The sequence below is a fragment of the Talpa occidentalis genome, unplaced genomic scaffold (genome assembly GCF_014898055.3).
Source record: "Talpa occidentalis isolate TD23 unplaced genomic scaffold, MPIMG_talOcc4v2.1 talOcc4.5, whole genome shotgun sequence".
Lineage (NCBI taxonomy): Eukaryota > Metazoa > Chordata > Mammalia > Eulipotyphla > Talpidae > Talpa > Talpa occidentalis.
In genome coordinates this window covers 266,844-395,001 of record NW_023604861.1, presented here as the reverse complement: position 1 = coordinate 395,001, position 128,158 = coordinate 266,844, and the positions used below count along the sequence as shown (strand labels likewise).

General features: G+C 70.9%; 8 protein-coding genes across 10 annotated transcripts; 6 read left to right on the top strand and 2 right to left on the bottom strand.

Annotated features, from left to right (window-relative positions):
• The first annotated feature begins 8,359 nt into the window (after window positions 1-8,359).
• Window positions 8,360-43,885, top strand: MCF2L (MCF.2 cell line derived transforming sequence like). The gene is made up of 27 exons (XM_037528674.2): window positions 8,360-8,394; window positions 20,003-20,086; window positions 21,947-22,061; window positions 26,678-26,768; window positions 30,550-30,669; window positions 31,660-31,776; window positions 32,070-32,219; window positions 32,716-32,840; window positions 33,299-33,413; window positions 33,963-34,082; window positions 34,207-34,398; window positions 34,796-34,987; window positions 35,148-35,307; window positions 35,712-35,785; window positions 35,870-35,946; window positions 37,298-37,364; window positions 37,779-37,894; window positions 38,602-38,671; window positions 39,580-39,672; window positions 39,772-39,864; window positions 40,123-40,248; window positions 40,434-40,655; window positions 40,757-40,849; window positions 41,975-42,053; window positions 42,131-42,197; window positions 43,326-43,444; window positions 43,690-43,885. The coding sequence occupies exons 2-27, from the start codon at window positions 20,011-20,013 to the stop codon at window positions 43,845-43,847; spliced, it is 3,027 nt and encodes a 1,008-aa protein (XP_037384571.1). The 5' UTR covers window positions 8,360-8,394; window positions 20,003-20,010; the 3' UTR covers window positions 43,848-43,885.
• Window positions 43,886-52,056: 8,171 nt separating this feature from the next.
• Window positions 52,057-56,683, top strand: F7 (coagulation factor VII). Its single transcript, XM_037528612.1, has 8 exons — window positions 52,057-52,136; window positions 52,969-53,129; window positions 53,416-53,440; window positions 53,504-53,617; window positions 54,264-54,404; window positions 54,943-55,052; window positions 55,567-55,690; window positions 55,929-56,683. The coding sequence occupies exons 1-8, from the start codon at window positions 52,079-52,081 to the stop codon at window positions 56,681-56,683; spliced, it is 1,488 nt and encodes a 495-aa protein (XP_037384509.1). The 5' UTR covers window positions 52,057-52,078.
• A 1,245-nt stretch (window positions 56,684-57,928) lies between these two features.
• F10 (coagulation factor X) lies at window positions 57,929-65,292 on the top strand. The gene is made up of 9 exons (XM_037528611.1): window positions 57,929-58,116; window positions 59,190-59,463; window positions 60,604-60,658; window positions 61,345-61,626; window positions 62,259-62,372; window positions 62,857-62,988; window positions 63,578-63,807; window positions 64,283-64,400; window positions 64,663-65,292. The coding sequence occupies exons 1-9, from the start codon at window positions 57,929-57,931 to the stop codon at window positions 65,256-65,258; spliced, it is 1,989 nt and encodes a 662-aa protein (XP_037384508.1). The 3' UTR covers window positions 65,259-65,292.
• A 2,144-nt stretch (window positions 65,293-67,436) lies between these two features.
• On the top strand, window positions 67,437-71,146 carry PROZ (protein Z, vitamin K dependent plasma glycoprotein). Its single transcript, XM_037528609.1, has 8 exons — window positions 67,437-67,506; window positions 67,855-68,018; window positions 68,308-68,332; window positions 68,530-68,643; window positions 69,046-69,177; window positions 69,349-69,416; window positions 70,008-70,125; window positions 70,388-71,146. The coding sequence occupies exons 1-8, from the start codon at window positions 67,437-67,439 to the stop codon at window positions 70,963-70,965; spliced, it is 1,269 nt and encodes a 422-aa protein (XP_037384506.1). The 3' UTR covers window positions 70,966-71,146.
• A 1,309-nt stretch (window positions 71,147-72,455) lies between these two features.
• Window positions 72,456-80,766, bottom strand: PCID2 (PCI domain containing 2). 2 transcript variants are annotated; one of them, XM_054701575.1, is made up of 14 exons: window positions 80,701-80,766; window positions 78,321-78,410; window positions 77,877-77,950; window positions 77,416-77,481; window positions 76,703-76,744; window positions 76,498-76,552; window positions 75,723-75,826; window positions 75,553-75,628; window positions 75,248-75,389; window positions 74,651-74,751; window positions 73,669-73,742; window positions 73,470-73,595; window positions 73,000-73,127; window positions 72,456-72,796 (listed from the first exon to the last, which is right to left on the bottom strand). In XM_054701575.1, the coding sequence occupies exons 1-14, from the start codon at window positions 80,734-80,736 to the stop codon at window positions 72,471-72,473; spliced, it is 1,440 nt and encodes a 479-aa protein (XP_054557550.1). In that variant the 5' UTR covers window positions 80,737-80,766; the 3' UTR covers window positions 72,456-72,470. The 2 variants fall into 2 exon arrangements, with proteins under 2 accessions (XP_054557550.1, XP_037384570.1); XM_037528673.2 differs by having other exon boundaries at window positions 72,664-72,796; window positions 73,004-73,127.
• Window positions 80,767-81,073: 307 nt separating this feature from the next.
• CUL4A (cullin 4A) lies at window positions 81,074-98,484 on the top strand. Its single transcript, XM_054701526.1, has 20 exons — window positions 81,074-81,224; window positions 81,786-81,901; window positions 87,144-87,248; window positions 87,980-88,048; window positions 88,596-88,669; window positions 89,090-89,252; window positions 89,328-89,417; window positions 90,140-90,222; window positions 91,294-91,361; window positions 91,708-91,826; window positions 92,400-92,592; window positions 93,497-93,601; window positions 93,807-93,917; window positions 93,999-94,084; window positions 94,345-94,452; window positions 94,737-94,850; window positions 95,346-95,451; window positions 95,581-95,753; window positions 96,983-97,135; window positions 97,425-98,484. The coding sequence occupies exons 1-20, from the start codon at window positions 81,074-81,076 to the stop codon at window positions 97,518-97,520; spliced, it is 2,283 nt and encodes a 760-aa protein (XP_054557501.1). The 3' UTR covers window positions 97,521-98,484.
• Window positions 98,485-103,530: 5,046 nt separating this feature from the next.
• LAMP1 (lysosomal associated membrane protein 1) lies at window positions 103,531-111,806 on the top strand. Of its 2 annotated transcripts, none has more exons than XM_037528670.2 (9): window positions 103,531-103,582; window positions 105,984-106,099; window positions 107,122-107,341; window positions 107,443-107,604; window positions 109,904-110,067; window positions 110,328-110,453; window positions 110,727-110,793; window positions 110,871-111,041; window positions 111,140-111,806. In XM_037528670.2, the coding sequence occupies exons 1-9, from the start codon at window positions 103,534-103,536 to the stop codon at window positions 111,277-111,279; spliced, it is 1,215 nt and encodes a 404-aa protein (XP_037384567.1). In that variant the 5' UTR covers window positions 103,531-103,533; the 3' UTR covers window positions 111,280-111,806. The 2 variants fall into 2 exon arrangements, with proteins under 2 accessions (XP_037384567.1, XP_037384568.1); XM_037528671.2 differs by lacking the exon at window positions 103,531-103,582 and adding an exon at window positions 105,196-105,468.
• An 862-nt stretch (window positions 111,807-112,668) lies between these two features.
• On the bottom strand, window positions 112,669-120,409 carry GRTP1 (growth hormone regulated TBC protein 1). The gene is made up of 8 exons (XM_037528608.1): window positions 120,363-120,409; window positions 119,902-120,053; window positions 118,638-118,796; window positions 117,955-118,079; window positions 116,900-116,996; window positions 114,313-114,485; window positions 114,050-114,235; window positions 112,669-113,019 (listed from the first exon to the last, which is right to left on the bottom strand). The coding sequence occupies exons 1-8, from the start codon at window positions 120,407-120,409 to the stop codon at window positions 112,930-112,932; spliced, it is 1,029 nt and encodes a 342-aa protein (XP_037384505.1). The 3' UTR covers window positions 112,669-112,929.
• Window positions 120,410-128,158: the final 7,749 nt, after the last annotated feature.

The following is a 128,158-nucleotide window of genomic DNA, read 5'->3' as shown; positions in this document are numbered from 1 at the left end:
CGTGGCAGGGGTCCCGGGCGCTCAGGCACCAAAGCGGGGCGCTGCTCCCCACCCAGCTCACACACCGGTTCTCCCCGACGCACGGGCCCAGGAGCCGCCCCAGGGGGGCTGCGCCCCGCTCCGCCTGGACCCCGCAGTGCCCCACAGCCCGGGCCTGGCAGGCGGCCCCCCGCCCCCCCACCCCGCTCGTCCCCCACGCGCCCGGCCCGTGGCGACTGAGCAGCGTTGTGGGAATTTCAAAAAGACCCAGAAAGAGCGAAATATGACTGAATGGCAAAATAAAGACGCTCCATGGTAGGGGCGCGTTGACCGGAGCGCACCCCCGCCGGGCCAAGCTGGGCAGGGGTTCGCTCCCGCCATGGCCTCCGCTGTCACCCCCGCCCGCGAGGCGGGGCAGGGGGTGGCTTGGAGGGGAGGGTCGGGGAGAACTGGGGGGAAGGGAGGGGAGGGGGGAAGGGAGGGGAGCAGGGGAGGGGAGGGGAGCAGGGGAAGGGAGCAGGGGAGGGGAGGGGAGGCCGGGGACGCGCACGTGGGCAGAGCGCCGGGCAGAGCGCCCTTGGCTTCCCTGCCAGGCCGCCGAGCCCTTGTCGGGCAGCTGGGGCGTCCCGGGCCTGGGACAGGCAGCTGGGCGCCCCGCGTGGGTATCCCAGAGCCTCCCACGGGGGAGGGCCACACGCAGGGCGCCCCCATCCCCCACCCCGGTCGTGACCTCTCACCCCGCGGGCACCACTGCCAGGCCCAAGCCCCACCGCCCGGCGGGCAAGTGGCTCAGGTGCTGGGATAGGTGGGGGTGCTGAGCGCAGCCCCCCACCCCGTCTTTGCTGCTCTGGTCCTGGGCCGCCCAGCCGGCCCTGGTGCGTTTCCCAGGGCGCTGTCCGCGGGCTGAGAGCTCGGCCCGGCCTCCCCCGCAGCCCAGCCGGCGAGCCAGGCCGGAGCAGCCATGCCCAGGGGCTGCTACTGGTGGCCCCCAGCCATGTGGCAGGTGGCTGTAGGGTGCAGGCCTGGGGGCCCCCCACTGGGGGCTGCGCTTGCTGCCCGGGGATGGGACCTGCCTTTGCAGCGGCTCTCCCCTGAGCTCCCCTCTGCCCTGGGGCCACCTGCGGCCGGAGGCCCTGCCCCTCCCGCCCCTCCCGCCCCTCCCGCCAGTGTGGGTGCAGGCCAGGACCTCCCCAGAGCCCGCCCCGGACGGACGACGGGTAAGGACACAGGGGTGTCACCTCAGCCCCTCCCCTGGGCCCATGCCCGCGCGGACCGGGCCAGCAGGCAGCTCCGGGTGAGACGGGTCCTCCCTCCCGGGCCAGCGCGGGCGAGATGACCTCCCACCGCGAAGCGGGGTGGCGCCCGCCGCCCGTGACCCAGTGTGGCTGACCCGCATGCGCGCAGGAGCGGGAGCGGCGGGCGGGGCGGCCTCTCCTCCCTGCAGGTGTCTCACTCACAGGTCAGGCCGGCAGGGGGAGGGGAACGCGGGGCCCCCGCGGGCACTGAGTAATTGGTGGACGCCTGCCCGGGAGGCGCCCCTTCCCTCCCACGGGCCTGTGGTCCCCCAGGAGTCTGGGAGTGACGCCCCCCCAGGGGGCCCTGGGGTACAGACGCAGGTTTCCAAGCTGCCCCACCTGAGTCAGAACCTACTGGGCGGTGGTTGGTGGGAGCCCCCGGGGGTGAGCCGCGGTGCCCGGCCTGCCCTGGCGCCCAGCCCCAGGCCCCTGCCCCCGGAGGGCGGCGCAGGAGGGCACAGGCCGCGGGGCGGGAGCAGACTGGAAGGTGGCCGCGCGCCTGGCGCCGTGACTCCCCTGCGGGTCGGAAAACCTCACGGGAGTTTTCTTGGCTGAATTTTCACAGGGGGGAGGGGACCAGGGCTGATACGCCAGCGTTTGTTCCGGGACAGGGAGGACGTTTTTAGAGGATTTAAAAGGCTTAGGTAACCCGAGGACGCGCCGCCCCGGCCGAAAGCTGGCCGGCCGGGAGGCTGAAGCGGAGAGACGCCCCCGCCGCGGCCAGACCCGTTCCTGGGGGCCCAGGGCCGCCTCGCGCCCAGCGCAGCGGTGAGGCCGTCTGCCACGCGCGCCTCTGCCCACGGCGTGTGGCGGGAGGGCTGCTTGTCCGGCTGAGCAGTAGAAATTCCTCGGGAAGACTTTGGGGTGAACAAACCCCCTTCCGCTCGGAGCAGACGCCGCTGGCGCTGGGTCTCGGCGTCTGGACTGCGCTCCGAGCGCTCAGGGCGGCCTGGTCTCCCACCCCACGCCGCGGCCCATGTGCGACTGCTGGCCGCTGTGCAGGGACAGTGGGGGCAGCGACTGTCCTCCCCCGCGGCCGCCCGATGAGGCCCGGAGGGAGGACGGCGGCCCTCAGGTCCAGGTGTCTGACGTCGTCGCGCTTGTTCAGGACCAGCTGGCCGAGGGGGCCGCAGGTAGGAGCCGCCGCGCCCTGCCCTGCCCGGGCTGCCGGGGTGGGGGTGCCGGGGTGGGGTGCGGGCCCTGCTGTCTGGCCCTTCAGGGGTGGGCGTGTTTCGGGTCTGGGAGACAGGGGAGCCCAGGGCCCGGCCTGAGGGGGAGCAGCCACCTGCGCCCAGGTGAGCCGGCCCCTGCTCCTGCCGACTGCGAAAGGAGAGCCGTGAGCTGGAAATGGCCCCCTGGGCTTTGTGTGCGCTCGGCGCTCGGGGCGCGCGGCCCTGCTTGCCTGCAGGACACAGCCCTTCTGTGCAGGCGTCTGCTGTCCTGGTCGCCCCGGCCCCATGCTCTCCGGGCGCGCAGGCTCCCACCAGAGGGAGCCGAGTATCCGGCCCCAAGCACCGGCCTGGCCTGGCCTGGCGTGTCCACCTGGGAGGGACAGGACCCGGGCAGCTTCCAAAGCCAAGCGGGGCCCCCTGCCTGGAGCTCTCCGTCCGGCCAGGGCTGCCTGGCCACTCCCGGCGGGCTTGGTCCAGCTGCCACCCTGCATTCCTGGGTCGGCCGGGCGCTGCACCTCCGGTGGCGGGCCAGGCAGTGGACACAGCCTCCGTGTCTCCGCGAGGTGCGGTGTCCCGCCCTCCCTCAGACGTGCCCGCGGCGCCCCTGGCAGGACCCCTGGCTGGGCGGGTCTGTGAGCAGCAGCTTGTCCCCCCCTGCGCCCACACCCCAGGCGCTGGGCCACCTGCTGGGCGCTGCCCCGGCGCCCACCTGAGCCGGAGGGCCCGAGCCGCAGCGCCCGGGAGGGGCCGGCCGTCCGCGGAGCCCGGGGCTGGTGTGAGGCCCGGGGGTCTGGCCAGGCAGGCTCCGCGCGCTCGGGCCCGGCGCGCTCCTGCTTCGGTAAAAGCGAGACATTTGGGATTTGCTGGTAACGGGCGGGCGCTCCTGGGCCCTCCTGGGCGCTCCTGGGCTCGCCGGGTGGGGACGGCCGGATGCCCGCGGGCGCCCCACGCGCTGCTCCACCGCCCGGAGCCAGACGGCGGCGCTGCTGAGGGCGGCCCGGCCCCCTCTGGGCCGGGCAGCGCGCCCTGGAGGCGCCCCCGACGTGGCCAGCAGGAGACAGGGCTGGGGGCGGCCTCAGGCTCTCTCCGTGGCCGGCGCGCCTCCTGGGGGGCGGGGGCGGGGGCGCGGGTGCCGCTGGTGGGCTGCGCAAGTGAGCGCAAGTGAGCGCGAGAGGTCACAGGGGTGGGTGGGGTGCGGGGCCCCGGGAGCGAGCCAGAGGCCGGGGCCGCGGCCTTCCGGGCTGCGGGGCTCCCGGGCCGGCCCCGCGACCTGCGGCCAGTTTGCACCTGGACGGCAAAGTGCATTTGGGGAGGAGCCTGCAGGCTGGGGCGCCCACCCGCCCCGGAGCTGGGCTGCGGGCCCTGACCCCCAGGAGAGGAGGCCGCACACGGGGGCCGCACCGGGCCCTCGGCAGCCGCTGCCGGCTCGGGACAGGGCTCGGGGCCGGCCGCCCGCCCTGCAGGTGCCCCGGGTGCCCGGGCGCTGCCAGCTGAGGCCAAGGCGGCTCTGCCAGGGGCTCCCACCGCGGCGCGGGGTCACCTCGCCTGCCCCCCGTGAGGTGCGTGGCCCGTCTTGCCTCCCAGGCCCTGCGACGGACGCGGCTTCAGGCCCAGGCAGCGGGTGAGCGGCAGCAGCGCCCCTTCTCCGGGGCCGTGGCCGCGTGTGCGCTGACGACTCGCGTTACGGAGCCGTGTCTGCGCCTCAGAAGAGGGGGCAGAAAGCCTGGCTCCGGCACGGCTCCCACGGGGTCCCCACCCCGAGCCACCCCGCGTGCCCCGGCTGCCCTCCAGCCAGGCCCCCACGCCCAGCTCAGGCTTGCAGGAGGCCCCAGCGCGCGTGGGCGGCCCTCGGGTGCCGGTGACCGCGGCCCCCTCCCCCGCCCGGAAGCGCCGGTGTCCGGCCGGGAGGGCCGGCGGGGACGGGCTGCGCTTGCTCGCCCCGGGCTGTGAGTGGCCTCGAGGCCTTGCCGGCCTTTCCTTTGAAACACCTAAGCCTCCGTGGAAAGCCGGGGAGACCCTCCACGGACGCCCCCACGCTGCCCTCCCACCCAGAAGCGCAGACGCCGTCACCCATGGACAGCGGCTGCCGCCGCGGCCTGAAGCAGACGGCCCGGCCCGGGCCCGTGGGCGGCTGCAGCCAGGGCGGGCCAGGCCCGGTGCCCGCGGCGGAGGCGGGTCAGCACCCTGCCAGCCCGGCCAGGCGGAAACGGGCGCCGCCCCCCACGAGGGCACGTGGAGGCCCCGTCCGGGAGCCTCTCCGAGGCGGGGAGCAGAGGCCCCTGAGCTGGGCCGCGCCCTCCGCCTGTGGGGAGCCAGTGCACACAGGCCAGCGGGCCTCGGCGCCGCACCGCGGGGCGCGCACTGGGAAGCCGAGGCCTGGCCCGGCGAGAAAAGGCGGACGCAGGGGTCCAGAGGTGGAGGGAGGATGCGGCCGCCACGTGTGGGTCCGGCCGGCCAGTGCGCCCGGCTGCGAGCGGGCGAAGCCGCCACCTGGAGACACCAGCGGCACCAAGGACTCCCTGCCGGCCCTGGCCAGGGCCCGGAAGGGCAGAGCGTGCTGGACAACACCTGCCCGTTCCGGCCGAGGAGCGGGGCCAGGACTGCGGCTCTGGAGACTGCCCGCCCCAACGCTGACCTGCAGGGCCTGGCTCCCCCCCCCGCCCTGGGGGCGCAGTCACGGGAGACGCGCCCCCACCATGGTGATGGTGGGGACACCGGGGAGCAAAACAAGGCCCCACCTCCAGCCAGGGCCGGGACCGGGAGGAAGCAGCGTCCTGGAGGAGCCAGGCGTGTCCACAAAGGGGACATGGGGAGGAGACTGCGCCAGCACCCCAAACCCCTGCTCTGCCGAGCGCCCTGCAGAGGGGCGGGCGGGCGAGGGCGCCCACAGCCGCAGCCCCAGGCCTGGCCACCCCAGCCCAGCGGCGCGGACTCGGGGCCGTGCCGGCCACCTCTGGGCGGCTGCGTCCTCTGCGTCCTCTGCCCGCGGCTCTGGCCCAGGCCGGGGGCGCCGAGCCCCGCGAGGAATGGAACCGACTGGGCCAGCTTGGCCCACACCCACACGCCGGTCCCGAGCCGGGTCGCCCCCACTCCCCCGCGCGGCCCCCAGAGAGGCGCCTGTCCCGTTGCCTGAGGCGGGGAGCCGGCCTGGGGCAGCCGCGGCCTCCAGAGCTGCTGCGGGCGGGACCCCACTGTCCCGCGGTGGGGCGGCTGCGGCCCCCTCGGCGCCGCTCCTCCGGGTGTCTTCTCGCAGGCAGGGCGAGCACCCCAGCCTCGGCCGTGGGCGCCCTGGGCGGTGACTCGGCACAGGTGCTGGCGGCCGGGGCGGACCCCGAGGCGAGCGCAGGCCCTGGGGGCAGGGCATCCCACCGCGTCCAGCGCCCCGGCGTGGGGGGGGCGGCGGGAACCGCAGCAGGGGTACCCGTGCCCCTCGGGGTGGGGTGCTGCCCTCTGTCCTCCCCCACGTCACCCCAGGGCCCGTGGGGGAGGTGTTTGCGGGCCTGGGCTGGGGGTTCCAGTGCCCGGGCGCAGTGGGGCGCAGGGGAGCGCCCGCATGGCTGCACCTGCTTCCCCGCACACAGCAGGTCGCTGGCCAGGCCCGCTCCGTTCCTGCCGCTCAGCCCCGCTCTCTTCTGTGGGGCCGGGCAGGGCGGGTCTCCTGGCGCCTCCCGTCCCACATGGAGCCCCTGGGGGAGACCCTCGGCCCGTGTCCTCCCTGCAAGGGGCGCCCCCGGGTGAGCCAGAGGCCCGCAGAGCCGGCACGCCAGGCACGTGACATGTGGCCTAGCTGAAGGCTCAGATCGGCCGGGCCGGGCCCTGCGTGGGTGGGTGGGCACCCCGAGGCCCCTGCGTGGGTGGGTGGGCGGCCCGGGGTCCCTGCGTGGGTGGGTGCCCCCCAGGCCCCGCGTGGGTGGGTGGGTGCCCCCTGAGGCCCCTGTGTGGGTGGGCGCCCCGGCCCCTGCGTGGGTGGGTGCCCCCCCCACCCCTGCATGGGTGGGTAGGTGCCCCCTGAGGTCCCGCATGGGTGGGTGCCCCCCTGGGGCCCCGCGTGGGTGGGTGGCTGTCCTCCGAGGCCCCGCGTGGGTGGGTGGGTGCCCGGGGCTGCGCCCTGACCCGGCTCCCCGCAGCACCCGAGAGGCGGCTGCGTCTGGAAGCCCCCGCCGGGAGGGCGCGGGCTCCCGGGCCAAGGCGTGGGTGGACCCCTGGGTGCCCCTGGGACTGGCGACCCCCGGTGCCTGGCCACGGGCCCTGGGGCAGGCGGGGCGTGGAGTGCGGCTGGGCACAGGGCCAGGCGCCAAGAGCCGCGTGTGGCTGCGGCTCCTCCCAGCCGGCATCACCCTGTGTAGGGACGTCCTGGCCGGCTGCGTGGACGGGGCAGGCTGGGGCGGGGGGCAATCCGGCCTGTGGGCGGGGCACCCTGGAGAGGATGTCAGCCAGGGTCGGCTGGGGGGAGACAGGGCCTGTCTGCGCCAGAGGGGCCCCGACCCCCGGGGCCTGACCCCTGGGCTGACCCCATGGCCGCGCCCCGCAACAGAGTGCGGGGCTCCGGGTGCGCCCAGGGCCCGGCCCTGCCCCCGCACCGGGGCTGCCCGCGGGGTGCGAGCCCTGCCCGCCCCCTGTCTGCGTGTCTGCGGGCCGGGGCCTGGCCAGCCCCAGGGGAGCTGCGGGGAGCCGCGGGGAGCCGGGCGGGCGGGCGGTCCCGCCCTGTCCACTCTCCTCGGCGCCTCCCTCCGCACCCCCGCCCCGTCCCTCTCCGCGCGGCCCCAGGAGGGGCGGGTGTCCAGGTGTCGGTTCCCTCCGGCTCCGCGGGGTGCCCCCCGCGGGGTGGGGCCGGGGCCGCGCGCACCGCCAGGGCTTTGCGGACACGGGCAGCGAGACGAGGGCGCTTCCCTGGAGCAGGCCCCGCGGCCGTGCCCGCCGTGCGCCCTGGGCGACCCGCTGGGCCCCCCCCCCCCGCCGTGTGTCCGGCGGGCACGGGCCTGTCCTGCGCCCGCAGCAGGCGCAGCCGGGCTTGTTCCGCGGGAGCGGCCGCGGCCTGGAGCGCCGCCCCCGCCCCCCGCGCCGGCGGGGACCCCGGGGACCCCGCGCTCAGAGGGTGGGGCGCAGCCCCGCAGCCCCGCAGCGTCCCTCCACGCGCGCGTCGCCGGCCCGGGCGCGCTGCGGGCGCCGGCTGTGTCCAGCCTCACCGGAGCCCGCGCGCCTGGAAGCCGCCCCGCGGCTGGTCTCCTCCCGGCCCTCGGGGCGCCCCTCCTGGCGTGCGGCCGCGGGGGAGCCCGGGCCGGGGGCGGTCGGGCCGGGCGCGCGGGCCTCTCCCCGCCGCAGGTGCCGCCCGGCCGCGCGCCCCGGACGGCGAGGCCGGAGCCCCCTGCGCGCCGCCGCCCCGCCGCGCGCCGGCGTCCTCGGGCGGCGAGCCCCGGTGCGCAGCGCGGACCCGCCTCCCGCGGACGCGGCCGGGCGGATGCGGCGGCGCGGGGAGGGCGCGCCCGGCCGCTGCGGCCTCTGCACCTGCCCCGCGGCGGCTGCAGGTAACCGGGGCGCTCGGGCGCGCGGCGCGGGGCCGCCCGCAGGGCTGGGGCGCCGCCGCCGGCCCCTCCGCTCCGGGGAGCGCTGCGCGGGCGGCGGGGAGCCTGGGGGGGCGCCCCGGGGCCCGCGTGCCTGTGGGCGCGGGGTGCGCGCGCGCTGGGGGCCGCGGGGGGCGCGCCCAGGTGCCAGGTGCCCGCCCGCCGCTTCCGCTTCCGCCGCGCAGCCCCCGCCCCCCGCGCCCCTCGCCGGCGCGCGACCAATCCGGGGCGCGCGTCGCCGCCGCGCCCCCTCCCCGCGCCGCGCCCGCGCCCCCGGCGCCTTCCCCGGCGGAGCGGCGGGCGGCGGGATGCGGGGCCGGCGCGGGCGCGAGGACATGGCCCTGGCGGACCTGGCGCGGCGGCTCGCCGCGGTCTCCGGGCGCGCTGGTAGGCGGAGCCCCCGGGCCCCGCGCCGTCGCCGGCGAGCCGGGGCTCCGCGACAGCCGCTCGCGCCGCGGGGCCGGGGTGGGGGCGGCGGGGCCGGGGTGGGGGGCGGCGGGGGCGGGGGCGCGCCGGGGGCGGCGGGGGCCGGGGGCGCCGGGGGGCCGGGGGGCCGGGGTGGGGGGCGGCGGGGCGCGGGCGGCGGGGCGCGGCGGGCGGGCGGGGCGCGGGCGCCCGAGGACAATGTGGCGGGGCTCGGGGCCGGGGGAACGGGGCGGCGGGCCCCGAGGGGAGGTCGGCGTTCCCGGGGCTCGCCCCGCCCGGCCCCGCGGCGGGTGTCGGGGGCGCGGGGCCGGCGCGCGCCCCTCCCCGCTCGCCCGGGGCCGCGCCCGGAGATGCCGCGACTCGCTGCCCGCGGCTCGGCCGCGCGCCCCGGGAGGGCGTCCCCGGGAGCCGCGCCCGGCCCTGCGTGAGGCGGGGCGCGTGCCGGGGCGCGTGCGGGGCGCGGGGACCCTCCGCGCGGGCCGGGCGATGTCACCCCGGCTGAGCAGCGGCGCCCCCGCCCCGCCCCGCGCGCCACCCCCCCCACCCCGCGCCCCGCAGCGCCGGCTCCTCCCCGCGGCCCACCTCGCCGGCCGGGTCGCGGGCAGCCGGGACCGCAGGGACCGCAGGCCGAACGCCGGTGCCTGCGCCGCGCCCGCCCGCCCGCCAGCCCCGGCGCGGGGGGGGGGGGTCCCCGCAGGGAGGGGCGCGGGCCGGGAAGGCCCCTCGGCCGCAGGGTGGTTCGGGGCTCGTGCGGGGCCGTTGGCGGCCGGCGGGGAGCGGGGAGCGGGGCGGGGCGGCCCCCAGGACGAAGCCTGGGCCCAGGGCCTGGGCCGCGCCCTCTGAGAGCCTCGAGGTCACCGCGGAGGCCGCGCCCCTCCGCGCCCCTCCGCGCCCCTCGGGCCGCCGCCTCGGGTCGCTGCCCGTGCAGGGCCGTGCAGGGCGCGGGCGTGTGGCCGGGGCGCGGCCTGGCCCTGACCCGCGCCCCAGCGCCAGGCGGTGCCTCTGCGGGCCGCGGCGGCCCCTCCCGGCGCTTCCACCCGGCGGCCTCGCCGCGGCCCGGGGACAGCCCGAGCCTCTCCCGGCAGCGGGACCCCGGCCCCGGGCCCTGACGCGGGCGCGCCCCAGCGGGATCTTCCTTCTTTCCCGCTTCCCGCGCCTGGGGCCACGCGCCCCCGACGCCCCCGGGGCTGAGGCCGGGGCACCCCGCGCTGTCCTGACCCCGCGTCGAACCGGAGCCGCTCGCTCGGGGCTCGTCTCTGCCGGGCCGGCCCCGCCCGCCGCCCCGGCCGCGCTCGGGTCCAGCCTCCGCGGAGGCGCTGCCGGCGCTGCGGGCCCTGATGGCGCCGCCGGCCCTGAGCGGGCCCCGGGCCTGGGCCGGCCGTGCCAGCGCCGCGCGGCCGCTGCGCGGAGGACCTGGAGGTCCGGGCGGGGAAGCTCGCGCTCCGGTGGGAAGTCCCACGCGAACGCCAGCGCTTTTGCTGTTTCCCTGAGAAGCCCCGGCGGCCTCCTGGGCGGCACCTCCAGCTCGCGCGGGTCCAGGCACCACAGCGGTTCCGTGGCGGGGTTCTCCCCTCGCGGGCGCGGTGTCCCCAGAGCAGGGGCGTCCTGCGCGTCGGGCAGCCGGCCTCTCACCTCCAGGCTCGGAGCTGCCCGTGGGGTGCCCGAGGCTGGCCTTCCCGCCGTCCCCGCGCCTCCGGTCTCGGCTGTCCGCGGCGGCCCGCGTCCCCCGACGGCGGTGTCTAAGCTCCGGGCGCCGCGGCCAGAGAGGCTCGGAGCGGCTTCGATCTCTGGTTTTGAGGACCTCCCCTTGCTGCCCGGCGCGGCTGCTTCTTGCAAACGCTCCGTGTGCGCTTGGGAAGAGCGCGGCGGGGCTCTGGGGTGCAGTACTCGGGGTGGCTGTCGCCCTGTCTGCTCTAGCGCCTCATCTGAGGCTGTTGCTTCCTCCGCCGTCCTTTGTGCTGTTGCTCCGTCCACTACTGCAAGTGACGTCTGAAAGCCCTGCGTGTCGTTGCGTGGTCATCAGCGTCTCCCTGCGAGTCTGGCCTCGCCTGTCTGCCTCGGCGCCGTCCGTCGCTCGGCGCGTGTCGCTTGTAAGGGCCCCGTCTTGTCGCGGCCTCGGCCCCCAGCTTGACGCGGCGGCCCTGCCGTCACCGCCGGCTTTGTTTGAAAATGTGCTTTACCCGCCGTACGCGCCGCTGTTACTGTTCTTCTGGGTGGTTGTTTGCAAGACTGTCTTCTCGCCTCTCGCCGGGATCCCGTGTCGCCCTTGCGAGCAGACGGGTTTTTGCAGACGGCAGGACGGTGTCGTGGGGAAGCCCCCGCCGCTGCTCTGTGCGGTGGGCTCGGGGGTCAGGCGGCTCACGCGCGGGGTGGTGATGGAGACGGAACTGTGCATCGCTGTGTTGTTAACTTTCTGCTTCTCAGGGTCTTTCTAGATCTCTGGCGGTCTCCTTTCACATTTTGTTCAGGCTCCATTTCCCCGTCTGGCGTGTCGCTTCCACTGACCGTGTTTGCGGTGCGTGACGGTCTACGTGGGGGGCGGGGGGCTGCTGTCGGGGCGGCCCGGCCTCCAGCTCGCTCTGATGGGCCCGGCGTCACGCCCGCTCCTCCGCGTTGAACGGCTGGGGTGTCCGTCGCTGCCGCCGTTTCCTGCTTGTGAAGGAAACCGTTCAGGGTCTGGCGGGAGCAGGGTTAGACCCGCGGAGGTTCCCGTGACCCCTTAGAGCTTCCTTCATCCGCCACGCCGTGTTGACAAATTCTTTCAGTTTTGCCTTTCGGTTCCAGAGCCCCTCCCTCCTCTCCCCCCTTGAATGCTAAGCTCGCAGCCCAGGGGACCCTGGGGTACCACTGTCTCTCCGCACGGACTTTGGGTGTGGGCAGCCCCGCTCTGCTTGCGGTGTTTCTGCTGAGAAGCCCGACGCCCGGCCGGCCGGCGCCCTGTCTTCTGTCCGTGGCGCGGCCCCCCGTGGCCGGCTCCCAGCGCCCGCCTTCTCGTGTCTGGGCAGATCTGCGGGTGTCGGCTCACCCGCATGCTTTGGGGCCCCTCGGACGGCTACATCTGGCTTGTTCCCAGGCTGAGGTGGTTTTCAGCCATTCCTTCTCTTTCAGGCCTCCTCATGGGGCCCCTGTCGTACTGGGGCCCGAAGGGCTACCCCGAGGAGTCTTACGCTATTTTTGCTTTTTATTTATTTATTTTTTAAGATTATTTACTTTTATACAAGATCCGGGGTGCAGGCCAGAGGTGCGGGGGTGAGAGGACTCATCAGAGACAGAGCGGGGAGCAGAACAGGCAGACTGACGAAATCCATGCTGAGGGGCGCAGCGGGGAGACCGGAGAGGTCTGCTGCAGCATGTGGGACCCTCGCCGGCCGGCCGGATCAAACCCGCGCTGCAGAGGCTGCGGGCAGCGTCACAGTGCGGGGTCAACCGCCTGCGCCACCAGGGAGGCCCTATTTTCGCTTTTTAAATTCCTGTCCTCTGTGGCGCTCTGTCTGCAGGTGTCCGGCTGCTGAGCTCCTTCTCCCGGCTGTGGGGCGTGGCTGCTGGCGAGGCCTGTGCGCGCCCTTAACTCGGCTGTTCGCCCCTAACTGTTCCTTGTAGACGTGGCCGCCTCTGCCTTCTGCCTTTACCTCGTGGCTGTTTTGTGTCCTCGGGGTGTTTCCCTTCGCTCCCCAGCTCTGGGGCCCCCGCAGGCGTGCTCGGGCTCTGCTGGACCGAGGCTCTTTGGGGGTGCTCCGGCACTTGTGACGTGTCCCCCCATCCCCTCGTGGCTGCTTTCCGGGGCTGTGATCAGTGAGAGGCTCAGGTGCTACCGCCCCTGCTGAAGCCGTCAGAGGCTGGGCACTGGCACGGGGCCATGGCAGAAAGAGACGGGCAGAAGGGTGCCAGCGGGTCTGCGCGTGAGTGTGAGGGGTTCAGGCTTCCTGCCATGAGCTGGAGATCCACAGTGACGCCCTCCTAGGCCTGCTCCCCAGCCTAGTGTCTTGTGCGGTCTCGTGCCCCCTTCCTCGCTAAGCTGTTTTCAAGCACTGGGTGTGACGCTGGCACAGGTGGTGGCTCCGGGGACACAGGCTGGGGCTGTCCTCGTTTCTTTTCCAGCACAGACCCTCCTCCTGCACCCAGAGCCTCTGCACCCAGGGCCTCTGCACCCAGGGCCTCCGCACCCGTCCTTGACGCTGAGCGCGGGCTCACCCACAGGGACGGGTCAGCGAGAACCAGGGCTCATTGGCCAGTGGAAAATCCCACGGTGTGTTCCAGAGGTTTGCTCCCCCAAGTACATCCAAGAGAGGAAAGGCAGGTGTGGGTGGGGCCCCCATATCAGAACCGGGCTCTGGAGCCCTGGGTCTGTGGCGCCAGCGGCCTGGCCCTGCTGGGGTCCTGCCAGGCTCTGGCCAGTTCTCAGGGCTCTCTGCGTCATTTGGGGGGGAGGGGCAGAGCCGGGCTGGGCCCCAGAGCGGTGGCCTCATGGACACGGAGCAGCCTCTGTCCTGCTGAACCCGGCTGACCCGGAGGCTCGGGCCGGAGCGGCGCCTGGCAGCCAGGCAGACGCACAGCTGTTTCCTCCTGACGGGGGGCGCCCCCGGCCCTGCCCGCCCAGCGTGGGCCCTGGGCCGCGCGTGCTGCGGGTCTCGGTCGCGCCCGGGGCTGCTGGCGGCGCCCAGGTGGAGGCGGCCAGCGGGTGCCCAGTGCGGGCGGGCAGGGCAGGAAGCAGGGGGGCCCCCACAGGCCAGCGGGGGTCCTGGCCCAGGCGACGCCCCCGCTTCCTCCCGAGCTGGACGGGCGCGGAACTCCCCCGCCTGCAGCCGCTCCGCCCTTCCTCCGCCTCGGGGTTGTTTGAACTCGAGACTTCCTGAGCGCGGAGGTGTCTCTGGCCTGGCCCCGAGCTGCGGCAGCGCAGACCCTCGCCGGGAAGGAAACACCCGGGCCTTGAAAATAGGCCGCGGCCGCGCCTGGCCCGGGCTCCGGGGCGGCGCCCTCTCGGCTGGCCGCACGGGTGTGAGGCCGGAGCCGAGCGGGCGCCCTGGGGCCGGGGCCACCTCGGCCTCCCCGACTGGCCGTGTCCAGCTCCGGGGGCAGCTCCGCGCTCCCACCCCAGCTGTGGGCGCCCCCGGCCTGTCTGGCCCGCGCACTGCCCCTCGCTCGCGTCCCCGCAGCCCGGGCCATCCCCGTGGCCTGGACCCCGACCCTGCCGAGCGCGATGGCTGAGATGGCTGCGGCGCGGGCCCCCCAGCGCCGGCTCTGGCTGATGCCCAGGAGGCGCCGCGGGGCCGGGAGGCGCCCCCCGAGGGCTGAGGCAGGTGAGGCGGGCCGGGTGGGGGCTGCCGGTGTCCGCCCAGCGGCCCAGGGGTGGAGCCCGGGGCTGCTTTGCCTGCTTCGGGGAACCTGGGCCGGAGGCTCGGCCGGGGCTGGGCGAGGGCCCGGAGGGGCGGCCCGGCCTCTGGTTGGAGGCCCTGGCCGTGCCCACGGTCAGCTCAGAGGAGCGTCCCGGCCTCGTCCTCCACCCCGCCCGCCCCCCTGCCAGGCCTGTGTGCCCGGCGCCTGCCCAGGGGCCGTCCTTGCCGTGGGCAGCGTTTGGGCATTTGCTTGGCCAGACGCGCGATTTTGAGTCTTGCAGGCTTCAAGCCAGGTTGTTTTTTCAAAGATTTATTTTATTTATTTATGCATCCAAGAGCTGGGGTGCAGTCCAGAGGACTCCCCAGAGTCAGAGTGGGGAGCAGAACAGGCGGATCCACTGAAATCCACTGCTGGGGGGAGCAGCGGGGAGACAGGCGGGGTCTGCTGCGCCACGGGGGTAGCTCCCTGGCTGGGTATGGACTCAGGCCGCAGTGGCTGGGACAGCTTCACTGTGAGACTCACCCCTGCGCCACCAGGGAGGCCCTCAAGTCAGGCTTTACAGCTGATTTCCACTCCGAGAGGGTGGTCTGGGGAGAGGAGCTTGCCGCTGCCCGCGCTCCTCTCCCAGAGCGGCTCCCGCTACCCTGGCTCCAGCTGCCCGATGTCTGCAGCGAGTGTGGCGCTGGGAGAGCAGGCCAGAGCCAGGCCCTCGTCCCTGCGGACCGGGGCCACAGCCCCGCTGTCTGGGGAGGCTGAGCGCCCAGGGCCCCATCTGGAAGGGCTGCGAGGCACTGGCAGCCCCCACCCCTGCGCCATCAAGAGGCGGCCCGTGCCTGCCACACCGCGGGTGTGGGGACACAGTGGCCGTGTCTCCCTCGGGGACACAGGCGGGCGCTGTGGCTCCCAAGTGGGTGGGAGGGACGGCCCTGTCTGTCCTGCACAGAAGCAGCCGTCAGAGCAGCCCGGCCGACGGCAGGCGCAAGCTGCTACCTGCTCTCTTGAGGGAGGTTCTGGGTTTCAAGCAGGAAAGTGGCTGCACGTTGAATTCAGATTTTTTCTGGAAGCAGCTTGCAGGTCGGCTGGACAATTTGAAGCAAAACCAGACGTCACTAGAAGGAGCAGATAAATACATTTGAGGCACATTCACTGTAAATCAACACAAAATCTCCTTTGAGCTTCCTGGTAGTAAATGCAAAAAGGGAAAGTATTTGGACAGAGCGTCATGTCTGCCCGGTTCCTCCTCCCCACCCAGGCCGTCTCCCTTGGCAGTTGTACCCTGCAGTCACCCAGGCCCAGAGTCTGCCACGTGACCCCTGGGGGCATCTGTGCCCTGGCCCAGAGCCGGAGGGAGAGGCCCTGGGCACGAGCACTTGGGAGGAGACAGCACCGGCGCCCGTCGGGCCCTGCCCAGGCCTTTCTGGTGCAGGGTCACATCCGGGAGCTGCAGGGTCTGGGACCGGCGAGAGCGGGGCGTGGGGACCGGGGGGAATGGTGGGCCAGCGCTTTTCTGCCGTGCGTTTGTTGAGTGGGCAGCACGGGCCCTGGCAGGCTCGCTGTGGGGCTTGAGTCAGCTTGTGGGTGGCAAGCTTTGAGGGCCGAAGGAATCTGCTGTTGTCCAGGAGGCAGTTTGGTGGGCGTCACTGCTTCTGCTTCCCACCCCCCACGCCCCGTCACCCCAGGCCAGGGAAGGGGCCGCCTTTTTGGGGCCCCAGAGCTGGGGTCTCTGAGGGGTTCCTTCACCCGGCCCCACCCTCAGAGCCCCACGGGTCCAAGCAGCTTGGACTGGTCGGGGGGCGAGCTGGCCCAGCAGATGGGGTGCCAATGCTGCTGCCGCCTTGAACTCTGAGCACAGCATGGGGGCCTATCCAGACCCCGTGGCGGGGCACGGGCTGGCATGGCCGTGACGTAGGTACTGCGGGGGGGGGGGGCCTGGGCTCTGGGAGCCCCCAGGGGCACCTTAACGTGGATGAAGAGCGCGAGGGGCCTCCCGCCCTGTCCCCGACTCCCAGACGTGCCTCCACCTGCAGTTTCCGGCGTCTCACCTGCCCGGAGCCCAGCTGGGGAAGGGGCGTGCAGGCCGGGTGCACTCGGGGCTCATGGCCCCCCCGTGAGCGGGCCCCGTGGCTTTGGGCCTCTGTCGTGGGGCGGGGGTCCTGGTGCCGTGGCAGGCTGCCCCCCAGGCCGCCCCCCGCCCCCGCCCCGGCCAACAGCTGGCGGCCGACTGTGTACACAGCGGGCGGAGCGGAGCCGCGGCCTGGGAGTGACCGCCGCTGGATGCCTCATCCTGGTCTCTGGGAGGCGAAGCCGAGGCGCTGGCCCTCGCGCGGAAGGAGGGGGCAAAGTCCGCGCGGGAGGGAACGGGCCATGCGGCCACAGGGTGGCCGGGGCCGGGCGGCAGCCATGGGGGACGGCCGTGCGGCCCGCATCTCCGTGGCGGAGATGAAGCGCTACTTCCTCTACTCGGAGTGGTGCTCCTGGCTGCTCTCTGCCGCCGAGGGTGAGTCGGCGCAGCCCCGGGAGGGCGGCCCCTGGGCTGGCCCGGGTGGCGGGCGGGGCGGGCTTCCCGGAGCAGCAGCCCTGGCCGCGGTGCCGGATCACCTGCAGGCTCCCGCCTGGTGCCTCCCTCACCCCGGAGCCGGCCGGGGCTCTCCTGGCCTGGGGCAGGCTGAGCCCCCGTGGAGAGGCTGAGGGCCTCGCAGCCTGGCCGGGCGCCGGCCGTCTCCCCAGTGGCGACCGGAGCGGTCGGCGGGTGTGGGGACGCAGGGAAGAGTGTGCTGGGCAGGGCCTGGGCCGAGCGGGGTGGAGGAGGGGAGGTGGCGGGGGCGGAGGACGGTCCCGCAGCCCCGGGCGGAACGGTCAGGGAAGTGGCGGCCTGGCCTCAGGCGCCCGCCCGGCGTCTGTCTGTCCGTCTGGCCCTCTGTCCCTCGGCTGCACACCTTCTCTCGGGCAGGAAGCACCGACCCACCGCTGCCGGGACAGCCCTCGCCCTATGGTGCTGACCACAGGAACTGTGTCAGGTCCGGCCCCTCAGCCACGAGCTGACCACTTGGGTCAGCTGCGTGCCATGGCGGCGGGGCATGGGGTGGGTGGGCCAGGAGGCCCCCGCACCTCTTCGGATGGTGGGTCAGAGGAGGAGCCGCCGTCCGCGGCCGGTGCTGTGCTGTTGGTGGCACATGAGCCGGAGCTTGGGGGCCACCGCCCTGGGCCTGGAACATCGGTGGGCGGCACGAGGTGCCCGGGGCAAGAGCTGCGGGAGCGGCCGGCCCCCAGCAGGAGGCCCCATCCCGCTGTGTACAAGTGGCCACGGCTGGGCCTCCTAGGGCGCCCCTCGGCTGCTGTGGGGGAAATCTCGGGGTGAGCGGGAGGTGCGGGGTGAGAGGAGCCGCCGGAAACAGTGGAGGGCAGAAAGGCCCCGGCTGCAGGGCGCTGTCTGGCCCCAGGCGGGTCGAGGCTGTTTTATACTGTTTTGGGGGCTTTTTAACTTGGGGCGCCATTTGCACCAGGTACCTGCTGGGAGGTCTGGTCTGGAACTGGCCCCTCAGTGTGTCCTGGCCCCACTTCTGCGTCCCAGGCTGGGCCAGCTTTTCCGGCCAGGGCAGACGGATCCCCGCCATCCCAGCAGCCCCCTCCAGCACCCACCTACTGCCCCACCCTGCCCGCTGGGCACCCTGAGGCTGTTCACAGTCAGGTGCGTCCGCCATGGCCCTGGGCTGGAGGCTGGCACCCCACAGCCGGCTCTGGGCTGCAGCCTGAGAGAGGCCTGGGGCCTCACTGCCCGAGCCCCACGCAAGTGTGTGGGGAGACGGAGTTCACGCCTGCAGCTGGGCCCAGGAGGCAGGCACACCCACCCCGGGCAGGTGGGGCATTGGCCCCCTCTTCCCCCACAGGTGTGGGGCCAGCCTGGGGGCTCCAATGCTCCCACAGCCAGAGGCGCCCGGCGTGCCAGCTCGCAGGGTGGCGTGCCTGTGGTCACTGGGCTGTGGGTCCCTGCCCTGGCTTCCGCCCTCTGCGGGCCTCAAGCAGCGCCCTAGGAGCTTGTTAGCACCTCAGCGCAGCCCCAGGTCTAAGGCTGCCTTAACAAGCTCCCCCGGGTCCCCCGCCAGCTCAGAACCCCCATCGCATGCTGTGCGGGCCCTGCAGCCCGCCGGGCACTGGCGGCTGGCACGGAGGAGCCCCTAGCCTGCTGGCCGGCAGATGGACGGGGCCACGGCCACGGGAATTGCCACGCAGCTGCCGTGTCTGGTTGTGGGTCTGGGGGCTGCCTGGGGCGGGCAGGACCCGGTGCTCAGGTGCAGGGAGGGGCCCAGGCGGAGCCAGGGACCTGTGGGCGTGTGCACGAGGAGGCTGGGCTGCCACCGGGCTGAGGCGGGCGCCGGGGCCCAGGGAGGAGTGGGCAGGGCCCTCCGAGGTCCATGTGAAGATGCTGCAGCTCGCCATGCACCCCACCACGCTCCCCCCACTCGGTCCAGCCTCTTCCTGATGCACTCGCGGCCACAGGGCTGCACGGGGCTGGGACTCCCCTGAACACCCATGGGCTTCCTGCCGGGCATGAGGCCTAGGTGAGGGCCGGGCGGGCGCTGGGCGTGGTGGTTCCCGTGGAGCCTGCGGAGGTCCTCCAGGTGGGGCCGCCAACCCGTGGTCCCGGCCCCGGCCAAAGGCCCTGATCCCTGCAGGCTCTTTGTTCTGGCTGAGGCTGGCAGCGGCGCGGTGGGGGGTGGGCAGGCAGTGGGAGGACGGCCTGACCGACTGCAGCCGGCGCTGCCCACGCCCAGGAAGGGCTCATGCGGCAGGAGGCATGGTGTGGCCGCTGTGCAGGTGGGCGCCCCTCTGGGGGCTTATTGCCGTGCCTTGGTCACCAGGTGTGTGTCCAGGTGCGACCCAGGGCAGGTCCTGGACAGGCCGTCCGCCCCAGGCTTGGTGGGGGCAACTTCCGGTGTGGAGGGTCCGGTTCTGAAGCCTTTGTCCAGATGGTGGGGGCCGCTGCCAAGGCCCACGGAGGCTGTGTCCAGTGAGCACCTTGTCAGCGGTGCGAAACCCGAGCTGTTCGGTGGCAACACCTGGACACTCCCCAGAGTGGGGAGCCCCAGGGTGGGTGACACCCCCAGAGCTGGGGAGCCCCAGGGCCAGGTGCAGCATGATCTCGGGGCTCTGTAAGTGTGGGCGGTGCTGGTGCGGGGATGGGGTTGGCTCGGCATGAGGCTCAGATCTCAGACTAACCTGGCCCCGAGGAGCCAGTCCCCGGGGAGGCTGCTGGGACACAGAGGCGTCAGCGCCCGCCCCGGGAGGCCGCCTGCCCCGCCCACTCCGAGGCCCGGCCCCCAGCAGCGGCTCTAGCTCCGGCCCCAGGCTCCCCCCAGGCCTTGCGGTCTCCTCTAGGCCATGTGTCGCGCGGGCTCTCCCTGTCCCGGGGCCAGTGGCTGCGTCTCTGTTCTCTGCTCAAGCTGGGGCAGGAGCCGGCGGGAGCGCCGGGGGCCACGCCAGAACCCGGCACATGGGCCTCCCGGGCCAGAGTCTCCCCACACCCCTCCCCCAACCCTCCCTCCTCCACCCTCCCTCCATCTCTGTCCCCTCATGCGCCGCCCGGACCCCACGGAGCAGACCAGCCCGGCTGAGGGAGGTGGATCTCTCGCAGAAACGCCCCTCTCGGACCTTCCACCCCGCCGCTCCTTTCCGTCTGCGACAACACGTCCCGGGCCAGCCGCTTGCTCCGGCCCCCTGGGACCCCGGCTGGGACGCCAGTGGGCAGGATGGGCCCCCCAGGGTCTTGTCCTGCTCCTGGCTGCTGCCCCCAGGCAGGCCCAGATCCAGTGCCCACAGCTGCACCCCCTCGCCGCATGCCCCGCGCCCGCTCAGGGGAGCCGCTGCGCTTGGTGTCAGCCAGGCTTGCAGCCCAGACGTGACCTGCCCCGCATGTATTTGGGGCGCAGACCCCCGCCTGCATGTCTAGGGATGTGGCAGGCCCCTCCCGGCAGGCATTCCCCCGGCAGTGGGGGGCGGCGGGGCAGGCGCCGGACGCCCCGGACATGGTGGGGCCTCAGGGGGTGTCCTGCAGGGCTGTGTGCGGCGCCGGCCCCCCCGGCCGTGTCCAGCTCCCAGCACCCGCAGGACCCTCGCCCTCCCCTGCAGCCGCCTGTCGTGGGTCCCTGTTGCGGCCGCTGCGCTTGGAAGCCCCCTCTGCACAGGGACGGGCTCACGCTGTGCTGTGCTGCCCGGTGACCCGTCTGCTCTCCTGCAGATGAGATCATGCACCAGGACGTGACCCCGCTGTGCGCGGCCGACATCCAGGACCAGCTGAAGAAGCGCTTCGCCTACCTGTCAGGTGAGCCGGGGCCGCGGCCGGCAGGGAGGGGGCGCCCAGGCTGGCCTGGCCTTCCTGGTCTCTGGCCAAGGCCGTCCGCCCTCGTGTGGGGGCCTGGAGCAGCCATGGACGCGGCCTGCCTTGGGCTCAGTCAGGGACCAAGGCCGTGGCTTGCTCATGCTGGAGGCCAGTCGGGGCCTGGCTAGCTCGGCCCCAGCACTCAAGGCTTCAGGCTCCCGGGGTCTAGCTGTTCCTCCCGCGGCACATCAAGGGGAGGCCTGGGCAGGCTCGTCCTGCAGCATCCAGGCTTCTGCGCCTGTCCTCTGGAGGAGGCCTGGACTGCAGCCCCCGGTGGCCATGCCTCCCCAGGTCCAGGCCTGGCCGGCCGCCTGGGCACCCGGCTGTGGCCAGCGCTGGCGCGTCTGGCATCGCCCTGCAGTGCTGTCAGGTAACTGACTCTTCCCGGGAGTCCCATCCTCAGGCTGGCGCGCAGGGTCAGCTGAGGCCGCCCACTTTGCCCGTGAGGCCTTGACTCCAGCGGAGGGGACTGGCCTGTGCCTGGGGAGCCGCCGACATGCATGGGGGCCGGGCCGCAAGGGTGAGAGCTCCAGGCGGCCAGCACTGAGGCCCATCCTGGCAGGCTCCCAGTCCAGCCTCCCTCCAGGCCCCCCACAGCCTCGCCCACCCTGGCTCGCTGCTCTGCGGGGTGAGGAGCCCCACACTGCAGCGCCTCATTCCCTGTCCCGTCCCACCATGTGGGGCTCCAGGCAGCCAGGCTGCCATGGCCACTTCCCAGGGACCCTGCCCTGTGGTGGGACCGTCTGAGGACTGGGTGGAGGGGCCCACGGGTGCCCGGACACACAGCTGTGTCCTAGCTGCCCGCATGCAGCCCCACAAGCCGCTTTGCTTGTTCACTGTCCTCGGGACTCAGGAGGCCTGGGGAGTTGGCTCCTGCCCTGGGGCTGGCTGTCTCGGGCGGCACCCCCTCAGGCTAGCTGGATTGGCAGGGGCATCCATCCCCCTCCGAATCTCAGGCCCCTGCGAGGGGCTAGTCCCCGTTCCTAGCGGCCGTGGTGGCCACAGGGCCGCTGCAGCCTGTGATGGCCAGTGTCCAGGAGACCGCTTCTGGCTCCGGGGGTCCCCTGTGGCTCCAGCGCAGCCCGGGGTCTGGCGGCGTCACTCCTGCTGCAGCTGAGGGGTCAGCACAGGCATCCAGGAGGACTCGGGCCAGGCAGGGAGGGTCAGGCTCCGGGTTGGAGAGGCGCACTGCCAGCCGCTGACCCTGCCAGCCCGGGCGCTGCCTCCATTCCTGGTGCCGCTTCCGCAGGTTGTCTGGGGTCAGCCAGCCTTGGGGCGGCGCCGCTGCTGCCTGCCTGCTGCCGGGTCTTGGCTGGTCCTCCCTGCAAGGGCCCCTCTGCCACCCGTCCCCTCCCCTCCCGCCGTGGGACTGGGGCTCGCCCTGGGCAGCTGGTCCATAAAGCAGGTGCCTGCTCAGGCCCCCGACGTGGCCTCAGGCTGCAGGGAAACGCAGAGCGGCCTGGAAGGCGCGCAGGCCCGTGGCTGCCCACCCCGGAGAGGCAGTTGAGGTGACTGCGCTCTGCCCAGACGCCCCGCACCCGTGCGCCTCTCGTCGGACTCAGGCCAGGGACTCCCTTGCAGGGAGGACTCGGCCTGTCTGGAGCCTCTCGCGCCCCGTTGGGGCGGGCCTGGGCTGGGTGGGGGCGGGGCTAGTTGGGCAGGGGCGGAGCTGCTGGGGGGCTGGCGACTGGGCTGGGGCTGGGTGGGGGTGAGGCTAGCTGGGCAGGGCAGGGTGGGGGCGGGCGGCGCCCTGGCAGGGCCGGGTGGGCCGCCCCTCAGGCCCTGAGACCTCGCTCTCCGCAGGCGGGCGCGGGCAGGACGGCAGCCCGGTCATCACCTTCCCCGACTACCCCGCCTTCAGCGAGGTCGCCGACAAGGAGTTCCAGAACGTGCTGACCTACCTGACCAGCATCCCCAGGTACGCGCTGCCGCGGCCCTGCGGGGGCCTCAATGACCCCGGCCGCTGGGGCGGACGGCAGGGCTCAGGCTGTGCCCCTGGGGCTGCCCGCCGGGGACACCGCCTGGTGACCAACGCCACCACCCTGCAGCCGCCTTGGCGCGGGTGGTTGGGACGTCGGGGCGTGCAGTTAGGACACGAGGGGAGGAGAGACCAGCCGAGACGGGGGAGCTCACCTGGCAGTGGGGGTGGGGATGCCGAGCACTGGGCGGTCCTCACAGGACACAGCTGCTTGGGCTGAGGCCCTCTCTGTCCACCCGCAGAGGACAGGGCCTCCAGCAGCTTGAGCTCCCAGACCCCCTGGGGCTGGGGCCTTGGACTCATGGCCAGCACTGAGTCACCAGCCCTGGCTTTTCCTGAGAAGCTGTCTTGCCGCCCGGGCCTTAATTGGCTGTGGGGACCCGCTGGCCTTGCGTGCCCCGGAGGACAATCCCAGCCGGCAGGGCCATCACGGAGGGGCCTCTGCACCCACCAGCTGCCAGGCAGATGCACGGCTCCTGCCCTTGGACCACGTGCACCCCACAAATGGGCATACACTGTGGAGCACAGCACTGGGGAAGCCTGTGGGTACCACAGAGGCACATGCAGTTCCCAGGGGCTCCCCCAGTGTACCCCTTCCCTGAGGTGCCCCCGCAGTGCCCCTCCCCGTGTCCTTTCCTTATGGTTTTTTTGGTAAGATTTAATCTTTTTTTTTAAATTTATTTATTTATTTATTTATTTATTTATTTATACAAGCACTGGGCACAGTCAGAAGCGCGGGAGGGTGAGAGAATTCACCAGAGCCAGAGCGGGGAGCAGAGCAGGCAGAAGGACCGAAGGACACTGCTGAGGGGAGCAGCGGGCGGCAGGAGAGGTCTGCGCGCCATGGGGGACCCTCCTCCGGTGGCCGGGGAGCAGCCGGGGATCGAACCAGCGCTGCAGAGGCTGCGGGCAGCTTCACAACCCAGCGCTCAACCGCTGCGCCACCAGGGAGGCCCTAAGATTTACTTTTATTTACGCATATAAGAGCTGGGGTGCAGGCCAGAGGTGGGGGGATGAGAGGACTCCCCACAGACAGCAGGGAGCAGACCAGGTGGATCTACTGAGATCCGCTGCTGAGGGGAGCAGCGGGGAGACAGGAGAGTCTGCTGCGCCCTGTGGGGAGCTCCCTGGCCGGGGATCGAACTCGTGCTGCAGAGGCTGCGGGTAGCTTCATGGTGCTGAGATTTAACCCCTGCGCCACCAGGGAGGCCCGCATCCTTACTAATGACTGCAAGTGTTTCCTTTTACTTACAAGGTGAGCAGGACTCAGGGGCTGCAGAATGGGGGCTGCTGTGCAGGGATCTGCTGCACCACATCACCCCCAAAGCCAGTCGAACCCCCCATTACTGCTAGTGTCGGTCTCACTTCCCCACATACCTGAGGGTCCCAGGTTACATGGGGGCTTCCTGGGGCACCCCGGGGGGGCGTTCCTGGACAGCCTTTGTACCCTGACGGCCACTTCCCAGCCCCGTGTGTAGGGGAGGTGAGAGCTGAGACGGCAGCGTCCGGTCAGCCCACATCCTTCCCACCCGGAAGCACGTCCCGCCAGCCTCGCTGCCCAGCACACCCTGTGCCCCGCCCTCCCGCCGGCCACCCACGCTGCGGCTCTGGCTTCGTCACGGCCGCCCGTCCCTGCTCTGAGACAGGGTGGGGAGGGCGGTGGCCGCGGGGCTCTAGAGAAGAGCCGCCAGCAGGCCCAAAACCAAGCGCTGCGGCGAGACGACACCCCCAGGGCGGCCCCAGAGGACAGGGTCTGCGGGGCCCCGCGCACCTGCACGAGGCCTCGGGCGGGAGCAGCCACCGCGGGTTTGCCTCCCGCGCGCAGACGGAGCTCACCGCGGCCCACGCGCCGCCCCCCGGAGTGCCCGCCGGAGCGGGGGCAGGGTGCTGGCCGCCTGTCAGCGCGCCGGGCCGCACCGGCCAGCGTGACGGTCACCGCTGGCCCCCAGAGGCCGGTCAGGGACCCCAGGGTCACAGCTCCTGGGAGCGCTGGGGCCGCCAGCAACAACAGCTCTTGGGGCGCCGGGCCGGGCTCTGGGCTCCCTCCTGGGCTGGAGGCAGGACGAGGCCCTGCCCTGCAGAGGGCTTCGGCTCCTCCCCTCCCCGAGGTCGGCAGCTGGACGCTGCTTTTCTTCTTTCCAGGTCAGCTGGTTCTTCTTTCCCCTGAGGCCTCAGCCTCACCCCCCCACCCCCACCCAACTCACCTCCTCTTTCAGGCCCCCCCTACAAGTCTGATTGGACCATTGCGCACCAATCAGCTCGCAGCTTGCCCCTGACCGGTCCACTCTGAGACCCCAGCGCCACGCATGAAAGGGAGGCTCCGAGGCACCGCAGCCAGAGCTGGCCTGCGGTGGGGCAGGTGTGAGGCCGTTGCCGCCACTGAGGCAGCTTGGTTCCGAGTCAGTAGGCGCCTGTCGCTGCTCTGTGATGCCTGGGGTGTGGCCAGGGAGTGAGCCCCACGGCGAGTCGGGCCTAAGATGCAGCTGGTGGTGCTGGGACTGGGCTGGGAGCGTCTGTAGACTGTTCTGCAGCTGTGCTGCCAGGGAGCTTGCTCCCACTGTGGCAGGGTCACCGGGTGCAGGCAGCAGGGCTGGGCGTCCAGGCCCGGGTCTGGCTGGAGAGGCAGCCGGTGGGTGAATCGCAGACGGTGCCCGGAGCGGCCTCCTCTGTGGTCACAGGGCCACACGAGAGCTGTCGCCCCACACAGTGGCAGCGGCAGTATTGCCCCAGGGTCCTGGCCCGTGTGCCCTCTCTCCTACCAGTGGGGTCATGGGCAGGAGCAGGCCCGACCTCCAGGCCCCGCCCATGCCCGTGCTGGGGTGTGGGGGTGGTGGCGGTGGCAGTGGCCCCCGCGGCGAGTGGATGCTTGGCTGTGGGTGTGGGTGTGTGGCCCCGAGGCTGCTGGGCTAGCTCCCTGGGGTGGGGGGCAGCAAGTGGCCACAGCTGCTCCCTCCGCTGTGCCTGCTGAGTTGTTCCCAAGGGGCCATAGGCGAGGCTATGGGCCCTTTCTGCATGCGGGGCTGGCCCCAGCACCTCCTGAGTGCCAGGAGAGGTGTAGGGTGCTGGCCTGGGCAAGAGGGCTGTGGACCCTGCAGCTGCCTCCCCGGGCTCCCACACGGGCACTGAGGGGTAGAACGAGGGGGGCTGTGCGGTCTTAGGGGGGCTGCGTCCCAGCCAGCCAGGGGGCCTCCCCGCAGCAGCAGGTGGGCGGCCGCGCCCTGTGAGTCATCGCCTCCTGTGTGCGCCACCTGTCCCCGCGGTGTTGACATTTCAGATGCTGGGGACGGCTCTGCTTGGGGTTTTCCCCTCCACGCCCTCTCGGCCCAGGGGCTCCCTGCTGTCCAGGGCGTTAAGGACCCGGTGCCCAGGGGAGCAGGGCTCCAAGCTCTCGGGGGGGAGTTGCCCTGGTGCCCACGTTTGCCAGGTCCACAGGGAATGTTCTGGGTTCACTCAAGTGAGGGTCCCATCTGGGTGGCAGAGCTGGGGGCCGAGCGAAGATCCTGCCTCCCGGGCACACAGCAGGCTGGATACCTGTCCACCCCAGCGCTGTCCACCCCAGCGGCCCAGGAGGCTGGGCTCAGGCTGCCGCTCTGGCAGACAAGGGAGTGGGGCGATCTGTGGCTGAGTCACCTCTGTGGGGCATCTCCAGACACCTGGAGGTGCCGCTGTGCCCCTGGGGCCCTCGCCCCTTGGCACCCACCCCGGCAAAGCTTCTTCGGAAGCCCCTTGGACTGCGGGGGTCTTGGCCCCGCCCGGCCACCAGGCCTGACTGCTGAGGCCTGGCAGCGGGCGAGGTGAGGCTCCAGCCTCCGCCCAGCTCAGAAAGCCAAGCTCCCCCCGCAGCCCTGCTCTTGCCGGCGGCTCTGGGAGACGAGGGGAGTGCGGGGCCCTCCTGGGGCCGGGCCCTGCGCCGTGAGTGGACTCAGGGCACCCGTGGCCACTCCTGGCCTGACCGTCAGCAGGCGGCCCGTGGCCAGCTCCGAGCCGGGGGCGGGTGTCCTTCACGCCAGCCCCCCGGCCGGCTCCGCCCCGCGTGCGGGACGCTCTGTCTTCCCAGCCTGGCCTCCTGCCAGCCCACGCTGCCTGCTGACGTTGCTCCAGCACCCACCCGCTCTCCTGCACCGGGCTCAGGGCTGCGGTGGCGCGGCCGGTGTAGAGGGGCAGGGACACCCCCTCCACCAGCAGCCCCGGCGTGGCTGCACCGCCGACACCACCGCCTCCTCCCGTCACACAGGAGGCGGCCGCAGCTCCGCTCCCCACAGAGGCTGGCACCTGCGGGCATCCTGGGGGCGTCCCCCTGCCTTTGTGCCTGGCCCTCCTGACTGTGCCAGCCCTGGACGCCAGGAAGGATGGGCTCTGTCCGGATACGGGGACCGGCAGGCACGGGTGCCAGGCAGGCCGTGAGCGGCACGGGCGACGTCTGTCTGTCTGCAGGGGCGCGGGGCAGGAGGAGGTTGCGGGGCGCGGACCGGCCACCGCTGGCGCCAAGTAGGGGCCCCTGCGGCCTTGGCGCCCGCCCACCCCACGCGCCCAACGCGCCGCCTCGCTCTGCTCAGCCTGCAGGACGCCGGTGTCGGATTCATCCTGGTCATAGACCGGAGGCAGGACAGATGGACCTCGGTGAAGGCGTCCATCCTGCGGATCGCGGTGAGTGCCCTGGCGGGGCGGCGTGTGTCCTCGGGCCTGCGCTGAGCAGGGCTGGGCGTGCTGTGTGGTCGGCGCCCGCTGAGCGGCTGGAGGGCGGCTGCGCGTGGGGCGTTAACTCTTTCGTCTCCTGTGTCATTTGAAACCACGTCACCAGCCAGGCTGGCCCGTTCCTTCCGGCATCGCTGGCTGAGGGCTCGGGCCTGTGTCCACCTCAGACGGGATCCTGGAGGCTGCAGTATCAGGGGTGTTCGGGCTGGAAGTCTGGGGGTGGGGGCGGCTGCCCCCCCAGGCAGGGCCGCGCCCCGTGGTTTCTGGCTACATCCCTGGCTCCCAGCAGAACCCGTGGCCCAGGACTGCTGTCAGGCCGCCCCCGTGCAGGGTCAGCCAGTCTGTGGGTGGTCCAGCTGCAGCGACCACTTTGGGGGGACGGAGAGGCTGCATGATGCCCCATGTGCTGCCCTCCAAGCGGCCTTGGCCTTCTCATGGCCAGTCTGCACAGGGCGGCTCAGAGGACCTCACCGGCCACCTCCCCACCTCTTAAAGCCAGGCCCTCGTCCTGGGCCTGGCCGGAGCCCCCTGCAGCCCCCAGAAGGCCAGGAATAGGAGATGGGGGCTCCCCAATCCAGGATGGACTTGTTAGAAATGCAGAAGTTATTTTTAAAAGCTGCAGTGACCCTGAGATCTGACCACACGCAGAACTGCCACGGGTGGTCCCGGGCTGGCCAGGGTGGGGGGCTGTGAAGGGACTTGGCTCTCCTGCAAAGCCGTCTTGTGAAATCGGAACTGGACAGCACCTTGGCACCACAGGCCCACGCAGGCTTTCCACGGCCATGAGGCTTGGAGCTCAGCACCCCCCCGAACACCCCCGAGTGTTTCCACCATGGGCGCCTGGTGGCATCTGCGCCCAGAGTTCCCTCCTCGGCCCGCGTGCCTAGTGCTGGAGCTGCACAGCCGCCTGGAGGGTTGCGGGCGTCGGGCCTCCCAGGAATGTGGGTGGGGGTCCAGGTGCAGGTGCACGGTCAGCCTATGTGTGCCCCACGGGGCGGCTCCCCAGGGCTCAGCGGGGCTGGCTGCCCAGGAAGGCCAGAAGGATCCCCTCTCAGCTCTGGGCTGGGAGGGTGCGCGTGGGCCTGGGCAGGGCCAGAGCTGATACACGGGCTTCAGGACGCAGGCGGCGTCCCTGCCTTTCCCTGGGGTGGCGGGGACCTTGGGACAGTGACCACCTGGTGTCCACAGGGGCCGGGACTGCAAGGGTCGGAAGGTGAGGATGCGCTGGTGCCCCCACAAGTGGCCTGGAGCTCCTCCCTGGCACCCAGAGGCGTCTCTGTGGGGCTCGGCGCGGGGCGCTACTGGGAGCCGGGCTATTCTTAGTGCCACGCAGGCTGTCTCGTGCGCCGGCTGCCTGGATTTGGGGTGTTCCTGTTTTCTTTTTTGGATGCTGCAGCTCGGCTTGGATAGAAAGACCAGGCTCTGGAGGCGCCAACGCCCAGTTCCTAAATTAGCCTCACAGCTGCATCGAGCCAGCCCTGGCGGGGACAGGCCCCAAGAGCGCAGAGGGGACGGGTCCACGCCGGGAGCGCCGTCCGTGGGCGTGGTCAGTGCAGGTGGCGAGGGCGGCCAGCCAGGCTCCTGGGCACCCTCCTCTGGGTCCCACCTGCCGTGCGCGCGCGTGTGTGGGTGCGTGTGTGTGCTCGCATGTGAGTGGGTATGTGTGGGCACGCGTGAGTGGGTGTAGGTGTGTGCGTGTGTGAGTGGGTGTGTTCGTGCTGGCACTTGGGCTTCAGCTGTGGCGTGTGCCTGTGTCTGGCTGCGCCTGGGCTGCGCAGGGAACAGCCGTGCGGGTCACTCTGGGCCTGCAGGGGCAGGGCAGGGGTCTGGCCTGCGGAGCTGGTGCTGCCTCTGCAGGTCTGTCTGCAGAAAAGTCATGAAACGCAGGACCCCAGGGGTCCGGGATTCTCAGTCACCTGGGAAAGATGCCCTCCGTGGCAAAGCAGCCTGCTTCAGCACCTGAGGCCCCACTGTGCACCTGTCGCTGGAGGGCGGGCATGTGGCACTGCAGATGGAGGAGCAGGGCGCTCTGCGGAGGGCTTCCTGGCAGAGGCGGCAGCATTGGGAAGGGAGGAGTTGTCCTGGGGGTGGGCGTACCCCAGAGGTGGAGGCAGGGCGGAGCACCGGCGACCACGGGAGGGGTGTCCAGTGGACGCTCACCGCGGGGAGTGGGCGGTGCGCTCAGGACAGAGACTCGCGCCCAGCAGGGGCTCGCTCATGGTGAGGGCGCCCGAGGAAGCCGCAGGGGAAGCTCCTGATCGCCTGCCTTCCTGCCCACGGGGCGCCCGCCCCACCCACCCGGCTGCCCACACCCTCCGTGTGGCCGAGAGTCCCGGCAGGAAGGGTGAGGTGTGGGCTGCAGCCTTGCCGGGGCTGGGTTTCGAGGCTGCCTGCCCGCACTCCTCCTGCGCCGGAGCCTTTAGCTAGCTCGTCCCTGAGGACGCCTCCAGGCGTCGAGACCTACGTGCCCAGAGCCCATCCTCAGCCTCCACAGACCTGCCCTGGACAGGGCGGGGAGGGGGGCACGCCGGGGGGTTCCAGGCAGGGGGGCCAGGCCGGGGATGGGGGCAGCCCAGGGAGCAGCCAGGCTGGGGGTGGTCCAGGCAGGGGGGTCAGGCCAGCAGGGGCGGGGGGAGCCAGGGTTGAGGTGGGGGAGGGGCCTCCCAGCATGCGGCCTCTTGGTGCGGACTTGGGCCTCTCCCCTGCTGACCAACACGTGCCACGTACGCTGGTGCGGGCCGGGTCACCACCAGACAGATGCCCCTGGCCAGGCGGCTGCTGCCCTGCGTGTGAATCAAACGCCATGTCGTGCTGGCGTGTCAAGGTGGCTTTGGGCAGAGCTCAGGGCGGGTCCCGGACGTGGGGCCGAGGCAGCCCATGTCCAGCGCAGGACCCCAGAGTCCAGGCCCGTGGATGCTGTGGGCCTGCCAGTCTCCCCACCAGGACCAGCGGCACCAGAGCGGCCGTCTTACCCCCCCCGCGCCGCCCCGCCGCCTGGGTCTGCCACTGCGTTCGTGTTTTTCCTCCAGGATTTTCCCGGCTTTTAACACACATGGTTGACCACCCACCCCGAGATCGAACTCACGGCGTTTACATTGAAATCGCGTTTGTTTATCGTGAAAACCTGTCATCGGGGGCAGGGCCGGCGGCCGCCACTGTCCCCGCAGCACAAGTGGGCGGCTGGCCGGGAGGAGGGGCTGGCCGGGGCGCGTGCTGCCCCTTTGCCGGCCGCCCAGAGCTGCTGCAGCGGGGCCATCGCGGAGACAGCTGAGCATGGGCCAGCTGCCCCGCGGGGGGGCATCCCCTGGGGCGGTCCTGCCAAGCCTGGCCTGGCCGGGTCTGGGGACATGAGGGCTGGCATCCAGCCGGCACCAGGCACCTGAAGGCTGCGCACCTCCGTGTCCACGGTGACCGGGCCCCGGGGTCAGCAGCAGACACGCCCTCAGGGCCTGGAGGCGGCGGGCGCCCCAGGCTGGGCGCTGTGTCCCCCTATAGGTCCTGCGGCGTCCCCATGGGTTTTCTTCACACCAGGTGACTGTGGGCCACCTGGTGACCCCTCCTGTCTCCCACGAGGTGACCGCGGAGGCCCTGGGCTCGGGGTCCCACTGGGGAGGAGCCGAGCCTGCCCTGCAGTGCCCACTGTCCCCCAGGGCCCGCACCCCGGCCGTCCTGGTGCGCAGACAGCACCTGGGCACAGGCTGCCCGGATCCCCAGACCCGCCCCCTCCCCGCAGGCCTCTTTCCCGGCGAACCTGCAGCTGGTGCTCGTCCTGCGGCCCACGGGCTTCCTCCAGAGGACGCTCTCGGAGCTCGCCTTCAAGCTCAACAGAGATGACTTCAGGATGAAGGTGCCGGTGAGTGTGCCCCGCGGAGGCCGCAGCCTGCACCCGTCAGGAGGGGCTTCCTTCCTATGGCAGGCCCAGCACAGTCCTCGGCCCCCACACTGAGCAAGCGCAGCCGCTGCGCCCCCAGCCACAGAGCGCCAGAGCTTCCTCAGGGCCAGGCTGAAGGACAGGAGGCCGCCTCCGAGTGGACTGGTTGGGCTGCCAGCTGGGCAGCAGTGGGCGTGTGCCCAGGCGTGGCAGGAGGGCCTCGCCCGCAGCTCCTGACGCAGCCCTGTCCCATAAGCACCGCTGAGTAGCCCCTCGGGCCTGCCCCACCTTCCCCAGGGAGCTCGGTGGCTGCTGGCGGCACTGGAGCCCAGCAGTGACCTCTCTGCTCAAAGAGGCTGGGCGGGTTGGGCCAGGCCCAGCCAGAGGCCCTGGAATCCTGTCTGGAGGGGGGGGCCCCGCATCCTGAGTGTGCAGGTCTCAGCTGCCCGCCCAGCCAGGGCCCCGGGAGGACACCACTGGCCTCCAGGTCCCAGGGCCTGGGCAACTGGGGCCCACAGCCCCGGGCATCCGAGAAGCTCGTTTCCAAGTGTCCGTTTCCCGAGGCAGCGGGGATAGCCCGCAGAGCGGCCCGGCTGGGCTGGAAACGGCCACCGTGTGAGGGCTGGGCCCCCAGGCCCGTGAGGCTTCCTTGTGTCCAGCCTCTCCTGGTGTTGGCAGAGGTCACGGCCACCAAAGTCTGGGTTGGTGGCCGCGGAAGCCACACTCACCAGCTGTCCCAGGGCCTGGCCCCGTGGAGATGGTGAACAGAGTGGCTGCAGAAGGGCGGGAGCCACAGACACACAAGCCAGCCCGTGTGGTCACTCACCTGGCCCCGCCTCACAGGCCACAAGGGCCATCTGCCCGCAGGACACGGCCTGTTCGCCCCCGCTGTGGGGCCAGTCCCGGGAGGCGGACGGCGAGTGGGGTGCGGCAGCCGCAGAGGGCCTGCTCAGGGGTGTCCTTGCGGCGCAGGTCATCATGCTGAGCTCAGTGGCGGAGCTGCACGGCTACATCGACAAGGCCCAGCTGACCGAGGACCTGGGCGGCACCCTGGACTACTGCCACTCCCGCTGGCTGTGCCACCGCACGGTGGGTCCCACCACCCGGCCGCCTGCTGCAGGGGCTGCTGCTGTGTCCACGTGAGCTGCTCCTACCCAAGCTTGAGGGCTGGTCTCCGCAGGCCGGTCACCCAGGGAGGCGCAAGAGTTATAGGTTCGGGAGCGGCTCCCTGGGTGTGGTGACCAGGGGCCTCGGCCAGGCCAGGAGCAGGGCGGGCCAGGCACCACGGCTCCAGGAGGGCAGCGCTGGCTGAGGGCCTGACGCAAGGCCCCTTCCGCTCGGGGCTGGCGGGGCGGCCTTGCGACGCTGGCCCCTCCCCGCAGGCCATCGAGAGCTTCGCGCTGCTGGTCAAGCAGACTGCACAGATGCTGCAGTGCTTCGGGACCGAGCTGGCCGAGACCGAGCTGCCCAACGATGTCCAGGCCACGAGCACGGTGCTGAGTGCACACACGGAGAAGAAGGTCAAGGCCAAGGTGGGCCCCACCACGGGCCCCCCAGGAAGGCAGCTGCCCTGCCACACAGTCCCCCTGTGAAAAGTGGGTGCCTGCCGTGGGCCCTCCCCCGTGAGGTGGTGAGGCAGAGGCCATGGGACTGGAGGTGCTGGCCCCAGGAGCTAGGAGACGTGGTGGCGCCTGGAAAAGCCTCAGGGCCTAGGGTCGCCTTCAGGGTCCCTGGGCCGAGAGCAGGAGGGTGCACCCGAGGCTGCCTTCCCATTCGGTCCCTCACCCCCGGACACCTGCTCTGGGGGACACACCCACACTGAGGGGAGCGGTAGGGGCCAGTGCCCGGCACCTCCATCCTGCCGTCCCCCCGGGGCTGTGACCCTCGCTGTCTGGAGGCAGGTGGGGGTGCCCGTCCCCAACCCTGGAACACAGGGCAGGCTCCGGGCGGGGTCTGTGGCTGGGGCTTGCCGCATCCTGGATCCTGCGCTGCCTGGGCCAGGGTGCCAGGTCCCTGCTGTCCCCGCAGCTGGACATGAAGCTGGCGCTGGATGAGGGCCAGAGCATCCTAGACAGCATCCAGGAGCCCCTGGCCAAGAGCACTGAGCACAGCCTGAACCAGGACCAGCTGGACAACGAGACCACCGTGCAGAGGTGAAGCGCTGTGGAAGCCGGGGCTGGGCGGGGCGGGCAGTGGACAGGGGCCTCCAGGACTGGGTCTGGCACCACGACTTCGGCGTGGGGGAGGCCAGGCTCCAGGGGTCCCGCAGGGGGCACCGAGGAGGAAGTTAAGAAGCTGCCATGCCCCAGCCTCAGTTCCTGGTCTGTGAAACGGAGCCCGCCTGAGCCCGCCTGGGCCGACCTGGCAGGAATCGGGGTGGGGGGGAGGGCTCTGCGGGCACTGCTCCGGGCAGAACACAACAGGCTGTCTCCTCCTGAGCAGCCTGAGCAGCTGCCCCCCAGGCCTGCCATGGGCCTGGTGCGGTGGGTGGGCTGGCCGGGGGTGGGGGGGCTGCGATGCCCGTCCCTGAGTGGCCGTGAGCCCCAGACGCCCTTCCCATGGGTCTGGGGGGGTCCCACCCAGACCTCCACCCGCTGCGCTCCCCCCGCAGGCTCCTGGCCCAGCTGCACGAGACGGAGGCCGCCTTTGACGAGTTCTGGGCGAAGCATCAGCAGAAGCTCGAGCAGTGCCTGCAGCTCCGGCACTTTGAGCAGGACTTCCGGGAGGTGAGCGGCCGGAGCCGTTGCCAGGGGCCATGGCACGGTGCAGACTGGCGGCCCTGGCCACACGGAGCCTGTAGAGCAGGCCCCGAAACCCTGGAGTCCATGGTTTGACCAGCCAGTCTGGGGGGGTGGGGGTCACCAGCCGTGGATGCACTGCCTGGAAGGGGCCTGCCCTCTGCCCACACCCGCCTGTCTCCTGCCGGGTCCCCTGGCTGCTGCTAGTCCTAAACCCACTGTCCTGCCCAGCGCCCACACTGCCCGATTTTGTGGGTGAATGGGCTGGGGTCCTGGCCAGGCCCCAGAGCTTGGGGCCGGTACTCCTGCCTTTGCCAGCAGGTCCGTGCCTGAGGGACCGCCCTCCTGTGCACCAGCGTCCCCGCGTGACCAGTGCGGCCCAGAGAGCCCCCCGCCCCGCACCAGCTCTCACACGGCCCTCCAGCGCTCGCAGTCAAACTGCGCCGTGTCCTTGTCTCTGCCTTCCTGGCCTGCTCCTTCCCCAGCTTGGTTCTGGGGGCAGCACCCCACGGGCCCCTCGCTGTGGCTCCTTTCCAGGGCAAGGCTGCGCTGGACGCGCTGGCGCAGAAGATCTCGACCTTCACAGACGTGGGCAACAGCCTGGCGCACGCCGAGCACCTCCTGAAGGACCTGGCGGCCTTCGAGGAGAAGTCCAGCGTAGGCGGCCGGCGGGGGCGCCTGGGCGCCAGCCGCGTGGGGGCGGGAGGCCCGGCCCGCGGGACGGGCAGGTGCGGGAGGGCCGGGGAGCCGGCCCCGCCCTCGAGCCCGCGCCTGCCCGCAGGCCGCCGTGGAGCGCGCGCTCGGGCTGGCCCGGGAGGGCGAGCGGCTCATCGACGGCAAGCACTACGCCGTGGACTCCATCCGCCCCAAGTGCCAGGAGCTCCGGCTCCTGTGTGACCGCTTCGGGGCGGACGTGGCCCGGCGGCGCGCGCTGCTGGACCAGTCCCTGGAGCTGCACACGCTGCTGGAGGCGGTAGGCCCCGCCCCTCCGGCCTGGCCCCGCCCTCGCTGAGGCCCCGCCCCGCCCCTCCCGGCCTGGGCCCCGCCCCTCCCGAGGGAGGCCCCGCCCCGCCGAGACCCTGCCCCGCCCACTCTGGCCTGGGCCCCGCCCCTCCCTAGGGAGGCCCGCCCCTGCCCGAGGCCCCGCCCCACCTGAGGCCCCACCCCTCCTGGGGCCGCGCCCCGCCCCCCCGAGGGAGGCCACGCCCCCTGGCTGAGGCCGCGCCCCGCCCGAGGCCTCGCCTCTGCTGGGGGGGCCCCTCCTGGGGGGCCCTCTGGCCGCTCGCCCGCAGCCGCTCGCGCCCGCTGCGGAGGCCGGGCCGCAGCTACGCCTGCCCGCGGGCCGGGCCCTGACTCGGCCTCCCCTGCAGTCCATGAGGTGGTGCGACGAGGGCATCTACCTGCTGGCCGCCCAGCCCGTGGACAAGTGCCAGTCCCAGGACGGGGCCGAAGCGGCCCTCCAGGAGATCGAGAGGTTTCTGGAGGCGGGGGCGGAGAGCAAGATCCGGGAGCTGGATAAGCTCTTCCAGACCTACGAGCCCATCCTCACGCCCGACCTGGCGGTAGGCCGTGGCCCGGGCGGGCAGGGCTCGCCCCCCACACTGCGCCGCCCCGCCCCGGACGGGTCCCGCGGGTCACCGCAGCACGCCCGGGGCCGGCGGTGCTCCCCAGCGGGCCGGAGACCCTCCCGGCCGGCCGGCCCCAACCACAGCCGCTCCGCAGGCCCACGTGCGGAAGGTCTTCCAGAAGCAGGAGAGCACGCAGGACATGTTCCGCCGCAGGCAGGCCAGCCTGAGGAAGCTGGCGGCCAAGCAGACGCGGCCCGTGCAGCCTGTGGCTCCCCGGCCCGAGGCGCTGGCCAAGTCGCCCTGCCCGTCCCCAGGTGCGCCTCGCGCCCTCCCCAGGCCCGCCCTCCCTGCCGCCCCTGGGCCCAGGCCAGGCCCACCCCGCCCGCCCCGCGCTGCCCCGTGCCCCGGCCCCCAGCGCACCCTCCCCAGGACCCTGGAGACAGCCCCTGCCCGGCCTCCCTTGGGTGGGGAGAGCCTGGAGGGCTGGCCGCTGCCCGGTGTCGGCCTCCCGGCTGCGAGGCCCCCGCGCCAGGAGGGGCTGCCCCAACTGAACCCCGCAGCTGCCGCCGAGCCCCCACCCAGAGGGAGACAAAGCTCTGCCTGGTGCCCGACCCCCACTTCCCTGCCGCTGCGTAGTCCTGCCCCCTTCTCTGGGTGCCGGCGCCCTCTGACAGCAGCCTCCCCAGGCGCTACACCCCCTTCCCCTCCCTCCCACCAGGCGTCCGGAGAGGCTCCGAGAACACCAGCTCGGAGGGCAGCACGCTGCGCAGGGGGCCCTACCGCAGGGCCAAGGTGAGGCCCGCACCCCGCGCCCTCCTCCCGGCCTGCTCCCTGCGCGGGAGGCTGGGGGCTCACCCTCCGCTCCTCTCTCCCCAGAGTGAGATGAGCGAGGGCCGGCCGGGCCGCGGCGGCTCCACGGGGGACGAGGAGGAAAGCCTGGCCATCCTGCGGAGGTGGGTGGGCCGGCCAGGGGCCGCACCGGCCTCGGGGAGTGCGGAGGGCAGCCGGCCCTGGGCTCGCCCCAAACAGCAGGGTGGGGTTTCCCAGGAAAGCCGCATCTGCCAGCCTTGCAGGACCGGGTGGGTACAGCAGCCCAGGCCAGGATTCGGGGTGCTTAGCTCGCCAGGCCAGCCGCCCCGACCCACAGGGTTCCAGCTCTCGGTGGATGCGTCCCTCCCACTCCGCGTGTGGGGTGTGCTCCCCCTGCCCTCCCTGCCACTGTGTTCCCCCCGCACCCTGGCTCTGCGGCGAGGGAGCAGCTGTGCTGTGGGTCTGGGCACCACCTGGCAAACACCCTCTCTCCGGCCCCCGGGCCCGGCACACACCGGCAACACCGAGGGGCACGTCCTGGAGTGAGGGATGGGGTGCAGGGTGCAGGCCCATGATGGGCTCTGCCGCGGGTGCCGCACGGCTCTCGGTCTTTGCGCGTGGATGGGCCTGGTCTCTGGGTGCAGGAGGGGGCTCTGGACACCCTGGGGCAGGGAGCGCAGCCTGCCTGCCGGTCAGCACCTTGGGGTGGCTTTGAGCAGAGAGGGAGGCGTCCGGGGGCGCCCGGAGCAGGTTTCTCCTGTGGTTGGGAAAGAAGGGGGATGTGTGTGCAGGGGCGTGTGCACATGTGCAGGTGCGGGGGTGAGCGTGTGGGTATGTTGCATGGGTGTGAGGGTGTGGGGGCCGGCTCGCCCAGGCCCCGCTCTCAGCCACCTCTGGGTGCTGTCCCTTGGGGGCCTCGCGTGGCCTCGCTGGGCTGGGTGCCCTGAGCCTCCTGCCCGGGACCGGGGTCAGGGTATGAGCAGGCAGCTTCAGACGCCACGTCTGCACCCAGAGATTCCCTGGGGCTCAGAGAAGGCTCCGGAATCAGAGCAAGTGGGGATTAGGGTGAAGCAAGCCAAGGCTCCTGTGGCCTCTGACAGCAGCTGACAGAGCAGACGGGAGGCGGCCACTGGCCTGGCTGGGGGCGGCCTGCTCGGTGTCTGGCTCATTAGACCGGGGCTGTTGTGGGGCCTGGAAACACGCCCGGGCGCTGGGCCCGCGTTCAAGGGGGAGCTCGGAGGTGGGGCCCGGGGTCCTCATCTGTAGCGTGAGATCTGCAGCCGCTGTGCTGGCCAGGCCGGGGGGTGCGATGTCACCACACTGCGGTGCCCACACCCCGCCCCGCACCGTGTACATGAGGCTGAGAGGACCGCGAGGGGCTGGGCGGAGGGGCTCCCCACGCAGGGCACGCGGCTGGCAGGCGGCTGTGGGCAGCAGGGCGCGGGCACCACAGGGTTGCGGCAGGCCGGGCCCAGCAGCTGTGCACACCCCTAGGCACGTGATGAACGAGCTGCTGGACACAGAACGCGTGTACGTGGACGAGCTGCTGTGTGTCCTGGAGGTGAGGCCCCCCTAAGAGTAGGCCTACCACAGCCCAGCCAAAAACATGGGGACCCCGGGGGGGCAGAGGATGGATACAGGGGTTTGCCCGGGGCTGGCTGTTGGGAGGATGGGGGCCAAGGGGTGGGGCAGGAGCTGCTGCTCTGGGTGCGGGGCAGGGTAGGGGGTGGAGGGTCTGGGGGATGGATGGGAGGAAGGTGGGGGAGCAGGCCGCACGCTGGGGTGCCCTGCCCTGATCTGCATTACTTTGGGTGCCGACATTTGAATGACTCTTGGGGGCCGGCGAACCCTGGCTCCGGGATCCTCCGGGGCCTGAGAGGGCCGCCCCCTGGTGTCTCCGGGCACTGGCCAGGCGCCGTGTTAGCAACGGCTGCTGAGGCCAGCCGCCCGCCCCTCCTGAGTCTGCCGCCCGCAGGGCTATGCGGCCGAGATGGACAGCCCCCTGATGGCGCACCTGCTCGCGGCTGGCCTCCAGGGCAAGAAGGACGTGCTCTTCGGGAACATGGAGGAGATCTACCACTTCCACCACCGGTGGGCTTCCCCCCCCAGCGTGGGCACGGCTTCTGGGGGGCTCATGGGGGGTCCTGCGGGGCAGCTCCCAGAGCAGGGCCCGCTGCCCCGAGGCCCACAGGGGCCCCACCCACAGCAGGGGCCCTCTGGGCAGCTGCAGCGCCACCCGGAGGGCCTGGTTGTGGCAAGTCCACTCTCGGAAAGGCCAGCGTGCCAGGTCCCTTCCCACCTGCTAAGAGCTGGTCTGGCCTCTCGTGGCCTCGGGAGGGACTGCGGGGGGCCAAGGGTACTGAGGGCATGGCCCGGGCACACTGTCTGGTCATGTGTCCTGTCAGCAGCGCCCCACCCTGGTCATAAGGGAGGCCCCGGCTCTGGCTGACCCCACGCTGCTCCCCCAGGAGTGGCAGCCCTGCTGGCGTCTCGACCTGGCCGCTGGCCCCTGGCAGCAGTAGGGCTGGGTCCCAGCACGCGCCGGGATTCACCCCATGGGCAAATCAAGTCAGAATCGCTGGGCCCAGCACTGAGCAGAGCAGAAACCCACCCTCTCGCGCTGTGGGCCTCACCCCGTCCCTGGTGCTGGGGCGCTCCCGGCGACCCCAGCCAGACCACGCAGGCCCTGGGATCGGTGCAGCCAGGCGGGGGGCATGAGGGGCAGGTCCCGAGGGCTGGTGGGAGGTGGGGGTGCCGTCCCGGTGGCGCTATGCCCTGACGCAGCCTTCTCTGTGCAGAGTATTCTTGAGGGAGCTGGAAAACTACATCGACTGTCCCGAGCTGGTGGGGAGGTGCTTTCTGGGAAGGGTAAGTGCGTCCTCCCGCGCGCATCGGGCAGCCTTTCTCCTGGAAGAGCTGCGTGGGGTGCCTGTGAGGGGCGAAACCCAGAGCGCCAGGACATGCGACTGCAGAGCTGAGACTGCCGGGGGCCGCGGCGGGTGGGGGTGCCGTGCCCCACCCAGACAGCATGTGCCCCGTCAGTGGGCAGCGAGCCTCGCGGCCCTCCGCCGCAGGCTCAGCCCCTCCGGTTCCGACGAGACGGGGCCCTTGCTGGCAGGGCTAGGAAAAGTGACTCTCTGCAGCAGTCCCGTGGCTCGCTCAGAAAGAGATGCCAACTGGCAGAGGCCACTACGAGCCGAGCCGCGCTGCGGCCAGGAGGTCAGAGGGCCTCTCTCGGGTCCTGGCGCCTCCTGGCAGCCTCGGGTGACCTCTGCGTCCCGCCTGGCTCCTCTGTCACAATGGCCGCCCGTCCCCTCAGGCTCGCCGGCCTGGGGCTGCGTCCAGAGCGGCTAGAGGCTGGCCTCCGAGTGCCGCCGGCGCGCCTGCCCTGACCCTGCTCGGCAGCTCCAGCGGGTTCTGGCGGGGCCTGCGGCAATGTCCTGCCCCGGCCAAGGTGGACGCAGGCTCCCCGGCCGCCCAGGCCTGGGTGGGGAGGCCATCTGCTCCGACCGGCCTGCCCTGGGCGCTCCCCCGAGTCTGCGGCTCCGCTACACCTTTGAGAAGCCCCCGGCCGCCCACACCTGCCCTGGGCCGCGGGAACGCCAGGGCTCGCCCTGAGCATGCAGACTTGCGCGAGGCGTGACCTCACGTCCACTCCTTCCCCACGCGACCCCCCCGGCCCCCACGCCTGCCTCTCCCCCTGCCCGCCCCCTGCACACGTGCCCCGCCCCCGCCCCGCGCGGCACCGGCCCGACCTGCAGCCCGCATCCCTGCAGATGGAGGAGTTCCAGATCTACGAGAAGTACTGCCAGAACAAGCCGCGCTCCGAGAGCCTCTGGCGCCAGTGCTCCGACTGCCCCTTCTTCCAGGTGGGTCGGCCCGGGCGGCGCCACAGGGGCCCGGGGGGTCTGGGCCCGGGCAGCGCCCACTGGGGAGTCTGGGCAGCGTCTGACAGGCGGGGCTCGCAGGAATGCCAGAGGAAGCTGGACCACAAGCTGAGCCTGGACTCCTACCTGCTGAAGCCCGTGCAGAGGATCACCAAGTACCAGCTGCTGCTCAAGGTGGGCCCCGGCGGCCGCCGGGTCTGAGGGCAGCCGGCTCGGCCTCCGCCACCCCACCCGCCCTCCCCTGGCGCCTGGGCTCCGGGCCGGGGCGCTGCCGAGGCGGGGGCACCCCACAGGGCCCCCGGGCCTGGGCTGGGCAGGGCGGGCCTCGGGCGCTGCTCCCGGGTCCAGCGAGGCTGCGCCCACGGTCCCGGCCGGCCAGGGGCGGGCACAGGGGCAGCGCCGTGTCCGCGGCCCTGACGGCGCCTCCCGCAGGAGATGCTGAAGTACAGCAAGAGCTGCGAGGGCGCCGAGGACCTGCAGGAGGCCCTGAGCTCCATCCTGGGCATCCTCAAGGCCGTCAACGACTCCATGCACCTCATCGCCATCACGGGCTACGACGTGAGCGTGGGGACCGCCCCGCCCGGCTCCCAGCCCCTGCAGCGCCCCCACCGCGCTCCGCCCGGCCGCCCTCCCTGCAGGCACCCCGGTCCCTCCCTCACCGCCACCGCCCCCCCCCCCCCCCCCCGGGCTCGCGCCCCCCGCAGGCGCCCTGCGGTCCCCATGCCCCGTGTGGCCTGTTTCAGGGCAACCTCGGCGACCTGGGCAGGCTGCTGATGCAGGGCTCCTTCAGCGTCTGGACCGACCACAAGAAGGGCCACGCCAAGGTGAAGGACCTGGCCAGGTTCAAGCCCATGCAGCGGCACCTGTTCCTGCACGAGAAGGCCGTGCTCTTCTGCAAGAGGCGGGAGGAGAACGGGGAGGGCTACGAGAAGGCCCCCTCCTACAGCTACAAGCAGTCCCTGAATGTGAGGGAACCCCTGACCCCCCCCCCACGTCCCCCCACACTGCCCTGAGGCGCGCGGCAGCCCTGTCCGCAGCCGACAGCTGCCCGGTCTCTGATTGTCAGATGACGGCCGTGGGCATCACGGAGAACGTCAAAGGCGACATGAAGAAGTTCGAGATCTGGTACAACGCCAGGGAGGAGGTGTACATCATACAGGTGGGGTGTGCATCACGCAGGTGGGGGTGTGCATCACGCAGGTGGGGGAGGTGTGCATCACACAGGTGGGGGAGGTGTGCATCACGCAGGTGGGGGTGTGCATCACACAGGTGGGGGGGTGTGCATCACACAGGTGGGGGGGTGTGCATCACGCAGGTGGGGGGGTGTGCATCACGCAGGTGGGGGAGGTGTGCATCACGCAGGTGGGGGAGGTGTGCATCACACTGGTGGGGGAGGTGTGCATCACACAGGTGGGGGTGTGCATCACACAGGTGGGGGTGTGCATCACACAGGTGGGGGGGTGTGCATCACGCAGGTGGGGGAGGTGTGCATCACGCAGGTGGGGGAGGTGTGCATCACGCAGGTGGGGGAGGTGTGCATCACACAGGTGGGGGAGGTGTGCATCACACAGGTGGGGGAGGTGTGCATCACACAGGTGGGGGAGGTGTGCATCACGCAGGTGGGGGAGGTGTGCATCACGCAGGTGGGGGAGGTGTGCATCACACAGGTGGGGGTGTGCATCACACAGGTGGGGGAGGTGTGCATCACACAGGTGGGGGAGGTGTGCATCACATAGGTGGGGGTGTGCATCACACAGGTGGGGGTGTGCATCACGCAGGTGGGGAAGGTGTGCATCACACAGGTGGGGGAGGTGTGCATCGCGCAGTTGTGGGGAGGTGTATATTACACAGGTGGCCGAGCTCTCTCGGCGGGCATTAAAGTTTCATAAGCCTCTTCAAGTGAGAGCTGTTTCTAGAGCCTTCCTGGAAGCTCCCACCAGAGGCCAGGAGCAGCCCCAGTTCTGGGCTTGGGGCCGTCCCAGGCCCTTTCACCGGAGCAGGACCCAGGGGCCCTACAGCGGGCTCTGCTCATCAGAAGGCTGGGCTGCAGCCCGCCCCACCCCACTCCACCCCACCCCTGGAGACCGTGACCCTGAGCCCACAGCCCACCCTTGAGGAGCCCCAGGCCCCGGCGGCCCCGCCCCACATGCTGCCCTTGTCCGCCACACCCTCAGGCCACTGCCCTGCTGGCCATGGGGACAGGCCCCGCTCCCTCAGCCTGGGCTCCTGTCGCGGGCCAGACTTCAGGGCCGGGCCGCGAGCCCTGACTCTGGCTTCTGGGCAGGCACCGACTCCTGAGGTCAAAGCCGCCTGGGTGAGGGAGATCCGGAAGGTGCTGACCAGCCAGCTGCAGGCCTGCAGGGGTGAGTGCCTCCGTCCTGCATCCTCCCCGGCCCGGGCCACTGCCCGGCCTGGCCTCATGTGCTGCTTCCTCCCGCAGAGGCCAGCCAGCACCGGGCCCTGGAGCAGTCCCAGAGCCTGCCCCTAACCTCGGCGCCCAGCACCAGGTGAGGCACCCATGTTGCCGGACCTCCGGGCTGGGGTCATCTGAGCCAGCCCCCCGAGCGCTGCCGCTGTCAGGAGCACCTGTGACAGATGGGTCAGCCCAGTGGGCAGCTCCGCCCCAGGCGGACACCCCGGGAGCTGGGGCGGGTGGGAGTCTGTCCCCAGGACCCGCCGCTGGACAGCAGGGTAGCCGCCCATTGGGCCCTGCTCTGCCCTTACTGCTGCCCCGTCACCGCATCCACCTCCCCCCCTCCCCCTCCTCCCTCCCCCTCCTCCCTCCCCCTCCTTCCTCTCTCCCTCCCCCTCTCCCTCCTCCCTCATCATCCTCCCTCTCCCTCCCCCTCCTCCCTCCCCCTCCTCCCTCCCCTCCTCCCTCCCCCTCCTTTCCTCTCCCTCCTCCCTCCCCCTCCTCCCTCCCCTCCCCTCCTCCCTCCCCTCCTCTCTCTCCCTCCTCCCTCCCTCCTCCCTCTCCCTCCTCCCTCATCATCCTCCCTCTCCCTCCCCCCTCCTCCCCTCCCCCTCCTCCCTCCCCCTCTCCTCCCTCATCATCCTCCCTCTCCCTCCTCCCTCTCCCTTCCCCCTCTCCCTCCCCCTCCCCTCCCTCCCCCTCCTCCCTCCCCCTCCTTCCTCTCTCTCCTCCCTCCCCCTCTCCCTCCTCCCTCATCATCCTCCCTCTCCCTCCCCCTCCTCCCTCCCCCTCCTTTCTCTCCCTCCTCCCTCCCCTCTCCCTCCTCCCTGTCCCTCCTCCCTCTCCCTCCTCCCTCATCATCCTCCCTCTCCCTCCCCTCCTCCCTCTCCCTCCTCCCTCCCCCTCCTCCCTTTCCCTCCTCCCTCCCCCTCCTCCCTCATCATCCTCCCTCCCCCTCCTCCCTCTCCCTCCTCCCTCCTCCCTCCCTCCTCCCTGTCCCTCCTCCCTCCCTTCTCATCACTCAGCCCAGGATGTGCTCTGAATAGCAACCCAGAGACCCAGAGTTCTAAAAGAAAGGCCCCCCCAGGACAGCCCCCAGCTGACTCAGGGCTGGGAAGGTGCCAGCCCCCTGGGGAGACGGCGTGGGCACCGGGCACTCAGCCCGGAGAGTGTGGAGAGCTGAACATGCACCTCTGTCTTCCCACATGTCCGACGCCATCAGTCCCTCGAAAGGAAACACAAGAAACAGCAAAAAGTTGGAAGAAAGAAAAACTGACCCTCTAAGTCTGGAAGGATATGGGGGCTCGACATCAGGGCCAAAGCCCCCCGACAAAGGCAAAGGTGGGGGTCTGCAGTGACCGAGCCTGCTGTGCTGCAGCCCTGTCTGGGTGATGTCCTTTGTGGCATCGAGTGCCAGTCTCTGCCTGCACAGGAGGCGTCTGTGGAGGTCAGGGTACCCAGCTGTCCGTGTCCAGACCCCGGAACCTCCCCCTGCCGGCATGCACCTCAGCGCAGGGCAGCTCCTGCCGCCCGGGCCTCCCACCCTGGGGTGCAGGCGCCTGGAGGCCCTCTCTCTTCCTCCGTAGAAGACGTGGTCACCAGCTCCGCCTCGGAGAGCTCAGCGCTCTCCAGGAAGCTCTCTGCGCGGCAGGGCCCGGCGCACCCCACAGGGCTCCCGGGTAAAGGCATGCCCCATGTGGATGTCGCCCTGCACGTGCCCGCCCATCGGGGGGTCTCGGGGTGACCCTGGGGGCTGCGGGCCCCAGTGCAGGGAGCCCTGCATCTGTGCGCTCCCGCGGTCGGCCTTTCCCGCAGCCGGCAGGCTCTGCCCAGGCGTGCGGGGCACTGGGCTGTGGGGGGACACTGCCGCGGCAGCAGGCGGGCCCCGCGGGTGGTCCCCAGGCCAGGAGCCGCATCCCCGGCCCTTTCCGTCAGAGCTTGGGCGTCTCGTGTTCCGCCTGCAGAGCGCCGTCCAGCGGTCCCGCGGGGGAGGGCGGCGGGCATGGCCAGGCGCTCCCACGACCCGCGCGGGCGCCAGGCGCGGCCGCAGGCTGCACTGCTGTCCAGAGCCGGCACCCGCCTCCTCCCGCCTCCCCTGCCTGCTGGGCAGCGAGCGCGACCCCCGGAGGGCGGCGTCCAGGGTGCGCCGCCTCACTCTGCGTCTTCCGCTGTCTGTGTGTCCCTCTTCCTCCGCAGCGCCGCCCGCCAGCCCCGACAAAAAGGCCAAGCGCCACGAAGTAAAGAGTGACCCAACCCCCCTGGGCCTGCGAGGTAGGGTGGCCGGCCCAGCCCTGCAGGCGGCGTCTGTCACCCCGCCCCCGAGCAGCCTGGTCAGCCTCCCCCGCCCGGCTGGCTCGGGCGCCCTGTCCGCCTGCCGCCCGCCGCGCCCCCGGCGCCACCTTCCCCAGCCTCCTGGGGACAGAACCGAGCCGCAGGACCCCACCTCCAGCTCAGGGGGCGCGGCCAGTGTGTGTGGCGGGGTCAGGCTCCGTGTCGGGGCTGGGCCGTCTCCACGCGTGTCCGGGGGCTGAGGCCCTGGAGCCGGGCCAGGGCCAGGGCCGCGCTCCCAGCGTCTCACCCGCCTTCTTCGGGGTTTTCCGAACCGGTGACGATTCGCTGGGGCGTGGCGCCCCCGTCGCACCCAGTGCCGCCTCTGTCCTCGGGACCCGCCCTGCCCCAGGCGCCAGGGCAGAGCCCCGCTCGGGAGAAAGGAGCCGCCTCCCGTGCAGGCTCCGGAGCGGCCGTCCCGTGCCCGTGCGCCTCCCGCCGGCCGGGGGTGCCCTGCCGTGGGAGCCGGCGGGCGGTGGCCGCTGCGTGTGAGCGGCCCCAGGCCGCTCCGGCCACCTGCCAGCCGGGGCCTCGGCCGGCTGCGTCCTCTGCCTGAAGACGCGGCGGCTGTGCCGGTGCAGCGGGCCGGCGTCTCCGCTCAGGGGTCCTCGCAGGCGGGCTCCGGGGCGCCGTGCTTGGGCCCCAGCTGCTCACCCCCAAGCCGAGGCTCACCTGTGGCCGGCAGCTGCCCAGCCCCTCTTCCCTCGCGTCCTTGGCGTTCTCTGCCCCCGGGTGCTGGGCGCGCTGGTGGGCTGGGGGGCCAACCACCCGCCAGGCCCCACTGACACCCCCCCACGCACCCGGGCAGGCGGCATCTGCTAGTCTGAGCTGGATGCCAGGCTCCCCAACTCTCCATCAGGCTCAAGTCAGGGGGACCCTGGGCCCGACAGCCTGGCCTGGCCTGGCCGAGCGGGGCTCACGGGGTCTGCTGGCCCTCACACTTCCTGGGGAACAGGGACATTTCCTGGGCTACAGACTCCTTGGGGTGCAGGCACACCTCCTGGGGTGCGGGCACTTGACTGGTTAATCCAGAGCTCGGGTCCCCCCGTCGGGAACCAGGGCAGCTTGCTGAAGCCCGTGGCCGCCGCGCCTGCCCTGCGGCCTGACCCGGGTGAGGCGGGGTCGCGGCCCCTCACCCCAGCGCCGGCCTCCCGGAGCGCAGCGCCCCCCCACGCGGGAGGGGCTGGGGCGCCCCCCGCTGCACCCGGCATTCGCCCAGAGCCAGCACCCCCCACGCCCCCCGCGTGCGCCCCAAAACAGAAAGCAGGGGAGGCCGCGCGGCTCGCGTCTGGTGCAGCGACCGCGAAGGGCGCCTCCCGGGCGGCGCCCCCAGGGCGGGTGGTGCGGGCCCCGCGGTGCTCACGGCGCTCCCCGCGCAGGCTGGGGCCGGAGCCCGCACCCCGCCGAGGCCGAGGCGCCCGAGGACGGCGGCGGCTGGTCCAGCGCGGAGGAGCCCGGCAACTCCTCGGACGCGGAGGAGGACTGCGGCGCGGGCCCCGCAAGCTGGTACCGGGGCTCGGGCGGGCGGGGGCCGGGGCGCCCGGCCCCCGCAAGCTGGTACCGGGGCTCGGGCGGGCGGACGGGGGGGGCCGGGGCCCCCGCAAGCTGGTACCGGGGCTGGGGGGGCCGGGGGGCCCGCGGCCGCGTGACCTGGCGCCCCTCGAGAGCGCGGAGCCCCTGCTCGCCCCGCCCGGGGCGTCCTGCGAGAGCGGCCAGCGGGGGCCCGGGCTCGGGGGGCGCTCTGGGGGCGCTCTGGGGGGCGCGGGGCCTGACCCGCCGGCCGCCAGGTCCCCGGCAGGTACACGGTGCTGAGCCCCGAGGGCCGCGGCGGCCCCGACGCGCTGGCCGTGCGGAGCGGGGACGTGGTGGAGCTGCTGCAGGAGGGCGGCCGGGGCCTCTGGTGAGCCGCGGGCCGGGGGGCGGGGGGCGGGGGCCGGGGGCCGGGGGCGGGCGGCTCCTGACGGCCGCGCCCCCCAGGCATGTCCGGAACCTGCGGTCCAGCCGCGAGGCCTGGCTGCCCGCCCGCAGCCTGTGCGCGCTGCTCGGCCGCTCCAGCTCCGCGCAGTGCCTGAGCAGCCCAGGTGAGCGCGCCCCGAGCCCCGAGCCCCCCGCGGCCCCCGAGCCCCCCGCGGCCCCCAAGCCCCCCCGCGGCCCCCAAGCCCCCCGCGCGCCCGCCTGCTGCCCCCACCGCGGCCTCCCGCGGCGGCCGGCGCGGCCCCCAGCAGCTCCTGCAGCGCAGCCGGGCTGCGGGCGCCGCCCTGGGCCCGGGGGTAGCGCCGGGGCGGCCCCGCCCGCGCCCCTGACCGCCTCCCTTGGCCGCCAGTGCGGTGAGGCCGCGGGGCCGCAGGACGCCGCGAGGCCCGGCCGGAGCCAGGGGCGCGCGCGGGGCAGGACCGTCCACCCGCGTCCGCGCAGCGGGGGCCGCGGCCCCTTGGAACGCCCGGCCGGACGCGGCCCGGGACGCCGGGAGCCGCCGGAGCCGCCGGGACGCCGGAGCCCCGCGCAGGCCAAGGGCAGCCGGGCGCCCCGTCGCCAGAGCGGTCTGCGCGGGACACTCTGCCGCGGCCGCGCTGCGCATCACTGTTTACAGGGGTGACGGCTTATACTGGATTTGATATGAAGCTATTTTTTGTTACTGGGGTTCACACCAGGCCCGTCGCTTCCACCACTGGACCCGGCCGGCCGCCCCCCCCACCGGCGCCTCCCCACGGAGGCGCTGGCCCCAGAGGGGCCGTGACCAGGGCAGCTTCACCTCCAACAGAAAACTCAGACTTTAATTTAAAATATTGACCTTGTTTTCTACAAAAAACTGGGGAACTCTTGACTTTTTTAAGCATTTCACCGAGTTAGGATGTTTCTATCGTTTTTAAGAACATTGGAGGATGCGGTTCTCGCGGGCCTGCTCGGAGCCAGCACCCCCTGCGGCCTGGACCCTGCGCTCCGCGGCCGCGCCGGCCGTGGCTGGGCCAAGAGTCAGGGCCGGGCCGGGCACTGCCCTCCGCACGGCCGCAGCAGAGCTCGGGCCTCTTGTGTCCAGAGACAAAGTGTTCGCTGGGACTCTGGGTCCTGGCTGGGCGGGTTCATCCCGCGCGTGTCCGCGTGGCTGCCGCGAGGACGCGTGTGTCGCCCCGGCTGCCGGCAGCCGCCCGCCCGGCCGGGCCTCCCCATGCAGGCTGGTGGCCGGGCCTCTGCTCGGCGATGGAACACCTGCAGAGGCTCGGGACTTTTCTCCGGGGTGTAAGTTACTAGAATGACGCGTCGGGTAATTTATTTGCTGGACCGTGGGGACGCCTGGCGCCACCTCGGCCGGGCCGGCCCACGGTGTTGTGATCTCATGAAGCACTTTAAGACCATGTTTAGTCACTGTTCACTTTTTAACCTGCTCATGTAAATAAAATTTGAATCTCGGAGCTCTTTCGTGGGTGGATGGCATTTGATTCTCCCAGGGAGGGCCCGGCCGCCTTTGCTCCTGGGCACGGGAGGGCAGGGGAGCAGGCGCCTGCACCCCGGGCAACGGTCCCCTTTACTTTGTCAAGAGCAATTAAGATACAACAATAACAGCCTTCTGGCACCATCAGTGTAAAGCTCACAAAATAAATGTGACATTAATATCAGAATAAGAATCCAGTTGGTAACTTCTGCCCCAAAAGGGGAGAAGAAAGGTCGGCCCCGGCAGGCGGACAGCGAGCAAAGAGCAAGCACAGAACAGGCTCCCTGGGGACGGCGTGTCCCCCCAGGCAGCGTCCGTGGCCGGATGAACCAGACGCCGCCACCGCGGGCAGAGACCTGGGAAGGAAACTACGAAGGTTGGAAGCAAAAGAAAGACGAAAACAAAGCGTTTGGACGGGGAGCGGGCCGGGCCGGGCCGGCGCGTCGGGGTGTCATCATCTCCCTCTGGTCCTGACAAGGAGAGACACGCACATAATTTCCCAGCACGCTCGGAACGTGCACGACATACCCGCAAAACAACCGAAGAAGGTAGCCGGAAATTTCAAAGTGTGTTTCTAACCCACTTTGAGTCAGAAGGGAAATTTCGTGGGGCGTTCCGGGGGCCCCACTGGGCAGACCCGGGGCGCTGGCGGTGGCCCCGCGCCGTCCGCTTCCGGCCTCTCCGGCTTCTGTGGGACAAAATAAATGTGTCACCGTTGAAGGAAACATTTAGGCAGGCGATTCACAAAAGAAGAAACTACAGCTATGGAGAGGAGAAAATACTGAGTCTTTTCTTTGAAAAATGTGCTCTGGTGATGTAGGGAGACGCGGAAACTTCACAAGAGAAGATTTAAATGAAAGCTCCGTTATGAACAACAAAGTACAACTTTTCCTTAAAAAATAGCTGTTCTTGGGCCTCCCCGGGGGCGCAGCGGTTGAGCGCTGGGTTGCGGAGCTGCCCGCGGCCTCTGCGGCGCCGGTTCGATCCCCGGCTGCTCCCCGGCCACCGGCGGAGGGTCCCACATGGCGCGCAGACCTCTCCTGCCGCCCGCTGCTCCCCTCAGCAGTGTCCTTCGGTCCTTCTGCCTGCTCTGCTCCCCGCTCTGGCTCTGGTGGATTCTCTCACCCTCCCGCGCTTCTGACTGTACCCAGTGCTTGTATAAACAAATAAACAAAATAAATTAATAAATAAATAAAATACGTGCCTCTTTAAAAAAAAAAAATAGCTGTTCTTGGTCCTCCCTCGTGGCATAAAGTGTTAAGCACAGCACTATGAAGGGATCCGCAGCCTCTGCAGCACAACTTCGATCCCAGGCCCACCAGGGAGCAACCCGCAGGGTGCAGCAGACCTCTCCTGACTCCGCTGCTCCCCTCAGCAGGGGATTTCGTCAGTCTGCCTGTTCTGCTCCCCAATCTGTCTCTGGTGACTCCTCTCACCCCTGCATCTCTGGCCTGTACCCCAGATCTTGTATGTATAAATGGATAAAATCTTTTAAAAAAAAATAGCTGTTCAAATGAATCAAGAAGAAATAAAATACCTGGTTGATGGATAAAAATTAAACAAATTGAAATGCACTTAAAAAAAATCATCCCCAAGCAGGTACCAGGCTCAGTTGTTTAAGGTAAATGTCTTATATTAAAATATTTCTATATTTCAAAGACGGTGAAAGGAGGGACGGACTCAGCATTTCATGAAGCCAGTTTAATCTTGGTGCATAAACCCAACAAAGATGACATTACAGGAAATAAATTTATGACAACAAATGCAAAATTTTCAGAACAGGTATAAGAAAACAAAACCCAACTGTATGTTATAAACAAAAGTAATATCTTCTAACCAATTAAGTTTATTGCAAAAATACAAGGGTGGGGCCTCCCTGGTGGCACAGGGGTTAAGACACAACCGATGAGGCTGTCCGCAGCCTCTGCAGCACAAGTTCCATCCCTGGCCAGGGAGGGTCCCACAGGGCGCAGCAGACTCTCCTGTCTCCCCGCTGCTCCCCTCAGCAGTGTGTTTCGGTCAGTCTGCCTGTTCTGCTCCCCGCTCTGTCTCTGGTGAGTCCTCTTACCCCCCACCTCTGGCCTGTACCCCAGATCCTGTGTGCATAAATAAATAAATCTTTAAAAAAATGCAAGGGTGGTTTGATATCACGAAATTATTGCTGTGATTTGCCGTAAAGAACCAGGGCAGGGGGATGACTAGCTCAATAGATGCAAGAAAAAAATCCCTTTTTATTCACATTCATTTTTAATATTTAGCCCACTGGTGAAAGAATTGGTGCGGTAAAGAGGAAAGGGAGGCGAAGTTTCTCACGGGCAAGAAATTTATTGCGCTCATGGACGAGGTTCGCCGACCCCCGCGGGGGTCAGAGAAGTCGCGCAGAGAGAAGTCGCACCCGTTGGGGGATGAGCGCAAGCTTTTATAGGGCAGGGTCTGGCCTTGGGGGAAGGTGGAGAATGTGGAGTCGAAGTTGCTTTTCAAAGAAGTTTTTCTCTCAGGACTGGTTGTTCTTTCGACGCTGCTTATCAGGGCCCCTGCAAACCGGGTAGAGCGGCTCCCCGGAGGCAGGTGGCAGCAGTTTCACGTTCCCCCCGCTACCCCATCTCCGCCCCGGCCTCCACCCGTGCAACTGGGAACAGAAGAAAAAAATTTGTTTGACCTAATAAAATGTGTCGAACAAAATCTTAGTAAGAGGCCCCGAGATCAGCGACCCACGAAAGCCATTCACATTCTTGGCAAAAGTAAACCACGAAACACCTTTCAACAGCCACCAAGTGGTTGAGCCCGTGAAATAACATGTCGGAGTTTGTGGACGCAGGGATGGTGGAGCCGCAGGGCAGGAGGCCGGGCCGCAGGGCAGGAGGCCGGGCCGCAGGCCCTCCCCGCTCTCGGCGTCTTCACCTAAAGCTGAGCATGTGCTCTGCGGGGCCAGAGCTTGGCTGCCGTGTTTGCAGGAGGAGCCGCGGGCACCGCCACGTGGAGGGGGGCGGGGGGGCAGGCGGGGGCCCGCCGAGGGGACAGCAGCGGACTCCCCGTGCCCAGACGTCAGAGCACACGCCTCCTGTCACCTGCGGGCAGGCGTCCATTTCTGACAAAAGACAGCAAGCGACGCCTGAGGAGAGGCGCTGGCCTGAGCGTGGGCCGCGGCCGCAGGAAAGCGTGGGTGGCAGAGCGGAGGCGGACGCGGAGCCCAGGTGTGCGCGGGGGGGCGGCGGGCCGTGTGCACGCACACGCGTGGGGACAGGCGAGCATGTGCGTGATGGTGTGCACCGATGCCCGTGCGTGCATGGGTGTGCGCGTGTGTACACGAGCGTTTGCGTGGGGGCCGCGTGTCTTGCACGGGAGTGTGTGTGGTTGTGCGGGTCCGGCACCGCCCCTGGCACGCTCGCACCCACAGCGGCCATGGGCAGCCACGTGGGGGGACCACGCAACTGGCCGGGGGCGGGCCTTTCCCGCAGCCAGACTGATGTCCGAGCCCGGGGCAGCCAGAGCCAGAGCTGCGGCCTCGGCCTGGGGCGCAGAAGCGGCATTTCCTGCTTGCGCCTCCCAGGGACTCTGTCCCCAAACACAGGTCGGCAAACAAGGCCGAGGGCAAGGCCTGGCGGGAGGACCCGCGGTGGGGAGGGGCCTGGGCGGCCGGGGCCGGCGGGCCGTGGGCTCAAGCGGAGAGGGGCGGCTCCAGGCCAAGGTGCACACGGCAGCCCCACGCCCAGAGCGTGCCGAGTGCAGGGAGCCCCGCAGGCCCGGAATGGGAGGCCTGGTTTCACGGGGAAAGTGCCACATGGAGTCCCCAGCCCAGGTGGGTCCAGAGCAGCTGGTCGAGGCCCAGAGGAACCCGAGAGACAGACTGCGTTGCCCCAACATTAGGAGCCGCTGCAGCCGAAACAGGGCCCCTGCTTGGGACGCCCCCTTCCTGGGCAGACCCCCTTCCTGGGTGGACTCCACCCCAGAAGCAGGCCCCCAGGGCAAGCCTCCCTCTCTGTGACTTTCCTGGGGCCTGGCCTGGGGGCTGCGCCCTTCCTTCCTCCACTCTGCCAGCCAACGCGTCCCAGGGCTCAGAGTCTGAGCTGCAGTGGGCGGAGGCCCAAGCCCTGGTGCTGGGCGGGCCTGGCTGGGGTCCTCCCCCTGAGCCCGGCCTCCGCCTGCCCCCTCCCGCCCCTCGCAGGCTGAGAACTTTATTCGAGGCCTCCTGGACTGTGCCCACAGCGGCCCTCACCATGGCCCCCCTGGTCCTGCTCTGCGTCCTGCTGGGCCTGCGCGGGCCTCTGGCGGCAGGTATGTTTCCGCATCCCAGAAAGTCGGGGTGCGTCCCTGGCCCCCACAGCCGCAGGCCGCTGTCCCAAGGGCTGCGCTGAGGCTTCAGCTTGAGCTGCCTCCCTGGCCCTGCAGAGGCCAGCTGCTGCAGCAGTGCAGGCCCCTGGGGCTCCGCTGGGTGTCCGGCCCAGGACTGGGGGCGCCGCCCCCTTGCTCTGCGCTCTGTGGCTCTGGCCTGGGGACCCTGGGGGACCGGATCCGGCTGCGCTGTCCCCTCCGCAGGCTCCAGCGCCGAGCGGCCCACGAGGAGAGTGCGAGGGGCGGGGGCACCTGCAGAACTCAAGGAAGAGCCCTGGCCTTGGGGCTGCTCCAGGGGTCTCTGCAGGCCCCGCCCAGGCCCCGTGGGCCTCCTCCCTGCTTTCCCCCACGCGCGCTCCCTGCCCCCTGCCGGCCAGGCCAGCCGTCCCCTCCGCAGCGCCTCCCCCTCTCTCTGACCTAAAGCAGAGAGGCCTCGGCCTCGGCCGCTCGCCCTCACTGCGCCCCACTCCCGCCTCCTGCCTGCCCAAGGCCCTGGCCACACGCATGTCCCGCTGCCGGGCCTGTCCTTCCCCGAAGCCGCCTCCCCTGGCCTCCCCGGGACTCAGTTACCCCGCCGTGCTTTCCCTGGGCCCTGGTTAGCTCAGCTTCCCCATCATCCCACACCCTGCCGACAGGCAGGGGTGCCCCCCCAGCGCCAGCACCCCAATGCCATCTCCCAGCGGGGCCGACACCCTCCAAGGGCTCCTACCCCCGGGGGTGGGCGGGGCCAGAAGGGCGGGGGCTGCGGGCAGCCGTGCACGCCCACGTGCCCCAGTCTTCGTCACGCAGGAGGACGCCCACCGCGTGCTGGGCCGCCGCAGGCGCGCCAACTCCTTCCTGGAGGAGCTGCGGGCCGGCTCCCTGGAGCGCGAGTGCCGGGAGGAGCACTGCTCCTTCGAGGAGGCCCGGGAGATCTTCAGGGACACCGAGCGCACGGTGAGCGGCCGGGCCACCATGGCCTCCCTGGGGAGCTGGCCCGGGCCAGGTGCGCGGCCCGGCCACGGCGCTCCCCGGGTCCGGCTCGGCCTCCGCCCGGCACCCACCGTTCTGCGTCAGGAGACAGGTGCGGGCGCCAGCTCGAGGCGGGGCGTCCTGAGCCCCCGGGGTCCGGCCACTGAGCGGCCACGGCGCGGGAAGGGCGGCCAGAGCCGGACAGCAGACGCCTGGGCGCCGGCCCACGCGGCAGGGACGCAGGCTCCCGAGCGCCTCCCTGTCTCCGCAGAAGCAGTTCTGGGTCTCGTACAACGGTGAGTGAGCACTCGGCCCCCGCGCCCTGCCCTCCGCCGCGCCTCACACCGCCTCGCCCGCAGATGGGGACCAGTGCGCCTCCAACCCCTGCCAGAACGGGGGCTCCTGCGAGGACCAGCTGCAGTCCTACCTCTGCTTCTGCCCCGAGGACTTCGAGGGCCGCAACTGCGAGACAAGTGAGGGCCCCGAGGGGGTGGGCGGCCCAGGCGGTGGGCGGGGCCTCCGGCTGCTGACCCTCAGGCCCAGAGGCCCCTGTCATCCCCCGCACCTTGAGCCCAGTGCGGGGTGCCTGGCACCCCCCGGGAGCTGGTGGGCACCCCGTCACAGCTGGCCACATGTCCACCTGCCAGGCCCTGGGCTAGCCAACCGCCGCACTAGCTGAGCAGAGCCGGCCACTGCCCCCTCCACACAGGAGAGCGCCACAAAGTCCAGGCCCCGCCACCGGGAGGCCCATGGAGGCGCCGGGGGACTCGCAGAGCTGGCAGGCTCGTGTCCCTGCCCTGTCCAGGGGGACCTGGCGTGCGATGCCCGAGCCCCAGCCTCTCCCACCCTCTCCTGCGAGGCTTTGCAGTGGCCTGTCCTCCTCTGAAGGCTACTGTGGGCGCCCCCGAGCCTTGGGCTGGCCACCCAGAGCTCACCCGCCTCAGCCCCAGAGTGCAGCCAAGAGCCGAGGCCCCGGGAGCTGCACCTGCTGGGCGGGATAGGTGCAGGGCCCCCAAGTCGGGGTGCCGAGGCTGCTCTTCCCTGAGCACCCCAGCCCCACCGCTGCGGCGGGGTCTGAGCGGCGCCCCAGCGGGGTTCCCACCGAGCCTCTGTCCCCAGACAAGGACGAGCAGCTGATCTGTGCCTACGAGAACGGCGGCTGCGAGCAGTACTGCAGTGACCACGCGGGCGCCCGGCGCACCTGCCGCTGCCACAAGGGCTACACACTGCAGCCTGACGGGGTGTCCTGTGCGCCCTCAGGTAGTGCCCCAGCCAGGCGGGGTGTTGCGGCACCCGGGGTTCCACACCCAGCCCCCCAGAGCCCACCATGCCCAGAGTGCCAAGGGGCGCTCTGTGCCCCCCCAAGGCACTCTGCCCTCTCAGGGTGCTCTGCCCCCGCAAGCCCTCCTGCAGCTTTGGGGTCCACCTGCCATGTCTGGTGTCAGGGTGACTGGGGCAGTTCTGGACCCCAGTCTTCTGTAAAGGTGAGTGCATTTAGGAAGATGGGGGTGTTCTCCAAAGACACCTCAAAATAATGGGGTACAGTTGCAAAGTTGGGGTGCCCTGAGTATGTCTTCAGAGACAGACGTCCCCACCCCACCCCAGCATGGAAGCCTGCAGTTCAGCCCCGGGCCCTCGAGCCCAGGCACTCCGCGGCCAGCACCTCCTCCCAGAAAGGGCAGGACGTCGCAGCAAGGAGGCCCTTGGCTCCTGCACAGTGGCCCTGCCCCTGGCTCCCCGCAGCACCCCCCGCCCCCCGCCCCCCGCAGCCCCAAGCCTCTGACTTTGTTGTATGCAGTTAAATATCCATGTGGGAAAATCCCGGTTCTGGAGAAGAGAAACGGCAGCACCTCTCGAGGGCGAATTGTGGGTGGCACCGTGTGCCCCAAAGGGGAGTGTCCCTGGCAGGTAAGAGGGGCCAGGAGGGCCAGCCTGGGATCCCAGCCCCGCTCACCCTGACGGGGCCCTGGCCCCACACGACCCGTCCCCGGCAGCGGCCCAGCCACGCCCACAGCGCAGGCGGCCATGGTGAGGGACCCCAGGCCCAGCAGCGGCGGTCAGCACACGTTCTCTGCTCCAGCCGCCGAGCCAGAGGCCCACGCGGGCAAGTCAGGCCCCAGCGCCACTTTCCGCGGGCCAGGCTGCCCACGCCCCCTGTCCTGAGGGGACGCAGGCCCCAGGCTGCCGACCCCGCCCCTGCACCTGCGTCCCCGAGACTCCTCGCCTCCTCCGGGGAGCCCTGAGCCAGCCGGTCCTGGCGCCCCTCGCCCAGTACAGCCGAGCAGGCTCGCCTCCTCCTGCTGTTCCGGGGTGACTGAGCAGGGGCCCCAGAAGTCCTGCCTCGAGAGCCCCTGGAGCCGCCCGCTGCCGTGAGGCCAGGTCAGCGGCGGCGGCCACCCTGCACAGGTTGCTGTGCCCACAGGCTGTGCTGATGCTGAACGGGCAGCTGCTGTGCGGGGGGACGCTGGTCGACGCCCGCTGGGTGGTCTCCGCCGCCCACTGTTTCGACAGGATCAGGAACTGGGAGAACTTGACGGTGGTGCTGGGTAGGTCTGGGCCTCTGGAGAGGGGCCCCAGGGCTGCCGGGGGTCAGCTGAGGTCCCGGCACCCGCTGCCCACTGCCCGCAGGTCAGCCTTCCAGAGGAGGGGGCCCCACAGACCCCGGGCGGAGGGGGAGCCCCATGGACCCCGGGGCTGCAGGGGGCGAGGCCAGGCCCATCTGGGGAGAGCCGGGCGGGGCTCCCTCCCCGGGGCCGCGGCGCCCAGGCGCATCTGTGCCCCCAGGCGAGCACGACCTCAGCCAGGAGGACGGCGACGAGCAGGTGCGGCGGGTGGCGCAGGTCGTCGTCCCCGACAAGTACGTCCCGGGCAGGACCGACCACGATCTGGCGCTGCTGCGCCTGCGCCGGCCGGTGGCGCTGACCCCGCTCGTGGTGCCCCTCTGCCTGCCCGAGCGCGCCTTCTCCGAGCGCACGCTGGCCTTGGTGCGCTTCTCTGCGGTCAGCGGCTGGGGCCAGCTGCTGGACCGGGGCGCCACGGCGCACGTGCTCATGGCCATCCACGTGCCCCGCCTGATGACGCAGGACTGCCTGGAGCAGTCCCGCAGCCGCGCCGCGCTCACCGGGAACATGTTCTGCGCCGGCTACCTGGACGGCAGCAAGGATGCCTGCAAGGGCGACAGCGGCGGCCCGCACGCCACCCCCTACCGCGGCACCTGGTACCTGACAGGTGTGGTCAGCTGGGGCGAGGGCTGCGCGGCCGCCGGCCACCTCGGGGTCTACACCAGGGTGTCCCGCTACACCGCCTGGCTCGCCGCGGTCATGGGCTCCGAGGCCCGGCCCCTCCCCGGAGGCCCCCTCCTGCGGGCGCCCCTGGCCCCGCGCCCGCCTCCCACACACGCTGGGCCCCCACCCGGGCCCACCGGGCAGCTCGAGCCTGCCCGCCTGCCGGAGGTTGCCCCCCACCCGGCTGGCGCCCCCAGCACACACCTGGCCCCCCCGACCCGGCCAGCGCCCACCCCCAAGCCCAGCCCACCTTGAAATAAAGCCACAACCGCTCAGCGTCCACCGGAGCCCTGAGTTCCCTGAGTTCCTGCCGGTCCTCAGCGTGGGGAGGAGGAGGGAGGGGCAGCACCGAGGGCATGAAGGGAGTGGGCGGCTCGGGCAGAGCGGGACAGCGCTGGACGGCGGGTGGCCTCTGCAGGGCCACAGCAGCTGCTTCTGCACCGAGGTCCGCGGGACACATCGCACCGCCCGAGGCCTGGGACGGGCATGGTGGCCGCTGGCAGAGTGAGCTGAGCTGTCACGGAGGGCTGCCGCCGGCCGGGCCGTGGGCCATGGGCATGCCGGGTCTGCCTGGCTCTGGGCCAAGGCGCCTCCCCGCGCCTCAGTTTCCTCATCTGTAATGGGGCACGGACTCTTCTGCCGGCTCCCCACCTCCCCCGTCCCGTCTGCCCGGCTGCCGCTGTCCCTCTGCACACAGCACTTGCCTCCCGGCGCTTCTCTTTCCCCCGACCTGGCACCAGCTCAGAGCACTGGCCCCCCAGAAGCTCGGGGGCTGTGCCCGCGCCTGACTCGGGAGTCTCCGGGCCCAGAGGACGGCCAGCAGGGTGGCACACCCGCCCCGGCGGTCTGGCTGCCAGAGATGGCCAGCGGGGGCCAGGTGCTGTCCCAGGTGAAGGCGCGAGGAGACGAGAGCCGCAGGGGACAGCTCGGGTGGGCAGCGCTGGGCCCTGACCCCACGGCCTGCAAGAGGGTGCGCTGGCCTGGTAGATGCCCCCTGAGCTGGCCCGCAGCCCGCAGGCCCTTCCAGGGCTGGACCCGGTTTCCGTCATGGATGCTGCCTGGCCGTCTGTCCTGGGCCCGGCTCCGTGGCCACACCAGGCCGCCGGTGCCGCTGCCCCCCTGGACGAGGGCAGGAGCGGGGCACGAGGAGACACCCCGCAGCCTGGGGACAGTGGTTCTGTCAGGGCATGCAGGCGCTGGGCCCTCTGGACAAAGACCCCTTCTGGGATCACCCCAGTCGGGCCCCACCGAGCAGGCCATGGGCGGAGGGCGGCTGCTGGCGGGCAACAGCCACATCTACCGCGACCGCCTTGGTCCCACCGTGCCCTCCGGGCCACCAGCCCCGTCCCCGTGTCCCCGCGGTCACCTGCCCCGCCCCCGCCCCGCGGGCCCCAGCTCCAATCCAGAGGCTGAGATAAGCTGGCCGGCCGGCCACCCCGCAGCCGAGCAGTGACCCTTGCCCCGAGGCTGTCACAGGGACACAGGCTGTCTTCGGCCGTCATGGCAGGCCGGCTGCTCCTCATGGTGCTGGGCGCCTCCCTGGCTGGCCTCCTGCTGCCCGGGGGAGCGGTAAGGACCTTTGGCCTGCAGGCCGTGGCGATGGCCCTGGCCGGCGGCGGTGGCCGGGCGGGGGGGGGGTCGGTGATGCCCTCCACCTGCGAGTGGGCGACTGGCCCTGTCCCTCCAAGGTGGGGTCTCAGCCCCAGCCAGGTGTGCCTTGCCGTGGGCCAGCGGGGGCCAGAGGCCCGGGGAGATGCAGGAGAGGGCGAGAGGCGAGGAGGGGTGTGACCAGCCAGGCAAGGGGCCTCAGGGGAACGAAAGGAGACCAGCTGCGCCGAGGCCGGCCCTGCCAGGGAGGGGCCGGGACCCAGGGGCTGCCCAGCCAGCGGTGGAGCCCAGCCAGCAGCGGGCAGGGGAGGGGGCCTCTGGGGCGGGGGAGTGGAAGGGACGCGCGCAGGTGGAGGCGGGGAGCATGGGGGTGGGGAGAGAGGCCGGAGGGGTCGGCGCCAGGCGCCCACGAGGACCAGGGCTGACCCCGATGGGGCTAAGAGACCAGGGCCTGGGGTTGACCCCAGAGACGCAGCCTCCACGGCGGAGCCACGCCGAGCCGCCCGGGCGGCCCTCAGGTGGCGGCGGTGGCAGGCCGGGTCCCAGCTGCCGGTGTGAGGAGCAGGCGGCCGGGACCTCCGGAGCTCAGGGCTGGGCTTGGGGCGAGGGGGGTGGCGCTCAAGACGGGGAGCCAGGGACTCCCGGTGAGAGCCACGCCAGCCGCAGTCAGCAGGGAGGAGGGAGACCGGCCCGGGCGCCTCCCTCACGGCAGGGCCCTGTGTCCGGTGGACAGAGGAGGGGGCACCGGCCCAGGGCTCCCCATGGCAGCAGAGGGGAAAGGAGTGGGCGCCCGGGAAGCCTGGGCTGGGGGTCCCTGGTGGAGGCCTTTAATGAGGCTCCTCTGCGAGAGAGGCGCAGCGGGCTCCCCGCCGCAGGGCGCCCAGCCAGGCGGAAGCTGCGCAGGAAGCTGCTTTGCAGGGACAGCAGCTGCTTTTTTTTTTTAAAGATTTATTTATTTACACAAGAAGCGGGGTGCAGGCCGGAGGGCGGGAGGGTGACAGGGCTCCCCAGAGACAGAGTGGGGCGCACAACGGGCGGATCCGCTGAGATCCACTGCGGGGGCGCGGGGGGCGCCGCTGCGCCTGTGGTCACCCCGGCGCGACTGTGTGAGCGGCGAGGGCGCCCTGGCGACGGCGCCCCGCGCACCCCGCAGACGGCGGGGCCAGAAGCCCGGCCGGGGAGGGGGTCGGGGGGCTCCTTCTCGGGGGGCGGTCGCCCCCGCCGCCCGGGCGCCCCTCCGCGGGCCCACGGCTGGCGTCCACGCAGTGTTCGTCGGCCGGGACGGGGCGCACGCGGTGCTGGCGCGCGCGCGCAGGGCCAACTCCTTCCTGGAGGAGGTGCGGAAGGGCAACCTGGAGCGCGAGTGCCTGGAGGAGGCCTGCTCCTACGAGGAGGCGCGCGAGGTGTTCGAGGACGCGGCCAAGACGGTAGGCTGCGGGGCGCGGGGGGCCGGGGCGCGGGGGCCGGGGCGGGCGCGGGGTGGGGGTTGGGGCCGGGGCGCGGGCGCGGGGAGCCGGGGCGGGCGCGGGGCGGGCAGCGGGGCGCGGGGCGCGGGGCGCGGGGCGGGCAGCGGGGCGCGGGGTGCGGGGCGGGCAGCGGGGCGCGGGGCGGGCAGGGGGGCGCGGGCCAGGGCGCGGGGCTGGGCCAGGGCGTCGGGGCGGGCGCGGGGCGGGGCGCGGGGAGCCGGGGCGGGCGCGGGGCGGGCAGCGGGGCGCGGGGCGCGGGGCGCGGGGCGCGGGGCGGGGCGCGGGGCGCGGGGCGGGGCGCGGGCGCGGGGCGGGCAGGGGGGCGCGGGCCAGGGCGCGGGGCTGGGCCAGGGCGTCGGGGCGGGCGCGGGGCGGGGCGCGGGGAGCCGGGGCGGGCGCGGGGCGGGCAGCGGGGCGCGGGGCGCGGGGCGGGCAGCGGGGCGCGGGGCGCGGGGCGGGCAGCGGGGCGCGGGGCGCGGGGCGGGCAGCGGGGCGCGGGGCGCGGGGCGGGCAGCGGGGCGCGGGGCGCGGGGCGGGCAGCGGGGCGCGGGGCGCGGGGCGGGCAGCGGGGCGCGGGGCGCGGGGCGGGCAGCGGGGCGCGGGGCGCGGGGCGGGCAGCGGGGCGCGCGGGCGGGCAGCGGGCGCGGGGTGCGGGGCGGGCAGGGGGGCGGGGCGGGCAGGGGGGCGCGGGGTGCGGGGCGGGCAGGGGGGCGCGGGGTGCGGGGCGGGCAGGGGGGCGCGGGGCGGGCAGGGGGGCGCGGGGTGCGGGGCGGGCAGGGGGGCGCGGGGCGGGCAGGGGGGCGCGGGCCAGGGCGCGGGGCTGGGCCAGGGCGTCGGGGCGGGCGCGGGGCGGGGCGCGGGGAGCCGGGGCGGGCGCGGGGCGGGCAGCGGGGCGCGGGGCGGGCAGGGGGGCGCGGGGCGGGCAGGGGGGCGCGGGGCGGGCGCGGGCCAGGGCGTGGGGCCGCCGCGCCTGAAGCGGGCCTGCGAGCCCGAGGCCCCGGCCTGCCCCCGCCCGGCGGACCCCTGCGCCCAGCCTCGCCCGACCGCCCTGTTCGGCCCCGCGCCCGCAGCACGCGCGGGGGGCGCCGCGTCTCCGCCCAGGCCGTGGCCGCCGCCGAGTGGACGTCGCGCCCTGGGCGGCCCCGGCGAGCAGCAGGTGCGCGGCCTCCACGGAGCAGCCCCGCCCCGCCCCCCGCCCCGCCCCCACGCCCCGCCCCCACGCCCCGTGCCTACGCCTGCGCAGAGGCCGCGCCTTCAGTCTGCCCCGCGCGTGCGCAGAGCTGGCCGCGGCGGCAGGCCCGCACCGCGCGTGCGCAGAGGCGCCAGCCCCGACGGGAGGGCCGCCCCGGGCGCCCGCGCTCTGCGGCGGGACGGGCCCTCAGAGGCGAGCGAGCGCGCGCGCACGTCAGGGCGGCCGGGGGCGCCGAGGCAGTTGTGAGGGGTGCGCTTGGCGGAGCCGCGCGCCCTGCTCGAGGCCGGGGCCCGGCGGCGGCAGCGGGGGCGGGCGTGAGGGGCCGTGCGGGGGCCCCGTGGCGCGCCGCCCGCCGCGCGCCTGAGGGACCCGCGCCCCTGAGGGACCCGCGCCCCGAGGGACGCCGCCCGGGGCGGGGCGTGGCCGGGCCCCGAGGCCAGACCCGGGTGGGCCTCGCCTGAGGCCGGGGAGCGGGGGGCGCCGCGGCCGGGTCTGCGGGAGGCCAGCCAAGGGCCGCCGCCCCCTGCCTGGGCTCCTCCTCCGCGCGCCGTCCGGGCCTCGGCCGCTGGCCACGCGGGCGGTGGACGCGCGGCGGGGCTGTCGGAGCCGAGGCCGGTGGCCGCTGTGTGTGAGCGACGGGCCGGCCCCAGGCCGCTCGGCCTCCGCCGAGCGCCGGACAGACGCCCGTGCTGGACACCGCGTCGCGGGCGGCCCGGGCGCCAAAGGGCGGCCATCCCCCGCGGGCTCCGCGTCCAGGCCCGGCGCGGGGCGATGCCCACAGCCCGCAGGCGGGGCGCGGGCCGCCCTCCCGGGACCCCGTCCGGGCCTGCGTCCCCTCGGGAGGGAGCTGCCGGGCCTGGGCGCCGGTGTCGGCGTGTCTCCCAGCGTGGTCTGCCTCTGCCCTCAGGATGAATTCTGGAGCAAATACACAGGTGAGGCGCCGCCTGCCTTGACGGCGCCAGAGGAGTCGCGCCGGCTGTGTTTGCACCCGGACCCTTCTCGGCGCTGACGCGGCTTCCCGGGCCCCTGACGCCTGCTGTGGCGTAGCTCTCCCCGGCAAGCCGCGCGCTCTGGCTTTGCCGCCTGCAGCCGAGACACCTCACCCCGTGAGGACGCCAGGGCCACGGCCGCTCTCGGTCCAGGTGTGTCAGGACCAGCACGCGCGGGCCTATGGGGCGGGCCTGGCCCCGGGGCCCTCACCCGGCTCCTGGCCGGTGGCCGCCCGGTGCCCCTTCCTGTCCGCGCGGGGCGTGCGTGCCTGGCCGCGCGCCCGCCGGCCAGATGCCGGCAAACAGGAGCCTGGGCCATGCCCGGCCCAGAGGCGAGTGCCAGGCTCGGCTCCGCCCCGCCGGCCGCACCCCCACAGGCCCGGGTACCAGCGTGGCTGACGCGTGGGCAGAGGCAAAGGTCAGGCCGGGGGCCCGGGGGCCGGGCTCCTGCAGGCGGCCAAGAAGGTGGGGGGGCGCCAGGAGGAGGACCCGGCTACGGAAACGGGTCTTTCAGGGACGCTGGGCCACGGGGCGGAGTCCGGCTGCCCCAGACCCTCTCTCCCGCCCCCTGGCAGATGGCGACCAGTGCGAGAGCAACCCTTGCCAGAACCAGGGCCGCTGCCAGGATGGGGTCGGGGCGTACACCTGCACCTGCCCCGAGGGCTTCGAGGGCAGGAACTGCGAGTTCTGTGAGTGGCTTGGTGGGGGCTGGGGGCGGGGAAGCCGTGTCGGGCGTGCAGCGTCAGTGGTTCCGGCCCAGCCCAGAGCCCGTGGCTGGGGGGTCCCCGCTCTGCCGGTGAGGACACCAAGGCCGTGGTTCCCGTGACCCAAAACTCCAGCGGCGGCAGGCAGCTGGGCACTCGGGCTGCTGAGTCCAAGGGGCCCCCTCTCCCACCACTCTGGAGCCCGGACCCCAGAATCCAGGCTGTTCCCAGGCCCTGCACAGAGAGCCCTCCGCCAGGTGCCCGCCCCTGCCCGCTGTCCCCAGTGGTCAGCCCTCCCGGAAGAGATGCCTGCCTGGGCTGCGAGCCAGCTGCCAGGGCCGCTCCTGGGCGTCTGTGGGTTGACACCGGGCCGCCCCCATGAGTCGGGGGGACCTGCCGTTGTGGGGGGTGAGCCCCATGCCCGGTGCGCCTGCGGCAGGCCGCCATCCTGAGGCCCGCCTCCCCGCAGCCACGAGGCAGTCCTGCAGCCTGGACAACGGGGACTGCGAGCAGTTCTGCCGGGAGGAGCGCAGCGCCGTGGTGTGCTCCTGTGCCCGTGGCTACGTGCTGGGGGACGACGGCCACTCCTGCATCTCCACAGGTAGGGCCCCCCGGGCTGAGCAGGGTGTATCCTGCATCTGTCTGGGAGATGGGACGGAGGGCACAGCCGGCCCCCTAGAGGCCTGTGCCGGCTGTCTGGCCAGCCCCGAGCGCCTGCACAGCCTGACCACCCTGGACGCACATGGGCAGCCGCCACAGAGGCCGCCACACGCCCCTGATGAGTGCCTGGGCCCGGATGGTGATGGGCAGGCCCTCAGGAGCGGGGGCTGGTGGGGGAACCGGGGAGCCTCAGAGCTGACTTAGGGCGAAGGGACCCCATGGCGTCGAATTTACGTTCCTTACCCCGAGGAAAGCTGATGCTGGGGCCTGCCCAAAGGCGCCTGGCTCCCTGGCCAGAACTCTGCCCACACTCCTGGGCTCCTGAGTCCGCATCTCACGATGAGACGTCCTCTCCCCCGCCCATCCAAGGGCTTCAGAGCAGCCGGCAGAGTCTCCCAGGCCGCAGCCCCTTGGTGCGGACCCTCAAGCAGAATGACCCCCAGTGGGGCCAGACCGTCCCTCGGTGGGTCCACAGCAGGAAGCGGACCCACCTCGTGGGCAGCGAGCGTGACCCGGGGGTGTCCCTCCAGAGCCCTTCCCCTGCGGGAAGCGCACCCGGGGCCGCGAGAGGAGGGCGGCCCCCCAGCCCGAGTCCGCCGCGCCGCAGCAGGGCCAGGCCGACCCCGGGGACCTGAGTCCCACCGAGAACCCCGTCGACCTGCGGGGCCTGAACGAGACGGGCAGCCCCAAGGAGGACCAGAGCAACCTGATCCGCATCGTGGGCGGCCAGGAGTGCGAGAGCGGGGACTGCCCCTGGCAGGTAACCGCTGCCCCAGCCGCCGCTGGCGAGCCTGACTTGGGCTCTGTTCTGTGAACAAAGGCAAACCTGCACCTGGAGCAGCAGCCCCGGCCGAGAAGCCCCGCCCCGGCTCCACGCAGGCCCCCGCGGGGGTGATGGGAGGCCCTGGGGCGTCCACACGCCACCCAGCTCTCCAGGGCGGGGCGCGAGAGGCTGGAAGCCTCAGAGCCACTGACACGCTCGTCCCCCAGCAGGGGCTGAGACCCCCAGGTTGCAGCCCCTGCAGGCGAGTGACGGCCATGGGGCCCAGGACGAGGGGCAGCCTCCAGGGAGGGCGTCCCCCGCTGGCCCGAAGCCCCGGGAGGCAGAGGCCAGCGGGGCCACCTTGCCTGCCCCCGCCCTCGCTGTCATCTGCACCAGCCCCACCCGACACACGTTGGGGGGGGGCCTGGGGGGCCTTGGGCCTGGCCCCCCACCTCTGGGGTCTCCGGCGCAGGCCCTGCTGGTGAATGAGGAGAAGGAGGGCTTCTGCGGGGGCACCATCCTGAGCGAGCTCTACGTGCTCACGGCCGCGCACTGTGTCCACCAGGCCAAGAGGTTCAAGGTGAGGGTCGGTAAGTGGCCGGCGCCCCCTGCCGCGGAGACCCAAGGCGCCCACGTTTGCTGATGAACCGGTTAGAATACCGAAGGGGGTTCGCAGAGGCAGATGGAGCAGGGGAGGGAGGGAGGGCAGGAGCAGGGGGAGGGGAGCAGCAGCCTCCCAGAGCCAGCCCGGCCTCCCCCGGGCTCCGTGAGCAGTTCCTGGGTCTGAGCCGAGCCGTGGGGCGCGGAGGGCCCTTCCGCCCAGGGCTGAGCGCCGGCCCTGCCTGCCTGCAGGCGACCGGGACACGGAGCAGGAGGAGGGCCAGGAGACGGAGCACGAGGTGGAGGGCATCGTGAAGCACAGCAGGTTCGTGCGGGAGACCTACGACTTCGACATCGCGGTCCTCAGGCTGAAGACGCCCATCACCTTCCGCATGAACGTGGCGCCCGCCTGCCTGCCCGAGAAGGACTGGGCCGAGTCCACCCTCATGACACAGAAGACGGGCATCGTGAGCGGCTTCGGCCGCACCCACGAGAAGGGCCGCCTGTCCACCAAGCTCAAGATGCTGGAGGTGCCCTACGTGGACAGGAACACCTGCAAGCTGTCCAGCAGCTTCGTCATCACGCAGCACATGTTCTGCGCCGGCTACGACAACAGCCCCGAGGACGCCTGCCAGGGGGACAGCGGGGGCCCGCACGTCACCCGCTTCCACGACACCTACTTCGTCACCGGCATCGTCAGCTGGGGCGAGGGCTGCGCGCGCAAGGGCAAGTACGGCGTGTACACCAAGGTCACCAACTTCCTGCGCTGGATCGACAGGTCCATGCGGGTCCTGGAGGGCCTGGAGCCCCAGGGGGCAGGGCTGGGCACCCTGCCCCCGCCCCATTAAAGCGCCTGGGCCTCCCCCAGGCTTCCTGGCCAGCGGGTCCGTGCTGTTCTGGGCCGGGGTGGCCGATGGGGCGGCGGGGTCTCCACCCTTCAGGCGTCGCTCTGGGCTTCTGCTCAGCCCCAGGGACCCTCCTGTCCTCGCCTCGTCCCGTCCGGCCCCCCGCAGCCCAGCCCAGCCCCCGAGGACTGTCCCCACTCTCTGGGGCGCGGAGAGCGCGGCCTGAGCGCCCGGACTTGTGGCTTGAGCAGGGTCCCCAGGGCACTGTCGCCTGGGGCGCACCCACCTCCCCTCCCGGCCCAGACGGGCAGGCCCCGCGCTGTCCAGGCCCCAGCGAAGCCTCTTCCGCCTCTTCAGCCGCCACCAGAGCCCTCGCGGCAGCTCAGAGGCTCAGTGGGTCTCAGAGGGCTCGGCAGGGGCCCCGGAGCTCCCCCGCACGGGGTGCCACGGGGCGGGGCCGTCCTGGGTCGGGCGGGGCGGATGTGGGCTCCTCTGGGGGACGAGGAGCTGGGATGGGCCCCCTCCGGCCACCGAGCTGGTGGGCACGGCCCGCGTGTGGGAGCGGAGGCGGCCGGGGTCCCTGGGTCACCCGGGGGGAGCGTCCCAGAGCGCCCCTCTGGCTCCGGTGAGTCTCCCACGAGACAGCGATGTCTGCTGCGTCCAGCGCGCAGGTTTGTTACAAGAGGGAGGCGAGTGGGGGACGCTCGAGGACACAGCAGGCAGAGGGCTGCCCCGAGTGGGGCGGCCCTGCTGAGAGGCCTGCCTGGTCCCAGGCGGGCGGCCTGGGGGAGCTGCCGCTGCTGCGGGGCCCCAGGAGAAGCCCACAAGGCCGCGGGAGGCGGCCCGCGGGGAGAGCCGCTGCCGGGCCTGTTCCCCGGGAGGCCCCGCGTGGGAGGCGGCGGGTGGTCTCCGGCGAGCCTGGAAAGGACCAGCGATTCCACGGCGGGCTCCTCTCGTGGGGCCTAGGAGGGCGTCCATCACGCCGCCCGCCTCCCCAGCACCCCCGCTCCCGGCTCTTCCTCCATCGCGGCGCAGCCCTGCCTGCGGGGCCACAGTGAGGAGCCCTTGGAGCCGGCCGGGCCTGCAGGCTGCTGACGCTGTGGCCTGGGCTGTGGGGCCTCTGGGCGCAGGCCTGGGGGACCTGGGGGGACCATGTGTGCTGACCGGCTTCCACAGCGCGCGGGGCAGACGCTGCTCCCAGGGATCCAGCCGGCAGGCCCAGCACCAGCTGCGTCTGGGCAGCCGCCTCCTTCCACGCGGCCCCGGTGGGGACAGCCAGGCGGCTGATCTCGAGTCCACCGGGACGCGGCTGAGGCAGGCCAGACGCCCAAAACGTCAGAATCGCACGCGAAGGACCCCCCAGGGCCCAGGGAGAGCAGACGGCGGGCGGGGAGTCCTCACCAAGCCGCGCACCAGGGCGGGCCCCGGCTGGCTGGTGAGCCAGGAGGGGAGGGACAGGCAGGCGGACACAGGCCCCCGCGGCCCCTCCGTCTGTGCTGCCGGCGCAGCAGGGAGCCGCGGGCTGGGCTGGGCTGGGCTGGGCCAGGGACGGCGGGGACAAGCTGTGTTCCGAGACCTGCCGGGGTGTTGGGCCAAAGCAGCCTCCCTGACAGCAGGCGCCGCTGCCGGGCCGCGGTGTCCACGCCAGGGCACGGCCACACGGGTCTGGCCGCTCCGGCCCATTCACAAGCCGGTGGCGTGTGCACGGGAGGCGGCGCTGGGAGGGCTGCCCAGAGCCGCCCCTGGGCCCCGGGCAGACGACCAGCAGGTCCCTCGCGGCCCGTGGCCTGAGAGGGCGGTGACCGCCCCTCCCCCGCTGAGGGCAGGCGCAAGGGCCGAGGGCCCGTGGGCAGAGCCCGCGATTCTCAGAAACGGCGCTGGCCCCGGCCGGCCCCTCTGGCCATGCTCTCTGGCCTTGGCGTTGGCCCCTGTGGGCGCCCCGCACTCCCACTCTCAGGTCCTGTGCCCGGCCTCGCCAAGGCCGCCTCTGTCCAGGCCACTCCGTGCTCGCTGTCTGGGCCCATCCGGCCGCCTGCCTTGACGCGGGCTGGGGAGGCGCGCCCGGGGCCGCTGCAGGGGGGTGCGACCCCTGGGGCGGCTGCTGCCCGAGGAAGTGCGCCCCAGCAGCTGCCGGCCGGCCAGAGTGGACTTTGGCCACCACGCCTCTGGCCGGCCCTCAGCATGGCGGGCTGCCTCCTGCTGCGCCTCCTCCTGGCCCTGGCCCTCGCCGCCCCCCAGGCAGGGGCCTCGGGTAGGCTGGGGTCCGGGGCCACCGCGGCTCAGGGGGCAGGGGCTCTCCAAGCGGCGGGAGCGCACGGCCAGCTCCAGCCCCACTCGCCTCCCGCCTGGGGCGAACGCGCGCGGTGACCGTCCGCCGGGCCCTCCCTGGCCGGGGAAGCAGCAGGGGTGCCCGGGTCAGCGAGGGCGGCCAGGGCGGCCAGGGAGCAGCCGCCAGCGCGGCGGGGGAGGGGCTGCCCGGGCGGGCGGGCGGGCGGGGGGTCCAGGCTCGGGCGCCGGGTCCCTTCTCCGGAGCCGCAGCCGCCCGAGGTCCGGCCCGGGCAGGCGTGGACGGCACCGCTGGACACGGCCCGGTCCGCAGCCTTCCTTCCCGCCGCCGAGGCCGCGCGCGTCCTGGGGCGCGGCCGGCGCGCCGGCGCCTACCTGCTGGAGGAGCTCCTGCAGGGGCACCTGGAGAGGGAGTGCCTCGAGGAGGTCTGCGCCTACGAGGAGGCGCGGGAGGTGTTCGAGGACGACGCCCGCACGGTAGGTGCCGCCCCGCGAGGCCCGGGGGCTGCGGGCGCAGCCGGAGCGCCCCGGTGGGGCTCGGCGCCCCTAAGGGCGCCCGGCGGGGGTTGTCCGAGCCCGCGCGCCCCTCCCTTCGCCTCGCGCGGGCAGTGGCCTTTATGGCCGGACTCGCGTGGACGGCCCCTCGCGGCCTCCTGCGCCCCGCCTGCTCCTCGGGGTGCCGCCCGCGGCAGGGGAGGGCGGGGAGGGCGCGGCGGGCGCGTGTCCCCGGCCTCGGCGCGAGCGCGGGCCCTGTGCTTCCCCGCAGGACGCGTTCTGGCAGCAGTACCGGGGTACGCCGGGCGCCCGAAGGACCAGGGCGGGGTCCCGACCAGGGGGCGCGGGCTGGAGGCCGGCTGAGACAGGCGCCGCGGGGACGGCCGGGCCCTGCGGGCGCCCTGGGGTGGGCGGCGGGGGGCAGGGCGGGGGCCCGCGGAAGAGCGGCGGGCGGGGGCCCGGGAGCCGCGCGCCACCGGCCCGTCCCCCGCAGGCGGCGCCCCGTGCGCCTCCCAGCCCTGCCGCAACAACGGGTCCTGCCGGGACCACATCCGCGGCTACAGCTGCGCCTGCCCGGCCGGCTTCGAGGGCCCGGACTGCGCCTTCGGTGAGTGGCCCCGGCCCCCGCCCGGCCCCGCCGCCGGCCCGCGCTCCTCCCCAGACCCCCACCCTGGGCGGGGCTCGGGCTGGCAGACACCCCGCAGCCGGCCCGGCGGGCGCCGCTCCTCGTCCGCCTCCCGGAGAGTCACCCGGAGCGGCCCTGGCGGCCCAGCCGTCCGCGCCGCCAGCTCCCGAGACGCCCCGCTTGTTGGCCGACACCCCAAGTCCCGTCCGCACGCCGGCCGCGCCGGGCCGGGCCGGGGGCGGAGCGGCGGGAGGGGCGGGCCCTGCGCGCGGGCAGCGCCCCCCGCCCCGCCGGCCCGGGCGCCCCCGGGCCCCCGCCCCCTCAGCCTCCGCCAGCCCTGGCCCCCCCGCCCCCCAGACCCCCCAAACCCTGTGCTCCCCGCAGCCACGGGCGCCTGCCACCCCCGGAGGCCGGACGGCTGCGCCCACTTCTGCCGCCCGGGGCCGCGCGCCCCCGTGTGCAGCTGCGCGCCCGGCCACCGGCTGGGCCCCGACCGCAGGTCCTGCGAGCCGCGCGGTGCGTCCCGGGGCGGGCCGGGGCCGGGCGGGGCCGGGCGGGGCGGGGCGGGGCCGGGCGGGGCGGGGCGGGCCGGGCGGGGCGGGCCTGGGCGGGGCCTGGGCGGGGCCGGGCGGGGCGGGGCGGGGCGGGCCGGGGGCGGCGGCGGCTGACTCGCGCCCCGCCCTGCAGACCGCTGCGCCTGCGGAGCCCCGGGCCCCCCGAGCGGCGGGCGCGGCCGGCGCGCCTTCCCGTGGCAGGTGAGGGCCGCGCCGGGCTGGGCTGCCGCTCGCGTCGCTGCTTCGCCGCCCGGGCCCGGCGGGGCGGGGCGGTGGGCGGGGCGCCTCGGGGGCGGGGCGAGGGGCGAGGGGCGGGGCGAGGGCCGGGCCGAGGCTGCCCGCCCAGCGCCGCCCGCCCCGCGAGTCCGTCGCGGCTTCTGTGCGGGTCCGGCTGCCCGGCCCGGGCTCGGCGCTCACCGGGAGGTGGTTCTTCCCGCGCTGGCCCCCCAGGCCTGGCTGCGGGTGACCCCGGGAGAGGCGTCCGCTTCCCGTGCCCCGCGCGGGGCCTCGGGCCTGGACGCGGACGGGCCCCGCCCGCCGCGGAGCCCCTGCTGCCCGGCGCTCGGCCTCGGCCCGGTGGCCCCGGTGGCCCCGTGGCCGCGCCCGCCCGCCCGCCCGCCCGCCGGGCGCCGGGGCGACGCTCCCCGCGCGCACACACCTGAGCGGTGCCCGGACGTGGGGTCCCGCGCGCCCCTCTGACGGGACCCGGCGCCCGCCGCCCGCGCCCGGCGCCCCGCGTGGGCTGCGCAGGGCCCGGCCGCGCCCCAGCTCCCGCGCGTCTGCTTCTCGGAGGTCAAGCTCGCCAGCGCCGCGGGGGAGGACTTCTGCAGCGGCGTCTTGCTGCGGGCGGACTTCGTCCTGACCACCGCGGGCTGCGCGCTGCGGCACCCGAGCGTCCGCGTGAAGACCGGTGGGTGCCGGGCCCGCTCGGCTCCCACTCCCGTTGCTGCTGGCCGAGGAGGGGCCACAGCGAGCCCGACCCTGGTGGGGCAGCCTGGGCCAGGCCCTGTGCCCGGCTGGGGCGGGGTCGATGGGGAGGGAGGTCGGCGCCCCCAAGGCCACTCTCAGAGCTCCCGGCCCCGCCTCTGCCCTTGGCAAACGCTGCCTCCAGGCTCTCAGCCAGGGGGGCGCGGGGGCCTCCAGCCGGGCTGAGCCGGCGCGTCCACCCCCAGGGCTGCACCGGCCGGGCAGGGAGCCGCCAGCCACGGCCGTGCGGAGCGTGCACGTGCACCTGCGGCACCACCCGGACTCGGGGGACAACGACTTGGCGCTGCTGCGGCTGGCCCAGCCCGTGCGCTGCCCGGATGCCGGGCTGCCCATCTGCTTGCCCGAGCGGGACTTCGCCGAGCGCGTCCTGATTCCCGGGACCGGCGGCCTCCTCAGCGGCTGGACGCTCAATGGCTCCCAGCTGGGCCCCGCGCCCACACAGCTGCCCGTCACCCGCCTGGACGACGAGGCCTGCGGCAGGGCCCTCAACGCCACGGTCACCACCCGCAGCTACTGCGAGGGGGGTGCAGGGGCCGGCACACGGCACTGGGCAGGGGGTGGCCTGGTGGCCAGGGAGCACCGGGGCACCTGGTTCCTGACCGGGCTCCTGAGCGCGGCACCCCCACGGGAGTCTGCGCCGGCCACCGTGCTGCTCACCAGGGTGCCCAGGTTCTCCCTGTGGGTCAGGCAGGTCACACAGCAGGCCAGGGAGGGCGGAGTGGCCACCGTGGGGCAGGACGGACGGCCACCTGGGCAGCCGTGAGGGTCCCCAGGGCACTGGCCACCATACCCTGGCCCCTCCAGTCCCTGCTGAGTAGGGCCACCTCCTCCCAGGACTTCTTGCCCCAGGGAGACCTGAAAGAGAGACGCAGAATAATAAAAGCCCCCTTGGGCAGTCATGAAAAGCCTGGTTTCCTGGCCTTGTCTCTGGAGTCCAGGGCTGCCTGGCCTGATCACCGGGGGCGGGGGCAGGGGCGCAGGTGTGGCTGCAGGGAAAGCTGGGTGGAGGGGGCGGCAGGCCAGGTGCAGGCGGCTCAGCTCGGGAAGGCAGGGCCCGGCCCCACCCCCTCATCCAAGACAGGGGGCCGGGCCGTGCTGAAAGGGCGCAAAGGCCAGGAAGCTGGAGGCGCCTCCTCTCCGGGTGCACCGTGGGGAGCAGGGGGTTTTAAGAAGGGGTTAAGAGTGCAACTTGGTCTGAACATTCCTTTGCGTGAAGAGCTGGGACTTGAAGCCCGAGGTTTCTAGGCTTCATGGTTCCTTAGAAACGCCGAGTGTCCGTCACCGATTCCAGAGTCACGCGTCGGGGCCTTGACCGCCTGCAGGTGGCTGCCCGGCTCCGACAGGCCTGGCCGGCTGAGCGGACGCGGCGCAGAGCGCGGCAGGCAGGTGCGCGTGGTGGGCGCACACGTGAGCCGCCACGGCTGCGGGGCCTCCTGGTGCGGGCGGGGCTCACGGAGACGCCGCGCAGAGGCCTCCGTTCCTGGGCAGGGGTTTGTGCCACAAGCCGGGAGCCGCCACCAGAGCCGGCCTGGAAGCAGCGCAGCGCCGCAGAGGTGAGGCGCGCCCTCGTCATGGCTGTGGGGACAGGGAGCAGCGCAGAGCCGGGCCTCGGCCGCCTGCAGGGGCCCCGGTGCACCAGTTGGGCGGACCCGGCCTTGAGGTCAGGCCAGGGGCAGCCCCGGGGAAGGGGCCCTGCGAGCGAGGGAGGCGGAGTAAGTCGAGGGCAGCGACACAGCCACGCCCAGCCGCCCAGTGGACACCCGGCCTGGTCCTGCCGCTGCAGGCGCCCCCATCTGCCCAGGGCGTCCTGTTGGGCCTGACTTTAGGCGCCGCCATTTCTGCCTCGAGAAATCTGTGATGCTGACGACCGGCATCCCTCGGCGGGCTCCCAGAAACCTGGGGTCCGAGTGCCCGCACAGCACTTGAGGCGCCTCCTTGCCACCCCCCAGCGGAGCAGGGCATGTGGGGAGGACCAGCCCAGCAGTGAGCGGCTCTGTGCTGCCCGAGGGGCAAGGCGCGCCAGCCTGCTGGGAGCCAGCTCCCAGGAGGGCCCCACTCACCTGGGCCGAGGGACGCCCTTGGGGGCCCGCCTCCATGGGCCCGGGGAGGGGGCCGATGCCCCAGAAACCCTCCCCGCCAGGTGTGCCCCAGCTGCCCGAGCAGCCGCGGGCTGGCGGGAGGCTCCTGCGGCCAGGGGGGCTGGGTCTGCGCAGCCGCGGGGCAGGCTGGGGACGCGGGCCAGGGTGGCTTGGAAGCCGCGGGCCTGGGTCAGGTTCGCCTTCGGCCACGTGGGGTGTAAAAATAGACCCGCCGGGACAGCAGGCTGTGCACAGAGCCTTTTATAGAAAGTGACGGGCGGGGACAAAGGTGGCTTCGGGAACAGGCGCGGCTGCGGCGGCCACGGCTCCCCTGGCAGCGGGAGTCCACACCTGCTGCAGGGGGCGGGGGAGGGGGGCCACCAGGGCCGGGCCAGCCCGCAGCCAGACAGGCTCCGGCGCGGACACTCAGCACACGGTGGACAGCGGAGGGAAGGGGTTCTGCTTGCTGACGACCAGCTTCTGGTGCTGATGGGAGATGTAGCCTTTGATGTGGCCCTGCGGGGAGGCGGCTGTGAGCCGGACCCCGGGGACCTGTGCCCCTGCGGGCCCGGGGACCGCCACGTACATCCTGGGGTGAGACGTGTTCTCTCAGCCCACGGAGACCTGAGTGCCCACAGCAGCTCCACCTCCCGCACCCAGGCCCTCGGAGGGCGCTGCTGGGCCCAGCTCTGCCCCTCCCCCTCCCCCCCACGCCCCGCCCACCATGTAGATCAGGTTGGCCAAGATGCACTGGACTTCGTCGATGTCCACGTCCTCCACCTGCATGAACTTCAAGGCCACGAGAAACGCGTCCAGAGACAGCTGGTGTGTTCTGAGCAGCAAGTACCTGGAAGAGGGCAGGAGCCGCCCGACTGACCACAGGAGGCCAGTCCTCTGCCGAGGCCAGGAAGGGCAGGTGGGGGTCGGCAGGGCCCGCTCCCGCGCGAGAACAGAACCAGGAGCTCAGCTTTGCAGTCTAAGCGGCCCCAGTACAAATGCGCATTGCACTGTCTCCCCGAGGCGTTGGTGAACGCGGGCGCCTTCACGCTGACGCTGGAGGCGGGCACAGCCGTGGGGCGGCCCCTGCCGAGGGGTTGGCTGCAGGGTCCCGCTCGGCGTCCCACGGGGTCCCGGTCACCCGCCCCGGCCCCTCCCGCAGCGGGCCCGGCCCGGGCGCGAGGCAGCTTACACCCTCTTGAAGAGGTTCCTGTAGGTGATGATCTTCAGCTTCTCCAGGATGAGGAAGATGCCGCAGCGGATGAAGAAGGCCTCGTGCCGTGCCAGCGCCTCGTTAAGCAGCAGCAGGTTGCCCTCGCTGCGGGGAGCGCAGTCAGAGCCTGCACCCCACGGCCCCCCGCAGTCCCCCGTGCGGACAGCCCAGCGCCTACCTGACGGCCCGGGTCACCTCGGCGAACTGCATGAGGTGGTACTTCCTGAGGAGCTCCACGGTGGGCATGTGACCCTAAGGGGGCCCAGAGTCAGGACCCCGGTGGGCCACTCCAGTCACATCTCCCCGAGGCCCCGTGCGCCTGTTTCCCAGACCCCCGTAGGTGACCAAAAAGGACCCAAAACACTTGGTCACTAGAAAACACGAAGGCCGGGCTAAGGTCGTGAGCCCAGGCTGCCGCTGCTGCTCGAGCAGGCGTGGAAAAGCCGGAGCCGCCCGCTGCCTCGATGGGACGCAGGGGTGGGGTGGGGGGCACAAGGCGCCTCCCATCAGCCCCGTGACGCATTCCCACCACGTTCTGGTGTCAGGTGGGGGGCTCGGCGCCTTCATCTGCTCACTGGCCAGCTCACTGGCCAGCTCACCGCTGCTGCTTTGTGGAGAAGCTGCAAAGACAGGCCCGACGGGCCTGTGCCGCCCTCCGGCTCTAGCAACAGCTTTGCGGGGGGAGGGGCGCGAGAACTGGCGTCCGGCCCGCAGCCACCAGAGCGCTGCTGGGTGTTTTCGTTTTTTGGTTTTTCTTTGTTTTAAAGATTTACTGATTGATTTATACAAGCACTGGGCACAGTCAGAAGCGCGGGAGGGTGAGAGAATCCACCAGAGCCAGAGCGGGGAGCAGAGCAGGCAGAAGGACCGAAGGACACTGCTGAGGGGAGCAGCGGGCGGCAGGAGAGGTCTGCGCGCCGTGTGGGACCCTCGCCGGCTGGGATCGAACCCGCGCTGCAGAGGCTGCGGGCAGCTCCACAGCGCGGCGCTCAACCAGCTGCGCCACCGGGGAGGCCCATTCTGTCGGGTGTTTTTAAGACACGGGAAGACAGGTCCTCTGGGAGGCCGTGTGGAGCTGGCCTCGCTCTACCAGGGCATGGCCGTGCCGGGGGCCGGCAACCCTGCCCCCGACCCCACCCGCTGGCCCCCAGCACACGCACCAGCAGCATCTTCACGGGGAGCAGGTAGATCAGAATCATCCTCTTGTTCTTCTGGCTGGACCGGTGGCAGTGCTCGAAGGCGAAGGACAGGTACTCCTCGGCTGTGGACACGGGCGTCAGGCCACCCGCCCTGCGGCAGGCCCCCCAAGTACCCGCCCAGCCTGTGCCCCGAGGGCGGGCATCCCCACCCGCCAGCGCGGCCAGAGCAGGAGCTGCCCGCTGTGGGTAGCAGCACAGGAAGCTGTACTCAAGAGGTGGTGGCGGCCACGGGAAGCCTCCCGCAGGGCTCCAGGCCGGCAACCGCCCACAGACACACAAGCCTGGGAGTACAGGGGCAGCGGGGGGCTCCACTCCACACGCGTGGGCCCAGGGCCCGCAGCGCAGCTGCACAGACACTGCCCAGGAAGGGCAGCCTGGACGTGGGAACAGAGCACGGGCACTGGCCTGGCGCCGGCTTGTCCGAAAGGAAACCAGGGGTGCAGAGACCCAGGGGGCGCGGCATCTCACGAGGCCTGAGGTCTGCAGGGGTAGCCCCTGGGCGCAATCCCCCAGCACCGCCAGGCGCCCCGACCCTCACCCCGCGGGCCAGGCACGCACCTTGCTTGAAGTCGCTGTCGAACATGGCCTTGCGGCCCACGTAGTACCTGTAGGTCACCCGCTGCGCCCGGCTGTAGTCCTCCTTCAGGTTGGAGCTGTCGATGGCGCGGATGAGCGGCTTGCACAGGTGCAGCTTGTTGATCTGGAACCAACGTCCGCTTACGGGGTGGGCCGAGGCACGACGGAGCCCCACACCCGCCGGCACCGCGCCCAGCGGGGACTGGGGCACGGGGCAGCGCCCAGGGCAAGGGCGCGCGGACATGGCCGGCGCGGTGAGGGGAAGGAGGGGCGCTCGGCGCGGGCACCTTGAAGTAGATCTTGAAGAGCTGGTTCACCAGGAAGAGCATGCCCCACTTCTTGGAGTCCTCGATGCCGGCCCGGCTGCTCAAGGCAAGGCCTCCCATGAGCACGCCAGGCCCCGCGCCTGCCCGGTCCGCCCCCGCCCACCCCGCGCCCCGGCCTGCCCCGGCCTCACGTGTCGCTGGCGCAGACGCGGAAGCAGCTCATCAGCAGCTCTGCCGCCTTCTCCAGCATGTCCCCGGCCTTGCTCTTGCCCTTCTTCACCAGCTGCTGGTCTGCCTGGAGGAGAAGCGCTTGTTCCGGACACAGGCAGCAGCGCGGGGAGGCCGCACAGCAGGCCCCGCAGCGCCCCCCAGTGCAGTCTCAGCCCCCAGGGTGTCGGGTGCCCGGCCTGGCCCAGGGGGCTCTCTGCGGGTGGGGGCCGTCGGCAGTTCCGCCCGGCCAGGCCACTGCCCGGTCCTGCTTCCCGGTGGTCTTCATCTGCCTGTTGGGGCCCCGGCAGGCATCTCCGGGGCCCGACAGGAGGCTGAGGGCGCCCTTCTGCCCCGCAGAGCCACGTGGCTCTGGGCTCCCCGCAGCAGCACCGCCAGCCCGGGAGCGCGCTGTGTCTGAGCCGGCCGGGTCCTGGCTAGGAGCTGCTGCGCTCACTCCCGGCACCCAAGCCCAGGAGCCCTGCCCTCAGGCCGGAGGGCCCTCGGCTGCCTCGGCCACACAGGGGGCTGATCGTGGGGCGGAACCGGAGTTGCTGCCTTGGCCCGGGCCTCACGCAGCGAGGGGGCCGCGCGGGGCAAGGACCTGCCCCTCAGCCCAGGAAGAACAACTGGGCCCCGGGCCCCAGCTACCCTCCTAGCCACTCCCCAGCCCCTCGGCCGCGAAACTTCTGGGAAGAATGACCGAAATCAGCAGCAGAACCCGCGTCCGGCTCGGGGGCGCCCGATGGAAACACTCACGTTGTTGGCGAAGACGCGCAGGTCGAGCGCCACGGCGTACATGACGGGCAGGGCCCTGCGGGCACGGGCGTGAGGGTCAGCGGCCCAGCCACCCGCTGTCCACCTGCTGCCGCTGGGGAGCCTCACGCAGCTCCCAGCTGCGCTAAAGCCCAGGCAGCTCAGCCAGGGCGCCCTCGACAGCCCCCGCGGCCCCGGCCCCGCTCACCAGTTCTCCTCTTTGTGGGCCTGGAACGCCCGCAGGAAGGACGTGCTCAGTCAAGGAGGCGAAGCGTGCATGAGCCCCGTGGCCCGGGAACCCCCAGCGGCCGGCCGCCCCCAGCGCTGCAGCAGCGAGTGGTCAGGGAGGGAACCGCGACCTGCGCCGGAACCTGTTGCCAGGCTGAGGGCACCGCGCGCGCGCCGCACGCTCCCCTCCGAGCCAAGAAGATGGCAAACACCTTGCTTGGTTTCTCGGGACCCAGATAGCCTCAAGCGTGTGGGATTCCTCTCCTCGACGGCGGCCCCTGAACCCCGTGGGGACCCGTCCTTCACCCGCGGGCAGAAGACCACAGCCCAGAGGCAGAGGCCTCGGGCACACGGGTCTCGGGGGCTGGGCCAGGCTGCTCACCCAGGCTCTCAGCTCGAAGGGCGGCCTGGGGGGGCCGCGTGCCGGGTCCAGCCGTCCACCTCTTCCCGGATTCTGGGCTCTGAGCGCCCACTAAGGGGACTGGCTGTCCCTTCACGGGCTATGCTTCTCGTGAGCAGAGCCCCAGCCGGCCGCGCACGCTCAGGCCCCAGGGGCTGGGCAGAAGCCCCTCTCCGGAAGGCCGTGTCCTTCTCCGGCCGGAGGACCTCGGTTGACTGGCCGGGGTCGCAGGTCTCTGCCCTCCAACACCCACGCGTCTCTGAACCGACGGCTCTCACAGCGGCAAAGGATATTGGACGATGACTGTTTGGCACTTGTAGGCCTCGACGAAGTCGTGGTTGCCCACAGCGTAGGTGCACCTGTGGGGAGAGCCGGGGGCATGGCCTCGCTCACCCGCCCCTTCCGGACGCCCGTGGGGGACTCCTGGCCTTGGGCACCCCGCTCGCCCGCTCCCCAGAGGCCTCTCGCAGCCTCGCTGGCGGGCTGTGGGGAGACCAGTCGCCGAGCGTGGGGTAAGAGCCCCCTCGTAGGTGAGGGCCAAGGTGGCGCCAGCCTGAAAAGGCCCAGAGGGCGCCCCCGCGGGGCAGACACGGCTCGGCTCAGCCGTCCAAAAGCGCGGCTGGAGCCCTGGGGTGCCGTAAGTGGCGCAGACGCCCCCAGCCCTGCCGCAGGCCCTGCCGCCCGCTCTGACATCTGCTCAGAGCCCCTCTGGGAGGGGGGGCCGCGGCCACCCCGCCCGCCCCCGCCCCGGCACCTCAGGTGGGCGGCGAACATCTCGTCGTAAGGCGGCTCCAGGACCTGCTGGCACTTCTCTTCCGGAGAGGCCATCTAGGAGCAGGCGGGTCAGGTCAGTGGGGAGAGGCGCGGGCGCCACCCCAGCCGCGAGGGGCAGCCCTGCATGGCGAGGGGATGCACCCCAGGGAAGCCGCCCCGCGGCGCACAGCTCGGGCGAGGGAAGCGCCAGGCGGTCACCGACAGCTGGGTTTCTGGAGTCTGAGTCCATGGGCCCCGTGGCTGGGGGTGAGGGGGCCCCGGTGGGGACAAGAGGAGCGGGGCAGCCGGCAGGGCCCTGTGGCAGGCCCGGGCGCTCGAGGCCTGTGCGCGCACGCCCACGGGGGCTGCTCCTCCAGGGCCCGGGGCTGGACGGCGCCGCTCCCAGCCCAGACCAGGTTTTGGGGCCAGGCGCGGCCTCACCCACCTGAAGCCGGGGGTTCGCCACATGTGGGTGCTTGAAGGACACCAGCTCGGCACAGGACGCCCCATCGCGGGTGTCGATCGCCTCATAGACCTGAGTGTTTGAGGAGAGGAAGCTGAGTAGAAGATAAACGCCCTGTCCAGCAGGCCCCCGGGGTTACCCCTAAATGCGCGTCCCACTCTGGAGGAACCGGTGACCCACAGGGCACACTCTGACCGCAAACCAGAGTGACTCTCTGGAAGCTAGGCAGAGAGGACACGCTGTGGACACACAGGGAGGCCGGGGCCGGTCACATGGTCACCACCAAAGGGGCCATCCTGTCTCTGCTTAGTCAGGGCAGGTGCCCCAGCTGCAAGGAACGAGCGCAGCCCCTGCAGCCGCAGCCTGAGCCTGACCTGAGAGGAGGGGGGCTGGCCACGGAGGGCACCAGCCCACACCAGGATGGCCGGGACTCCCGGCGCCGCCCACAATGGGCTTCCTGTTGGGGCAACAGAGGAACCTGGTCACAGCGAGCCAGGCCTGACCCCGGGAGGTGTGCTCAGGGTGGGCGAGGGCCCGGGCATGCCAGCTGCTCCCTGGGCGCTGGGCGGGGGCCTTAGCTCACCCACGACTGCTCCACAGGGTGTTAGAAACGTCTTGTAGTCAGAAAACCCAGCATTTTAAAATTATGTTGACACCAAAGTGACACAAACTCCCAACAGCAGAGGAGCAGCCAAGCTGTGCCCGCAGGGGCAGCGTCACACAGCCAACAAGTCAGCAAGCTGCGGCCGAAGGCTCTGCATGATGGGCACCCGCAGCACTCCCAGGGAGCCAGCAGACCCCAAGCTGGTCCCAGGAAGGCATCCGCACTGGACTTGCAAGGGACTCAGCGGCTGGCACTTCTGGGGGTGCTGGGGCTCTGCCAGGGCCCCACCTTCCAGGAAAATGTGCACCACCCCAGCCAGACGACTTGGACGCTACAGAATCCCACCAAGCAGCACAGGCACTGACAGCCGGGCCAGTGCCCCACACCAGGGCGTCCCGCATGGAAGACAGGAGCGTCTTCGCAGGGCACCTCCCGGTGCACAGCATGGACACTGTGGCGTGCCAGCCGTGGAGCGGGGCGGACTCCAGAGCCAAACACCTTCTCAAAGGCACCACGGGCGATCATTTAACAGCAAGGAAGATGTTTATAGACCCACGTGGACTAATTACGATCCACTGAAAAAGGCACATGCCACAGACAGGCCTGTCCTCGCCCCCCACACCACATCCCACACGAGACCTGCAGGAGGCTGGAGCCGGGCGGCGCTAGCTGTTCTGTGCCCCTTTGTGTGAGTGACAGACAGGATGAAAAATACATCTTTTTTACGTTGTCTGGTAACTCAAAGATGTTGGTTTTTCGCATGGAATCGGCTACCTTGAAGTCCCAATACTGCTTTGGCCAGGCCCAAAATCTCAATCAGGAACACCATGGACTAGGAGTGGGAAGCAGATGGAGAAGGCTCTCTGCTTGTAATGCCTCCCTTGACCATGGAGTCCAGTCAAGCCTCTGCCTCTTTCCTTCCAGCTGGTAGAGTCCAGCTCCCAGGGGACAGGCTGAAATGGCCCACAGTTGCTTTCCCAGCTTCCCCTGCAGCTACAGGTGATGCAGATCCAGGATATTTGGGGTAGGAGAAGAATTTCTGGAAGCATCTTCTTGTGAAAAAGAGGGGAGTGTGAAGACCACACTCCATTCCCTGGCCTTGCAACAGCCGCACCCTAACCATGAAGAGAAACAGCGCAACGCACTGAGGGCAGAGCCGCGACACACAGGCGCAGCCACGAGAGCGGACCCGGGATAAAGGCTGAGGGAAGTGGCCCGCTGACGAGAGAGAGGGCAGCGGCCTCCCCAGAAGCTGGCCGTCGGGCTGTGGCCGGCACCAGGGCATCCACCCGGCACGCACGCACCAAGCTGGCCCCGCAGGTGTGGGCGCGGCCCTGGGCCCTGGCAACGGGCGCCCCAGCGGTTCCAGCGCAGGCCCCAGATGGCGCCCAGAGCAAGCGGGGCCGCGCCGGGGGGCTGCGGAGCTCGGCGGCGCCTCAGGGGGCGGCCTGCCCGAGAAAGGCGGCACGAGGCCGACGGCTCCCTCCCGGGCGAAAGCGGCGGCCCCGGGCCCCGAGCCCAGGCGGACGCCGGCAGCGGCCTCTGAAGACCCTCGAGTCGCCTCCCCCGGAGTCCCGGCAGCGCGCGGCTCCCGCCGGGGCAGACGACGCAGGCGCCGCAGTGCTGCCGGCCGGCGAGCGGCGGCCCCGGCCCCGGCCCCGGCCCCGCCCCCGCCGCGCCCCCGGCGGGCCAGCCCGGCCGCCGCCCCCCGAGCGTCGGGCCCGCGCCTCCGCCCGCCGGCGCCCGGCGCCGCCTCACCTGCTGCAGGTACTGGTTGATGGTGATGTGCGCCATGGCGGCGCGTCACTTCCGGCCGCGGTCCGTCGCGGCCCGGGCCCGGCGCGCGTCACTTCCGGCGCGGTCCGGCGCGCGGCCCTCCCGCGGCGCGCCCGGCGCGCGGGTTCCGGCGAGCGTGTCGGCGCGCGGGCCGGCGGCATGGCGGCGCGCCCGGGCTGAGGAAGCCGGTCCCTGCGCGCCCGCCGCTGCCCGGGCGAGAGCCGCGTCGCGCCCGCCGCCGCCGACCTTGCGACTGCCGGAGCCCACGGACGCGGCCCAGGGCCGGCCGCGCTCGCGAGCGCCGGGCCGGGCCGGGCGCCGGGCGGCGGTTGGCCGGAGCGGGCCGGGCGGCGCCATGGCCGACGAGGCCCCCAGGAAGGGCGGCTTCCCGGCGCTGGTCGGGCACACCAACGGGCTGTCCAAGCCCGCGGCGCTCGCCGCCGCCGCCGTGTCCTCCAAGCCGGGCGCCGGCGGCTCCAAGAAGCTGGTCATCAAGAACTTCCGAGGTGGGCGTCCGGGCCGGGCGCGGGGGGCGGGGGGCGCCCGGGGCGGGGGGCCGGGGGTCCCGGCCGGGGGGGGGGGCGAGGGGGATTGGGGGGATACGTCCCAGGTGAGAAGGTGGGGGAAGGCCCAGGAGCGGGGGCCCCTCCCGGCCGGGGCCAGAATCGGGGTTCCCGGCCGGCGCCCGGCGGCGGCTTCGGCGCGGCGAGCTCGCCCTCAGGTGTCCGGTGGAGTAAATTGGGCCTAAGGGCTGAGCTGCCCCGGCGGCGCCCGCAGGAGCCGGCCCGGGAGCGCGGCCCCTCTTGACGCCGGCCCTGGCCCGCGGGGCTCCGAGGTTAGCTGCCGGCCCCCCCCCCCCCCCCCCCGGCTTGGACAGTGTTAAGTCCGCTTTCAGCGCTGCGGGCCTCACTCCTCCCGCCTGCCCACGCGGCCGCGGCGGCTCCCGGAGGGCGGGCAGCGCGGGGAGAGCAGGCGGCGGCAGGCGGCTTCCCGCCCGGGGGCTGTTTTCTGCCCTCTCACCTGCGTGCCCTTGGCGTGACACCCTCTCCCCGACTCTGGACTTGCAGACAGACCGAAGCTGCCTGACAACTACACTCAGGACACCTGGCAGAAGCTGCGCGACGCCGTGCGAGCCATCCAGGGCAGCACCTCCATCAGACACAATCTGGAGGAGCTCTACCAGGTCAGCGGCCGGCAGCCCTCGTTTCCTGTGCAAGTCGAGCGGCCTGGGTCATCAGGCTTGGGGGCCTGACCCCACATTTGGCTTCCCAGACCTTTACTGGCAGCCAGTTGCCGGCCAGGGCCCCACTGAGGACGTAAGCCGTCTGCACTGCTGGACCGCCATCCACTCGCTGCAGCGGCTGGTGGTCAGGCTGCTGGCCACAGCCGCCTGCAGGGGGGCAGGCTGGTCTTGCCACCTTGGATAGTGGAGCCCTCTGCCCAGCTGTCCAGCGTGGAATGTGTTCCTGCAGCTGGTGCGGGGTGCAACGTGCTCGGTCTGCCTCCTCTCTGTCCCTCAGGGGCATCGGCCAGAGAGCCCCCGCTTCTCAGGCCGCCTGCACCTGCAGGATTTTCCCAGACACGGTTAGGACATGTCCGGTCTCCTGGTGCTCTCCTAGTTTTCGTAGTTGCTATCTGAGCCTGATCATCCAGCACTGGGGGGGGGCGGGGGGGTGCTTCCCGACAGCGCTGAAGGGAGCGGCAGAGCCGGGTGGCAGGAGCCCGAGGCTGTGTGTGCCGGGGCCAGGAGCTGTTTATGTTGGTTGGTTGCTGTGGTGTCTGTCTGTGACTTGAGCTGCTCAGAAAAATGTCAGAGGCGCCCTTACAGGCCCCCGGGCTGGGAGCGTTTCCAGACATGCAGCCGGCCGGTGTTGCGACTACGCCCGTGCCGGCACCGTCCGGCTCTCGCAGGCCGGCCAGGTGTTCCCTCCCTTCACGCGTGCGGTGAACTCGCTGCAGCTGACGCACGTGCTGGCGCCCTCGGACGAGGTGCCATCTGCAATGGCACCTCGTGTCCAAGAGCAGCGTCCACGCAAGGTGACCAGCGTCTGTTTCAGGAAGTAGCAACCGTTTCTGCTAAGAGATTTTGATGTATTTTTTAAAATTCTATATGTAAGTAATTACAGCATCAGGGCCTCCCTGGTGGCTCAGGGGGTAAGTGCCAGCACTGTGAAGCTGTCTGCCACTTCTGCAGCACGCGTTCGATCCCCGGCCAGGGAGTGACCCACAGGGCGCAGCAGACCTCTCCTGTCTCCCCGCTGCTTTCAGTCAGCCCATCTGTTCTGCTCCCCACTCTGTCTCTGGCGAATCCTGTCACCCCTTGCTCCTCTCATCTGCACCCCAGTTCTCATATGCACAAATAGGTAGAATAAATTTATTTGGAAAAATAACGATTACAGCATCAAAGTCCCAGGAGCTGCAGGAGAGCAGGAAGAAGGCGGAGGCCGCCCCGTCAGCTGCCAGCAGCCCGCCCCATCTTTAGCTCACCCGAGTGTGTTTTTGGTTTGATGGTCCAGGATGTGACTTACACATGATGCCCGGTTGTGTAGCCACCGCCCCAAAGCACCCCCGAGCCTGAGCACCCTGCTTCCCCCTCATACCCCGCCCCTATCTCAGCCCGGAGCCTTCTCCCCCTGGAGCATTTTGGGCAGCCCCACCCTCCGGGGCTGGCGGCCTCCTGGGTGCTGGCCCAGTCTGTGCTCTCGCCAGGGCGTCAGGGGCCTTCCCCCGCTCCAGGGGACGTCAGGGCATCCAGGTCGGGCCTATCAGGAGGGAATATCCGTGTGCGTTGAGCTCCTTCTGCGGAGGTGCATGTCTCGAGGCGGTTCTCGGGTCAGGTGGGCAGCGTGTCCCCCCGCATGGCTGGGAGGCTGGTGCCTGTGGCCACGCCATTTTGCATCTCGCCCAGCAGCGTGGAGAGCTGGGCCCAGACCTTACTGGCACCTGACCCCGTTGGCCTTGTTGCCTGTCCCAGCAGCCGTACTGGCGCTTCGTCGTGGTTTCATCGTGTTTCCTAAGGACACGGAGTCCCCCCACCCCATACCTGCTGTGATGCGGCTCCAGAGCTGGTGCTGGGGTTTCTTCTGCTCTGATCTCTGTCCTGTCACTTCTCAGTGGGGTGACAGGCGGCCCCTCCTGCTCCATGTGTGTCTTGGGGCATCATGGACACGGCGCTGTGGTCCCCAAGGCTGAGGCGTGCTGGCCCCAAGGGCACCCCCGTCAGCGCCTGCTCCCCACGGGCATGTGTGCTGAGGCTGCAGTGCGGCGCCAGCTGCCCCTGTGATGCTCTGCTCGGGGGTGGTCACTCTCTCTTCGTCTCCAGACAGTCACGCGAGTTTTCACTCTGATGGGGCTCCCCGCTCTTTCTGATCTCAAGTGTTAGTTGTGGGGGACTCCATGTGAGAATCAGGGCAGTCTGATGTCCTGAGTGTCCCCCAGGTGTTTGACCTGGCTGCTGGCCACTGTCCCGTCTGGCCTTCCGGCCTGAGGGCCTCGCTAGCCCTGAGGCCTCAGCCCCCTAGAGCCAGCCTGCTTTGTGCCGACCCATACCTCGCCCCCAGCTGCAGGAGGCCCGGCCGCCCTAGCCCCCGCCCCCACCCCAGCTCAAAAGTCTGCCCGGCTCCTCTGAGGGGCGCCCCCGTGACCCGTGACTGTGCAGAAAGGCGGCTGGCCCGGCCCCGTGGGCCAGGAGCGCTGTCCCCGAGGGCATCACAGTGACTCAGCACAAGCCAAGGACACTGCTTGCCCGGGCCCTGCCAGGTGCTTTGAGAAGTCCCCCAGATTCTCAGCTTTCAGAACAACGGAAGCCCAGTGCCCCCCGACCCCGGCAGCCGCGTGCCGAGAGGGGTCCTGGCCAGAGCCGGGACTGAGTCCTCGGTGGGAAGGGCGAGCTCAACTGTCCGGAGCCCACGGGAGAGGCTCCGTTCAGATGCTGTTTTGTGAGGAACTGCCCCCCACGCTTCTCTTGGTTTTCACCAAAGAAAATGTCTTTTTGCGCATGTTACAGTAGAAACGTGCTTGGCCGCAGCCGTGTTTGCGGAGTTCTCCAATGATTAACCAGCGGAGCGCCCGCTTTGGCGGGAGGTCGTCTTGGGCCTGGGAGGAGGGAGGGGCAGGCCGGGGCGGGCTGGGGCAGCCGCGCAGACGCGGCGCGAGGGCGGCGCGAGGCCAGGCGCGGCCGTTTCTGGGTTCTGGGGGAGACGGGCTGTTCCTGTTGTGCGACGATCTCGCTGCAGATAGAAACGGGTTGTGACTTTTTAGTTGTTTTCATCACCCCCCTTGCTCTCTTGCACTTGGTGCAAATAAACGTGTTTCACGTGGCGGTGGTGTGACTCGTGTGCGTGATACACGCGGCCGTTCCCCTGGCGCGGGTGCTGGCGTTGTTGGTATCAGCTTTGCCTGAGTGAGCAGTGTAGGGGGTTAAGGGGCATCTTGCCCTTGGGGAGGAAATGAGTTTCATTCGCATCCGAGGGCCTCCCTGGTGGCGCAGGGGGTTAAGACGCAGCCTGTGAGGCTGTGCGCAGCCTCTGCAGCACGAGTTCGAGCCCCAGCCAGGGAGCGACCCACAGGGCACAGCAGACTCTCCTGTCTCCCCGCCGCTCCCCTCAGCAGTGGATCTCAGTGGATCCGCCTGTTCTGCTCCCCGCTCTGTCTCTGGGGAGTCCTCTTGACCCTGCATCTCAGGCCTGTGCCCGGCTCTTGTAGGTGGAGATAAATAAACCTTTTTAAGAAATTGACTGAAGTGTTTCTGTCACGCGTGCCCCCGGCTTTCAGGTGGTTCGTTTTCTTCCGCTGCTGCTCGCGTTGGCACAGCGCTTGAGTTCTCCCCTCCGGCCTGGTCCCCGGAGTTCTGCGTCGTTTCGGAGCCACCAAAGCCCAGCGCCCCCGGCCCTGGCAGCCGTGTCCCCGGAGGCGCCCTGGCCGCAGCCAGGACTGCATCCTCCTGCAGGAAGGGCGAGCTCGGCTGTCCGGAGCCCCGCGGGAGAGGCTGCGGCCACGGCACCCGTGAGCCGCCGCTGTGGTTCCGGGAGCTCTTCCCTCCCGTTTGACCCCCTCCCGCCGCCGGGCGCCTCAGGTCTGTGGTCTCCTGCACGTTTCATTTTTTCTTTTTCTTTTTTTTTTTGCGGGGGGGCACTTTGTTCAGCTTCCCTGTGCTCCTCCCGCCGGCGAGGCCGTCCGCGCTTCTCTCTCTGGCTCCTTCCACGGAGCGTCCTCGCGCCGGCTCGTCCCTGCTGCTGCGGGCGGCGCGTCTCTGTGGAGGGCCGAGGAGGGTTCCGGGGGCGCAGAGCGCGGTCTTCTGAGCCAGCCCCCGGCCGGGGCATTTCGGGGTGTCGCCAGGTCCCGGCGGTTGTCAGCAGCGCTGCGGTGAGCGCAGGCGCGCGGGCTTCCTCCCCAACGAGCGGTGTGTGTCTGGGGGAGACTCCGGGAGTGGAGCCGCGGGGTCGGGGTAGCTCCATGTCCAGTGGCCTGAGGGGCGTCCCCGCGGCCCTCCGAGGAGGCCGGGCCGGTCTGCGCCCCCGGCGGCGTCGGGCTCCCTCCGCCACGTCCTCGCCGGCAGTCGCCCTGGTGTTTCCGGGCCGCGCCGTGCTCCCGGCCGTGGGGGTGGGGTGGGGTCTCGCGTGGTTTTGATTTGCACGTCCCTGGTTATCCGCGACGAGCGCGTTTCGTCCACCCGTGGGCCGTTTGCGTTTCCTCTTTGCACGAGCGTCTCTGCGGCTCTCCCGCCCGTGTCTTGACTGGGTCGTTGGCTGTGTTTTTGTTGCGTCGGGTGAGATCCTTGTGGGTTTGTGCTTTTTTTTAACGGTTCTGACTAGTGCAACTGAAAGATCACACTTCTGGTTGTGGGGTTTAGTGTCCGGGTCGGGTGAGATGCTGGTTTTGTCCATCGCACTTGCAAGGCCAGACGGGACTGGAAATGGGGAGCGTGTGCGGACGCAGGAGAACACCTGAGAAGGTGTTTGTCTCACGAGCTGTTCCTCCACTGGGACAAAGCGTCGTGACGCGCAGGGCCTGAGGGAGTCTGGAGGAAGCTGCTCCTGGCCGCAAGTTGTGGCCTCCTGCCACCCCCACCCGAGGGCCCGACCTTGACCCCCACCCATTGCAGTCAGGTCTGCGGCGACTCTAGCGCTCCCCGGGGCCTGCCCAGCCCCTGCAGAGCGTCGGGGTCCAGCCGTGCTGAGCCCCAGTGACAGTAGCGGGCGCCCCAACTCTGCTCCGTGTTCCCTGCTGTCACGGCCCCACTCACCACCTCGTGCTGGATTCTGGGGTGCCAGCAAGAAGCACCCCAAACTTGGAAAGAAGAGTTCGCTGTAGGTTGCATTTGTGCCGCGGCCTTCCTGTCACGAACACGGGCACGTCGAGTTTTGTTTCTTTTCCCCAAGAAGAGCAGGTTTGCTGTGCTAAGGCTCTGTGCTTGCTCTTTCCAGGCCGTGGAGAATCTCTGTTCTCACAAAGTCTCCTCCACCCTCTACAAGCAGCTCCGCCAGGTCTGCGAGGACCACGTCCAGGCGCAAACCCTGCAGTTCAGGGAATATCCTTTTTGGCTCGTGACGCTTCTGCTCGTTAGTCTAAGTCTTGAAATCGGTCTCTGGTAGGAAAAGGAGTTGGGTCCCCCGAACGTTGAAAGAATTGCTGTTGAAGTTCCCTTCTGCTGCAGGACGGAAGCCTTAGGTTTCATCTTACTGGACTTTGGCAGCTTTTTTTTTTAAAGAAAAATCTCGTGTGAGCTTCCTTTCCCCGGTGTCTTGGCGTCTCCCGATGGTGTCAGAACGACCCTTGAATATTTAAGGTGCCCATCGGATCGATGCAAACCGCTCTCTGCCTGGGTCTGGTTGGTGTCTTTAAAACAAGTTCTGAAAAACGTCTTAAAGTCGGGAGTTTTCTAGGACTCGTGACAAAGGGCTGTGAACCCTATCCCTGGCCGGACCCCAGCCTTACAGGGCCCCCTCTGGGTGTCCTGGGCCTGTGGTCCCGCCGAGGCCAGCTTGTCCTCTGGGCCCGTCGGCGTTGGCAGAGCCCGCTCCCTGTGTACCCTGGTGGCTGCCCGAGGCTGCCCTGTGGTCCTGCCCTGGGCCCCTGCCCACCGCACCTCAAGGCCGCCCATGCCTCACGCCCGCGGCCATTGTGATTGGCGGGAGCACGAGGAGGAGGGTCAGTGAGGCTAGGGGAGCGGGCAGGGCACCCGACATGGGGTGGGGCTCCTGAGCTGCCCCGGGTGTGTCCTCTGCGGCCGAGTCTGCGCTTTCCTTAGCAGGCGTGCACAGGATCCCTGGACAGCGTGCTGTTCCTCAAGAGGGTGGACACCTGCTGGCAGGACCACTGCAGGCAGATGGTGAGCCTGGCCCGCCCCCGAGCCGCTGCCCCGCACAGAAGCCACTGCTACCCGCAGGGCTCCCGTGGCCGCCTCCTGCCCCTCCTGGGGTTCTCCTGGTGTGCCCCGGTCATCAGACCTGGGTCCAGGCTTCCTGCAGCCAGACAGCCAGAGCAGGAGAGGCCCTTGGCCTGCCTGGGCGGCAGGGTGGCCCGGCTGTTAACTAGGGAGGGAGGGGCAGGTCAGTGTCTTCACAGCCTGAGCACTGCTCGCCATGGGGCGGGGTGCTGTCCTGGGGCCAGCCCAGCCCTGTCAGCCACCAGGGCCCATGTGGAGGAGGCCGAGGCCACACCTGCATGAGTGAGCTGGGACTACATTGGCGGTGGGGGGCAGGCCGGCCTGGCGCCACTGCTTTGACAGTGCAGACCCTCCCCGTGAGACGGGATTGGCCCCAGCACCACGACCGGCCGGCGGTGGGGTGTCCTCCCGGTGAGTTGGCGAGAGCTGGCCGTGGGCCCGACCCTGGACCTCGCGTTAATCAGACACGTGATGTTCTTCCTGGTTCCAGATCATGATCAGAAGCATCTTCCTGTTTCTGGACCGCACCTACATACTCCAGAACTCCATGCTGCCTTCCATCTGGTGAGAGCCCTGCCGGGACCCGGCCTCCCTCTGGGCAGCTCGCCTGAGGGCCTACGCCTTGGCTGGAACCACTAGGGGGTCCGGTCCTGGGACACGGCAGCAGGTGTGAGAGCTGGAGGAGTGCCGGGCAGCTTCCAGCATGTTCTCCGTGACCAGGAGCCCCCAGCTGAGGAATGCGATGGGCTCTGAAAGCTGGTTCCCTTCCGTGGAAGGGCCCAGAGGGGGCCAGGAGGAGCCACTGCTCTGGAGGGCAGGGTGGGGACCTCACAGCCCCTGAGTCTCACCCCAGGGCTGCGCTCCCCACAGTGACTGGGGCCCTGCCTCCAGGACGACCAGTCCCCACGCGGGTGGAGCCAGTGGATTTGGGGCCGTGGCTGGGCCCACCCCCGAGACCTGGGCTTGTTTCTCACCGCTGACCAGGGACATGGGGCTGGAGCTGTTCCGGACCCACATCATCAGCGACAAGGCGGTGCAGAGCAAGACCATCGATGGCATCCTCCTGCTGATCGGGCGCGAGCGCAGTGGCGAGGCGGTGGACCGGAGCCTGCTGCGCAGCCTGCTGGGCATGCTCTCCGACCTGCAGGTGCGTGGCAGGGCGGGCGTGGCAAGCGGGCCCGTACTGCTGGCCCTGATTGTTGAAACACTGCCTGTCTCTTAGGTGTACAAAGACTCGTTTGAACTGAGGTTTCTGGAGGAAACTAACTGTCTGTATGCGGCAGAAGGCCAGAGGCTGATGCAGGAGCGAGAGGTGAGCCGGGGGCCGCTGCCAGGCACCATGTCTTGTCGCAGGCTCCCTGGAGCTGCTGCTCATTGTGCAGAATAAGGCGCCGCACAGCTTTTGCTTAGAGACTCGTTTGCTGTCCCTCCAGTTAAAATGCCAATAAGGTAGTTGAGACCAGAGGATGAGAGACAAACCTCTGTGAAAGAGAAACGTGACCCGTCTAAGTTTTCATCTGTGTGAGGCCTTGAAAAATTTGCCCAAAAATCCTTGTGAAAACAGGTATCATGTGACCCCTAGAACATCAGCCCCGGCTCCGGCTCAGCAGATCACAAGGGAAGCCCCTTGGGACTGGGCCCCAGAGGCCGCCTGTGCCCGCACTGACGGGACCGCACGAGCTGGGACTCGGGGCTGGGCCCCCTGCTGTGGGCCCAGATGGGGCTCCCTGCACCCCTGGCAGCGCAAAGCTCACACATGTTGCCGCCACCACCACACCTTGGGGTCTGGGAGGCTGGTACTCCCCCCCCCCCCCCCGCCAACACACACATAGTGTGGCTGCTTACCCACCGGAGATGTGGCAGCCCGGAGGTGTGTCTGTGAAAGGCCGGATCCTGGGTCAGGCTGGACACTGTGGCCCTGGCCCTGGCACCCACATGCCAGTCGTGTCTGGCTGCGCGGGCAGCCCTGCCTCTGGTTTGCACGGTGCCTGGCGCGGTGTGAGTCACTGTAGCCTGCGGGTATTTTGTTGGAAGGTCCCGGAGTACCTTAACCATGTCAGCAAGCGCCTGGAAGAAGAAGGAGACCGGGTGATCACCTACCTGGACCACAGCACACAGTGAGTGCCCGCTGGCTTGCCATGCTGCGTGGGGTCCCCTGGTGCCCCTGTGCTGCCATGTCGGCGAGATATGGTACCCGCAGCTCCCGCCAGACCTGTGTCTGTGCCACCATGTGCGGCCTCTGGCCCTGAGCTGCAGTCAGGGCCGTGGGATGGGCAGTCCCAGCCCCTGGATGTGGTGGAGGCACTTCTGTGCTGCCTGACTGGGGCGTCTTGGGGACCCGCTGGTCTGGACAGTTGCTTCCCACGGACGCTCCTGCTGGGTTCTGCGGACGTGGAGGCAGGGGTGGGGCTCTGCCTTGTCAAGCCACGTCCTGGCCCTGAGCGGGGCTCCGAACCGTTGCCCGACTGCCTGGGTCGGTGGTTGGGAAGGGCGGCCATCGGGGCCACGAGTGCGCTGCCAGGGTCGTGCGTGGGAGCTGCTTCATGAGACTCCATGGCTCCCTCTGGCCAGAGGGCACGGTGTCCACGGCACGTGGTCCCTCATGGCCCAGAGCGGGTGGCGACCCGGTGCCCATCAGCGGGCGGCCAGACCCCATGCCCGGCCGGGCCTGGGTCTGTTCTAGGGGTCACGTCTGGGTGCCCGTGGGCATCGCTGCCAGGGAGGGTCGAGCAGGGGTGATGAGCGTGTTCCCCGGCTAGGACCTGGCAGCGGCCACCCCACTGGGACGCACCAGGACAGACAGGAGGGTCCCGGCAAGCCAAGTCAGGGCCAGGCCAGCGCGGGGCCTACTGGCTCGTGTGCCCAGGCGCCCGCCCCTCCCCAGTGCCGGGCAGACGGTGGCCTGTCCTCCATTGCGACGGGGGGCAGGTGTCCCGTCCCTCAACAAATGGGGTCCAGGACGGCCCCTGGGCTGGATGGGACGGGATGGGGGCCGAGCATCCGTGGGGAGAGGACCTGGCGGGGGGGTGGCGGTGCTGGCTGGGGCCCAGGGTGCTCCAGCGGGGCCACCTTCTCCCCCACCCTCCGTGGCCTCTGCGCACCTGGTTCCTGGCTCTCAAGGGTGTCAGAGCTGCCAGCCGCATGGCTGTGGGGGCCCTTCCCTGCTCACGGGCTCTTCTCTCGTCCAGGAAGCCGCTGATTGCCTGCGTGGAGAAGCAGCTCCTCGGCGAGCACCTGGCAGCCATCCTACAGAAAGGTGGCCGTGCCGGGCGCCCGTGGGGGCAGGGGTTGGGTGCTGTGGGGAGGGTGCGGAGAGGGCATCTCGCCCTGGAACACTCGAGCTGATGCTGTGAAAGTGGCCCTGACTCGGCCCTGGGAGGGTGGGGGTGCTTCTCGGCCGCCGCTGCACTGCCAAGGCCGGCTCTGACGGGACGTGGCCGCACACGTTCTCGCTCAAACCTGTGAGGTCCCAGGATGGGCTGAGCCAGGGACGGTGGGTGCAGGGGCCAGGTGGGCGGGACTGCAGCATGCCCTGCCCTGCCCACGCGCCCCGGCCTCTGTGTCTGCCATGCAACTCTGACGCGCCACCTCTGTCGCCTCAGGGCTGGACCACTTGCTGGACGAGAACCGCGTGCCGGACCTCACCCAGATGTACCAGCTGTTCAGCCGCGTGAAGGGCGGGCAGCAGACGCTGCTGCAGCACTGGAGTGACTACATCAAGGTCTGTCTGCCGGCAGCACTGGCCCTGGGGGCTGCAAGGCTGGGCGGGCGGTCGTCTCATGTCCTGGTGTCCGTTCGTGCGCATGGTGCCCACGAGCGGGTGGGGCCACTCTGGCCGGCACCCATGACCCACGCGGGTGCGTCTGCAGGCCGTGGGCTGCGTCTGGTGCATTGGGTATGCGCGCGAAGGGGGTGCAAGGGCGTAGAGGCAGCAGCACCCGGCTGACGTGGACACATGCGGGCAGCTGCCTCGTCTGCCCCTTCATGGCACCCTGCTCCATGTGCATGTTGCATGCAGCTGTGCTGCTGCGAGGACCATCCCTGGGGCACGTGGCACGCCTGGCAGGCACCACGCAGCCCCGGGGCATCGGGGGCTGATGGCTGAGGGAGACAGGGCAGGACGCGGGGTCAGCCTCACGGGCGCGACAGCAGGGTCTCTGAGGCATGGGCCGCCTGCCACGCGTGGAAGTTGAGACAACTCAGTTTGCAGTCAACGGTGATTAACGTCTGCGTCGTGGCGGGTGGTGGGCGAGCGTGGTGACGGGGTCTCCGTGGTGACGGGGGTATCCCGTAGACTTTCGGCACGACGATCGTCATCAATCCTGAGAAGGACAAGGACATGGTGCAGGACCTGCTGGACTTCAAGGACCGGGTGGACCATGTGGTGGACGTGTGCTTCCAGCGGAGTGAGAAGTTCGTCAACCTGATGAAGGAGTCCTTTGAGGCCTTCATCAACAAGAGGCCCAACAAGCCTGCGGAGCTCATCGGTGGGAGAGCGCGTTTCTGGGTGCCTTGCATTTGGGAGATTCAGGCAGAACTCAAGCAGGTTTTCCCCACGATGTCCTGACTCCTTGTTGGGGGGACGGGGGTACCTCATCAGGACTCATGTCCCTGCAGATGGGCGTGAGCTGTGTGCATCATGCTGACAGCCCAGGGACCTCCAGCTGAGGCTGTCCATGGCGGGGGGCCGGGGATGTGCTTGTGCTGCACAACCCTGCTTGTCTCGTGGGCAACAGACCGTTGCCGCGAGCTCCAGTCCTGTCCCAGTCCGCTGGTCAGTGTGAGAGGGCGAGATTGGGTGCGATCTTGAAGGACAGCGTGATTTAAGGTGAAGCCATTTTGAATTGATAGCTTCGTGTGGCGTTAGCGTCAGGTGTGTCCCAGGAGCCTTCGGCTTTCATCAGCCAGAAAGGGCTTTGCAAGGCTGGGCGCTGAGGGGTGGGGGCGACACTGCCCAGGCGCACTGTGGACGGGGCTCCTCGCACGTCCCTGCTTCTGTGTGCTCACGAGTTTCTGTTATGAGAAATTGCAAAGGAAAAGCCCATAAGCAGAGTCAGAGGTACTGACAGGGGCTGATTGGGCTTTGGGCCACTGTGTGGCTTGTGGTTTCTCGAAGGTGAGGCTCCGCTCTCCTCTGGGGAGTCACCGTGTGTCTCTGAGGCAGGAGCCTGGTCGGGCTGCCCTTCCCCGGCAGGGAGCAGGCGTGTCCCCCGGGCCCCACCCAGCTCTTTCTGTCTAAGGAAGGCGCGTGGTCCTGTGCCTGGGGCAGTGAGGCACTGCCAAGTCCAGTGATTGCGCGGCCTGGGGGAAGCCGGGGCCTGTCCTCCCAGAGCGCCGAGGATGTGTGGCCGCCACAGAGGCGCTTCAGGGGTCGCTCTCTTCATCTCACAGCCAAGCACGTCGACTCGAAGCTGAGGGCGGGCAATAAAGAAGCCACGGACGAAGAGCTGGAGCGGATCCTGGACAAGATCATGATAATATTCAGGTTCATCCACGGTGAGCAGCTCTCCGCACTGTCGTCAATAGCTTCAGACAAACAGAAAACAGCGTCGCCGAGACCGCGCCCTTGGGCCTCTTTCCTGGAGGAAGCTGGCCCGGGCGTCCCCCGTGGGCGGGCGGGGACCCCTCCAGGCGGGCACGGGCTCCCAGCCTGCGCGCAGCTCCCCGACGCCCCGCGTCCTTCTCGTTGGGCTGCAAACAGGTAAAGATGTCTTTGAAGCATTTTATAAAAAAGACCTGGCAAAACGACTCCTTGTTGGAAAAAGTGCCTCTGTCGACGCTGAGAAGTCGATGTTGTCAAAACTTAAGCATGGTGAGTTCGGGCCGGCGGGGGCGGGGTGGGGGGGCGGGCAGCCGGTCCTGGGCCCTCACGTCGTTTTCGCCCTGTCCGCAGAGTGTGGCGCCGCCTTCACCAGCAAGCTGGAGGGCATGTTCAAGGACATGGAGCTCTCCAAGGACATCATGGTGCACTTCAAGCAGGCAAGTGGCCTTGGCCCGCGCCCGCTCGCCTGGGGCAGCAGAAGCGCCAGTTATCCCTCGGGCCTTTCACGCAGACCTGGCTCACGTGCATGTAAGGGCCCTCGTGCTGGCCAGGAGGGGCCGCGCGGCCATGCGTGCCTGGGGCTGAGGTGGAGGCAGACATGACCCGACTCTGCTGGGAATCGCAGCTCTTGTGTCGTAAGTCAGGGCGGGGGCGGTTTCCTGGAGTCACGTCTCGTCTGCGCCTCCTCTGTCCCCAGTACATGCAGAACCAGAGCGACCCGGGCTCCATCGACCTGACGGTGAACGTCCTCACCATGGGCTACTGGCCGACCTACACGCCTGTGGAGGTGCACCTGCCGCCCGAGGTGGGTGGCCCGGCTGGCTGGGGCGACCTCGCCGCCGTCCCATGGTCTCTCCCAAGGCTCCTGTCAGGCCTACCCGCTACTCTCCCTCCCGCCCGCTGCGGACAGCCCCGAGCCGGCGCCCCTGGGGGGCGGGCCTGACCCAGGGGCAGGTCCAGGAGGCAGCTGTAAAACAGGGCGGGCCTGTTCTTCGTGCTGTGAATGTTGATTAAGACTTGTGAGTTGCATGGCGCGTGCTGCTGAGAAGGACCGCGTCGCAGTCAGGCTTGCCTCCTTGTGCTCGGCAGATGATCAAGCTTCAGGAAGTCTTCAAGACCTTCTACCTTGGGAAGCACAGTGGTCGGAAGCTGCAGTGGCAGACGACGCTGGGCCACGCCGTGTTGAAGGCGGAGTTCAAGGAAGTGAGTTCTCTGTCCTGCTGCATGGACTTTCAGCTTTTGTAAGTCATTTTGACTGAGCTTTGGTGGCAAAGAGTAAACCATCGCTGTCGTCCGCTCGGCTTGTTTAGGTCAGTAAAGCTACCGGCAGCCGGGGGTTCACGTTCTAGGCGGTGGCAGTGAGAGCGCGATCGCCAGAGGGAAGGGCAGTGGTGGTGGTGCCTCTGGGGCCCTGGGAGCTGCAGACCGGGCGCCTCGGCGGGGCAGCATGCCCTCCCGCGGGCCCTGTCCCGCCCCTGTGTTCTGTCCCCTCACGCCAGGGCACCCAGCACCGGGGGACGCGCCGGGCTAGAAAGGGCAGGTGGGGGCACGGCAGCCCCAGCAGCCCCAGCATGAGTTGCGGAAGGACCTCCTGACAGCCCTCGGGGCTCCGGCGGAGGAGGTTTAGGCCGCGGGCCCGACGGCGTGGCCCTCGCTCAGTGGGCAGCCCCGTTCCGAACGCCACGCCTGTCCCCGCAGGGAAAGAAGGAGTTCCAGGTGTCCCTCTTCCAGACGCTCGTGCTGCTCATGTTCAACGAGGGCGACGGCTTCAGCTTTGAGGACATAAAGATGGCCACTGGCATAGGTGTGGCCGCGAGGGCCGGGGCGCCCGCTTAGGTCATCATGGCCGGGGGGCTGGGGGGGCGAGCCGGCTCCTGCGCGTGTTGGGGGTCCTGTCCGCCCCGCCTGACCACCCTGCGCCCTCCCCGCCCAGAGGACAGTGAGTTGCGGAGGACGCTGCAGTCCCTGGCCTGCGGGAAGGCCCGTGTCCTGACCAAGAGCCCCAGGGGGAAGGAGGTTGAAGACGGGGACAAGTTCATCTTCAACGGCGAGTTCAAGCACAAGCTGTTCCGAATCAAAATTAACCAAGTCCAGATGAAGGAGACTGTACGTATGCGCCCCCGCTGCTCCCGCTGCTCGGCTGCTCCCGGCCGTCCCGGCCTTTGGCTGGTGGCCGCGCGGCTCTCCGGGGCCTGCAGCGAACATCTGAGCCGCCTCACCTGATGCCCAGGCGCCTGGGCTGCTCCGCACACGCTCGCTGTGGCTGGGGGCAGCCACCACCTGGGGAGTGGGTCGGATGGAGAGGCAGGCCGTCGGGAGGCGGAGGCTGCTCAACTCAAGTCACTCACTTTGGTCTGTCAGCATGGGTGGGGTCCAGGCCATGGGTGCGGAGGTCGGCACCCCGAGTTCCGGGGCTGGCACGGTGTGTGGCTCGGCATTGAATCTGGGGGCTGCCCGACACCTGCTTGGTCAGTGCTCCCGAACAGCTGGCCTGGGGCATGTCCGGGGTCCTGGTGCCCAAGGCCTGCCCTCGTGTCGGGCCTGGATGGGCGGATGTCCCGGGCCTGCACGGCGCTGTTGCAGGCGGACCCTGCCTGAGTAGCCGCGACAGCAGGGGTGGCTGTCAGGGAGGCTGCTCTGTGCCAGACTGCCGCCGGCAAGCTCCCTGAACTCCCCTCCAGAGCGGGCCTATGCTGGGCACTCCGGCCAGTGACGTCCCCCTTCTGGCTCTCCGCCCTTCCGTTCAACAGGACTACCTCTGCTGGCGACAGCGAGGGGCTGGCAACCCGGCCCCTGGCGAAGATGCCGCCATTGCCATGTGACGGGCGGGTTTGCTGGTTTGGGGGTTTTCCATGTGAGGGCTCTGAGTTGGCAAATGTAGCCTTTTGTCCTTTCTGGTGTCTGACTTGGGAGCCATGGCTCAGAGGGCTTCTGTGGCCATGTCCTCTGCACAAGGTGGACGTTGTGGCAGAGCCTCCCACCTCCCTTGGCTGCACAACGGGCGGGCCTGGTGCTCACGGCCTGGCGCCAGTTCAGCTGCTGCCCGGGCACTGCGGTGCTGGCATCTCAGTCAAGAGCACGCCTCACAGGCCTCACAGGCTGCCCGCCCCATGCCGGGCCGCGCGGCCCAGCCGCACGGCTTCCTCGCTTTTTAAATAGGAAACAACTCTTTTTCCGCATTGGCGTCATGGGTTGCTGTTGTCGGAAGGTCGGGTTGATCAGAACGAATGAAAACGCGGCCCGGCAGGGCTCCCCGCGCCGACTCCTGTGCGTCGCACTTGGGAACGAGACGGTCGATGCTCGAGACACAGCCTCGGCCCGTCTCGCCCGCGCAGGTGGAAGAGCAGGTCAGCACCACCGAGAGGGTGTTCCAGGACCGGCAGTACCAGATCGACGCCGCCATCGTGCGCATCATGAAGATGAGGAAGACCCTGGGCCACGCCCTGCTGGTGTCGGAGCTCTACAACCAGCTCAAGTTCCCTGTCAAGGTGCCGCCCCCGCGTGTGCTCTGACCCGGCTCCCCCGCTGCCTCCCGGTCCCTGAGCACCGGTGCGCTGCCTGCCACAAGGCCCCCGGCCCGGTGTCCCGTGGGCCCGCCGGGGATGCTCTGCTCGGGGACCCTCGGGGGTGGGGAGGCGGCTTGTCCAGCCACCCGCGCCCTGTGTCTGGCCACGGGGCTTCCCCGCTGAGTTGGGCGAGTTCAGCCCCCGGTGTCCTTTGACAGCGCTGGGTGGCTGTAGGCCGCGCTTGGTGACGTGGGGTCTGGTTCTCTCTCAGCCCGGAGACCTGAAAAAGAGAATCGAGTCGCTCATCGACAGAGACTACATGGAGCGAGACAAGGACAGCCCGAACCAGTACCACTACGTGGCCTGAGCCGGCCCCGCCCGCCGCCGGGGCTCTGCGGGCGCTGGGCAGGCAGGGAGGGCGGCAGAGTCTCTCCCGACAGCCCTTCCTCCTGCCGGGGTGCCGGCCTGGGCTCGGTCCGGGTCAGTGAGACTCTAAGGTGGGCCGAGAGACACTGGTCGGGTCGGCTCCCCTGGGGCTTGCGCCCCTGAAGCGGGAGCAGGATGTCCGCCTGCCCTCGTGTGCAGGGTCACCGCCGCGCCCACAGCGGCCCCGGGGACGCGGCCTCAGTTTCCTTTCTTTTCAAAGAGCTCACGCCCTGGCGGCCACGATCTCTTATGGGCGCTCTGGGCGGGCTGCAGGTGTGCCAAGTGGGGCCTGCTGTGGGCACGGGCCCAGTGCTTCCCGCCCTGCCGCGCCCCCGCTGACCTGCTGGGGAGGTGGGGAGGTGCCGGGTCCGAGCCCCTCCCCGCCCGGCGGAAGGGCTTGGTGGGCGCGGGCCGCGCGGCGTGCCTGCGGGTGCTGACGTCGTGCGCGACTACAACAAAGATACTTTTGTGATAACATTTGAAAGTACTTTATATTTTACATGATAGCATGTTTCATTTTGATTAAAAGCTACCAAAGGAATTTTGATCATGGTATAAGTGTTTAAAGCAATATTTTCTGGAATATACCAAGTTTATATAATTTGATTTTATGCTAAATTATTAAAAGATTTTCCCTTTTTGAAACATGCGTGTTTAGAATATGCTATCTGGGTTTGCACACGAAAGGCCTCGCTCCTTGCGTGTCATCGTTTCTATATTTGTGAATTTTCATTTGTGAGTTCGTAAGGTGGTCTTGAAGGGCCAGTAGCTTTCTACTTCTTACAAGTTCATTGTCTGTAGAGATTGTTAATATTGTAATTTAACGTAGACTGACTGAATAAAATTAGTTTAATCAACCTGACAATCACATTGTGAGAACTTGGTGGTGTCGGGCTCAGCCCCCTCAGCTCTTCAGCCACTTGGGCCCCTCCTTGCACGGGGAGGCCCTGGGCCCATGCGCGCCCCTCCGGCCCGGCCGCAGGGCGCTCGGACCTCGTCTGTCCTCCCGTCTGTCGATGTCCCTTTGCATTTGGTCACCTCAAAGGCCGAAGTGGAGATGGCCCAGAGGCGGGCGGCAGGAGGCCAGGCCCGGGCAGTGTGGCCAGGTCACCGGCTGCACCCCATGCTGACAAGAAGGTCTTCCAGTGGTGACCCCAAAACGGCGAAGCACCGATTAAGACGACGACGTCCGCAGAAGCACGTCTCAGTGGGCACGCACCCGTGGGCTGGCGGGCGCCTCTGGGTTCCCTGTGGGGCTGGCCTGGGCTGCTTGGGGTGTGTCCTGGGTAGGTGGGGGGTCTGCAGTGTCTTGGGGTGGCCTCACACAGGACTGCTGATTTCCAGAGTGGAAACAGGCCAGTGGGAGGTGGGATCGGGCAGCTCGGAAGCCCTGAGGCCTGACCCCTCGGGGCTCTGGGGGATGCAGGGGCTGAGCTGACCAGCCCAGGAGCCCTGGCCTCAGGCTGGCCCCTCGAGTGAGGCTGCAGGATGGTCGCTCTGTGAGAACAGTGACGTCAGCTCAAGCTCAGACTGGGCTAAACCCCAAGCAGGCAAACGTGTCTCAGGAAGAAGCCATAATTAAAAGAAAACTTGGGAGCCTCCCCGGGGGCGCAGCGGTTGAGTGTTGGGTTGTGAAGCTGCCCGCAGCCTCTGCAGCGCCGGTTCGATCCCCGGCTGCTCCCCGGCCACCGGCGGAGGGTCCCGCATGGCGCGCAGACCTCTCCTGCCGCCCGCTGCTCCCCTCAGCAGTCGGTCCTTCTGCCTGCTCTGCTCCCCGCTCTGGCTCTGGTGAATTCTCTCGCCCTCCCGCGCTTCTGGCTGTACCCAGTGCTTGTATAAATAAATACATAAATAAATAAATCTTTTTTTAAAAAAAAACTTGGGCTTTTTGTTTTCAGAGTAAAACATAATTGTGTATTAAAACCTTTTTTTTTTTTTTGAAAAAATTATGAGTGACATTCTCTACCATCAACTCGGGGAGACAAGGATGAACATCGGCTGAAGCACACGTCCCTCCTGTCCCGGGCCGGTAGGTGCCCAAGAGCCGAGGCCAGGCTGCCTGTGGGGCGGCCCCAGTCCTTGGGGTTGCTGGGCGCCCGCTGGTCGTCTTTGGAGGGTGAGGGGTGGATTGTGCGTGGGGGCAGGGGAGGAATCCCAAGTGTGCCTGGGGGGGAGAGGTGGGGCTGCCAGGGCTGGCAGACAGGGTATCTGGGGCGGGGCCTCCGGTGCCATGCTCAGCCCAGAAGAGAGTCCCCTGCAGCTTGGTGTGCCAGGAGCTGCGGTGCAGGACACCCCCACATCGCCTGCCACGCAAGTGAGGACATCTCCAGGCTCCCGGCCTGGTCGCAGCACCCGTGTTTGCGTCACGCTGGTAAACGCAATAAACTGTGTTGAGGCTACAAGCAGGAACCAGCACAGGCCCTAGTGTTCAGGCCACCCCACACTGCAGAGACCAGCCCCTCATCTCTCTGCCAGGCCCTGCAGGGTCGTGGCTTCTGTCGTCGCCAGCGGTGAGCAGGTCCCCCAAAGCCTGAGCAAACACTCCCCTAAGAAGAAAGTCCCCCAGAGAGGGAGGGTGGCCCATGGGGGCTGTACAGCTGGGTAGAGGCGCCAGAGCCGGGTTGGGTCCGGTGTGCCCTGGCGCTTCCATGTTCACGCGTGTTTGTTAGGTGTGCACTGTGTTTGTGAGTGTGGACACGTGTGCTTGTTGGTGAGGCTGTGTGTGCCCTTGCTGAGACGGGAGGTCACTGGGACGTGGGGACACATGAGGCGGCTGTGAGCAGTGGCTGTAAGGGGGGGCCCCCCTCTGTGTCCCCGGAGGTCTCCACAGCCTCCCGGAAGGGCCGCGTGGCAGGGGCAGGGCTGGCCGAGCTGGAATTGCTGGGGATGCAAAACGCTGACTCCCAAGCGCTGAGCCCCGGGGAGAGGGGACCGTGGTCCCTCCTACATGCTACGAGAGTCTCCCCGCCACACGGTGTCCGCATTTCTCCTGGGCTCTCCGTCCTAGCCTGCACCCCCAGGAGCACCCCCTGTAAGGCCTCTGGCTTCAGCCCTGTTACAAAGCAACCACGGCAGGCAGCGGGGAGGGCAGAGGCTGGAGGGCAGAGCGGGACGTCGAGCCCGCCCTTCAGCCTGGGCTTGCCTCTCTCCCGGGCACTCTCCTGCCCAGCTTGCCTGGGTTGAACACGGCCATGGAGGCCACTTGCTGCTTTTGGCTCAGGGCGGCCCTTCTGTTGGGAGCCCTGACGGACTCAGCCGCGGATATGCCCCCCAGTGCCCCGCGGTGGCAGGCCCGGGAGCCTCCGCCCCTCCGGCAAGTTCGCACTTGGCCCTCGTCACCGGTGGGCGCCCCCACATTCTGCTCTGGGGCAGCACGCTCCCACGGGGCTGGCAGATCGTGCTGCCCGCCTGGAGGCCAGGCCCCATGGAGGCCGAGTGGGGGCCGGCATCCTCACCCAGCCGCCAGAGAGAGCTCCTGGGACGCGCTCCTCCTCCTGGGCCTAAAAGCTGGCAACTGATGTCAGGCCTGTTGCTTTACTGCCATTCTTCACACGCTTCTCTTGTAGCTATTCTCAGGGCTGTAGCCCAGGCTTTCCGCCAGCAAAGCCCCCCCCCCCGCCGCCCAAAATCCATGAATGGACATGGGCTGGAGTCATGACTCTTGGTAAAGGGACACTCGGCCCGTGGGCTTCCTCAGCAGCCTGTTTTTGTCTCGGGGGCCCGGGGGCCCGGTCACTGGCGGGGCAGGCCAGCCTGGCCCTCTGCGCAGCGGCCACGCCCTTGGGTACAGGAGCGGGCCTCGGGGCTCGCCCCAGCCACGAGGACCAGCCTGGAGACTCAGGGTGCCAGCAGTGGCAGCTCCGCGTGTCAGGGAGTGAGAAGAATAAGGCTAACGGGGTCGTTTTGATGGTTCTTGGGTCATGGCGCTGGCGCAGAGGCCGACTTGGGCTGTGCGGCGTGTTCCTGAGTGACAGGACTCCCACTGGCAGTGGCCTGGCCCGGGCTTCCCCACTGCTCTCTCTCCCGACACCCAGGATTTATCGCCCAGATGCGTCAGTGCTCGTGACCAGTCACGTCTTTCTTGTGAAGAGAGACAAAGGCTACTGGGTGTGGGTGATGGGGGAGCACGACCCACGGTGAGGGCCTGCTGGGCCAGGGAGTACCCGGGACTTGAATCGTTTATGGCCGTAGTGAAATGGGGGGACAGGGCTACAAAAGGGCAGCAGGGCAGAGGCCGGGTGGGAGGACAGAGCAGCCTCCCCCTGCCCGGGCTGAGACCAGAGCTGCCACAGGCCAAACCCAGGGCTGCAGGTCCGTATGGACCCATAAGCGGGGGCCTGCAGCCAGAGCCACACAGAGGACAGGGCCTGGCCCGAGGACGGTCAGTCTGCGGGGCTCGCCTGTGGGAGACGTCAGGTGCGGGGACAGCTCACTGGCCAGTGCGGGGCCGCCTCACCAGGCAGCGTCAGTGATGGCCGCCACCATCACCAGGAATCTGGGTAGCCCCAGCCGGCGCGATGGTCACCGCCGGCCCCGGAGCAGGTCAGAGATCCCCAGGGTCACGGCGCCTGGGAGCTGCCAGGGACACCAGCAGCAACAGCTCTTTGGGGTGCCGGGCAGGGCTCTGGCACTTCACTGGATGGAGGCAGGACGAGGGCCCTGCAGAGTCCCTTGGCGCCTCCCCTCCTCAAGGCGGCTGCTGGACCCGTTTTTCCTCTTTCTTTGGAGGCTGGAACCACCTTCCTCTCTCCAGGGGCTGGTACCCTGCAGGCCCCACCACGGCTGGCGGCGGCTTATAGCCTCTTTCCGGGTGCCCCGCCCGCAAGTCTGATTGGGCCATTTACACCAGCCAGCCCACAGCTCCCACCTGCTTGGCCTGTTCTCGGATCCCGGCCGTCCACTGTTACATAAAAGGGCTGTGGGCGCTGCCCACACCCGACTTGGCAGCGCCGGCTGGAGCGACACAAGGGGTTTGGGGTGCTCGGGCTGCGTTGTTCTTTTCAAAGACGGGGCTTACCAAGATGCGAGCAATCATTTCAATTTTTTCACAGCCTCTCCAGACGCTGACAACGTGCGACCACTTTTAATAAAAGGGAAAATATTTCTCACCCCAAATGACGGTGAGCAGCGCGGGAGCCAGAGGCATCGCGCGGAAAAAGAGGGGATGTTTTTAATCACATGCGGAGGACACGGGCGGGCAGCGCGGGGCACCAGCTCGCGGCGGGGGGCCCGGAGGGGGCCTCGAGACCCCAGTGGGCAGGCGCGAGCCAGCGCCGCCCACCGCTGGCGGCACGAGGGTCCCCGGGGCCGGCGCGGCCCCCCTGCCCGACGGGCCGGAGCCCCGGGCGCGCAGCGGACCGGCCGCGCCGGGAACGGGCCGCGGGGCCGCGCGGCGCCCCCAGACCTCACAAAGCACCCCGGGCGCCCGCCCCGCGGCCCCAGAGACGGGCCCGGCCCCGCGGTCGTCCCGGCGACGAGGCGCCCCGCCCGCCCCGCGCCCTCGGGCCCCGACCCCAGCCGCGCCGTCCGCGCCGCCCGAGCGGGCCCTGACTCGGCCGCTCGCCTCCCGAGCCCTCGGCAGCCCCGCGCGCCCTCCGGCGGCCCTTCTCCGGGGGAAGGCGCCCGGCCCCGCGTGCGCCCCGCGCCCCCCCTCGCGGGCCCGCGCCCGCTCCCCGCCCGAGGCCCGAGGCCGCCGGGCGCCGGGACCGGCCGGTCACGTGCCGGCTGTCACGTGGCCGCCGCGCCCACGTGACCGCGCCGAGCCCCCCCCCCGCGAGCGCTCGCGCGAGACCGGCGCGCTCACGTGACGACGCGGGCGCGGCGCCGCCTCACGTGACGGGCGCGCCGCGGGGTCTCCTTCCTGCGCGGCGCCGTCGGCCGGGTCCCGACGCCGACGCCGCTCCCGCCAACCGCCGCGGCCCGCGCTCCCGCCCCGCCTCGGCGGCCTCGCGCCCATGGCGGCCCCCGGCGGCGCCCGGCGGCCGCTGCTGCTGCTGCTGCTCGGTGAGGGCCGGGCCGGGGCGGGCGGGGCCGGGGCCGGCGGGGAGGGCCGGGCCCGGCGGGGCGGCGGGCGAGGCCCGCGGGGCCGGCGGGCGCGTGACCGGGCGGCCTGACCTTCGCGCCGGCCCTCGGCCCTGGGCGGCGGGACTCGGGCGGGGCGGCGCCGGGCGGGCCGGAGGGGGGCCCCGCGGCCGCCCGCGCGCTGCGTGGTCTCCGGGCCGGGCCGGGTCGCCGCCGCCCCGGGCGCCCCTGCCGGGCCTCGCGTCCCGGGGGAAGCGCCCCTGCGGGGAGCCCGCGCCGCCGCGTCCTGCCTGCGCCCCGGGGCGGGCGGCGCCGCGGTGGCGCTTCGCAGGCGGGGCTCGGGCCTGTTGGAGACGCTCAGCACCCAAGTCCCCCGAAGAAACCCTCTGAGCCGCCTGACTTCCGGGGGACCCCTGGCCCGGGGGTGACTGCGGGGGGGCAGCGTGCGCCCGGCCAAGGCCCGGGACGGGGCAGGTGGAGTCCGGGCCTGGCCGGCTGCCGACGCCTCCCTGGCAACCGCCCGGGGCCGCAGGAGTCTGGTGGGGCTTGGGCCGTCGGTGGCCGTGGTCGCCCCTGTGACTGTTTTGGGGACCCGCCAGGCCCGTGACCTCTTTCCAGAGGGCCCAGGTCACAGCCCAGCGTCCCCCAGCCGCACCTGCTGCTGCTCAGGCCCCTCCCGGTGTGCCCACAGGCAGGCCCCGGCTCCCAGCTGCGGCCTGCCCAGCGCGGGCCTGTGCCCTCTGGAAAGGCCACCCGGACTCCGGGCTGGCGCCTGGTCTGTCTCCCGCCCTGGCGTCTTGGTGGCGGCCGAGTGGTGAAGCTGGAACTTGGACCTGCACCCACTGAGCCGGGAGGCGTGAGGCCACTGCTTATTCAGGACTGGTGCGGGGGTGCTGCCTCGGGGGTACAGGCTAGGCAACGTGCCCACCTAGTGCCTGCCTTCGCCTCGGTGTCTGGGGTGTTGTGCTAGTGTCAGGGCTGGGGGCAGGCTGGGGGGGGGGGGACCAGAGCTGACACCCTTACTCCCCGGCTCCTCACTCAAGCTCTGGCTTCACTTGTTGGGGAGGGGCTGGGTGGAGCCAAGATCTCTTCTCGGAGTTCAGGTTTTAGAGAGTGGGATGGGCTCAGGAATGGCCTGAAGGAGGGTTTGGGCACAGGAGGCCCAAGGCTAGCTGTGGAGAGGTGGCCTTCAGCTTGTGGGGGTGGGGGAGAAGGTTTGGGGGGCTTTTTACAAACTGCCCGTGCCCAGGGGAAGAGGCCTGTCCACGCGAGGCCGTGCGTGCCCTCCAGCTGCCTTGGGGCTCCTGCTGGTGAGCTCCTCACCCTGAGGGGTGCTCATGTTAGTCATTAAGTCCCAAGCACTGCACAGATGTGGCACCAGGTGCCGCTCAGCCTATGCTCTGTTTGTGAGAGTGGCAAGGTCCGTCTCCTGAAAGGCTTCTGGGGGCATCTGCTGATGTGTTAGATCTGGGGGTTCCATTCTGAAGTGTCTCCTTGGCCCTGTGCTGAGTCAGCAGAGCATCCATCATTTAGGGAACTTGGCGGGGGGGGGGGTGGCAGCCACGGCTGCTCAGAAACCTTTGGGCCCCGCCATGATGCCTGCTCACCTGCCCCCCCATACAAGTATCAGGAGGCCCCTCTGTTTTGCCTGCATCCCAAACAGGTCGTGGACTCTGGACTCGTGGACTCTTTTCTACCCGGGCCTGTTTGCCGTGGTGTCCTGGCGTCCTTCTGAGTGCCCGGCGGGGTCCTTGTAGGCTTAGACGTTGGCCCTGCCTTTCCAGAGGCTTCCAGGATGTGTGTGGGGCTCTGGCTGCCAGGCTAGGGCAGCTGTGGGCACCCGAGACATCCTGTGGTCACCATGGGCTGTGAGTCAAAGGGTGGCAGGCAGGGCCCTAGTGCGCCCCCCCCCCAGCGGCTGGGCGGTTACTGCAGAGACCCCCGGCAGAGGGGCGGGCCTGCAGGTCCCACTGAGCCCCGGGGCCAGAGCCCCAGCACAACACCTGTGCATATCTGTTGCACACGGGTGTGAGCCGCAGCCTCCCCCCGGCGATCTCTTGTGGGCCATGGGCATGTGGGTGCAAGAGGCAGGCAGCGTGGCCTGAGTGACCCAGAAAGGCTGGAGGCTGGGCCCTTCCTGCTACGAGCAGCACTGCTGCTGGCTTTTGAGGCCCCTCAACAGGAGCGTGGGTCTCGAGGCGGGGTTCCCGCCATGTCGCAGCTGGGGCAAAGGCCAGGTCTGTGGTGAGGGCCCCAGGGAGGGGCCCGGCGCCCCTAGCAGCCCTGGGAAGGTTGCGTGCGATCAGGGAGGAGGAAGTGTCCAGAACGGGGCCCATACGGCGTTACCCCGGCGGTGCTGATGCTCTGTTCTCTGGACCCGCAGGCCTCGTGCACAGTGCCTGGGCGTTTGTGGTGACAGATGGCAACAGCTCGGCGTGCATCAGGGCCACCTTCTCTGCTGACGTCCAGGTCCGCTACGATACCAGCAGTGGCCCCAAGGTAGGCGCACAGGACCCGCATGTGCATGCGTGTGAGGTGTCAGCTCGGGGGCGGGGGGGGGTGCTGGCCCCTCCCGGCTCCCTGTGGTCGCCAATCCTGGGCAGCTGGGCCTGGCCAGGCCACCCCCTCATCCCATCTGCGGTGCTCGCACCGTCCCTGCTGGCGAGACACTCTGCGCAGCCTGGGGGTGAGCCCCCCCGCCATGGGAAGCTGACCTCAGGAGCCATGACGCTGGACGTTGCGGGTAGGGCTGAGGCTGAGGGATGCCCGTGTTGACCAGCTGGGGCTGCCTCTGCTCCGCAGCATCTCTGCACTGGTCACCCGTGGGTACCACCTCGCCCTGTAGTCCTGGCCGCCAGCCTCCCTCGGGGCTGGGCTCGGCGTCCACGGCCACGTCTCGGGCCACAGCACCTGCGAGCACCGCGAGCCCTAGTCACTCATGGCGACTCACGGCGGCGGCGTGGCTTACGGGAGGAGGCCCGCAGCTCCCAGTGGCTTTCTGTCCCTTCGTCCCTGGGCACACGGTCCCCAAGAGCCCATGTCTGCTGCCTGGGGATGCGGCAGGTGTGCCCTGCTAAGCCTGGCTGGCCCGTTCTCTCTGGTGGACGCCGGGCTGCTCTCCAGTTGGCTTTACTTACGACGACGCGCGTGGTTCCACCGTCAGCACCTCTGTTTAAGAGGAGAAAGAGGGCTGTGCAAACCCAAGATCCTAAAGCTCTCAGTGGCCGTTTATTTCAAACACGTGAACGAGGCATCCTTTCACCAGGATAGCTCCGGTTCTCGTTCCGCCACGGTCTTGACGAGTCCTCAGTGGTGTGGCCACGGCCATCCTTGTGTTTTGACCTGAGTCGCTGTCGGGGTGTGCTGACCCCTGCTGAGGCTGCGTGCGGCTGTGCGTGAAGAGTGACCCCTCACTCCACCGGGGTCTCGGCTTTCTCTGAGACTCTGCTGGCCTTTCCCCACGGGTTCTGAACCCTCGAGATGGTGCCATCTTGGGTTCTGCTGCTGTGGCTTTGTTCCAGAACACGACCTTCAGCCTGCTGCCGGATGCGGAGGTGCTGAACACCAGCTCCTGCGGCCGAGAGAACTCCTCCTCGGGCCCCAGCCTCGCCCTGGCCTTGGGAAACGGGTGCACCCTGACTCTCCGCTTTGCCAAAGACTCAACGAGCTACCGCGTGGAGCAGCTGCTCTTCACGTACAACTTGTCGGACGCGCGCAGCTTCCCCAATGCCAGCACCCAGGGTAAGAGCCAGAGCAGCCGTGCAGGAGGATGGGATGGGTGGTAGTTGTGTGATCTTCTGGCTAAACACTGCAGGGCCCGAACCCGGCTTTTGCCTACGCAGGAGCCCAGACCGTGACGTCTAACCCCGACATCCGGGCCGATCTGGACACCAGGTACAGGTGCCTCAGCCACCGCCGCCTCGAACTGGGCAACTCCACTGTCCTCACGCTCAGCAACACCACCCTCCAAGCCTACCTGTCCAGCGGCAACTTCAGCGCAGGAGGTGAGGCGCGGGGCGGGGCGGCTCAGTTGCCCACTGTCTCTGGAGGAAGCCGTCTCTGCAGGTGGGGGTGCACAGACCTGCCCCGCACAGCCAGGGCGTGGTCCTCACACTCCCAGCCTGGGTGCTCAGGGTGTGGTTCGGCTGCTGGCTCCGCCCTGGGCGCAGCTCTGAGGGGAGAGGCTGGCGCAGCTGCTGGACCCAGTGCCTTGCTCTCGGTTTCCTTTTGCCTGACTGTTCACGTGGGCGTCTCTGGACGTGCTCAGGGTCCACCGGCCAGCTCCAAGCGCGGGGCTCGCCACCATGTCTGCTGTTCCTGGGTGGCCCTTGGTGGAAACCGCTGGTTTCTCATCTGGAGGCAGATGTCATGACCGGCCGCTGGAGCTGAGGACGCTCCTCAGCCCCCTGGACCGGAGAGGCAGACCATTGGGGGTGGGGCGGGGCCGGCAAGTCTGGGGGGGGCTCTGGGGTGCTTGCTTGAGCCAGTTGCTGCTGCCTTGCGGCCGGCTCTCCTTCCTCACGTCACCAGCGCGTCCTGGCCGAGCTTCCTCGTCCGCAGCAAGACTGAACGCTGCTTCAGGGAGAGCGGCCCCGCGTCTGCCGGGTGCCCAAGCGCCTCTGCTTGTCCCACACAGCACCCGTCTCGCGGCGGCGCCCCCCTCCCCTGGCCCTCAGGGCGGCTTCACGCCCGCTGCCGCTGGGTGCCCTGCCCCGGCTGGCCTCTCTGCTCCCAGGAGTGGGCTGCCCTGTGGGGGCCGCAGGAATGGGGGGCTGGGCTGCACGCGCTGTCCATCACCAGCTCTGGGAGGCAAGCCAGGTCGCTCTCCCCAGCGGGTCTCCACTTGCAGGCCCGTGTCTCCCCCTTGTCGGGGTTCCCTCTGCACACGCTGCCTCGGGGCGCTGGTACGGCATGGCCAGTGCCTGCCGGCCGCCCGGGACCTCTGGGTCCTCGGGGCCCCACTTTCTCTTGTTTTAAGATGCGGGGAGGCCTGCTATCTGTAAAAGGTCAGGAAGAAGCTGCTTTTAAGTGATGTGGGTCTTACGCCCTCCTTCCTGCCCAGCAGGCAGTGCTGTCTGTCTTTGGGGCCCAGTGTCGCGCTGGTCTGCCCACGCCCGGCTGTGGGGCAGGCAGCTGCTGCCCGTCGCGGCATGAGACCACGAGGCACCGGCCAGCCCAGCTGCAGAGCGCCTCAGGCTCTGTGCCCTCACCCCCCCGGGCACTGGCCTTCCGGACCGCTCGCCCTCGCCTGCTCCGGCATCTGCTGTGGCCCCGGGCCAGAGGGCTAGTGGGGCTTGTGCCACGTGGGGCCACGTCCAGGCTCTGCCGGCAGCGCAGCCCCGGCCTCTGCATCCTGAGAGCCGTGTCCAGTGCCGCGGGCTTCCAGGCGGCGTGACGGGCATGCCCCGTGTGCAGTGCTGTGGCGTGCCAGGCCGGTCCATGTGGGGCAGAGGGCCGTCCTGGGGCGCGGGGCCAACCCGGCATGGAGCCAGGCCCTGGTGGGAGGTGCTGGCGTGGCCCAGACCCACGGACCGTCTTCCCCCACCATCCGGGCAGGGCTGTGCCGCTGGCGCCTACCAGAAAGCGGGTGTCGTCACGCGTGGTGCCCTGTGGGCGAGGGCCCTGCCTCTTCCCCAAGGGTGAGGCAGGGTTGGCCGGAGCCCGGGAGGCCTCCGTCAGTGTTGCATGGTCTCGGCCCCACGGCCTGCGGGCTTGCAGCGCTGGGCGCGCGCGGCACAGGCAGGACTTCCCGCACACAGGGCGGAGGGAGGGAGCGAGCGAGCCTGTTTGGGATGGGGGTTTCTAAATTGGTTGCAAATGTGGGGTGCAGACCATGGTCAGTCCGCTGTGGGTAGCTGGGAGGTGCTGCCAAGTGTCTGCTGTAAACAACCTGCGCGGAGCACAGCCCGGGGCTGGGATCCCATTCCAGGCTCCTCCTCTTTCCCTCCCCCGCCACCCCCATCGCCGCCCCGGCGGGCCTTCCCCGGGCTGGTTCTGTTGTGGGGTCGCACGAGCCAGGTGAGGACCCCGCCTGCTGGCCCACCGTGCTCTTCGGCTGGTCCCGGGGCTGCCGCGTCTGTTGCCATGTGCTGCTCCTCGGTCTGGGGGCACGAGGCCGCTCTGTGACCGCCTGGCGCGAGGCCAGCTTGTCCGCAGTCGGCCGGTCGAGGAGGAGCGTGGCGGGAGCCGGCCCCGGGCTGAGCTCCTGCGGTGCTGGGCGGGGGACCAGTCAGCTGGGGGCTGCGGGCCCTCAGGCGGCGGCCCTCACCCCTTGCCAGAAGCTGACTCTCCCCGTCCCTGCAGAGACGCGGTGTAAGCAGGATGGCCCGGGCCCGACCCCCGCCCCGCCCCACCCCACGCCGGCCCCCTCGGTGGGCAGGTACAACGTGAGCGGCGTCAACGGGACCTGCCTGCTGGCGAACATGGGGCTGCAGCTGAACGTCACCTACCAGCAGAAAGACAACGCGGTAGGCGCTGGCTGCGCCCCGTCCGCAGCGAGGCCGGGTGGGGTGTGGGCCCGGCCCTCAGGTGCCCAGGCTGTCCCGAGACCTCCGGGTATGTTGGGGGGGAAGGCGGCTCCCGGGGGCAGTGGCTTTGAAGCCTGGGAGCCTGCGGGGCTGGGCCACTCGGGTTGGAGTACCGTGGTCTCTGGGCGCCTGTTGGGGTGCCGCGGGCTTCTGGGTGGGAGCGGGGCGCGGCTGCAGCCAACGTGGGTGCTCCCTTTTAGACAGTAACGCGTGTCTTCAGCATCGACCCCAACAAGACCACCGTGAGCGGGAGCTGCGCCGCCCAGCTGGCCACGCTGGAGCTGCTCGGGGAGGGCCACAGGCTGCTCATCCTGCAGTTTGCCATGGTGAGGCCCGGCCTGCCCCGCCCTGCTCCCCCAGAGCCCCCTGCGGTGCACGCTGCCCCTGGTCAGGTGCGCAGGCTGCGGCTCTGCGGCCCATTTCAGCAGAAGGCCTGCCTGCGAGGAGGTCTGGGGAGTGAAGGAGGGTCGGGGTGCTGGCCAGACGCGGCCCTGCCCGCGTGGGGCTGCAGGCCAAGTGCAGAGCTAGCCAGGCGAGGCCGGTGGCCCTCGGTGGCCGCGGGTGTGTGACGCTGCTCGTCTTCACTTCCTCCTTCCAAGAACACAAGTTCTAGCCGCTTCTTCCTGCGAGGGGTCCAGGTGAACATGACGCTTCCGGAGGCCAGAGGTGAGATTCCCGCTTGCCCCGGCCCCCCGCCCCTCGCCCCGGCCCCCAGCCGGAGTGCTCACCCAGCGCCTTTGCAGAGCCCACCTTCACTGCTGCCAACGGCTCCCTGCGGGCCCTGGAGGCGGCCGTGGGCCACTCCTACCGGTGCAGCGCCGAGCAGCAGGTGCGTATCACCCCGGCCTGCTCCCTCAACGTGGTCAAGGCCCGGCTGCAGGCCTTCCAGATCCAGGACAACACGTTCGGGGCTGGTGAGTGCTGGCGGAGTGGCCCTGGGGGTGGAATGGGGTCTTCCTGCCCAGGCTGCCCCTCTCCGGGCCAGCCGCGGCTGACTGGCACCCGCCCGCAGCGGAGGACTGCCCGCTGGACGAGAACAGCATGCTCATCCCCATCGCCGTGGGCGGCGCCCTGGCCGGGCTGGTCCTCGTGGTCCTCATCGCCTACCTCATCGGCAGGAAGCGCAGCCACGCAGGCTACCAGACCATCTAGGCACCCGCCGCCGGCCGACGTGAGGGCACCGGCAGCACTCGGGCAGGCGGGAGGTGGGTGGGCCCGGGTCAAGCCCTTGCTAACTGGTCACGCATTAACATTCACCAAAGTGGGGGGGGGGTTCCTCGGCTGCCAGCGGGGTTGCTCAGACGTGGTGTGGGTCTCTTCGCTTTTCACTCAGATGCTAGCCTTACGGGGCCGGGCGCCCGCGGGGCGCGGACGGGGCGTCGGCGGGCCCTGCAGTAGGGGGGCGTGGGGGCACCGCGGCGGCATGGCCCTGCTTCCCAGGCCTGGCACTTTTTTAAATAGGAAAATGGGTGTTATTTTTGTTCGCAATTTGTAAAGCGGCTTGGAGTCCTCTGTTCGGGTCCAGGGTGCTCTGGTTCCTGCACCTGCGAGGCCATCGGTCTGATTCTGGTTTATCTGCCCGCAGCTCGGCTGAGCCCGGGGCCGCCTGGCGTGGGTGTCGCTGTGACAGTGCTAATAAAGCGTCTTTCTTTGTTGGCGTTTGTGGGTTTGTGCTGCTGTTGCGACGGCTGGGGCGGGCACTGTGGGCTGCCCCCCGGGCCTGCAACTGTACAGGGAGTGAGCAGGGGTGGCCCCAGGGTGGCCTGCGGGCTCCCCCGCACACCAGCACCTGCGGGCGGCCTCCTGAGCGCTGAGCTGTGGCTCTGGAGGAGGCCCCGCTAGACTCAGCTTGGACTTGGTGGGGAAGGCCGAAGGGGCCCAGGTCCAGCTCCTGCCCGTCAGGGCAGCGGCCTGAGCCCCGGGCAGGGCTGCGTGGGCCCATCCTCCCGGCTCAGCTGGACAGGCAGGCACGAGACACGTGGGGCAGGTGCCACGGGTCCAGCCCTAGGGGGGCCGTTGTGGTTCTCGACGGCATCTGCCCAGGCAGGGGCGGGGACGGCGCTGGGCCAGGGCTTCGTGAGTGTCTCAGGGTCTAGTGTCCGAATCGAGCAGCCACAAGGCAGCCTGGGGGGGTGAATGCAGCTGATGGGCCGTGCTCCCGCCGGGGTGTCTGCCACCCAGGGCCTCACGGGAGCTCAGCTCCTTTGGTTGGTGTCACTGCCCCGTCCACGGTAGGTCACAGCGGGTACCCGGGGCTGCTGCTGAGTGTTGGGGGTGCCCGCCGGGAGGCCCAGGCCCATGGGCCCTGTTGCTGGGATGCACTGGCACGTCATCACCTGAGGGGGTGGGTGAGGTGCGGCCCGCACTGCCTCCCTGGGGTCTTGCAGCTGCTCAGGCACAATCGCCGCCCAGATGCGGGAGGAGCTGCTGGGAGACCAGGCACGGGTGCTGGGCCCCACCCAGGCCAGGTGGCGAGGGCGGGCGATGGATGCGAGTTGCCGGCATCAGTGCAATGCACAGGGCCCGGGCCCGGGGCCGCCGCCGGCATCACCAGCAGTTGACACGCTGAGGACAGGCGCTCAGGTGCCGACGGCTTTATTGGGTGTAAACGTGTATCATTTCACCTGCCCTTAGTGTCTCAGGTAAAAATAAACTTTTAGAAATTTACAACTCTAGCTCACTGTCAAAAAGGCAATGGCGTCCTCAATTGGTCTTTAAAAACCCCAAGCGCAGAGACGGCGAGCATTGACCGCGCTGGGAGGGCCACGCGCTCCGGCCAGGGCCGCTCTGCAGAGGCAGGGGTCACCGCCCGGCCAGCAGCCGGGCCCTGCAGCTTTCGCGCAGACGCGTGATGGTGCTCATGGGCAGGCTTCCAGGCTCCGAGAAGATCTTCTGCAACAGAGAGGGTTGCTCTGCTGGCCAACGCTGGGCCTCCCCTAATCGCTGTGCTGAGGGCCGGGATGCCCGCCACGGCTGACCGCTGGCCACAGGCCCCAGGAGCCCTGCCAGGCCTCCGCACCCAGCCAGCCCCAGTGCGGGCGTGTCAGTGGGGCCCTGAGAAAGCCCTGCAACCCCACACCCAGTGCAGCTGAGGGTCACTCCCGACACAGGCAGCCCAGGGACAGACTGGCCCAGGCAGAGCCCTGGCCCGTGGCCGCCTCCTGCTGGTGAGGGACTGCGCTTTGCCCACAGAGGCGGGACTCGCAGCAGGACTGGGGCCAGCTGCGCCCATCGCTTGGATTCCCCAGGACGTCTTGCTGTCACAAGTCCGTCCCAAGCCCCTGAAGACAGGGAGGGCCAGGCCTGCCGCCACCACCGCCCTCCTGTGGGGCCGCCGGTTGGGGGCAGGGCTCCGGGCCCAGCTGCCCCAGCCTCCTCGCCCGCCTGCATGCTCTGGACAGTCTCGGCAACCACAAGGCCGCTCCAACGCCGACAGCTTCTAGGCTCCTGGCAGTGTTGGCTCGGCCAGGGGCGTGGGAAGACCAAGCTGGTGGCCCTCCTGCCCTGCATCCATGGTGGCCTCAGATGATGCAAGACCCCAGCCCAGCATGTCACCCCAGCATGCCCTGCCCCTGTCTCCCCACCTCTGTGTCCCCAGGCAGGCCTGTCCTACAGCTCACACGGGCTGAGGTTGCTGGGGGCCAGCAGGAAAGCCCTGGCCACAGGAGCTGCCACCCCGACAGGATGGACCGCAGGTCGGGGAGAAGGGACAACAGAGGACATGAGGGCCTGCAGAGGTCCTGGCCGCAGCAGCTCAGGAAGGAGCTGTCCGCTACCTCCACACTCCCACCTGGTGAAGCCGAGCCCCCCAGATCCCAGGAAGTGCTGGCCCCGCTGACCATGGGGCCAGGGCGGTGGCCTTGGGGCTTTGGCTGTAAACCGCCCTGTTCCAGGGAGGAGGGACGCGCTGAGGTGCTCTCACCCGCATGAAGGTGTGGCACTCCATGGCGAAGGCCCCCCTGGTGATCTGCTTGAACTTCTCGCAGATGTCCGGCACACTGGTGGCCTCCAGGATGGACGCTTGGTGCTGTTTGATGAGGGTCAGCGCCACCCGGAAGATGATCTTGGAGCCTTCGCTAAACAGACAGTCCCAGACGCGGAGCACGGTCTGGGGGAGAGGTGTGTCCTGAGGCCCCGGCCCCGCCCCAGCGCCTGCCCTGCCTCCCGCCCGCCCAGCGCACTCACCTCCACGGGCAGGGTGTCCACAAACAGGCAGATGAACCAGCGCGATACCACCAGGGCCCACAGGACCCCGTGGCCATCCAGCAGGTCCGCCACCGCCGGCAGCTTGTTCCTCACCAGCTGGCCCAGGACCTCCTGGTCCGTCCTGAGGCCCAGCATGGCCGGGCCGTAGTAGTCTGCAAGGGGGGGCTGGTGGGCGCCAGCACATGCTGCCCCGCCCCCGCCCTACGCTATGCACCTAGACCCAGGGCAGTGCCGGGTGTCCACAGGGACGGGTGGACGGACAGACGGCCCAGCCCACCCCACTTACCCCTGAGTCTGGAGTCGGCGCTCACAGGCAGGGGAGGGGCACCCCCACGCAGACCAGCCCGCGAGAACGGTGGGGGAGGGAAGGCCCTCGCCACACGACTGCCCAGCCAGGCCGACGCAGAGCCATCGAGGCAGAGGGGCGGGCGGGCAGGGGAGCAATTGGGGCGGACGGTCGCTGGGCGTCCCAGGGAGCCCCCGGGGTGGGGGGCTGCAGGGAGGGTCTGCAATCCTTCAACAAGGGTTGCTGGCGAGAGCGTGACCTCGCTGCCTTGGGGTTTAGTCACCTGAAAGAATTACGAGGCCACACCTCCCTGGCAGCCCGGGTGACGCAGCCTGAGGCTGTCGCAGCCTCTGCAGCAGGAGTTCATTCCCCGGCCAGGGAGCTCCCCACAGGGCGCGGCAGACCTCTCCTGCCTCCCCGCTGCTCCCCTCAGCAGTGGATTTCGTCAGTCTGCCTGTTCTGCTCCCCGCTCTGTCTCTGGTGGGTCCTCTCACCCCCCACCTCTGGCCTGTACCCCGGTTCTTGTGTGCATAAATAAATAAATCTTTAAAAAAATTAAAGAATTATGAGGCCACGAAGGTGAAAAACCGACAAACCAAAGCGGGCAGGCAGCAGCCTGACCCGGCCACCCCACGCAGCGTCCCCAGCGGGCGGTGTGTAAACGCGTCTCGAAGAGGCCTGGGGCGGGCCCACGTGGCCTCTGGGGACGGCAGGCCGGCGCCTCCGCTGGCAGCCGCGGCCTGAGGGAACACTCGGGAATCTGGCCTGGGGCACAGCCTGACTGGCCGGACAGCGGCCTGGGCCTGGGCGCCCCGTGCTCCTCGCGCTCAGCAGAGCGGGCCACACACGCCTCTCCCCGCAGCACTTCCTCTCCTCTGCCCCAGGCCCCCCGCCATGGCGCTCACCCCAGGTGGGTGCCCAGCTGCCTGCACTGCCAGCGGGCCAGGAGCCACCGCCTGGGGGTGCCACCGGGTGGCGGCCTTGGCCAGGCTTCTGCTTTCCCCACCTCGTCCCACGATGCCACAATGCAGAGGAGCAGAAGCAGGTCCACGCCTCAGGGGCAGGGCCCCAGGCGGGCCCTGGACGTTGGCCAGGCCGGCCCTACGCCCGGGGGTGCTGCCCCGCCTTCCTGTGGAGCCTCAGCCCGGCTGGGCCGGGAGGCGCACAGAGGCCCCGCCCCGCCCCCGCATCAGGTGCCCAGAGCCGCGGTCCCAGAGGGGTGAGCCGCCGGCCGGGCTTGCCAGGGGGAAGTGGATCCGGGCTGGGAGCGCAACCTCCAGAAACAGCGTCCGGCCGGCCAAGGAGCACGCGCGGGCGCCGCCCACCCCGGACTGTGGGAACAGGTGGCGCGGCCACCCAGGCCTCCTGGCGCCCACACGCTCCTGGTGTGCCCAGCCCACGCCCCCGAGGCCTGCGAGTGTCCCAGCCTGGCTGGCCGCCGCGCCGTCCTCTGCCCTGGGCGTTGTGTCCTGAGCGTCCCATGGCGGACGCAGGTCAGCGCGTGCTCCCGGCAACGCGCCGGGGCGAGCAGGGCAGAGGGCAGAGGGCGGCCGGCGGTGCTGCGGGCGGTGACGCCACGGGGCGCGCGCCACCCTGGGCAGGAAAGCCGGTCACTGCGGACCGGGCGCAGACAGCTAGGCGGCGCGGAGGCGGCGGGGCTGGACACCCTCGTCACGGCGCAACATGAAGCTTCAGAGCTCCCAGGCTGGGACCCGGTCGGCCTGCTGGGTGGGGCCCGGGGCACTGGGTGGGGGTCCTGGGTGGGGTCTCGGGGTCTCCTGCACAGGTTTGGGGAAAGCCCAGGGTGGCGGGGCCGCGGGCGGTGGTGTGCGAGGCAGTTGTGGGGCGGGAGGGACGCTGCGTGGACACGGCGTTCGCCTGGTGCCTGGCCTGTGGGCTCGGTTCTTGGCTGGGAGCTGGGGCAGAACTGCAGGGGCGCCCCGAACTGGCCTGAGCCTGCTGGCGCCCCCAGAACGGCCCTGCCTGGGGTTTCCGCTGGGACCTGAGCTGAGTCTGTGCCGCCACAGGCCGGCGCTCGGGGCTCATAAGACCCCGTGACGGGGTGGCCAGCCTGGGGACCTGCCGGCACACAGCCCCCAAGCCCACGGCCCCACCGCGGGCGGAGCCACGAGCACCCTCTGCCCCCGAGTACTTCTCCCCTTTAAGCCCGTTGCAGAAAGAGTTCTAGACGCAACCGCCAAACGCCTCCGTTGGGCCTGAGCCAAACCCAGGCCCGCGAGCTGCCAGCCACAGGGCACAGGCCACGGCGGCGCCACGTACCCGGCAGGATCCTCCCCACAAGGGCATCCAGGAGCCAGAAGGCCTCCTCCTCGTCCGTGGTGATGAGCAGCAGGTACCCAGCGATGAAGTTCATGCCCTGGGCCGGGACAGATGCATGAGCCCTCACACGCTGACCAGGGCGCCCGGCAGCTCCGCTTCCTCTGCTGCACCCTGCAGGGCAAAGGCGTCGCTCCGGGGCTCGGGAAACGGCGTCTGTCAGCCAGCGAGAGCCCCGGCACAGGGACACGGCCCGAGGCCCCACCGCCTGGCCCCTGCTCGCTCCCAGCCACACCCCAGCTTGTGGCGCCGCACCCGGCCGGACACGCGACGCCCCTGGGTGTCCCCTGGGCTTCGCCGCGTACAGCTCTGGCAGCACCTCGATTTGTAGACACACGTGATCTCAGCGCTGCCTGGGAAGCCCGGGAAGCCCGGGAAGCAGCAACCTGAGGCGCCCACAGCTTCGGCTCCCAGGCCCAGGCCCATCCTATAGGGTCAGGAGGCTGCCCCCGAGCAGGCGCCGCTCGGCACACGGTGGAGGCCCCGGAGCACCTGGGCCGTCCCCTCCTGCTTCTTCAAGGGCACGAGCCTGCTGGGGTCCAGGAGCCCGGCCCCTGCGCGGTTTGGGGGCAGCTGCTGGGGCCACCACCGCACTCAGCTCGTCAACCTGCTGGTGCCGGGTTCCGGCCTTCCCGACTGTCCTGCAGCCCCTGGCTCCAGGGTCAGATGCAAGCACCACAGGCCGCTCGCTCTGACCCCCAGGGCAGCCCCACGGCTCTGAACGCTCCCCTGCTCCGTGAGCTCAGGCCGACACACGGGCCGGGCCTGGTGGGACAGCAGCTCCCCCGCTCTCCCTGCGCCCACAGTCTATCCCAGGGACCCATACGCACCCCGAGGACAGCTGCCCCGCCCCACGCAGCCACCTGGTGGCCAGAGACCCAGTGTCCTCACCGCGGGACTCGGCCTCAGAAGGGGGCGCACATGGGCCGCAGCACAGGTGCCGCGCCTGTCTGTCCAGCCCTGCCCCCCAAGCCCAGGCCGGGGCTGGGTGCGCTCACCTGGCAGTACCCCACGCCGCGGTTGTGCCGTCCGTAGGCCGCGAGCACATTGAACAGGGGGTGCTGCAGGCAGGGGTCCGCGCTCTTGCGGAAGCGCACGTTGTCCGGGAAGGTCCTGTTCATGTCTGCAGTCCCGACAGGAGGCCTCAGCCGGTCAGAGTCTGGCGACCGTGCCGGCCCGGGCCCGCGCGGCCCAGCAGCAGCCTCCACGGTCAAGGCTGCCACAGGGTGTGGGCAGAGGCGGCCCGGCTGTCCTGGCCCCTCCGGGGCTGACTTGCCCACACAGCAGCCGAGCCCTGCCTGGGCAGCCCAACCCCTGCCCGGCAGCCTTTTCCTGTGACACCGCGGGGGTGCTGGGCGGGGTGCTGTGCTGCGTGGGTGGGCCGAGCGTGCGCACCCCCCCGGGGAGACGGTGCCGCCCCAACCGACCCGGCCAGCACGGAGCCCCCGGAGCTGCCCGCGCACACTTGCTCACGCTGGGCTTTGCCTTTCAGTATCAAAAACGCGCTTGAAAAACAAAACGCCCTCAAGTCACAGCCCACAGCGCGTTCGGGGCCGGCACAAGCCGGGGCGTCCCCAGCAAGGACGCGGCTCCTCGAGGCCGGGACCAGGCGCCCTTGTCACTCAGCTCACGCCCCCGGGGGCCTCCGCCGTGCTCTCCCCGCAGCCCGCGCCCGCCTCACCTGTCCGGATGGCCTCCTCCAGGCTGCCGTCCCGCTCGCCCTGCAGCAGCCGCTGGTAGTAGCCCGGGTGGCGGTCCATCTGTGCCTGTGCGCCACTCACGCCCAGCCAGACGCGTGCCCGGTGCTCCAGCGGGACGCCCTTGCGGATGTAGCGCTTCACTGGAGGGGACACCCCACTGGTGAGGGCCAGAGGGGGGCTAGAGGGGAGCCAGGGCCCGGGCCGGGGTTTCAGCCACTCTGCGGCAGCCTCGCAGGGACGGTCCACACACACCCGTGACCTCAAGGTCGCGCAGGCGGCACGCAGCCAGCTGGGTGCCCCGGGCGAGGTGGCCTGACGTCACACACGACAGGCCAGGGATGGACAGGCCAGGGATGGACAGGGAGCTGGGAGGCCAGTGGGGCAGGTCGCCAAGGGCGGGGGCTGCCTCAGGGACGGGGCGCAGGGCAGGCTCAAGCGCCCCTCTCTGGGGAGAGGCTGAGGACAGTCAGCCGGGTGGGCCCAGCCAGTGCGGCGCTGCATCTTCCAGAGAGACCAAGGCCCTCTTGCTGCCCACAGGCGTCCCAGACAGACCCGCCGAGCCTCAGAGCCAGAGGAGAGATGGAGGCAGACGGCCGTGGGGCCTGCGCTGGCTCGGGGCGCCCTGGGGAGCCTTCCGCTGGCTTTAGGGCGCCCAGGCCCTCGGATGGGCGAGGGCGCAGGCGGGGGGCACCTCCCTGCGCCTGTCCAGGGCTCCGGTTGGGCTGCCTCGGGCACCCCCACTCCGGCTCTTCGTGGGGCGGTGCAGGAACACCGGAGAGGCCGGGAGAGGCCGGTGTTTGCTCCGCTGACCAACATCCAGGCGACGGCCCTGGGCGGCCCCTCCTAACAGGGAGTCTGTGCTTCCCGCGGGAGAAACAAAACCCTAAAATCCCAAGAGCTGCCGGGCCGGGGGGAGGGGCGGGGAGGGACCCCAGGAGCCCCGTTCTGGAGGCGCGCGAGGCTGAGGCCGGTGGGTCCAGCCCCAGGCAGGGAGGCCGGGGAGGAGCGCGGAGGCAGGGGTGGGGCGGGAGGGCGCGGCCCGGCGCGGGGAGCGTGGGGTGAGGACTCCGCTCCCCCGGCCCCACGTAGGGGGGGCTCGGAGCAGCCCCCCGCCCCGCGGCCGACCGACCGCGGCGGGCGGGGCTCCGGGGTCCGGGCCCAGGGGCGCGGCCTCACCTGCGCCAGGGCGCGCGCGCGTCCCGCCCCCCGGCTTCCGCTCACCTCTGCCCCGCGCCCCGCGCCCACCTGTCACGCTCCTCCGGACGCGGCCGCCGCCCCGCAGGAGCCTGGCCCACTTGACCGCCCGCCTGGCGAGGACCGCCAGGTACTCGGAGAAGAACGCCTCGTAGGCCGCGTCGTCGAAGTCCTCGGGCCGCGCGAACCCGTAGGGGTCCACCCTGGAGACCCGCGAGGCCGTGGGGCCGGCTGCGCGCGCCAGAGCCCCCCCCGCGCCCCCGGACCCCGCCCGCCCGAGCCCCCCCCGCGCCCCCGGACCCCGCCCGCCAGAGCCCCCCCCGCGCCCCCGGACCCCGCCCGCCAGAGCCCCGCGCGCCCCCGAACCCCGCGCGCCCGCCCCGCCCGGCCCCGCGCCCCGCCGGCCATCGCGGGGGGCAGACCCCGCCGGGAGCGCAGCCGGCCCGCGCCCCCCGCGCCCACCTGGGCCCGCGCCCCCCGCGCCCACCTGGGCCCGCGCCCCCCGCGCCCACCTGGGCCCGCGCCCCCGCGCCGCCTGCGCGCGCTCCGCGGGCTCCATGCCGCGGGGATCCGCGCCCCACCGGCCGCGCGTCCTTCTGCCGGGCCCGGGCGCGGGGCGGGGCTGGGCGGGCGGGGCTGGGAGGAGGCGGGGGGCCGGGGCGCGGGGGGGGGGGCGCGGGGGGCCGGGGGCGCGGGGGGGCCCGGAGCGCGGGGGGGGCGCCGGGGGCTGCACCTGCTCCGGCGCGCGGAGCTGAAAACCCGGGAGGGCCGCGGGGGGCGGGGGCGGGCCGGGGCGCGGGGGGCCGGGCGGTCACGCGCTGGAGCCTCCCTGGGAGCAAAGGGCGCGGGGTGGGGGGGGGGCCCCGGCGGGTCCAGGTCGGCCCGTGCGCCCCGCCGCCCGCAGGGAGGCGCCTGTCGCGGGAGCCGGGGCGCCCTGACCCGGGAACCCGCCCGGCCCCGGGCCTCCGCGGGGCTCCGCGCCCCGGGGTCTCCCCAGCGCCTCCCCGGCGCGGGCCCTGCCGAGGCGCCTCTTCCCGGCGGGCCTGGCCTGGGCCTCGCAGCCGCCCGCGCACAGCCAGGCCGGGGCGCCGGGCCGGTCTGTTGGGGGGCGGGGCGCCCCTGCGGGCCTGCCCCAACCGGCCGCGGGGGGCCGCGGGGGGCCGGGCCGCTCAGCTCCCGCTCGGGAGTCGCGTGAGGGCGGCCGGCCCCGGGCGGGGCTCCAGCCGCGCTTCTCGAGCCCCGCGCGCCCCACGGCGCAGGCCCCGCAGGCCCCTCTCCCGCCCGGGGCGCCCCCCCGGGATTCCCTGCCCCCCGGGGCGCCCCGCACGTGGGCAGCGGCCCCAGGCCCCCTCCGCCTGCGGAGGCTTCTCCCTCACCCTGGGGGGCGGGGGGCTGCCGCCCGGGGTCACCCAGCCGACCTCTCTCTGAGGTCAGACCCCGATTCCTACTTGGAGAGCAGCCCCTGCACCCCAAGCCGCCTGGGGCCAGCCTGGGAGCTGCACCCCCGCCCCTGCCTGCCAGCCCCCCACAGCCGGCGGCGCCCGGGCGGGCACGCGTGGCCGAGGCCCCCGCCCGCGGGCAGCAGGACGGCCCAGGCCCGCGGGGGGGCAGCTGCAGGGAGGCGAAGCCCGGGGCCCCGATGACGGGGGCGCGGCCCACACCGCGTCCTCCGCACCCCAGGTCGGCCCGGCTCCCCGCTCTGGAGCGAGACGGGCCGGGGCGCCTCCCCCGCAGGCCAGCGCGGCTCGGGGCCGGCGGGGGCGGGGGCGGGGGCGGGGGGGGCCGGCGCGCGCCCCGGGCTCGGGGACGGGCGAGGCCTGGCCGGGCTGTGTGTGCGCCCGCGGGCGCGTGCGGGCGTGTGCGTGTGCCGCACACATGCGTGTGCCCGTGTGCACAGACGTGCCCGCGCGCCTGGGTCTGGCGTGCGCCCCCGCCTGGGGTCGCCTCCCGGAGGCGCGTGGCAGCGCGCGGGCCGCGGAGCCCACGAGCGGGCGGGCGCCGGGCGCGGGGCCTCGGGGCGCGCGGGGGGCGCGGCGGGGGCGCCCGGCTCGCGGGCAGCAGCGCCCCGGTCTCCGCACGGGCGGGGCGGGGCGGGGCGGGGCGAGACCCCGAGGGCCCGGGAACAGGCCCGAGGGCCCGGCGCGCCGCGGGCTCGGAGGCCCCGCCTGGGGGCGCAGGCCGGGGGGCGTCACCGCGCCCCACCCCCGCTGCGGGCCCCGCGCCCGCCCGCCGCGACCCCCCCCCGGGCCCGGCCTCGCCCGGTGCGCCCGCGCCGGCCCCGCGGCCGAGCCGCAGGCGGGGGCGGTGTGTTCGCGCCCGCAGGCCCGGAGGCCCCGGCCCCTGCCGGGCGGGGGCGCAGGCGGAGGCCAGGCCGTTGCCCTCGGGGCCAGCCCGGGCGGGCCAGGCGGGGTGCCCGGGGGCGGCGGCCGGCCCCGGGGGAGGAGCTGGCCGGGCCGGCCGGGGTGCGCGCCGTCCTCCGGGCCCCGCCCCAGGCCCCGCCCCCAGACCAGGCCCCGCCCCGCCCCTCGGCCCCGCCCCGCCCCCTCGGCCTCGCCCCGCCCGTCTTGGCCCGCCTCGCCCCCTCGGCCTCGTCCCGCCCCTCTTGGTCCGCCCCGCCCCCTCGGCCTCGCCCCGCCCCCTCGGCCCCGCCCCGCCTGGAGCCGCGGCGCCCTCTGGCGCCCTCTGGCGGCCGCTCCCGGGAGGTGTCCTCCGAGGCGCTGGCGGGGGGCGGGGGTCCCCTGGGCTGCCGCGGCCGGGAGCCCGCGCTGCACCCCCGACCAGGTGACCCGGGACTTGCGGCCAGAGCAGGCGCCCACGTTGGCGCGAGGCCGAGCACTTTCTGGCCCCGAAAGGACGGGATCTAAATTTGAATGACCTTAGAAAACAGTGAGGCGCTCAAGATAAGAAAAGGGGGTGCCCGTGGCCGGCAGCCGCCCGCCGAGCCCTGGTTCCGGCTCCCCGTCACGTGTGGCGCCCTTTGGGGCCCGCTGTTTGTGCTGGGTCCGGCAGGGCGCCCCCACCCACCGAGCGCCCCCCCGCAGCGCCCCCCGCCCCCCACCCCGCAGCGCGGCGGGCCTGGGGTCCTCTGTCTCCCGAGCCTCGCGGCGCCCTTGTCCTTCCCCTTTTATTTATTTGTCTGTCTGTCTGTCTATTTATTTTAAGAGGTTTATTTGTTTTTGCATAGAAGCACGGGGCGCAGGCGGGGGGGGGGGACCCCGAGACAGAGCGGGCGCGGAGCAGCGGATCCGCCGAGACGCGCCGCGGAGGGAGCGCGGGACTCGGGTCTGGGCGCCCCGCGGGCAGCTCCTGGCGGGGTCGCGGCTGCGGAGCCTCCCCGTGGGGGCTGCACCCCGCGCCAGCCGGGAGGCCCCAGCTTCGTTTCAGCGGCGTGTTGCTAAGCGCGGGCCCCCCGCGGGCCACTGGGGCCCACGCAGCGGTCACCCGCGCTGCTGCGCGCGTGCGGGCCCGGCGGCCTGGAGGCCGGTCAGCTCCCGCGCCGCCCGCGCTGTCCCGCCGCCCCGACGGCTCCGCCGCGAGCGCGCGCAGGTCCCGGGGCGCCCGCCTGGCCGCCCGCAGGCAGCCCAGCCCCGCCCGCGCGGAGCGCCCCGACAGGCGCCCGGGGCGTCCCCCAGGATCCCGCCGGCGGCCGGGCGGGGACCCGCGCGAGGGGCGCCGCGCAGAGGCCGGCGCGGGGGCGAGCTGCCGCCGAGGACCCCCCTGGCCAGCTCCGGGGGGCCCCGCCCGGCCCCGCGTCTGCAGCAGCCGTCAGCCGCCCCCCATCCAGCGGGGGCCGCGCCCCTTCCCCCGCCCTCCGGGGGCCTCCGCGCCCCCCGGGCTCTGCAGCGCCCACCGCCGAGTCCTCCCCAGGGGCGGCCGGGCGGCCCCCACCAGCCTCCCGGGCCCTGGGCGCCCCCTTGGGAGCTGCCCTGGGGTCCCCGCCCCCCGCGTTGCTCAAGGCCATAGAGGGGACGCGGTCGCGGGGCCCTTTACCCCCAGAATCCCGGGGGGACGCGCCCGCCCGCCGAGGGGCAGCGCCGGCGCGGGGGGCCTGCTCGCCGGCCTCCCCATCTCCTGGAGGGCGCCGGGGCGCTGTCCTGCTCCGGCCGGCGGGTCACTGTGCCCGGGGCTCTCGTCTGCTGGGGGCCGGCGGTGCCCCGGGCCCACGGCCCACCTCGCCGCCCGCCGGCGGGGACACGGGCACCGGGTCTGCTGCCGCGGCCGCCCAGCCCTGCCTCGGGGGCTGCGCCTGCCAGGTCGGGGCGGCCCCAGAGGCACCCACCGCGCGGGGCGCCCCGCGCCAAGGCCGCCCCGAGACGCCGCCGCCGCGGGCAGCGAGGCCGGCCCGGGCGTCACTGCGGGGGCCGGCCCGGGGCGCCGGGCTCTCGGGGCCCGAAGGACAGGTCGAAGGCCCGCTGGTCGCCGAAGCTCTGGGCCCGGTACTTGCCGCCCGGCGCCGGCCCCCCGGCCGCGAGGCGGCCCCCGCGCCCCTCCTGGTCTGGGGCCGGGGCCGCGGGGTCACCGGGCGCGCGCGCCGCAGGGTCGGGCCCTGGCCTGGGGGCGGCCGGGCCCCGGGACCGGCTTTCTCTGGCCTGGCCCGGGGCTCCGGGCCCCCCCTGGGCGTTCCGGGGCTCCCCGCTGCTCCCGGCCGCGGAGCTGCCCGTGGTCCGCGCGGGGCGCCCGGGGCTGCCGAGGGCGGGAGGCGCCGGCTTCTCGGCGCTGGGCCAGCGGGGGGCCCGTCCCTGCGCCCCGGCGGCGGCCCCGCTTCCCCGGCTGCCCAGGTGCAGCGGTCCCTGGGGCCTCTCGGGGACCCCAGTTTCCTCTGGGACACAGGGTGCGGGCAGCAGGCACCCCGGGGGGGCGCGACGCGTCTGGGATGCCCCACCCTCCCCCCGGCCCTGCGCTGCCGGGGGCCGCCCCGGGGGGCCGCGGGGCGCGGGCTGGGGGCCACTGATGGGGAGCTGCCCTGGGGGCGGGCGCCGCCTCTTGTCCTGGGCCTGCCGGCCAGAGGCAGGACTCGGCGCCGGGCCCGGCGGGGGAGGCGGGGCCCCCCCACTGCGCTCCCCGGGGCCGCGGCGTGCCCCGGTGCTGGGGTCTGGCCAGCGACCCTCGGCCCGGCTGCTGCTCTGGGAGCCGGAGCCCGGGACTCGGCCGGCGGCCGTGGGGGGCCAGTGGCCTCCTCTGGGGCAGCTGCCAGCGTCTCTGGGGCGGGAGTCGGCTGCCACCCCGAGTGCTGGCCGAGCTTCGAGGGCCCGGGAGGAGCCCCAGAGCCCGGGCGGTGGGGTGTCGGGGCCGGGGGCTGTCCTGCCAGGCGGGGGCTAGCGGGCGGCGTGCGTCCGTCGGCCCTGTCCGGGGCACCTCTCTCGGGGGGCCTGCCGTTTTGGGGATCTGGGATGCAGCCTGGAGGCGGTGGGTTGTGGCTCTGGGTGCCCCCCAACTCCAGCTCCCTCTTGTGGACCGGGGTGCAGCCTGGTGGCGGCGGGCTGCGGCTCTGGGTGCCCCCCGACTCCAGCTCCTTCTCGGGGGCCCTGCCATTTTGGAGGCCCGGTGTGCAACCTGGTGGCAGTGGGCTGCGGCTCTGGGTGTCCCCCGACTCCAGCAACTTCTCGGGGACTGGAGTGCATCCTGGTGATGGTGGACTGTGGCTCTGGGTGCCCCCCGACTCTAGCACCCTCTCGGGGGCTCTCCTGTTTTGGGGGCCCGGGGTGCATCCTGGAGGCGGCAGGCTGCGTCTCTGGGTGACCCCCGACTCCAGCACCCTCTCAGTGGCCTTCCCGTTTTGGGGGCCCGGGGTGTAGCCTGGCAGCGGTGGGCTGCAACTCTGGGTACCCCCCGACTCCAGCACCCTCTCGGTGGCCTTCCCATTTTGGAGGCCTGGGGTGCAGCCTGGTGGCAGCGGGCTACACCTCTGGGTGTCCCCTGGCTCCAGATCCCTCTTGGGGACCCTGCCGTTTTGGGGTCCTGGGGTGTAGCCTGGCGGCGGGCTGCGGCTCTGAGTGCCCCCCAACTCTAGCACCCTCTCGGGGGCCCTGTCGCTATTGGGGCCCTGGGGGCAGCCTAGTGGCGGCGGGCTGTGGCTCTGGATGCCCCCCAACTTCACCCTCTCGGGGGCCCTGCCGCTATTGGGGCCCGGGGTGCAGCCTGGAGGCGGTGGGCTGTGGCTCTGGGTGGCCCCCGACTCCAGCACCCTCTCGGGGGCCCTCCCGTTTTGGGGGCCTGGGGTGCAGCCTGGTGGCAGCAGGCTGCGGCTCTGAGTGCCCCCCAACTCCAGTTCCCTCTCAGGGGCCCTGCCATTTTGGCGACCCTGGGTGCAGCCTTGAGGCGGCAGTCTGCGGCTCTGGGTGCCCCCCGACTCCAGCACCCTCTCGGGGGCCCTCCCGTTTTGGGGGCCTGGGGTGCAGCCTGGTGGCGGCAGGCTGCGGCTCTGAGTACCCCCCGACTCCAGCACCCTCTCGGGGGCCCTGCCATTTTGGCGACCCTGGGTGCAGCCTTGAGGCAGTGGGCTGCGGCTCTGGGTACCCTCCGACTCCAGCACCCTCTCGGGGGCCCTCCCATTTTGGGGGCTTGGGGTGCAGCCTGGTGGCGGCAGGCTGCGGCTCTGGGTGCCCCCCGACTCCAGCACCCTCTCGGGGGCCCTCCTGTTTTGGAGGCTTGGGGTGCAGCCTGGTGGCGGCAGGCTGAGGCTCTGGGTGCCCCCCGACTCCAGCACCCTCTCGGGGGCCCTGCCGCTTGGGTCTGGCTGGTGGGCAGGGGCTGGGCCGTCCCGGGGGACAGCTGAGCAGGCTGGTCCTCCGGCCCGGTGACAGGGCTCCTCAGGCCCCGGGAGGGGGGTTCCCCTGCCCTCTTGCTCATACGGGACGTGCTCGCCCATCCAGGCCCAGCTCCCGCGGCTGTGTCTGTCTTGGGGTGCGGCCGCTGCAGCGCCATTCTCCGTGGGGGGCTCTCCACGGGGCGCCGGCCCCTGACACTGCTCGGCCTGCAGCCTGGGGGGCTCCTCTCCCAGGGCGCCCGGCTGGGCCCCGCGGCCACGTGGGGGTCCCCTGCCCGCAGCGGCGCCGTCCTGTGTCTCCCGGGTGGGCGTCTCGTGGACGACGGGGGGCGTGACGGTCAGCGGGGGGGGCTCGACGGCCAGCTGTGCGCGCCGTGTGGCCTGGGTTGCCCGCTCGCCAAGCGGGGGGACGCACGCCAGCTCCGCCTGTCCTGGGAGCATCTTCTGGACGGCACGGGGGCTGCCCCGGCCCCCCGCGGCTCCTCCTGCCTCAGCCTCCCTCCTGCAAGCCACCTCTGGGGTTTCGGGGGCCGCCCCTGCCCCCTCACCCACAGGCCCAGGATGCAGGCCCAGCCCCACCCCCCTCGCCCCGGGGGTGCGCTCTGCCGCTCTCCCCACCTGGGGGTCCACAGTCCAGGCAACCCCCACAACCCCAGTGCCTCCCACAACACCAGGGCTCCCCACAACTCCTGCGCCCCCTACAACCCTGGCGCCCCCCACAATCCCAGTGTTCTCCACAGCCCCAGGGTTCCCCACAACCCCAGTGCTCCCCACAATTCCTGTGACCCCCACAACCTCAGGGCTCCCCACAACCCCAGTGTCTCCCACAATTGTGGCTCTCCCCACGACCCCAGGGCTCACCACAATCCCAGTGCCCCCAACAACCCCAGGACTCCCCAAAACCCCAGGGCTCCCCACAACATCAGTGTCCCCTACAATCCCAGCACTCCGCACAACCCCAGGGCTCCCCACAACTCCAAGGCTCCCCAAAACCCCAGTGTCCCCCACAACACCAGGGCTCCCCACAACTCCCACAACTGTGGCACCCCCCACAATTCCAGTGTTCTCCACAGCCCCAGGGCTCCCTACAACCCCAGTGCTCCCCACAATTCCTGTGACCCCCACAACCCCAGTGTCTCCCACAATTGTGGCTCTCCCCATGACCCCAGGGCCCCCCACAATCCCAGGGCCCCCCACAATCCCAGTGCCCCCAACAACCCCAGGACTCCCCAAAACCCCAGGGCTCCCCACAACATCAGTGTCCCCTACAATCCCAGCACTCCGCACAACCCCAGGGCTCCCCACAACTCCAAGGCTCCCCAAAACCCCAGTGTCTCCCACAACCCCAGCACCTCCCACAACACCAGGACTTCCCAAAAACCCAGGGCTCCCCACAGCCTCAGTGTCCCCCACAATCCCATCACTCTCCACAATCCCGGAGCTCCCCACAACCCCAAGGCTCCCCACAACCTCAGTGTCCCTCACAATCCCAGCACTCCCCACAATCCCAGAGCTCCCCACAACTCCAGGGCTCCCCAAAAC

Coding starts and splice junctions, on each gene's coding strand:
- PROZ (XM_037528609.1), top strand. CDS start 67,437: ATGGCGGGCTGCCTCCTGCTGCGCCTCCTCCTGGCCCTGGCCCTCGCC. Junction 68,333..68,529: donor GTTCTGGCAGCAGTACCGGG/GTACGCCGGGCG, acceptor CGTCCCCCGCAG/GCGGCGCCCCGTGCGCCTCC. Junction 70,126..70,387: donor GAGCGTCCGCGTGAAGACCG/GTGGGTGCCGGG, acceptor GTCCACCCCCAG/GGCTGCACCGGCCGGGCAGG.
- MCF2L (XM_037528674.2), top strand. CDS start 20,011: ATGCACCAGGACGTGACCCCGCTGTGCGCGGCCGACATCCAGGACCAG. Junction 31,777..32,069: donor GCTGGCTGTGCCACCGCACG/GTGGGTCCCACC, acceptor CCCTCCCCGCAG/GCCATCGAGAGCTTCGCGCT. Junction 40,850..41,974: donor AGGAGGTGTACATCATACAG/GTGGGGTGTGCA, acceptor GCTTCTGGGCAG/GCACCGACTCCTGAGGTCAA.
- GRTP1 (XM_037528608.1), bottom strand. CDS start 120,409: ATGGAGCCCGCGGAGCGCGCGCAGGCGGCGCGGGGGCGCGGGCCCAG. Junction 114,486..116,899: donor TGTGGGGAGGATCCTGCCGG/GTACGTGGCGCC, acceptor CCCCCCTTGCAG/ACTACTACGGCCCGGCCATG. Junction 114,236..114,312: donor TGGACACCCTGCCCGTGGAG/GTGAGTGCGCTG, acceptor CCTCTCCCCCAG/ACCGTGCTCCGCGTCTGGGA.
- F10 (XM_037528611.1), top strand. CDS start 57,929: ATGGCAGGCCGGCTGCTCCTCATGGTGCTGGGCGCCTCCCTGGCTGGC. Junction 62,989..63,577: donor CCACTCCTGCATCTCCACAG/GTAGGGCCCCCC, acceptor GTGTCCCTCCAG/AGCCCTTCCCCTGCGGGAAG. Junction 64,401..64,662: donor GAGGTTCAAGGTGAGGGTCG/GTAAGTGGCCGG, acceptor GCCTGCCTGCAG/GCGACCGGGACACGGAGCAG.
- CUL4A (XM_054701526.1), top strand. CDS start 81,074: ATGGCCGACGAGGCCCCCAGGAAGGGCGGCTTCCCGGCGCTGGTCGGG. Junction 93,918..93,998: donor GTTGTCAAAACTTAAGCATG/GTGAGTTCGGGC, acceptor CCCTGTCCGCAG/AGTGTGGCGCCGCCTTCACC. Junction 94,851..95,345: donor TGAAGGCGGAGTTCAAGGAA/GTGAGTTCTCTG, acceptor CTGTCCCCGCAG/GGAAAGAAGGAGTTCCAGGT.
- PCID2 (XM_054701575.1), bottom strand. CDS start 80,736: ATGGCGCACATCACCATCAACCAGTACCTGCAGCAG. Junction 77,482..77,876: donor ATGTTCGCCGCCCACCTGAG/GTGCCGGGGCGG, acceptor CTCTCCCCACAG/GTGCACCTACGCTGTGGGCA. Junction 73,596..73,668: donor GAGGTGACCCGGGCCGTCAG/GTAGGCGCTGGG, acceptor CGCTCCCCGCAG/CGAGGGCAACCTGCTGCTGC.
- LAMP1 (XM_037528670.2), top strand. CDS start 103,534: ATGGCGGCCCCCGGCGGCGCCCGGCGGCCGCTGCTGCTGCTGCTGCTC. Junction 107,342..107,442: donor CCCCAATGCCAGCACCCAGG/GTAAGAGCCAGA, acceptor TTGCCTACGCAG/GAGCCCAGACCGTGACGTCT. Junction 110,454..110,726: donor TCATCCTGCAGTTTGCCATG/GTGAGGCCCGGC, acceptor CCTCCTTCCAAG/AACACAAGTTCTAGCCGCTT.
- F7 (XM_037528612.1), top strand. CDS start 52,079: ATGGCCCCCCTGGTCCTGCTCTGCGTCCTGCTGGGCCTGCGCGGGCCT. Junction 52,137..52,968: donor GCGCGGGCCTCTGGCGGCAG/GTATGTTTCCGC, acceptor CACGTGCCCCAG/TCTTCGTCACGCAGGAGGAC. Junction 55,691..55,928: donor GAACTTGACGGTGGTGCTGG/GTAGGTCTGGGC, acceptor CTGTGCCCCCAG/GCGAGCACGACCTCAGCCAG.